General features: G+C 35.4%; 5 protein-coding genes, 2 long non-coding RNA genes and 4 pseudogenes across 7 annotated transcripts; 5 read left to right on the top strand and 6 right to left on the bottom strand.

Annotated features, from left to right (window-relative positions):
* Positions 1 to 214: 214 nt before the first annotated feature.
* On the top strand, positions 215 to 21,570 carry LOC120185627. The gene is made up of 4 exons (XR_005522142.1): positions 215 to 305; positions 398 to 499; positions 6,233 to 6,237; positions 21,560 to 21,570. It is a non-coding gene; the product is annotated as an uncharacterized LOC120185627 (long non-coding RNA).
* Positions 21,571 to 27,046: 5,476 nt separating this feature from the next.
* LOC120185652 lies at positions 27,047 to 28,565 on the bottom strand. The gene has a single exon (XM_039189820.1). The coding sequence runs from the start codon at positions 28,171 to 28,173 to the stop codon at positions 27,208 to 27,210; it is 966 nt and encodes a 321-aa protein (XP_039045751.1). The 5' UTR covers positions 28,174 to 28,565; the 3' UTR covers positions 27,047 to 27,207.
* A 12,854-nt stretch (positions 28,566 to 41,419) lies between these two features.
* LOC120185801 lies at positions 41,420 to 41,852 on the bottom strand. Its single transcript, XR_005522154.1, has 3 exons — positions 41,747 to 41,852; positions 41,548 to 41,590; positions 41,420 to 41,465 (listed from the first exon to the last, which is right to left on the bottom strand). It is a non-coding gene; the product is annotated as an uncharacterized LOC120185801 (long non-coding RNA).
* A 7,131-nt stretch (positions 41,853 to 48,983) lies between these two features.
* LOC120185693 (WD repeat-containing protein PCN-like) lies at positions 48,984 to 62,066 on the top strand. Its single transcript, XM_039189850.1, has 10 exons — positions 48,984 to 49,106; positions 50,078 to 50,221; positions 50,432 to 50,441; positions 50,641 to 50,749; positions 50,846 to 50,905; positions 51,606 to 51,712; positions 51,789 to 51,952; positions 57,325 to 57,478; positions 57,601 to 58,012; positions 61,811 to 62,066. The coding sequence occupies exons 1-10, from the start codon at positions 48,984 to 48,986 to the stop codon at positions 62,049 to 62,051; spliced, it is 1,524 nt and encodes a 507-aa protein (XP_039045781.1). The 3' UTR covers positions 62,052 to 62,066.
* Positions 62,067 to 62,593: 527 nt separating this feature from the next.
* LOC120185694 (secreted RxLR effector protein 161-like) lies at positions 62,594 to 62,920 on the bottom strand. The gene has a single exon (XM_039189851.1). The coding sequence runs from the start codon at positions 62,918 to 62,920 to the stop codon at positions 62,594 to 62,596; it is 327 nt and encodes a 108-aa protein (XP_039045782.1).
* A 5,029-nt stretch (positions 62,921 to 67,949) lies between these two features.
* Positions 67,950 to 69,617, top strand: LOC120185695 (annotated as a pseudogene).
* A 7,681-nt stretch (positions 69,618 to 77,298) lies between these two features.
* Positions 77,299 to 81,299, bottom strand: LOC120185697 (annotated as a pseudogene).
* A 7,397-nt stretch (positions 81,300 to 88,696) lies between these two features.
* On the top strand, positions 88,697 to 90,845 carry LOC120185638 (reticulon-like protein B8). The gene is made up of 6 exons (XM_039189808.1): positions 88,697 to 88,809; positions 88,936 to 89,200; positions 89,279 to 89,459; positions 89,582 to 89,723; positions 90,286 to 90,355; positions 90,676 to 90,845. Exons 2-6 carry the CDS (start codon positions 89,017 to 89,019, stop codon positions 90,828 to 90,830), a joined length of 732 nt encoding a protein of 243 aa, XP_039045739.1. The 5' UTR covers positions 88,697 to 88,809; positions 88,936 to 89,016; the 3' UTR covers positions 90,831 to 90,845.
* Positions 90,846 to 92,232: 1,387 nt separating this feature from the next.
* On the bottom strand, positions 92,233 to 99,928 carry LOC120185698. Its single transcript, XM_039189852.1, has 5 exons — positions 98,803 to 99,928; positions 98,515 to 98,754; positions 92,822 to 93,147; positions 92,450 to 92,686; positions 92,233 to 92,328 (listed from the first exon to the last, which is right to left on the bottom strand). The coding sequence occupies exons 1-5, from the start codon at positions 99,926 to 99,928 to the stop codon at positions 92,233 to 92,235; spliced, it is 2,025 nt and encodes a 674-aa protein (XP_039045783.1).
* Positions 99,929 to 106,477: 6,549 nt separating this feature from the next.
* LOC120185604 lies at positions 106,478 to 111,889 on the bottom strand (annotated as a pseudogene).
* A 17,214-nt stretch (positions 111,890 to 129,103) lies between these two features.
* LOC120185699 lies at positions 129,104 to 134,103 on the top strand (annotated as a pseudogene).
* Positions 134,104 to 144,179: the final 10,076 nt, after the last annotated feature.

Genomic DNA, 144,179 nt, shown 5'->3' on the forward strand with positions numbered 1-144,179 from the left:
TTTTACATCAACCAATTTTTCTCAATCAAACACTAAAATAATATTTTATAAAAAATAAATTACATGAAATAAATAAGAGAAAATATTTTTCAAAAAACTAATTACACGTAACAAATATGAGATTTAAAAAAAATCAATTCCGTAATTGGTTTTTACCAAACAAACAGATTGATAAAAGGAGAAGCAGAGGAGAGAGAATGGGTTGGATATGGCTGGAAGTGGCACTTCCCCTTGGGATCATAGCTGGAATGCTATGCGTTACGGCCAATGCTCAGTATTTCATCCACACAGCTTATCACGGCCGGGTCTGTTTCCCTTTTCTAATTTAAATTTCAAAATTTTGGATCCGTTCCTTGTTTGGGGTTTTCGATTTTGATTGAATCTGAAACTCAATCAGCCGAAGCACATCGGGAACGAACGATATGTGGGACGTTGCCATGGAAAGAAGGGATAAAAAGGCTCTTGGAAAATCTCTCTTCCTCCGATTGATCTCCGTTTGGTTTTCTAATTGGTATCCGTCTTTTCTTTCTATTTCAATTTCACCTTTTAATTACCTCTTTTCTCTTCACCTTCATCGCCGTTTTTTATGACTTGTCCTTTGTTTCATCAGAGCTCGACCTGTTAGGGTTTTCACTACGCATTTCTGATTTCAATTCAATTCATTTTCCTATCTGCTGGATATTCCCATTTTTATCATGAGTAGTATGTAGTGGTGTAGACACATCATTTCTGGTCCAAGACCAACAAATCAGGGACAAGGCCCAAACAACCAAAACCCAAGTGGCCCAAGACTCGTTCCAAGATCAGGGTTTCCAGGAAACCCTGTTGCGCCGCTCTCCGTCCATCAATTCACCCCAACGCCGTTCTAGCCCCACAGCCACGTTCTCCTCCGGATTTCTCGGCACCAATGTCAAACATGCAACAACCATTAGACTTTAGGAAGAAAATGGAGACTAAAAACAATATTTTATTTTCCTATAAATAAATGTAACGTTTATGGACATGGGACACACGGATTACGCGCAAAATACCAGAGAAATACTATACAAAGTAGAAATCTTTTGTAACTCGATTTGCAGTGAAATAATAGGTAAAAATCTTACCTTGCTTTCGGTTCGTTCTTTATCTTGCATGCATGTCGTTTATACTCCATTTTGGTTGATTCGAAATAAGAAGCCAATGACAGAGCAGGGGGGGATTTTTCGAACCTTCGTTCGTATATCTACTCTCTTTGAGGCTTGATCTAAAAAAACTATTTAGATTTTTGAAACGAATATACGAAGGGCTTTCAAAAAAACAGAACTTTTTATATTTTATCGCCGGCGAGCGGCGGTCGACGCCAATAACGGCGGCCGGAATCTGGATTTGGCGATGGCGTTCATGTGTTCATCAAAGAACATATGAACTAGGCAGAAAAGAGACAAAGAAAACGAGGAAATGGGGGGCTTTTGATTACAAAATGAGGCTAATATGTTTTAAAAAAAATTGTTAGCTTAAATACATGATCCATGGATCATTTATAACCCGCGTGCAACCCGACCCATCTGTATAGGATCCGCGTGTTTTGTGTATAAAAGGGTAAATCCGGTTTTATTCCTCCATGTTTTAATTACTTCATTTTAGTCCCAAATCGGTTTTAATTCCCTCGGTTATCTTTAAATCGGCACTAAATTTCGTTTTTTATGTAATCTAACCTCATTTTATACTTCTATATTTTTATTATATTATATTTAAATATATTACGTTTTTATACTATTACATTTTTTATTTTTATTTTATATATATATACGTATATATTATTTATTTTTATTTTTATTATTCTTTTATATTTTATTATATTTAATTATATTTTATTATTTTCTATTATTTATTATTTTCGTTTTATTCATTATTATTATTATATTATATTTTTATTTATATATTTTGTCTTTATTATATATATATATATATATATATTATTTTTAATTATAATACCTACCTCTTTGAATTATCACTCTTTAGGGCCCTTTTTTCTTTAAAGTCTCTTAGCAAAATCCCCCCAAAACTTTCGGTGGAGTGATGGGGGGTGTTTAAATATTATTATATATATATATATATATATATTAAATATTATTATGTTTAAATATATGTATTATGTTTAAATGTATGTATTATTTATTGCTATTATTTTTGTTAGTCTTTACTTATGCATATATATACATATTTTTATATAATTTATTTTTATTTTATTTAACGTATATACATATATTTATTCATTTTTTTATTGGGTTTTATTATTTATTGTATTACATATTTTTATTTTATTTTAAATTTCTTATTTATACGTTTATGTGTTTATTAATAAAATATTTATTTTATTTTTATTTCATTCATTTATTTTTATTTGTATTTTTTTATCTAATACATTTCTCGACTTTTTAAGGATATCTTCAAATCATTCTAAGGTAAGCAATTTTGGATCGTTATTTTACCTTTTAATTTAAACTTTCAATTTTCTTAACTAAAGACAACTGGAAATTACGTAGTACCGAAAGGGCAGTTCAAGGCTGCTAATCCTTCCTTGACCGTAACCGACTCCCGAATCCGACACATCTTTGGTAAGACGCAGATCAGGTAAGAAATAAGGTATCCGATCGACCCATTTGTTTTAAAATAAATGATCGGTGGCGACTCCTAATCTATTTTCCTAAGTCGAAACCCAATTCCGGGGCCCAACCGAAAGACGGTTCCGACAGCTTGGCGACTCCGCTGGGGATAGGTAAGCGAGTCAGGCTAAGGTAATTTCCAGTTGTCTTTTTAATGAAAAGGGTAAATTTAAATTTTAAGGTAATATTTCGATCATTATTGCTTACTTTTGATTATATTTTTCCGAGTAAATAGTTGTACTGACTGTTTTCTAATGATTTCAGCTTTCCAAACTTTTTCATCTAAGGCTCTAAACCCGAGCTCCGAACCCGTTTTAAGTGGGGGTGAAAGCGACGCCTTCGTGTGAATTTATTCACCGTGTGGGCCTAGCAAGTAGCCTTCAGGATACATATAACTTATGCCTTCGTGTGAATTTATTCTCCGTGTGGGCATAAGGGAATGTTTCCTCTCGAGTTTAACTTAGTCCACACAAGCCTGTGATGGGTTTAGGACTAAGGGTCTGGCAAGCCCAAAGGGGCACCAGCAAAGAGAACTCGGGTACCATTTTTTTTAGCATCTAAAACGGGAGACTATGGAGAAATAGAGCCTACCCCATAACCTCATTTCCAAACCTAGGATATTTTTACCCTAATCATATTGTTTGTTTGTCTTTGTTACTTTTTTCCATTTATTTCATCATTTTTTATATTACTAACTTTTTGCCTTTGTGTTTGTTTTTTAGCATTTGCATCATAAAAGAGGCCATTGATCCACTAAACGTGTTTGTTAAAACTTAAATAATCTGAATCTATGGACAAAGGTGTTGTAATACAAGAGATTAAAAACCCCGAGGTACGACTATGGTCTGAGAAGGCTCAGAAGGAAAAGGGAGACAGTCTTCAAGGAAACTATATGACAGAGCTGGTTAGCTACGCCTCTATCAGCCTAAAACAGAACAATGTGCAAGAACTTCGAGACATCTGGGACAGTTGGAAGAACGATCGGAAACAGAAGTTCAGTCAGCGGTATGGTGACATTGCACTTTTGCTTCATGTTAAGACCGATGAGCCCTTAATCAAAGCCTTGGTTCAATTCTGGAACCCGGGATACAGTTGCTTCACTTTCAACCATGAGGACATGATACCTACCATCGAGGAGTATACTACACTATTGCACTGTGAAAGCATTAAACTGGAGCGAGCCTACATCAAACACATCAAGAGTCAGCCTTTCAAGAACGGAATGGCTAAGATTGCAGGAGTTGATGAAAAGTGGGTGACTGACCGACTCCGACACAAAGGTAACGGGCAAGAAATTGAGTGGATCCACATAAGGCAACTAATGAAGGACCACCCTGATGAATGGAAGACTATAGACCTTTTTGCACTAGGTCTGTATGGCTTGATCATCTTTCCGAAGGTTTTGGGATGCATTGACGCAGCTGTGGTAGAACTGTTTGAGCAACTTCTGAAACGAGTCAACCCAGCACCGACCATCTTAGCCGAGACTTTTCGCTCTCTCAACCATTGCCGAAGAGCTGGCGGAGGTAGATTCATTGGATGTGTTCAGTTCCTTCAAATCTGGATTCACAGCCACTTCTGGAAGACTAACGGGGTTGCCTACCGCTGATTCAGCACCTTTGGGAGAGTTCATCACCATGAAATGGCATGAAGGCGCTTCAAAAGAGAAGTGGATGAAAGTCTTCACTCATCTTCAGGACCGAGATATTGCCTGGAGAGCCCCCTGGTTGTTCCTCAGCGACGTTCTTTTTCGGTGTGGGGACTCTGACACTATGACCTTACTTGGACTTTGGGGTACAGTTGGGTATACTCCGTTGTTAGCACTTAGACAGTATGTGGCACGTCAGTTTGTTCCAGCGACATACGGACTAGCTAGATCAGAGTTTGGGTATCATGGTGACAGCTATAAGAAGATGATCAAGGAAGCAGCCGAGTCATGGAAGAAAGTGTTCCGGATGGATGTTGTAGCTGCTAAAGACATGCTTACTCCAGATTATTTGGAATGGCGAAGATTGCGGAAAAATGACAATATCCCGGTGCCAGAATATGAGGACACCCGGACAATGGAGGAACATCTCAGGCATGTCCCTTCCGAACTTGAAATAGCAAAAATAGAGTTTGAAGCTATAAAGAATGAGCTGAAGAAAAAGGTAAGAGAGCTCGAGGCTGAGCGATATCAATGGAAACTAGATGTCGATGCTTAGAAAGATCGGGCAGACAAACTGGAGAAAAAACATAAAAAGATCTGTTTCGAGATTAAGGACTTGAGAAAGGAGTACCAAGATAAAGTCCAGGATAACTCTAAGTTGAAAAGAACCTCTGAATACTGGAAAGATGAAGCTCACAGTCTGAAAAGGAAGTTTGAGGGGCCTGATGAGAGAACTTGGAAGGAACAACTGAAGACTACTCAAAGGCGCTTAGCAGATAGTCAACATCAAAACTAACGCTTGAGAATCCAGGTGGCTGATCTGGAGAGGCAACATGAGCAAGCGGGAAAGACCATAGCTGAGTTAGAAGCCATTATTGATAGGTTCAAGAAGCAAGCAAACGAGCTTCAGATAGTGTCTTTCGATGGAGGTTTACAGTGGCGTTTCCGATGGGAGCAAGCTCAGCAAAGGGTGAGGGCCAGAGATGCAGTAATCAGTGATTTCCTAGATCAAGTTCAGAAGGCAGCCCGCCATTTGCGTGACTTAGCAAGGGAAGTCGGAGTGGTTCGACGAGGCATCCAACCAGTGACAGATGAAGGAAGAAGACTTTTCAACCTACTGGAAGCTATTCGGCATCTAGAGGATTTAGTCCGGATATACCTTTAGATTGCTTTTATGTCTCTTATAAGATAAAGCACTTTTGTTTAAATAAGGATTATTTATGATAATGAATACTTTTCTGGATCAATGTCTCTACATTGCATACATCATGCATTGCATACTTTGCATTTTATATTTCATGTTATTTTTTATATTTTCCATGTTTTTACATTCGTATTAACTAACAGAACATGTCTCAGAAAGAGCAAACATCAAGCTTACCTCCACAAGCTCATCCGTACAACACTCGAACAAAAAAGAGACATATGGAGGCCAGAATGAAAAAACTCGAGGAGAACATGACAAGACTGCAAAAGAAACTGGAAGATAAGATGGCTCAGAACAGTCAAAGCACCCTGGAGTCCATCAAGAAAAACCAGGAGTCTTTGGTTGACCAAATCGTGGCCAAATTATCATGTTTACAACAAGCTAGTACAGTAGAGGGAGGTTTCTCCGAGGGGGTAACCATATCACCAACCCCACAAGTTGTTATCTCACCTGGATTATTACCTGGGGACTTATCCGCAACTAAAGGGAAAGTTGCATTACCTGGGGACTCATCAGTTACCAAAGGGAAGGCTGCGTCAATTGTTAAGATACAAACTTCCGCGAATATCCCTGACAATCATCTGGATGATTACCATATCCTGGATTTTGATGAGGAAGATAAAGCCAAAAGGATGGAAGAAAAAATCAGGATGTTGGAAGACCAGATGAAGATGGTCCAAGGGGACCATGATTATTATAGAGTGAACACAATGGAGCTGAGTCTAGTTCCAGATTTGGTGATTCCACCAAAGTTTAAAGTTCTTGAGTTTGAGAAGTTCGACGGGAACAACTGACCTTCAGCCCATATCATTATGTTCTGTCGGAAGATGACAGGATATGGGGGGAATGACCAACTCCTGATCCACTGCTTTCAGGAGAGCCTGTCCGGTTCAGCTATCCAGTGGTACAACCAGCTCAGCCGAATTCATATCAAGATGTGGAAAGACTTAGCCAAGTCTTTCTTGGAGCAGTATAGACATATCAACGATATGAGACCAGATCGGGTTATGTTACAAAGCCTGAAGAAAAAACACAACGAGAGTTTCCGACAATACGCACAACGATTGAGGGATTTGGCTGTGCAAGTTCATCCACTATTGGATGAAAATGAAACTAGAAAACTGTTTGTACAGACCTTAAAGACACCTTACTTTGGGCACCTGGTGATAATCACATCGGGAAGTTTCTCAGATTTAGTCATGGCCGGTGAATTGATCGAGTTGGCCCTTAAACAAGGAAAAATTGAGGGAGGAGATTCCAGTAAAAAGCCTCTCATGAAGAATAAAGATAGAGAGATCAACAATATCAACACCTATAACGCTAATAAAGGTGTTACGATATCAAGTTCAAAAACCACTGCAGCTGTACCATCTGGTGCTTCTACTCAAACTCAAAGAGAATCAAGGAAAGAAAGGGAAAGGGAAAGGGAGCAGTTCGATACCATTCCCATGACATATAAAGAGTTATACCAACAGCTCTTCGACACTCACGCGGTGTCGCCTTACCCAATGGATCCAATAAAGCCCCCTTACCCGAGATGGTATGACGAGAACGCTCATTGCGAATATCATGGTGGTGTGCAAGGGCATTCGATCGAAAGTTGTCTCGCATTCAAGAGGCTTGTCCAACGAATGCGGAACAAGAATTGGATCACTTTCAACTCTGGAACACCGAACGTCGCCCATAATCCATTGCCTAATCATCCGGAGACCGGGATCAATACAGTCACCACCAAAAATGGCAGGAGAATCAAAACTAGTGTTTCGGAAGTTAAAACTCATTTGGCTTGGGTATGGAGCCAAATGGTAAAGGTAGGGCTTCTTGCACCCCAATCATGTGCAACAAAGAATGAATGTGGTAACCATTGTTGTTACCACTGTGAAAAGGGGCATGAAGTACAAGAGTGCCCGGAATTCAGATCATTAGTCCAACTCATGATGGACCGAAAAGAGCTGGAATTTTATGAAGAAATTCAGGATTCCCCGGAAGAGGATGTTTGCGCTACCGGAGAATCATCAGACAAGAAATTCGGTAGAGGTAGTCCTTTGATAATTTTCCCTAAAGCAAAAATGACAACAGCAACACCAACTAAGGTGGTTATTACAGTACCTCGGCCTTTTCAGTACAAGAACATTCGACAAGTGCCATGGAGGTATGGATGTCAGGTGAGTACTTCCGAAGGATATGATAGCAAAGTGGGGCAAAGACCACTTGAGCCTTTCAAGGAAGATGTACTAGCTATCAACGAACCCATAAAGGAGGAAGAAGCTAAAGAATTCCTCAAATTCTTGAAGCATAGCGAGTATAGTGTTGTAGAATAGCTCCACAACTTGCCAACACACACTTCAATGTTGGCACTTTTGTTAAATTCAGAGGCACATCGGGAGGCACTATTGAAAGTCCTTAATCAAACGTTTGTGCCACAGAATATACCGGTCATCAAAATGGATCGACTGGTGAATAATATTCAAGCTGATAATCTCATCTCATTTTCAGATGATGAGATTCCATCCGGAGGAAGAGGCCGAACAAAGGCATTGCACATCACCACATATTGCAAAGGGCATGCCCTACCAAGTGTCTTAATTGACAACGGTTCAGCCCTGAATGTAATGCCTTTAGTCACATTAAAGAAACTTCCAATAGATACATCAAATATGAGAGCCTGCAAGAATGTGGTCCGAGCATTTGATGGGACCAAGAGAGAGGTTATTAGCAAGATCGAGGTACCGTTGACCATCGGACCAGCCACCTACAATATCGAGTTTCTAGTGATGGATATCATGCATTCCTATAATTGTCTTTTGGGAAGGCCATGGATTCATCAAGCAGGTACAATATCATCCACGCTGCACCAAAAGGTTAAATTGGTTATTGATGGGGCCTTAGTAATTATAAATACTGAGGAAGATATCGTGGCAAGCGTGACCACGGAGGCCCCATACATCGAAGTAGACGAGGAAGCGGTAGAGTGTTCATTCCACTCCTTGGAGTTTGTGAATGCCACCTTTGTGGCAAAAGGAAGAAGGATTCATAAACCCCGACTTTCCAAGTGTACTAGAATAGAGATCATGCAGACTTTGGGAAGAGGCGCCAGAATCGGAAAAGGGATTGGGAAGCATCTGCAAGGAATGATTAATCCAGTCCTTCCTATTTCGAAGCTATATCATTTTGGGCTTGGTTTTCAGCCCAGTCATCATGAGAAGAGGAAAGAGATCCAGAAGAACCGGGACAGAAGAATGGCCAGGTTTACTGGAAGTGAACTTCAATGAGAGCCCATGACATTCCCGCCTCTTTACCACACATTCAAATCAGGTGGTTATGTGTTTGAGACCACCTCATCCGACTTAGAAGCGGCTCTGGAAGATCTGAACATCAATGTCGTGACCACAGAAAATATTGACAACGCAGATAGATCCGGAGTTTGCCCTCTACCACTTGGGTTTGTGCCTAGCAATTGGTCGGTGGAAGAACTACCTGTGGTTTACAAGAGTCTTTCAGAGTAATATTCGAACTATCCCTATTTGCCTATACCCGGGCAATAGATGATCTTTTGTAAGGGTGAATGAACGTTATTGTTTAATTTCAATGAAAGATGCATTTTTCCCTTTCTATGACAAACAAGTTTTCTTTATCCTTATTTTGTTTCTTTTAAATTCATTTTCTATCTTCTTCATTCCAGTATTTCATTTCCATTTTCTTTCGAATTTAATTCTTGACTATTTTGTGTGGGATGTTTTCCTCTCACGCATTTATATTCTTTGTTTCTTTCAGGTCCTTAGATAACGATAATGTAGGCACTGATGATCCTGATCCAGTGGTGGATTTTGAATCAACCATTTGTCTCGGGGAATTTGATGAATGTGACAATGAAAATGAGTGCAACCTGTCTACTGAATTATTGAAAATGGTAGAAAGAGAAGATAAACAAATACTGCCAAATGAGGAGGTGATCGAAATTCTGAATCTGGGTACTAAAGAAGATCGAAAGGAAGTTAAAGTTGGCACAACTCTTTCGGCTGAAACAAGACAAAACTTGATAGTCTTACTTCAAGAGTACAAAGATGTGTTCGCTTGGTCGTATCAAGACATGCCGGGATTAGACACAGGTATGGTAGTCCATAAACTGCCTATCAAACCAGAATACAAACCCGTGCAGCAAAAGTTGAGGAGAATGCGACCAGAAATGCTCCTTAAAATCAAGGAAGAAGTCAAGAAGCAATTTGATGCCGACTTTCTTCAAGTGGCCAAATATCCAGAATGGGTGGCCAACATAGTGCCTGTGCCAAAAAAGGACGGGAAAGTACGCATGTGTGTCGATTACCGGGACCTTAATAAGGCAAGTCCCAAAGACAACTTTCCTCTGCCACACATAGACACTCTGGTGGACAATACAGCCAGGAACGCCTTCTTTTCATTCATGGATGGATTTTCAGGGTATAATCAGATCAAGATGCATCCTGAAGATATGGAAAAGACCACGTTTGTAACAATGTGGGGAACTTTCTGCTACAAAGTGATGCCCTTCGGATTGAAGAATGCTGGGGCAACTTATTAGAGAGCTATGGTGACCCTGTTCCACGATATGATGCACAAATAAATTGAGGTTTACGTTGACGACATGATTGTCAAGGCATAAACAGAAAATGAACATGTCGAGAATTTGAGAAAGCTCTTCCAGAGATTGAAGAAGTTCCAACTACGACTGAACCCTAGCAAGTGTACATTTGGGGTAACATCCGGTAAACTGTTAGGCTTCGTAGTCAGCAGGAAATGCATTGAGGTTGACCCTGATAAAGTTAAAGCTATCCAGAATTTACCTCCACCACGAACACAAAAAGAGGTCTGAGGTTTTCTAGGCAGATTGAACTACATAGCACGGTTCATATCTCAGTTAACCGACAAATGTGACCCAATCTTCCGACTTCTCCGAAAGAACAACTCCGAAGCATGGGACGATAATTGTCAAATTGCATTCAAAAAAATAAAAGAGTATTTGTCTCACACTCCTATCCTGATGTCCCCTATCTCGGGCAAACCCCTGTTCTTGTATTTATCCATATTCGAGAACTCAATGGGGTGTGTCTTGGGTCAACATGACGAGTCTGGAAAGAAGGAAAGAGCCATTTATTATTTGAGCAAGAAGTTCACCGATTGCGAGGTCAGATATCCTCCTATCGAAAAAGTTTGTTGTGCTCTGGTCTGGGCTACAAAAAGACTCCGACAATACATGTTCTATCACACTACTTGGCTGATTTCCAAGCTAGATCCATTAAAATACATGATGGGTGTACCTACTCTATCTGGAAGGTTAGCCCGATGGCAGATGTTGTTGTCTGAATTCGACATCGAGTATGTGAGCCAGAAAGCAATCAAGGGAAGTGCCATATCAGATTTTTTGGCAAGTAGAACCGATGAGAATTACGAGCCATTAGACTTTGATTTCCCAGATGAAGATTTGATGGCCATATCTTTAGAAGAAACAGAGACTTCAACAGACAGTTCCTGGAGAATGCATTTTGATGGTGCATCAAATCCATTAGGACACGGCATCGGGGCAATCCTGATCTCTCCAGAAGGGAGTCACTACCCATTCACTAGCAGACTAAACTTCGATTGCACCAATAACATGGCAGAATATGAAGCATGTGTCTTGGGAATTCGAGCTGTACTGGGGCAAGTTATAAGGACATTGCGGGTCTACGAAGATTTAGCCTTAGTAATCTATCAGCTCCGTGGAGAATGGGAAACCAAGGATGTAAAACTGATAGAGTACCGGAAACTAGTCCTGGATCTGCTCGAAGAGTTCGATGAAGTTACCTTCCACTATGTGCCAAGAGAAAAAAATCAAATGGCTGATGCCTTAGCTACCTTGGCAGCTGCATTTAAGGCTGGCGGGGAGTCTGAAATGATGCCAGTTGATATGCAATCATATGAGTATCCAGCTCATTGTTACCAAATTAAAGAGGTGAAAGACACTAAGCCTTGATACCATGACATTCTACAATACATCAAGCATCGAAACTATCCAGAGGAAGCTATCGAGACTAACAAAAGAACCATTAGAAGGATGGCAGCTGGATATGTCCTTGACGGAGAGGTCTTGTACAAGAAAAGCCATGATCGAGTCCTGTTAAGGTGTGTCGATGCTGAAGAGGTAAAAATGATAGTGGAAGAAGTACATGATGGAGTTTGTGGAACACATGCAAATGGACATATGATGTCAAGACAAATAATGAGATGCGGATATTTCTGGTCCACACTAGAAAGTGATTGCATCAACTACGCTAGAAGATGTCATAAGTGTCAGATTTACGGAGACAAAATAAATGTTCCACCTCATCCACTTCATGTGATGACGTCACCTTGGCCTTTCTCTATGTGGGGCATGGACGTTATCGGGCAAATACATCCAAAGGCTTCAAATGGTCACCGTTTCATCCTTGTAGCCATCGATTATTTCACCAAATGGGTAGAGGCTGCTTCCTACGCCAATGTCACTCAGTCCACTATTTGCAAGTTTTTGAAGAAAGAGATCATATGTCGGTATGGTTTACCTGAAAGGATCATCACCGATAATGCTACAAACTTGAACAACAAAATGATGAAGACTGTTTGTGAGCAATTCAACATAAAGCATCACAATTCTACTACCTACAGACCGAAGATGAACGGAGCAGTAGAAGCAGCAAACAAAAACATTAAAAAGATAGTGGAGAAAACTACTGAAACTTACAAAGACTGGCATGATAAGTTGCATTTTGCTTTGTTCGCCTACCGAACCTCGGTACGAACCTCGACTCGGGCAACTCCATTTTCACTAGCTTATGGAATGGAAGCAGTGCTGCCCATTGAAGTAGAGATTCCATCACTTCGAGTCTTGACAGAAGTCAAACTGGATGACGCAGAATGGGTCCAATCCAGATATGATCAACTTAATCTGATAGATGAAAAGAGACTGAAAGCCATTCACCATGGTCAAATCTATCAGAAACGAATGATTCGAGCACATAACAAGAAGGTGCGCCCGAGAATATTCCGCGAAGGAGATCTAGTGCTAAAAAGAATTTGGCCAGTCCATAAAGATTCCCGAGGAAAATGGATGCCAAATTGGGAAGGACCTTATGTCGTGAAAAAGTCCTTTTCCGGAAGAGCACTTGTCATGGCTGAAATAGACGGACCAGAACTGCCACATCCCGTCAATTCAGATGCAGTCAAGAAATACTTCGCTTAAGAGAAAAACTCGAGAGGGCGTCCTAAGTCGAAGAAAGAAAAAGAAAAAAATGAAAAATGTTTAGGGTGAAAACCCGAAAGGGCGCCCTTAATAAAAAAGAAAAAAAGAAAAAAAAAGAAAAAAAATAATAAGGCGGGTTCAAGATGAAAACCTGCAAAGGGCGTCTTGCAACCAATGATGGGTCCAAGTTGAAAACCCGAAAGGGCAATTTGGATATTGACTCAAGAAATCCGTACAATGGAAATATCCAGGCATCTGAATCTTCTGCAGACTTAACGAGTCGGAAAAAGATTGCACTATCCAGAACGTTGTCGCATTTTCGAAGATCCCTAGATAAAGGTTGCGCTCAAGGTCACCTAACGGCTTCTCAGCTCAAAAATGCCCACATTATCGAGATCTAAGACATTCTTCATTCATGTATCATTTGTTCTTTTTTCCCTTATGAATAAAGATAATCTTTTCTATAAATCAATTTCTTTTTGAGCATCTTGAATTGAACTTAAACCTAATGATTTGTTTACTTCTGCAAAAGATAATCACATATTACTGTACAAAGATTCATTGAAAAGTACAGGTACTCGAAAGCCGATCAAGGCTCATGCACATACTTGAGATGGTCGAGAAGCATTTCCCAAATAAAAAAAATATAGAATGTGCACATCATATTTGAATATTTGAAGAATTCAAGATTCTAAATGCAAGATTCCATACAAGAAACCAGAGATCGAGACTTCTCTCCAGAGCCCAAAACGACATATGTTGCATATGCATTTTAGGCATACCTAAGAGCATTACATCCATAACATCACATATATGCATAAGTTTGCAGGTCTTAGCTAGAGCCAATTTCAACTTCACAACGAAGGATATTGGACTAGAAACGACACAATTTGCACGAGAGTGGATTTCAACTTCACAACGAAGGATATCTATCTCAAAGCCAAACTTCACAACGAAGGGTCATCCACGGTTTCAACTTCACGGCGAAGGGAATCGTATCCACCCGCAACATATAATACTTGGATTTCAACTTCACGACGAAGGATATTCAAGTCAAGGCTCAACTTCACGACGAAGGGGCAATCCACGATTTTAACTCCACGACGGAGGATATCGTGCCATTTGAGGCTCAACTTCACGATGAAGGGGCTTCCCATTTTCAGAGCCAATTTCAACTTCACGGCAGAGGATATTGGACTCGAAACAATACAACTTACTTGGATTTTCACTTCACGAGAAGGATATTCAAGCCAAGGCTCAATTTAACGACGAATGGGCCACTCACAGTTTCAACTTCACGACGAAGGGAATAGTGCACACAAGCAACATCCATCTCTAGATTGGATTTCAACTTCACGACGAAGGATATCCAACTCGAAGAAGGATTGTCTGTCAAAAAAACTTTCCAGTTTCAGGGTCAATTTCAACTTCACAGTGAAGGATATTGGCCTCGGAACAGCGCAACTTATATTGGATTTCAACTTCACTGCAAAGGATATCCAATTCTCAGGCACAACTTATATTGGCCATATACGATTCCAATTTCACAAACATATTGACCCAACTTCACGACAAAGGAGTCATCTGTGACACATCAACACAAAAGTCTTCAGGTCAAGTTTCACCTTCAAAACAAAGTATCTTGAGCTAGAAGGCGATCCATGAGTCACTTGCCAAAAGCTATAAGTTCGATTTCAACTTCACAACGAAGGATATCGTGCTCAGAAGTTTCCAGTTCAACTCGACCTCACGATGAGGGAGTCGTTTCATATTTCAGTTCAAATTGACAAACCAGCCTTAACATCGGATTTCAACTCTACAACAGAGGGCATTCGATATGGACGAAATTCGTGTCTTTTAATCTTTGCTCTATTTTTGTTACACGAAAACGAGCAAAGAGGGGCAGCTGTAGACACATCATTTCTGGTCCAAGACCAACAAATCAGGGACAAGGCCCAAACAAACAAAAACCCAAGTGGCCCAAGACTCGTTCCAAGATCAGGGTTTCTAGAAAACCCTGTTATGCCGCTCTCCGTCCATCAGTTCACCCCAACGCCGTTCCAGCCCCACAGCCACGTTCTCCTCCGGATTTCTCGGCACCAATGTCAAACATGCAACAACCATTAGACTTTAGGAAGAAAATGGAGACTAAAAACAGTATTTTATTTTCCTATAAATAAATGTAACGTTTATGGACATGGGTACACAAGGATTACGCGCAAAATACCAGAGAAATACTATACAAAGTAGAAATCTTTTGTAACTCGATTTGCAGTGAAATAATAGGTAAAAATCTTACCTTGCTTTCGGTTCGTTCTTTATCTTGCATGCATGTCGTTTATACTCCATTTTGGTTGATTCGAAACAAGAAGCCAATGACAGAGGAGGGGGGGATTTTTCGAACCTTCGTTCGTAGATCTACTCTCTTCGAGGCTTGATCTAAAAAAACTATTTAGATTTTTGGAACGAATATATGAAGGGCTTTCAAAAAAACAGAAACTTTTTATATTTTGTCACCGGCGAGCGGCGGTCGGCGCCAACAATGGCGGTCGGAATCTGGATTTGGCGGTGGCGTTCATGTGTTCATCAAATAACACATGAACTAGGCAGAAAAGAGGCAGAGAAAACGAGGAAATGGGGGGATTTTGATTACAAAATGAGGCTAATATGTTTTTTAAAAAAATTGTTAGCTTAAATACATGATCCATGGATCATTTATAACCCGCGTGCAACCCCGACCCATCCGTATAGGATCCGCGTGTTTTGTGTATAAAAGGGTAAATCCGGTTTTAGTCCTCCCTTATTTTAATTACTTCATTTTAGTCCCAAATCAGTTTTAATTCCCTCGGTTATCTTTAAATTCGGCCACTAAATTTCATTTTTATGTCAATCTAACCCTCATTATATATACTTAACTATATTTTTTATTATTTATATATATATATATATATATATATATATATATATTACGTTTTTAATACTATTACAATTTTGATTATTTTATTTTACTATATATATACATGTATATATTTATTTATTTTTAATTTTATTACTTCTTTTATATTTTATGTATATATTTAATTATAGTTCTATTTATTTTCTATATATTTATTATTTTCGTTTTTATTCATTATTATTATATTATATTATTTTTTTATATTTTTTATATTTTGTCTTTATTATATATATATATATATATATTATTTTATAATTATTATAATACCTACCTCTTTGAATTATCACTCTTTAGGGCCCCTTTTTCTTTAAAGTCTTTGAGCAAAATCCCCCCAAAACTTTCGGTGAAGTGATGGGGTGTTTAAATATTATTATTATTATATATATATATATTAAATATTATTATGTTTAAATATATGTATTATTTATTGCTATTATTTTTGTTAGTCTTTACTTATGTATATATATACATATTTTTATATAATTTATTTTTATTTTATTTAACGTATATACACATATTTATTCATTTTTATTGGGTTTTATTATTTATTGTATTACATATTTTTATTTTATTTAAATTTCTTATTTATACGTTTATGTGTTTATTAATAAAATATTTATTTTATTTTTATTTCATTCATTTATTTTTATTTGTATTTTTTTTATATAATACATTTCTCGACCTTTTAAGGATATCTTCAAATCATTCTACGGTAAGCAATTTTGGATCATTATTTTATCTTTTAATTTAAACTTTTAATTTTCTTAATTAAAGACAACTGGAAATTACGTAGTACCGAAAGGGCAGTTCAAGGCTGCTAATCCTTCCTTGACCGTAACCGACTCCCGAATCCGACACATCTTTGGTAAGACGCAGATCAGGTAAGAAATAAGGTATTCGATCGACCCATTTGTTTTAAAATAAATGATCGGTGGCGACTCCTAATCTATTTTTCTAAGTCGAAACCCAATTACGAGGCCCAACCGAAAGACGGTTCCGACAAGTGGTATGTAATTGAACTTTCTCCAGCCAAGTCCCCTAGTGTCACGGACTTAGCCTAGTTGGTTCGGTTGCTAATCCGTGTGGCACTCGAAAGGGACGCTTCCCAACCAAGTCAGCCTTAATCTCGTAGATCTGATGAAGCATAAACAAACATCGCGTTAGATCTTTATAGCCACATGGTCCTTCGACCAATAATCCGAGCTCGTGGGGCATAGCGGATGCACACCTCAACCCCCAGACTTCTCCGAGAGAAAAATGTTTTATTAATAAAAGAAACATCGGGTTACAGAAGACTCACCCACACCACCGATTAGGCCGTAGGGGCGGCCCTCGATGGTGTTCACAAGACACGTACCTTTACCTGTGGATCAGCCCAAACTCTGCCGGCTGTCCACCCCCTACATATATGCAAAAACAAAATAACAGAAATGCTACCTATAGACGTTGAAATGCTCGAACAGGGGACAGTAAGTCATACCCCCACTCCCTACCTAAAATATTAAAATGCTTGAAAAGAGGACAAGCTTATTCTACCCTGCCACTAGGCCCTATACATGGTTGGCCTTGGCGTACCTACTCGGTTGTGGCCCCATAAAAGGGACGGTCACGACAATCTCCCCCACCTAATTTGTCGACGTCCTCGTCGACTGCTTGGCCTGAAACTCTTCAATCTTTTGTTTGAATGCCCTGAGATCATACTATCTTTCCCAAGTGTTCTCTTCCTGATCAAAGCCTCCCCACTTGACTAGATACTCCCGTCTTTGCTTTCCACCCACCTTAACAATTCTCCCTGCTAGAATCTCGTCAACATGACGCTGTGAGGGTGGTTGTGTGCCGATTGACTCCCTGGCAGACATACTCTGATTATCGATATTGGGATCGGTGTGAAACGACTTCAAATTGCTCACATGGAAGACAGGGTGAACTCTTATCCAAGTAGGAGGGTCAACTTTGTACGAAGCATTCCCCACCTTTGCTACTATTGAGACTGGACCCTTGTACTTACGCACCAAGCGACGATCCCTCTGGCACAAAAATCTAAGTTGTTCTGGCATCAACTTGACTAGCACCAAATCTCCAACCTGAAAGTGTAGGTCTCGCCTATTACGATCTGCGCATTTCTTCATACGCTTCGTTGCTTTCTCTAAGTAAGCCTTGGCAATCTCCATATTCTGCTTCCACTCCCCCACAAAATTTGAGGCACGAGGGCATCTACCTTGAGAGGTCTCATCCACAGTGTGAGGAAGTCTTGGCTGCTGACCTGTCACCAGTTCAAAAGGGCTTTTATTAGTAGACGAACTCTTTTGTGAATTAAAACATAATTGCGCCACATCCAATAATGGAGGCCAGTTCTTCTGATTGGCCTGAATAAATTGCCTCAGGTACTCCTCCAAGAGTCCATTAAATCGCTCAGTCTGACCATCTGTTTGAGGGTGGTAACTCGACGAAAAGTTGAGTTGTGTCCCCAATAACTGAAACAATCCTTTCCAAAATTTCCCAATAAATCTTCCATCTCGGTCACTGACTATGCTCTGAGGAATGCCCCAATATTTCACCACATGTTTGAACACCAACTTAGCAGTCTCTTCCGTCGAACAATACTTTGATGCTGGTATAAAAGTGGCGTACTTCGAGAACCTGTCCACTACCACCAAAATTGATCCAAGATCTCCTACTCGAGGAAAGCGTGAAATAAAATCCAAGGAGATACTCTCCCAAGATCGGGCGGGTACAGGTAGTGGCTCGAGCAACCCAGCAGTCCTCTGTCGATCTACCTTATCTTGTTGACAGATAACACATGTCTTGGTGTAATCCATCACATCTTGGCGCATTTGAGGCTAATAATACCCTTGTCCCAACAAAGCAACAGTACGCCTCCAACCAGGATGCCCGGCCCATGGGGTATCATGACATTCCTTCAACAGCTTCTGTCGTAGATTTCCAGCTCTAGGAACAAACATTCGTGGCCCCTTTGTCATCAATAAGCCATTTTCTATCCAAAAATACTTCGCAACATCCTTTTTAACCATCTCCATAAGGGCCTCCACTTGCGGATCTTGCTTGGAAAAGTTCACAATGAGCTAACGAATTTCATTGGACACTCTACTAGTGGATATAGGGGCCACACATCGGAGTGCTGCCAAATCTGCCCTGCGACTCAAAGCGTCAGCAACCTGATTCTTTTTCCCCGCCTTATGCTCAAAGTTGAAGTCAAACTCGGCCAGAAACTCTTGCCATCTAGCTTGCTTTGCTGTTAGTTTCGGTTGTGTAAGGAAGTGGCTAACTACTGTATTATCGGTCTTTACCACAAATTTGGAACCCAACAAATAATGCCTCCAAATCCTCAAGCAATGAATTACTGCGAGAAGTTCTTTCTCTGGAGCCGTATATCTCGCTTCAGTTTCATTTAGCTTCCTACTCTCAAACGCCACAGGATGTTTGTCCTGTAAGAGTACGCCTCCAATTGCATAGTCGGATGCGTCTATCTCTACTTCTAGAGGTTTTTCCAGGTCTGGCAAGGTAAGCACTGGTTCACTGATTACAACCTTCTTTAAATCATCAAAGGCCTCTTGACAGTCCTTGGACCAAACCCACTCGCAGCCTTTCTTTAGCAAATCGGTGAGTAACTTTACTCTACGAGAATAACCTTCTACGAATCGTCTATAATAATTGGCCAAACCAAGGAAAGATCTAAGCTCACTAACATTTTGTGGGGTCGGCTACTCCTGGATAGCCTTCACCTTCTCTTTATCCATACGAATACGCCCTCGTTTAATGATGTGGCCCAAAAATTGGACTTGCGTTTGGACGAAAGCACATTTCTCCTTCTTCACAAACAACCGATTTTCCCGTAATCTCGTCAGCACCAACCGAAGATGCTCCAAGTGCTCTTCTATGGAATTGCTAAAAATCATTATATCGTCCAAGTAGATGACTACGAATTTATCGAGATAGTCATGGAACACCTGGTTCATCAAAGTGCAGAAAGTAGCGGGAGCATTGGTTAGTCCAAAAGGCATAATAAGAAATTCAAATGCTCCATACCGAGTTACACATGTCGTCTTTGGCTCATCCCCTTCGGCCACTCTCACTTGATGGTATCCCGACCTGAGATCCAACTTCGTGAAATACTTAGCATTACTCAGCTGGTCGAACAAATCGGCAATCAACGGAATGAGATATTTATTCCTGACAGTCACTTTGTTTAATGCTCTATAATCAACACATAATCTCAAACTCCCATCATGTTTTCTCTGGAATAACACAGGTGCCCCGAAAGGTGACTTCGAGGGTCGAATAAATCCTGCTTGGAGCAACTCATCTAATTGTTTCCTCAACTCTGCCAACTCCGGAGGACTCATCCGATATGGGCATTTCGCATGAGGTTTTACTCCCGGAATTAATTCAATCTCATGGTCCACCAACCGTCTAGGGGGTAACTCTTTCGGTAATTCACTCGGCATTACATCCTCAAAGTCTCTCAGCACTTCTTGAACATTCCTGGGCACCATGCCAAGATTGTCATCCTCTTTGGAAATTGGAAAGACTAAGAAGGAGGGCTCCCCCTTTTTCACCCCTCTCTTAAATTGGATAGCGGACAATATCTTCTTCCCAAGACGAGGGAGAATCATAGCTGGTACCACACATGGCTGCTCCCCCATGAACATTAAACAACTTGATGCCGGAACAGGAATCACCTGGGATGCTATCATAAAATCGAGCCCTAATACCACGTCAAAATCATCCATATGGGAAACAGTGAAATCTACACTTCCTTCTCAAGACCCAAGCTTGATACTGACCCTCTTCACACCTCCACATATCATTGAAGCGGCAGAGTTAACTGCTTTCATTTGTCCCACCTCCTTGGTGACAATCAACTTACATCTCTCCGCTTCCTCAGGAGAGATAAACGTATATGTGGCCCCTGTGTCGACTAGAGCTTTAGAGGTTTTCCCATTTACTGAGATGTCCACATACATCAATCCCCTCTCTGGTTCTTTCCTCAAGTTACTCAACTGAGACTGTAATGCAGTTATGAATCGGATGGAGCCCATTCTAACCGGCTCAGGCTCAGTATCTCCTATCGGAGCGTTCACTCTTTCTCTGTCCTTTGTTGTTGCAACCATGGCATTAAAAGCACTTCGTTGTGGACACTCTGCAACCCGATGAGGTCCATTGCAAAGAAAACACCTTAACGAGGGTCTATTCCCTCCATTGCTCGATCCAGGACCAGTAGGGACTTTATTTTGAGCTGGGTCCCTTCCAGGGACTCTTCTATTTGCTCCCCAACTCGATGTCTTCTCCCCTCGAGCCAACTTGTTCCCTCTAACCTGTTGGGTGTTAGCTCTACTCACAGAAGGCGTCTTGCGCTTTCCAGGATGATCGTTATAATCATTAAGGCACTCGGCAGCAGCTATCGCTACTGTCAAATCTTGAACCTTCTGTCTCTGCAACTCGAGTCTAGCCCATGGCTTGAGCCCTTCAAGAAAATGAAACAACTTATCTCTTTCTGACATATCCTTTATATCCAACATCAAGGTTGAGAACTCTCTCACATACTCCCGTATAGTCCCAGTGTGGGATAATTCCCTTAGCTTCTTACGAGCGTTGTAATCAACATTCTCGGGGAGGAAGGAGGTCTTCAACTCCTTCTTTAACGCATCCCAAGTCGTAATGGAGCACACTCCATCTTTGAACTTGGACCGCCACCATAACTTGGCGTCACCACCTAGATACATCGAAGCCATTGCCACCTTATCTTCCTCAGACTCCGTGCGCATAGCTCGAAAATACTGCTCTATGTTAAATAAGAAATTCTCAAGCTCTTTAGCATCCCTCGCTCCATCAAAGCGTTGAGGATCAGGGATCTTGGCTCGTACGCCCACTCTTTCAATAGGGTTTGCGGTCAAACTAGCTACCGCTGCCTGAAGTACACTGACTTGAGCCTTCAACTCATCATACCCAAGTTGTATCACGCCTATGCCATCTCTTGCCTCATTGCCCAAATCAGTCACTGTCTCGAGCAAATCTTCTTGGGTCTCCTCTACTCTCCTCATACGATCACCAGATATCATATGAGCTCTAAGGGCAGCTAGTGCGGCTTCGATCTCTTCTAGCTTCCGTCGATCAACCGAACCAGCCTCTTGCACAACTGGCTCGGTAGCTTCCTGCTCTACACCTCTGTGAGAGCTTGTCGATCCACCATTTCGTGTGCGAACCATTCTCGGTGCAACCGGCTTAGTAACTTCCTGCTCTACACCTCTGTGAGAGCTTGTTACTCCGCCATTTCGTGTGCGAACCATTCTTTGTAACTCGCTGGCACCTCTATGCCTGCAATACAAATAATCACAATCGTGCCTAAATTAGGAAGGAAAAGAGCACCGCTGTGCTGAATCCATAGCACCTCTGTGCTAGAATTAACGATTGAGCACCTCTGTGCTTCAATCGAGAGCTGACACCTCTGTGTAGCCAAAAGTGATTGAGCACCTCTGTGCTTCAATCGAGAACTGACACCTCTGTGCAGTAAAAAAAATGACTGAGCACCTCTGTGCTTCAGCCGGGAGCTGACACCTCTGTGTAGCTAAGATGATTGAGCACCTCTGTACTTCAATCGAGGACTGACACCTCTGTGCAGCCAACTATGACTGAGCACCTTTGTGCTTCAATCTAAATTCTGGCACCTCTGTGCATTGGAATGATTGAGCACCTCTGTGCTACAATCTAAAATCAAGCACCTCCGTGCTTTTACAAATGACCGAGCACCTCCGTGCTGTGGCCTGAGGCGAAGCACCTCTGTGCTAGGTTTAGCACTTGTGCACAGCTGTGCCACAAGCAGGTAACAAGCACTATCATGCTTTACTCAACAAAATGAGCACCTCCGTGCTTTTAGTAAATGAACACGCACCTCTGTGCTCTGATACCAAGTGTCACGGACTTAGCCTAGTTGGTTCGGTTGCTAATCCGTGTGGCACTCGAAAGGGACGCTTCCCAACCAAGGCAGCCTTAATCTCGTAGATCTGATCAAGCATAAACAAACATCGCGTTAGATCTTTATAGCCACATGGTCCTTCGACCAATAATCCGAGCCCGTGGGGCATAGCGGATGCACACCTCAACCCTCGGACTTCTCCGAGAGAAAAATGTTTTATTAATAAAAGAAACATCGGGTTACAGAAGACTCACCCACACCACCGATTAGGCCGTAGGGGCGGCCCTCGATGGTGTTCACAAGACACGTACCTTTACTTGTGGATCAGCTCAAACTCTACCGGCTGTCCACCCCTACATATATGCAAAAACAAAATAACAGAAATGCTACCTATAGACGTTGAAATGCTCGAACAGGGGACAGTAAGTCATACCCCCACTCCCTACCTAAAACATTAAAATGCTTGAAAAGAGGACAAGTTTATTCTACCCTGCCACTAGGCCCTATACATGGTTGGCCTTGGCGTACCTACCCGGTTGTGGCCCCATAAAAGGGACGGTCACGACAAGCTCACCTCTGGCCTCTTAAGGACAATAGCTTCAATCCAGCAATGATACACTCACTTCCAAGATATACATACATGCATACATACATATTCATGTATATGTTTATAGGATTTTGAAATGATTTTGTAGTAGTATGCATTGATCTTATACATGGTTTTGATTTGTTTGTCCATTTCAACAAATTAGAAATGGTGGTTTTATCACATGAGCTCAATATTGAATACACATTGCTGCATTTATTTTAGTTTGAATACACATTGCTGCATTTATTTTAGTTTGCATTTCTTACAACATGAAGAAGACTCTGCCAGCACCATGGACATTTTCGGGACCCAAGCAAAATCTAAAAAAACGAGCCCCTATAGAATGAAAGCATATTCCGTTACTTCGAATAATTAATTGAATATTTTATTATTAAACCACATGAACATAATTAAACTTTGTCAAACGCATTATGTTTTTGTTAAGAAAACACTTTAAATACAAATAAAACAATAATGGCAGCCACTAACTTACTATATTATTTTTATTATTTTGTGAAGGTGGCTCCCTCAGCTGGAGCTCATGCTAATGCCACGAGTCAATGTTTCTTGTGCTCTTTATGTTTCATATGCATTTAGTCGTTTGTGCATGCACTTGAACACATTGGGAGTGACAGGTACCCTGACACTCTCCATATACAATTTGGGGGATAGATTTTAATGGCTGCTGCCCATTTTCCTTCTATACACCTCTCTTGTTAAAGGAAAATAGTGTTTTATGTTTGATCCTCACATAGAAGCTCATGTTAGAAATAAAAGTGCTCAATGATATTCTGTCCTGCTGAAGAAGACTAAAGAGCAGATGAAGTTGTGTATTTCTTGTCTATTTTTTGTAATGTTAACAGCATTTGCTAATGTTTTTACGTTGCTCAACTCGTGGTGTATTTAAAATTTGTTGCTTTCAAATTCCTTGTGAATATTGTCTCCAGGTCATGGGGGGTCAGAATTATTTTTTTTAAAGTGAAAGTTGTCTGAGTGTGTATAGGGGTTTCGGTAACCAAGTCCACATGCTCCTTCACAACTCCACCATGGTCCTCATAATCCTTCCACTATCAAACAAACTCTCCGTCACCGACTTAAAGATGCATCCTCATTCATACAAGTCATGGGTCGGATCAGAATTTTGACCCACTTGAATTTGACCTGAAAATTAAAACCCACTATATACACCTGACTCAATCCGATATGAGTTTAGGAAGATCTCATCTGACTTAAAACTTAAACCGATTTTTAAAGTTAAAACTCACACTTGACCCACTCAAATATATAAATATACAAATCTTATTTTTATTAGATAAAATAAGACTCTAATTGAAAAAGAAACATTAGAGAGGGGTATTGTTGCGACCATCTTTAAATATAAGAGACAATTATAATATTATTTTAAATTGGGTCATATTTTCACCTTAAATTCAAATCTAAACCAACCCTGTTCTTAAAAAATATTCAACCCAAATTTGAATTTTTAAAATAAAAAATTGACATGATCAAGTCAGGTCGAAACCTAAACCCACCAAATTCGAATCAAAACATGCCTAATTCGGGGTCAAATGTACATCCCTAATCATACTAAAACTGTTTTAGCACCAGAGTTCTAAGCTTTCCATAGATTTCAGGCGACTTGTTAGGATGTCTGAGTTTTAACTCCTACTTTAACCAGCTACATTTTTTTAATCTGAACCTTAAATAAGGTCTAGTTTGGGCTTCCGAAATCGACAGCACGTCTTCAGTGAATCAATTAATTTTGGTTTGGTTTTAAAACAGACAAACATACCAACAAAGGGAGTTGTATCCCATTAATTATGTGTATCTGTCTGCATCGTAGTATCCTCTAACTAATGTTGTGGTGTTGTTCCAACTCAATATTTAAACAAATCTGCCGGGACCATTATTACAACTTTATTTCATTCTAAAATACACAAATCATAAATGTTGTCCTCTCCAACTTATCATTTTTAAGTAGTGTGGCAGACATAGTTACCGCTTCAACTAACACCTAAACGAAGCAATCAAGGTCATACCAGAACATAAACAGGCTTCGGCAGCTTCATAAAGCCGCGTAAACCGAAACAACACTGTTATCTCCACTGCAGGCGTGTCTGCATGGAAATAAAACCTGTTGGGACACTCAGTTAATAGTTAAAACCTACGCCTACAGCTTCCTCTGCATCTGCATTAACATCAACACATGCAGTTTGACCGGATGCCCAAATTCTAAGCTGTCAATTCTGTAGCCATTAGCAGCACTAAAGATGGAAGCTTGGCCTCCTACTGCCGTTTTGCACACAAGTTCTGCAAGCACATTAATGACTGTGGCGGTTCTATGAAAGTGATATCACAAGCTGCAATAGTCTACACATCAGATCCCAATCGCATGCACTTGGGTTCAAAAAACAAAAAAAACACATTCTAGTAATCTCTGCTCTTGTTTGTTTCTATCATCTGTGATTGCTATAAAGATGATATGTGGGGTAACATTGTGCCTATGACTACCACTAGCTATTTTCTTGTTCAAAAGTATATGAAAGTAGCCCAAATGTGGCAAGGAAAACCACTAGGATTACTCGTCCTGCAAACACATGCTTTCCCGAAAATGCAGTTTTACATAGAAGGTGAAATTCCGAACAAGAGGTTGGAGAATACATGCTATATGGACAACTAAAACAATGACCATGGCGACACTGAAACAAGCTCTATCAATGTCATGAGACAATATTGTAGTAGTGCAACTACTACCAATACCGAGGGTACAAAGGGAAGGCTGGCATCATATTGTTTTTCTTCACAATCTAGCATAGAGCACTGACAAGTTTGGTAACATACTGGACTATGAAAGTTATATGAATGTGATACCATAAGCTGATATAGTCAAAAAACCAAAGCCCTATCATATGCATGGCCTTACAAGAACACTTTGGTTAAAACACATCCTGCTATAGTTTCTACATCTGTAGTAGCTATAAGAATGATAATTGGCGTAAAAAATTCATCTTGGTGGACCATGGTTATGGCAGAGATAAATACAAATACAGCAAGGATGATACTTAACTGTTTTCTTTTTCTACAGTAAGAAAGTAGTCTTATTTAGCAAACAAGAAAATTAGAAATCTTCTTGAAGAAATCTATGCATATGGAAGAACTCAAGAAATTAGCAAGTAAAAATGACAAGATTGCTGAACCTGGACATACATACTTAACCACACTACCCATAATGAAATTTTAAGTAGAAAGTAAATAGAAGACTGTTGATGCCTTGAATAGAATGATCTACATCTTAAATTATATGTCGGCTAAATTAATTGGACTAGAGCAATTGAAGAGAGATTATTCAAGCTTCAAATATTTTAGCTAATACATGTTGCAGTAATGGCTGGACAGTCTTGTTCAACAACTCTACACTTCCCAATTTCATGAATTCCATCTGAAAATCTTGGAATCTGCTCCACCTCCTCTAAGTCTAGACTTTCTTACTGATATAATATTCTTTTTTTAACTTTTTATAGCCAGGGTATGCAACAATTACTGATTTTGCAGTCGGAACTGATTTGAAAAACATAAATTTTTATCTCGAGCCTCACATTGCCATGTCTAAGATTTAAGATTTGCCTCAAACCAAAGAAAGTTGGAGTAAAGCTTAAACATCAGCTTGCTTTGATTAGAAAGCAATCTTCATCCTACATTTTCACAGAACCAGACAACAAAAGTATATCCGAAAAAACAAGGCACCCCAAGAAGAAGAAAAAGGGTTTTTATTCCTTACGAATGAGACAACTGTAACCAAAGACATGGACCAGAATCATTTCGGCTAAAATGCACACCACAATGAATCATGAAAGCCTACACACACAAAAAATAATCCTATAATTATCCACACTACAACCGAGAGGTTACCATGAACAAACCACCAGAAAAGAAAAAGAATATGTGCGAGGCTTTGAGCAGAATAATAATTGACTGAATACACAGAGAGAGGGGTTCAAGGCACATATTCGTCCTCAAGAGTTGGTTTAGTCCGAGTGACGGTTGCCGACGGTGCCTTTGTATCGCCAACGGTGGTCATATGTAGTGCTTCTCCGGAATCGGCAGCCTTTTCCATCTCTTGCATTTTCTTTCTCTGCTTGCATTTGCGTGCCCAGATTACCAAGATCCCCAACAATGCCAGCAATGCCACTCCACCCACAACAGAACCAATGATTATCCATATTCTTTTGCTATTACTCCCCCTTCCCTCCCTTTCCGGTGGCGGAGTCGGCGGCGAAATCGACTCGGTAACAATCGACAAATGCCCCTGGTGGATGGTGGAACACTCATTGGGAGCCGTCAAGTTGCTGAATTCGACCAAACCATGTAAATCAAACCAAATGCACTTCCGGACTGACCCTTCCGGAACCGATTCCACATTCAAGAACCTGATTTTAATAGGACCCCTAAATGCTCTTAAATCCAATTCCGGCAAATTTTTAGCCGACAAATCAGAACCGTCGTAAGCAAGAAGACCCAGAACGGGAGCGAGGTAAGTGTATTTTTGAAGCGGATAATACTGTAAAGACCAATTACCCAAGTTTTGGTAAACCAAAACCAGGCGTTCGACATAAGGTTGCTCCACAACTCCAATGGGGATCTGGAACTCTTTGTACATCGCCACCCCTCTGGTCCGCAAGCTACCACTTCTCAGCCTCATTGCTGCAATCTGAACCCCGGTTAAATTAGAAGGAACAACACCGTTGTAGAGCACTCCCGTTTTAGGCTGTACAAAGGCCCTATAGGCATAGTCTTGGAGACGAGCATCGAGTGCTCTAGCGGCAGCTCTAGTTGAAGATGCATTAGTATTGGAAGACTGAGCCAGTAGAGTTGGGACCAAGAACAAGAATAAGCAGAGAAACGAAACGAGCATGGCGAGACTCGGAAGCAGCAGCAAGGAACCACCGGTGTTGAAATTCATTTACAATGCAAGTGGACAGGCGGCATTGGAGCAAATTAGTGGGTTTGAGCTTTTAAGGAAAACATAGATTAAAAAAGGAAATTCTGTCAAGGAAACAGATCCATAGTTGGAAAGGAGAGAAAAGGGGGAGAGGAACTTTGGATTCTTTTTTTGTTATCGTTGTACTTGTAGAAAAAGCTCTGAAGCAAGCAGGAAAGGGGGAAGGGGAAATACTGTAAATGGGAGAGCAGCAGTATAAGTATTAGTATTAGTATCAGCAACAATCCTTAGAGTTGATTGAAAGATAATACCAAATCTAAATCAGGAAGATGAAAAGATACGGGAAATTGAAGGGGAGGTACGTACAGATATACCCAGAATTTTCAAAAAAGAAAGAAAAACGCTCTACTGCATGTTTATATAAATGCCAATGTACAAAGTCACAGACAGACGAGGACAGGAGGAGAGAGCAAAGAGAAGAGAGAGAGGGTTTCCTTAAATATACACTACAATTATTTTATTTACAGGTTGTTTAAAGCACACTAAAAATAAAATAAAGGGTAAATACACGGTTTCTCACTCTACTTTACTCTCTCTTATTTTGCTCACGAATTTTCAATTTTCTATTTTACTAACTAAACTTTACAGATTAAATCATTTTACTCACTATGTTGTTAACTTTTTAACGGAGTTATGACGTGGCACATGAATCAAATGACGTCATTTAAAAAACTCAAATTTAATCTAAAACGGTGTCTTATGATAGAGTAAATTTAATGACTTATGATGTAATTTACCATTTTCCTTCTCTTTTCCATTTTTCTCTCCGCATTCAGTACGTCATTTCATTTTAGCCACCGTCAACCATCGTAGACGGTGATCGTTCGGTCCCAAAATGAGATGTGTCTGTTCGTCTCAACCCTGAGTCTGGATCTAGTAGTTGTTTCAACAAAAAATATCCCAAAACCCGTGAATTAGATTGAAACATTTCAGTTTTCACTTTCAATCTCAAATTCTTGGACTTCGGAGCAACTTCCGACAAAATAGAGGTCGGATTCGAACTCACGACGTCCAGACGAACGACCTATCCCATTTTGAGACCAAATGACCACCATCCATGGCTGATAAGTGGTGGCGGTGGCATCCAACCACCTTCTATTTTTATTTTTTATTTTATACTAATAAAAAAAGTTGCCGTTAGAGAGAAAACGGTGGAGTGAGCAAAATGATTCAATTTGTAAAGTTCAGTGAGTAAGTTAGAAAAATTAAAAGTTCGATAAGCAAATTAGGAGATATAATAAAAAATGAAAATGTGTAATTTACCCCAAAATAAATTTGACCCGAAAATTTACATCATTCACAACCCGACCAAACTCGAAAAATATATACCTTCATCCTAACCTGAACTGACCCGATTTTTTGAGATAAAATCTGAAACCCGATCCGACCAGACCCGAAATAATAATAAAAATAGTGATTTAATTGATAAAATAATATATAAAAGGGTATTATTGTAATTTTCCTAATATAAGGTAAAATTATATTTTTTTGGGTCGGGTCAGGTATTTTCACCCTAAACATGATCTGACCGACTCGAACATCACCTTTAAAAAAACTCGACCCGACCCGAACCTGATTTTTATTTTAAAAAACCGACCCGATCAGGTCGGTTCGGGTTAGAATTCGGCAGGTTAGGTCCCATCCTCATCCGTGTGCCCACATGCTTGCTTTTATGGGTTTTTTTAAAGGATGGGCATGGGTCGGGTTTGGGCCAACCCGACTCGTGTTTTTGTGATAAAATCTGAACCTGATTTGACCCAACTCAAAATAATAAAATATATTTTTATTCAATAAAAACAATGATTTAATTGAAAAAAATATATATAGAGTGGTATTATTGTAATTATTCTTAAATAGGTAAATTATTTTTTTTCGAATCGGGTCGGATCTGGTATTTTTCACCCTAAACCTGAATAACCCGACCCGAACCCAATTTTTTTTAAAAAACCTGACCTGATCGGGTCGGGTTTGAGTTCCATGCCTATCCCTAGTTCCCCCTTTCTACTTGGTGTTTTCTTCATCCTCTCCTGGACGCAGTTGAACTGAAAAATTTTGCAATCTTTTTGATCGGACTAGTTGTTGATTTTAGGATGGAACTTTCATAAAATCATTTTCAGAAAGAAATCTCTGTAATCGTAATTAAGATATATATATATATATATATATATATATATATATATAGTATGGAGTTTGTGTATGTATAGGATTTTGGTAGCGTTTGGGTTTGTCCAGATGAAGTTGTATATAATATATAAATCTACACTACAGCAAATTGGCTTATTGCGGCGTTTTTTTTTACTTCTAGCGGCGTTTTTAACGCCGCTAAAAACACATACGGCGTAAAAAAAACGCCGCTAAAAAATAGCGCCGCTAAAGTTTGCGGCGTTTTTCAACAAAAAACGCCGCAATAGGTTACAACATATAGCGGCGATTGTTCAACAAACGCCGCAAAAAGGTATTGATATTTAGCGGCGTTTATCATTAAAACGCCGAATAGGTGTGATATTTAACGGCATTTGGCAGACAAACGCCGCAATAGTCGTGATGTTTAGCGGCGTTTTCTACAAAAAGTCGCAGTAGATTTTATTTTTACCGGTTTCTTACAAACGCCGCAGAATATGTATTGAGATTTTGCGGCGTTTTTATCAAAAACGCCGCTAACTGTATGGTATATTGCAGCATTTTTGTTACAAACGCCGCTAAATACACAGAATTTAACAATTCTAAAAATTATACTTAATACCCCAATCTGTTTTTTCAAACTGTTCCATTATCTAACAACAAAACAACAATAACATCAAATCCAATATAATAAATAAAAGTTTTCATTAACGTAATATGGTTAAGTAAACACGGTTCAGTAACATTAAATAATGCTCATAACTAAATGAGGCTACGATGGTGGATTGAGGTTGCGTTTTTTGTATCATCAGCATCATATCATTGAGTCGTTTTTCAAATTCTTTACATCTCTGTTGATATATTCTTCTCTGTTCTACCGCTGCTCTCTCTGTGATGTCGCTGCTTCTCTCTCTGCTTCCGCTGCTGCTCTAGCTGCTTCCGCTGCTCTCTCTGTTTCCCTTGCTTCATTTTCCGCTTTCAAGTTAGCCATTTGTTGATCCATCTCAGCCAACTTTTCTTTAAACGACCAACTTCTAATTGGGAAGATCGAGACTGTGATGACATGTATCTAATGGCATGAAGTTCAGCCGCTACGCTTGTGCAAACACCTAAATGTGTTGAAAATTCCAATATTCACTCACCAGATGTATTTTTCAAGATACTACATGTACTGATATGCCCGAATTTCCTTGACAAGTCTCGTCTGTATTAAGGTTTATCCTTCCATGCTTTGGAGGCTGCCACGCAATTTAAAGAAAAAATATTAATCAACTGAACAAGTTTTCTATTTGCCATCACCACCTCCTTCATGGTAGTGATAATATTGAAGATGAATATTAGTCAACCGAACATGTTTTCCATTTTCCATTTACACTTTAACATTTAATCTCTAAAGACTAGCACACTTCTAATGCACCTCAAACATATTATGATAATCAAAATTAGCATGTTGAGACACTTTTTTCTCTTTAACATGCATGCAAGCGTCTCTCAAGCATTGAGTGCTTAACTTATCATGTTCTTAATATAATATTAGCATGTTATTCATTTCTACGATCTAACCTTTTTAAATGTTTTTTAATAGTTTAGGTGATTATAAGATAATATGATTCATTAGTTTTTTAATTATTAACAAAGCACACACACCATAAAAGATACAACTTCTCGAACCTCAAATCTTAAAAAAAAATAACACTCCCTTTAACTGCTGAAAGCACTTTTATTATATATATATATATATATATAACACATACTAAAAACGTAAAGTTTATCACATACAACCATGACAAGACTAATAACCATACAACGTTGACTATCATTTTACACGTAATTAACTGTCGTAACATAAATGGACTTTTACTTGGTAGTTGGTATCATCGTGCTCTTTCGGTGATATTTTTTTTAAAGTTAATTACATCAAATATTATCGAACTTTAGATATTATAATATTTATAATATTGACATTTTAATTTGTTTAATTATAATATTGAACTTTGATTTTGTTTCAATTATATCATTGAATCGTTAAATCGTTAATAACATAATAATATGGTTGACGACTGCCAACATAGACATCTCACTAAAATGATGTCATTTTGATTCGACCACTAACAATTTAACAACCCATTAGAATAATTGAAATGAAAATAAAAATTCAGTATTATAATTGACAAAATTAAAAATTCAATAGAATAAATGATACAAAACATAAAATTCAGTAGTATCTGATATAGTTTACACTTTTTATCTCGTTTCTAATTTTCAATTAACATCTATGTAGGGAAGTAAATCAAACATTAAATTTAAAATTAGTTGTTCATATTCAGTATCGATACTATAATAAAGTATGATACCATAACAATGTTTGATATTTCATTTAATTAAAGAATATTGGTACTTATCTTGTAGTTTTATTATTAAATATACACAATATCATTACTCATGAATGGTATCAATATCAATTTGATGAGCATAGAATCGGATTTAATCTGATTTAACTTAATAGGATTGGTTTAAAAAAAAATTCGGGTCAAATCAAATTTATATATAAAAAATTCGAGTTTTAGTTTGAATCAGATTTGAAGTTAAATAACTCTACCAGATTCATATACTTAAAAATAAAATAATTATTTATTTATTTTACTTTTTTACTCTCTTCCCTTGCGCAGAGCTCGACGAACTTGAGGATTGAGTCCTAATTAAATTTCAACTATATTTGTAAATCCTCTCCAAGTCTCACTCTTCCAAGTTTTTTTCTCGTTACTTTATTGGTTAGAAAAAAATTAAATTTTAATTTTGTTGGAAAAAATTTGATAATTTGAAGCTTTGAATGTGAAATTGATCCAATTTGTTGAGGAAAATGTGAAACCAATTATCGGTTCGTAAATGTGCAGACGTACACGATGTGGGTAACATGAATGTCCAAATTGATCTATCTCTTTGTGGACTTGCGGATATTTTCCTCAAATAGAGAATATCTTTTCAAATTCTATTTTGGGATTAAAAGATAAATATTAAAAGGTTCCTTTAATCAAAACTGTAATTTTGGAAATTGTTTTAATTGCTTGATTCTCATTATGCATTAGGTCAAAAATTTCCATTTGTTCACAATGTGAACTCCCTATAAATACCGTGTTAACCTACTAGGTTAATCACAATTCAAAAACCAATTCAAATGATTCTTTTCTCTAGTTTTTGGTGATAGGAGAAGATAAGGAATAATTTGATCTCGCAGTTGTGCTACTGTACTCTGTCATCTCATGGTTGCATCCTGGGAGACAGTCGACCAAAGATCTCGAGCAACAAGGAGATTGAAATTTGTCTTAAGGAAACTGCATAATGCAGGCCTTAACTTATTTCTATTCATATATTTATGGTTTTCTATTCATATTATTAATCTAATATTTTACAAGTTATTACTTGTATTTGTTTATTCTGATTCATGTACACGAATTTTACGACGAGATCATGTTGAGGAATTGAATGTCATTTGCCGCACTTGTACGAATCACCATGGAAGCAAATTGTGGATCTATAAAATATTTGATTTTTCTTTTCTTTTCGTCTCGGATTGCTATACCACTAACAATCTTAAGATAGACCCTATCTTCTACTTTTCTGGAAAAAATCCGAGACGATTCGGAAATCTTGGAAAAATTGAGATAAACAAATAAATTCATTTTCGGGATTTATTTTGTTGTTTTAACGGGTTTGCTTATTTCAAAGTAGTCAATCTATTTAATAGAAATTGTCGTTAAAATAACGTTGGTACTAAGTTTGAAGATAAAAATAAAAAATAAAAAAATAAATGAGATTGATTTGAATCTACGCAATAGTACATGAGCTTTTACAAATTGTTTTACAAGCTCACGTAGGAACAACTTGTTGTAAATACACAAATGCATGGTGAATAACGCATGGTGATTTGCCTTTTCTGTAATAAAAGAAATAAACCTGATTCTTTGATTATAGGAAAAAAATTCCATATGTGGCTGTTGCCTATAAACATAGAGCAATTAAAGAATTAATGTGATAGTATTTTGAGAAATATCATTATAGTAAGATCTCGTCTATAAAAGTGCATGTAAGCACTAATCATTATATTATTTTATGATATTATTACTATGGTATATTACTATATAACATTTGGCCAATTAATATAGAATATTAAATATTCATGAATAAATGTTTGAGATAGCGTAGTAGCCTTTCACTCGTGTAAATGCTGAAATACAAGGGTCTCCACTAATGGTGCAAGAGCCCTTTTCTTTCGAGCCTTTTTGTAGGTTCACGTAGGAATCCATGCAGGCTTGTAGGGGCTAGCACATGGGATTGGTGCATAAAACCCCTTTTTCCAAATGGGATTAACGCATGTTTTAGCAAGGAATATTAAATATAATTTTCTGTTATGTTATAATAATTATTGTTTGTGTTTTTAAAAATACTATAAATTTTATTATTGTACTAATAATTTCTTTGAAAATTTAGTAGATACAAATGGATTCGGAGTTTAATCAAAACCATTTAATTATTGGGTTGCCAAATAAAATCAAAAGATTAATTCCTTTTGATTATTATTGCCAAAAACAAAATCAAATGATTAGTTCATTTTTAATATTGAGTTGTCAAATTAAAAATCAAAGGATTGGTTCCTTTGATATTTGGCTGCAGAAACTAAAATCAAATGATTAGTTCCTTTCGATTATTGGTTGTGAAAATTATAATCAAATGTTGTGATATATCTGTTTCGGGTTTTTAGTATTACTAGTCCCGTCAGTTAACAGAATAAAGGAAATAAATCACTAGATTATTTCATCGTTAGAATCTTGTGTTGATTCTAACTTTGTAAGGAAAATAGATGTTGAATTATTTATTGGAAATATGAATTTTTTAACTTTGTAAGAAAATAAATTATCGAATTATTTCTTGAGAATCGTGGATGATAATCCTTTAAAAGAAATAAATTATTAATTTATTTTTTGAGAATCTTAAATGATTCTATTTTGTAAAAGTTAATAAACTATTAAATTTATCTTTTGAGAATCTTAATGATTCTATTTGTTAATTTATTTTCTTGGGAATCTTGAATAAATAAATAAATTGTTGAATTTATTGATTTTATTTTTAAAAGGAAAAATCATTGAATTTATTTCCTATTTTGTAAATGAAATAAATTGTTGAATTTATTTTCCTAAGAATCTCACTAATTATGATCTAAAAAAGGAAACAAATATATAATTTAATTTATTTTGTAAATGAAATAAATCGTTGGATTTAGTTTCCTATTTTATAAAAAAAATAAATCGAAACAAATCGTTTGATTTATTTTCCTGTTTTGTAAAAAGAAATAAATCGTTGATTTATTTTCCTATTTTGTAAAAGGAAATAAATCATTAGATTTATTTTTTTTTGTAAAAGCAAATAAATTGTTAGATTTATTTTTCTTTTGTAAAAGGAAATAAATCATTAGATTTATTTTTTGGGAATCTTGTATGATTCTTGTTTATAAAAAGAAATAAATCGTGGATTATTTTCATGATTGTAAAGAAAATAAATCAGTGGATTGAATTAATTTCTTGGGAATCAAATATGATTATATTTTAAAGGAAAGAAATAAATCGTTAAATTTATTTCTATAAAATCTTGATATGTTTGTAAAGTGAGATTTTGAACGTAAATTTATTTTGGAAATTGAATTATTGTTGTAATAATAGGTTTACATGATCTACTTTTACAAACAAGAATGAATAAATATTTTATTACCTTCATTAGTGATAGCAAAAAGTATTGTTATATATTTGCTAAAGAGAAAAAGTGAAGCTATAGAGAAATCTATTCTCTATAAATTCAAAGTTGAAAATCAACTTAATAAAATCATTAAGATGGTAAGAAGTGATAATGATGGTGAATAAATTGAACCATTAATTGGTTAATACTATGCACAACATGATATTATTCATAAAGTGACACCATCGAAGGGTAGTAAAGCGGAACAATTAATTCTTAAAAAGGAAATGATGAACGTAATGCTAAAAGGTTCTGAGTTATCATAGAACATGTGGGGGAAGCTATTTTTTTCAGCACCTTTTAAATAAGGTTCTCCCGGAAAAATTGACAAGACACCATATGAGTTATGGAAATGTAGAAAATCTTTCTACAATTACTTAAAAATGTGGGAGTGTCTTGTAAATATAATCACCTCATTATCAAAGGAAACAAAATCCCAAATCGGTGGATTATATTGGCTATGTAGATTATAGCAAGACATATCGACATCTTATGTATGAATCAAAGAATCCTGAGATTCACAAGAACACGATAACGAAATCAAAGAATATCTCATTTTTTGAAAATATATTCTCTTATATAACTAAGGAAGATGATTGAAGATTATCAATAAAGATAAATCTATATGTTTAACGAAAGGTTGAAACAAAGAGGTTGAAACAAAGAGGTTGAAATCCTCAAGAAAACTATTATAATCAAATCCAAAATGGAATAAGCGTTTGTAGCTCTAGACAAGTCTAGAGAATAAGTTGAATGACTTTATAATTTCTTGGAGGATATTCTTGAATGACCAAAGTTTGTGCTCACAATATTCATATATTGGTAAAGCACATAACTTTATGTATAATGGTAAGTTGAGATATATATATCATTAACACAATACCATTAAACAACTGATCTCAAATGGAGTTATCATTGTTTACTTTGTAAGATCAAAGGATAACATCGCATATTCACTAACTGAATGGTTAATATTGAGATCAAATTGAGAAAACATCGAAAGGATTGAGACTAAAACCCATGAAATGAAAGGCTTTATGTGAAGGAAAACCCTACATTGTTAACTGAAGATCCCAAGATCTAGGTTCAAAGGGACAACCTAATTGTATAAACCATGTGTGATCACTGTGGGGATTTATTATCCCAAGTTTGTTCCTATGATGTAAACAGTGATCAAATTGGTATAGGCTAAACAAAGCTTTTAATGACCATTGTGTGCTTTGAAGAGTCGAGAAACATAAGTCACCTATGTGAGAGTGAAGTGGGGCCGTTTCAAGAAGACTATTGGGAATAGTTCTTTCAAACTCTTGCAGAACCAGGTGATGTCCACGGCTTTAAGGACATACCCATGAGAACTAAAATTCTTATCAGATGGGTAGTTGTGTGAAGTATATCATCGTTTACACAAATTGCAAAACAATTCAAGGACATCATGTCTACTGGTCAGTTAATAAAGTAAATATGTTGTCACATGGGAATGTTCAAGGAGAACACCTACCTATCTTATGCAATTATCGATCGTACAGTCTATCACCACATCAAGTCAAAATGATTTTGATAAATGACCAATTTCATTCATGTGGGGGATTTTTGGAAAAAAAATTGATAATTTTGGAGCTTTGAACGAGAAATTGATTCAAACATTATTGAGGAAATGTGGAACCAATTGTTGGTTCATAAATGTGCAGACGTGCACGATGTGGGTAACATGAATGTCAGAACTGGTCTAGCTCTTTTTCGGCTTGCGGATATTTTAACCCAAATATGATATATTTTCCTCAAATAGAAAATATCTTTTCAAAATCTGTTTTGGAATTAAAAGGATAAATATTAAAAGGTTCATTTAATCAAAACAATAATTTTGGAAATTGCTTAATTGTTTGATCTCATTAATGCTTCATTAGGTCAAAAATTTCCAATTGTTCACAATGTGAACTCCCTATAAATATCTTGTTAACCTACTAGGTTAAACACAGTTAAAAAACAACTCAAAAACCAATTCAAAAGAATTTTTTTCTCTAGTTTTTGGTGATAGGCGAAGACAAGGAATTGTTCGTGATCTCAGTAGTTGTATCCTGAGAGACAGCCAACCAAAGATCTCGAGCACCAAGGAGTGACCGAAAATATGTCTTAAAGAAAATGCGTAATTGCAGGCATCGACTTATTTATATTCATATATTTATGGTTTTCTATTCAGATTATTTAATCTAATATTTCCCATGTTATTAATTATATTTGTTTTATTCTTTATTCATGTACACGAATTATGATGAGATCATGTCGAGGAATAACATGTCATTTGCTGCAACTTGTACGAATCACCATGGAAGCAAATTGTGGATCTATAAATATTTAATTTTTATTTTCCTTTCGTCTCGGATTGTTAAACCTCTAAAAAATTTGATTTCTAAATTTTAGATAAAATGTCAATTTGACTTTAAACTTTACATAAAACACTAATTTAACCCCTAAATTTTATAAAAAAATTAATTTAACTTCTAAGTCAAGTCAAAGTTCACATCATTGATTGTCACTCATCACTTTCACCGATCATTGTCAGTTGCTATTACCAGTTACTATTAATCACCGTCATCGACTACCATTGGATCGTAAAATTTTAAATTCACCCTTTTTTAATCTCCCGAACGTAAATCTAATGCTTTTTTATCAAAAAAATAAAGAAAAAAATACTAGATAGTACTGGCATAGAAGAATAAATGAAGAGAAAAAGCAGGGAAATGAAGTGCAAGAAGCAGTGGTTGTTTTATTGGGTAGTTAGAAAGTGGTAGGCTCGTGATGCTTTGGCGTCGTCTTGTTAAGCGTCGGCAATGAAATTTGGCACTTTGTTTCTTTCTCCTCCGCCCCGCCCCCCACTCATTATAATTACTAAATGTCACACTCACTGCAATCGCCTAGGTGTAAAAAGCTCACCCGACTTATAAAACTGATTGAAATCGACTCGAGTTAAAACTGTTTTTGACTTGTGCTGTGACGATTCAAAACCGACTCGAGTCGAAACTGGTGTTGACCTGAACCCGAATTGGACCTGGAAATTATGGATCTGAACTCGACTTGCACCCGACCTGAGAATGACCTGAACCCGAATTGAACCGAAAATATGATACCCGAACCCGAACTGCATCCGACTGATATGAACCCGAACCCGAACCCGAGATTGACTTGGTAAATAACTGATATTACCCGACCTGTTTTCAACCTGACCTGTTATGAACATGACCTGCAATTAACTCAACCTGTAAATGATCCGACATGTTAAAGTGATCTGATATTGTCCTGACTTATAAATAATAAGTTATAATTAATATAATTATGTTATTTTAAATGTATAATAAACTTATGATAATTAAATTAATATGATTACTTTTTGAAATTTAGTTTTTATATTAATTATAATTTGTATATTATAATTTGATTTTTATAATTCTAATTCTATATATTATTTATAATTCTTATATTATAAATTTTATTATAATCACTAAATTAAATTTAAATATTGTTTTATTGAACATGATTTTATTAAATTATTAAATTAAGTTAAAATATTCATAAATCTAATTAACTTTAATGTGAAAATTAATTAATAATTTAAGTATAACTTAACTTAAAATTTTAAAATAAAAATTTTAAAAATATATTAGATTACTATACTTTAAAAAATTATACCAATCACTCTATTTATTGATTTGTAACAAAAAAAAATCATTTCATCGTTATAGCATTAACTAAAATTTTACATTCTGATCACTCAATTATAAATAGGTTCAAAAGTTGGTCACTCAACTTTGGATTTGATTCAATTTTGTTTGGTGTTTTTTAAAAAAAAAATCTTCATGGAAGTGATGGTTCTAAACATTAGCTGGGAATAGAAAAAATTGAAGCTTATGAAGTATGATTGTAACTGTTAGGATGCTTGCAAGCAGACACATACACATTACAGGACTGAAGTAAATTAAAAAGTAAAGCAATAATTGCATATTAAAAACGTTACTTGGAATAGTAAACAAATAAAAAGTAAAAGATAAATGACTGAAGTGGATCCATGCCACAAGAATTACCAAGTATCATCTTCAGCTAGGAAGTTCTAATGGATAAAGGAGAGAAAATGCAAGTAATATCATCACAGTCAACTACATTCTAGGAATTTTAATCTTATGACAAAATTGTAAGAACTTGTTGAAGCCGGACGGGCATCACAGATCCTGCTAATATAGTGATAGCTGAGTAGAAAACGGCTTGGAGCAAAGGTCAATAAATAATGTTAAAGATTCTGATGTATGCACAGATTCTTTCTCACCAGTTATTCACAGGCTTCTCAGTTACGCATTTGGTTCTTCATTGTCAGCATCATCCTCACCATCTTCATTTTCATCATCATCATCGTGGTCAGCAATGCAATCATTCTTGGAGTCATATTGACCATCATGATTTCCACCATCTTTTCTACCTAGCTTGGCGTATTCCTCAAGTGATGTAGAAGGAAAAATTTCACCCACCCTACCATTTTCTTTGTTGGCCTTGGTTTTCGATGAACTTTTGGAACTACTTTTATTCATCTGTTACAAGCAAAGGTGGATCAGCATTAAGGCATTTGGCAGAATAAATTACCAGGGAATAATAAAAGATCGTACTTAGGTAATTTACTTTGCCAAAGTGTACGGTATACATATTAGTAGCTATCAGATACCAAGTTCATTGACAACGTTGATATATCAAGAATAACTTCAAGTACATATATCCTGCTCAGCTAAGAAACAATTAACTTAAAAAGAACAGAACATATGTTTAAATTTTTGGATCTCAAGTTCTAAACTTGCCGATGCAGAGGTGTGAAGGCAAATTTTGCATGTTACCTTTTTCCTTGAACAAAAACACTGGACTGAATCATGAGAGGCATAAGAAGAAAGTCGCATGCCTTATCAAGCTGACAGACTGAATTGTTTATCTAACAAGGATACATCTTTTTTATGAAGTAGGTAACAGCCAGTAGCAGTTGTGGATCTAAGGTTCAAATACCAGCACACCATTGGGTCTTTCCAAAAGGAACCATATCATCTCAATCAATGTAAATCCAATTCAAGAAAGACTTCTATAACTTCTAAGCATTTAGTTAACTCTTTCTTTCACGAGTCATGTCAAGAAATTAGCATAGAGGTGTAAGCAACACAGAGCTTGATTCACTAGAACTTATCAATAATCATGATTTAAAGTTAGAAAAATTCAACCTAAATCAAGAAACTCATACTTAAATCAATGTGGAGTCGTAATTGGACACTTACGGCTCGTAACAATGTTCTTCTATCCCTCTCTCGAGCATTTTTAATTGCCTGAAACAACATTCAGGAAAATCAATAGACACAAATATAACATCTAAAAAAAACCACACCAAAACAATTGCACCAAACCAACCTCTTCGAGCATCTTTTGCTCTTCCTCCACATCTGCAGAATCCCTGTGCGAGCAACACAATCACACGTTCAATGTTAGACCTTCTGCCCATAATATGCATTGGAGACAAGAAATCAAAAGTTCCTCAAAAGATTCAAAATAAACCTCCAACTATTTGATCAACATGACATCGACACTATGTGCGTATGGATCTGTTTACCTCTCTCAATAAGTGCTAAATCTGCACAAGCACTTAAAACAGCAACAAATGTGTAAGCATTAGGCTGCACTCCTTCCTCCAACATCTGCCGAAAAAGATCCAACGCCTCATTCCACAACTATTTTGAGCAAACCAGCGATTAAACAAAGTCAGAAATTTTCATGCAAAACCCAGAAATCTAAGCATCAAAAGAAACCCATATCAGATCAGAACATCAAAATAAAAAGAACAAACTTTCCACTGATTCGCAATCAACCAAATAAGTTACGTAAAGTGAACAAAGTCAACACCTTTTCTATAGCTAAAAGAAGCCAAAAGATCTAAACAAACATAGAAATCAATCAAGGGAAAGAGAAGAGAGATGAAGTACCAGTTTTGGAGTGCAAAAAGGGAAGAAAAATTAGATTATTGAAGGAAATGGCTAAAGATGATGGCCATGGTTTTTTATGTTAGAAGCAGACGTATCGGAAGCCATGGTTATGTTAAATCATCACGCGGAGAATGATGCTGATTTTGGTGCCCTTGTGGGTTAAGCGAGGGAGAAAACCCGCTTATTTTTTAATTTCATTTGACATTGTAATGTTGTCTATTAGTTTTAAATGTATTCAATTTAGTCCAAATTTAATGATTTAATATATTAATTTAAGCTTCATATTTAACTTCAATCCAAATTTTGAATTTATAATTTATTAATTTAAGCTTCATATTTAAAATTTGTTCAATTTGATCCTTATATATTTTTTTCAATTCATTCAATTAATATATGTTTAGATTAATAAATTAATATATAGTTTATATATACTATATAGTTTATATACTAATGAACTATATATATAGTTTGTATATATCATATACTATAGGTTATATATACTAATGAACTATATAATATATAGTTTATATATACTAATGAACTATATATAATGTATAATTTAAATATACAATATAGTCTATATATATTATATAGTTTATATACTAATAAACTATATAATATATACTTTAGGGTTTAGGGTTTTTATATAGTTCATATGTAAATTATACTATATAGTATATATAGTTTTTATATATATATATATATAGTATAAATATACTATAGTATATATTTATAGGTCACATGTAAACTATATAGTATATAAATATCAACTATAGTATACATATATATATAAGTCATATGTAAACTATATAGTTTATATATATAGTTCATATGTAAACTATAGTTCATATGTAAATATTAACTATAGTTTATATGTAAACTATAGTTCATATATAATATCAACCTTAGTATATATATATATTTATATATAGTTCATATGTAAACTATAGTTCATATATATAATATATAATATAAACTATAGTTTATATAAATAATATAAAATATAGTATATAAATATAAATTATAGTATGTAGTTTATAAATATAAATATAACCCTAAATCTTAAACCCTAAACATATATACTATATATATAAATTATATAATTATATATAATAATACTATATATTTATACAATACAATATATATTTTTTATAATTATACATAGTATATAAATATAAATTGTATAGTTACATATAATTCATATAATTTATATATAAACTATGTAGTTTATATATAGTTCAATAGTTATATATAAACTATATAATATTATAATTTATACATGGTATATAGTTTATACTTTATACATAATATAGTTTATATATATATATATATATATTAGTTGTTTAATATATTTAAATTTTTATTTGTAATTTTATATTTGTTCAATTTAGTCCTCCAAATTTTATTTGCACCTGAAATTGACACATACTTATTTCTATTTTTAAATTGGCCCATAACTTTTTAAATGGGTATAATTTAGTACTTTTTGTATTAATTTTAACCTCAAAATTTAAAATTATTTCGATTTGATCCCTTTTGTGTTGTTTAATATTTAAATTTTTATTTGTAATTTCATATTTGTTCAATTTAGTCCTTCAAATTTTATTTGCATCCGAAATTGACCCATACTTATTACTTATTTCTATTTTTAAATTGGCCTATAACTTTTTAAATGGGTATATTTAGTACTTTTTGTATTAATTTCAACATCACAATTTAAAATTATTTCGATTTGATCCCTCATCAATGTGTGTTGTTTAATTTATTTATATTTATATTTTTAATTTCATATTTGTTCTATTTAGTCCTCCAAATTTTATCTACATATGAAATTGATCCATACTTATTACTTAATTCTATTTTTTAATTGGACATAACTTTTTAAATGGGTATAATTTAGTATTTATTTGTATTAATTTCAACCTCACAATTTAAAATTATTTTGATTTGATCCCTCATCAATGTGTGTTGTTTAATTTATTTAAATTTTTATTTGTAATTTCATATTTGTTCAATTTAATTCTTAAATTTTTATTTTTCATAAAATTGAACCATAATTATTTATATTCTTAGTAATTTACTCTAAATCATATATAATTACAAATTGCAATTCAACGTTCGTGAAAGACGAAAATAATTAATCCAAAAATAAAAATTAACCCGATTTGAACTCAACCCGTATCTGATAGAGATCCGACCTGAATTTTATCTGCCAATGATGTGACCTGATCTGAACGAGATCCGCCTGAAGTCCATCCGAACCTGAATAACCTGCTTTTTAACTGCTTCGGACCTGAACTGGCAACGATCCGAACTGAAAATGACCTGACATGAACCCGATCTGGATCTGGTGTCAAATCAACCTGAAAATAACCCGAATTGATTTGACCTGACTGAACCCGATCTGGATTTGGTGTCAATTTACCTGACTTGACCTGTATCCGATTTACCGACCTACGAGGATCCGACTGAAACTGAACGATTACCCGATTTTACAACCCTACAATCGCCATTGCTTGTCCACCCTAAATCTTTGTCTCCATTTCTTTATTATGTAATGTCCCGCACAGTCATTTTCATGGCGATGGGTTTGGGGTTAAGTAAACTCATCTTCTCGAACATGAGATATTTTCTTATTCTTTGTTTACGTTTATACCTAATGCGGTAGGTGTTGTCATTTGTGGGTGAAAACCATTGCGCAAGACATGAAAATAAAACCCTAATAATCCTAATGGGAACTCACCACTATCGAGTGGGTGTAATTTAATGTTGTTTCGTTGCAGGGGGATTTCACTAATTTCTAATGAGGCTTAGTCGATTAGATGATATAAGTGTATCTAGAAAGAAGAAAAAAAAGCATAATATAAAAAAAAATCTCAAAATGTTTGATTAAATAGTTATTTTGATATCTATTTCTTTAAATATTTTGGCCTCGAACATTTTTTAAGATGAAAATGTTCCTAATGTTTGACTAAATAATCATTTTAGCTCTTAATTTTTTTGTAGCATTTTGACTCCAAGAGTAAAGACCTTTATTTTGAAGCATTGATCGTTTGTTAACTAACAATTGTTGGAAAAAATCGATAATTTTGGAGCTTTAAATGATAAATTGATCCAAACAATGTTGAGGAAAATGTGGAACCAATTGTTGGTTCGTAAATGTGCAAACGTGCATAATGTGGGTAACATGAATGTCCAAACCAGTTAAGCCCTCCGTGAGCTTGGAGGTATCTTAACCAAAATTTGAAATATTTTTTTCTTAAATAAAGCATACCTTTTTAAAAATTCTGTTTTGGAATTAAAATGATAAATATTAAAATGTTCCTTTAATCAAAACGGTGATTTTTTGAAATTGCTTTATTCATAGTAATGCTTCATTAGGTAAAAAAAAGTTCAATAGTTCACTGCTAACTCCTTAAAAACTACTTTTAAGGTGTTTTTCACTTAATTTATTATTTGTTTAAAAGCTCATTTTAGGATCATGTAGTTGCATATAGTTGCATTAGTGGTGGTGGTGCTATTTTATCTTGTAAAGGTGCTGAATGAGGGAAAAGTGGTTGTTTGTGTTGTGCAGGAAATAGCAAGCAAAAGGTTGAATTGGGAAGGAATATCGTTACATCACACGTTGTTGAAGCAGATTGAAATGCCTTGGCATTTCTGGCGCAGAAAAAGACAAACATATATTTTATAAAAGGACAGTTGGCAAGGCACGTGTCTGATGGTTATAACCACATGTTAGGGACACTGCCACCTGGGAGGATAAGACTCACGCCCAAGGAGTGACTCTAGGGGTATGATGGGTAGTTTGATTGTTAAATCCTATTAATACCCTTGGATATTTTTTATTATTTAATACACCTCATAGGAGAGAGAAAAGATGACAATTTAACCATCTTCAGCTAGATTTTCTTTACCTTCTCAACTGTATCTTTTCTTCCATTCTATAGTGGTGTTCCTCCATTAACGAGCTCCAAGGAGTGGCGAGTTAGGCGTCCAAGAAGAGCTAGCAAGCTAAGGTGAGTCGTGGTGGTTGAGGAGAGCTCCGACTGCGTGCGTCGAAGGCTTCTTCTCCCTTACCCTTTGCTGTTATTTTTCATTTGATATTGGGTTGTTGGAACGAATGAATTTCATGTTTTGTTTCATGGATGATTTGAACCCTACCATAAACTAACCTTATTTGATGGAGTTGATTTTATGGATGTTTGATATTATTCTAATGGTATATTTAAACTTATCTTTGCATCTACTTGTTTTTCTTATGAATGCTTCATCTTCTAAGTTTGTAGGGGGCATGAGAGTGACCTTTACTTAGAAGAAGGCTAGGTGTTCGAGAGAAACTTAGTCATTAATACTTGTAGTATGCGAGAGAAACAAAAGTAAGATCCACATAAGCAATGGGGTGTAGTATTTTATTAAGCTTAGAACTGGCATAATAATACTATATCCTAATCCCTTAGTGCTTGAGAGAGACTAAGATCGAATTTCAACGACTAAGAGGGGTAGTTTTTGTCAATAGCATAGGCTGCCATAGTTGAGACTGAGAGGAGATATCGTGGCATTATATTCTATTAGGTTCCTTTGACTAGAGATAGCGGGAGAACTTTCAGCAAACCTTGTCGAGCAAGTGACAGTTAGATAAATCAAATCTGGTTGAGAGATAAGTTTTAGCATCCTTAAATCAATTCTTATCATTCATTCCCGTGGAAGCTTGTTGTGTGCGGATTATCAAACTATCATTTATTTAGTGTTTTAACGTTTTTCATTGTCTTGACATTTCTATCATTTTCAACACTATAATATGCTCTTGCCAATACATTTCCATTTTCTACCCCATCAAACTATCAATCCACATCCATCCACACACACTTTTCATTGCTGTGACATTCTCCATTGGTACATATCATCACTAACTATACTTAGAGTAGTGCTTTGCTTTGGTTAAACTTTGTAATTTCCACCAATCCCTGTGGAGACGATACTCACTCATCACTTTATTATTTGAGCGATTGTGTATACTTGCACACTATTTGCGTATAATTTTATAGTACTCACAACACGCAACATTCACAATGTGAAATCCTATAAATACCGTTCAAACCTACTAAGTTAAACACAATTAAAAAAACTCAATTAATTCAAAAGAATTATTTTATTATCCTCTAGTTTTCGGTGATAGATGAAAGTAAGAAATAGTTTGTGATCTCTGTAGCAGTGCAATTGTAGCTGATCATCTAATTGTTATATCTTGGGAGACAAACAATCAACGATCTCAAACAATATAGGAGTGATCGAGAATACGTCTTAAGGAAATTATGTAGCTACATGCCTCAACTTGTTTCCAGTTCGTTATTCTTTCAGCAATCAGATTTTTATTCTAAACTGGTATCTTCAATTATTAGTAAAATATTGTTTTTTTTCCTTTTCTTTTCTTATCGAATTGTTATATTTATTAACAACAATTTTCATCAAAAAATGGACATTTTTACCCTAAAATTAAACGTTGAGGTTCAAAATGCTCCTAAAAAAATAAAATCTAAAATAACTATTTAATTAAACGTTAGGGGTAATTTTTATTATTATGTTAAAGAAAACTATATATATGACTTAAAATATTGAAATATATATATATATATATATATATGTATTTCAAATTAATCTTTGTTTTCAAAATATATATTTTTATTTTGACAAAAGCATTTGAATATTGTGGTGAAAAAATATTGTCTGTATATGACGTATCATAAATAATTTTAGGGTAAACTACGTCAAATACCACTCATCTTTAAGTTCGGGCTCGAAAATAATTCTGACGTTTCAATTTTGCCAATTTTTAGTATGGAAATTTATGTTTCACTGCAATTTTGCCACTCCGCTGTTAATCCGCTGTTAATCCGTTAACGGGCACGATGACATGACATCTTTGTTCCGTGACGGCAATGACACGACTCTCTCATCAAAACAACGACGTTTTGGCACGACCGTTTTGATGCTCAAAAAGCTCAAAACGACGTCGTTTTGTTGATGAAAAAAGTTTTCATGAGATTCGAACCGTAGACCTTTAGAATCCAAAATTAAATACCCAACCACGAAACTAAATTAAGAACTCTATATAATCTTAACAAAACTATTATAAATAATGTCACTTGAACGCAACTGGATTGGGAACCAGGACTCATCGACAAACTTAGGGACTGCAAGTCCCCACAACCCATTGGACAGACGGAGCCGGAAGCTGCTCCATCATCGACCATGCTACTAGTCGTCTGTTGTACGTTAGATGTTCCGATCGGTTTCTTTCGGAAAATACAATTTTTTATATAATATTTATTCTAGTTTTTTAAAAATAAAACCAAATTTAAAACTATTATAAACTGAAATGAATTTAACTAGTCCATATTGGTTCGATTAAAGTAATAATCGATGAAAAAATATACAATATAGGTTTTGTTTGATAAATCCATGAATGAAATGCGAAGCATGTGAGTGTGTATAACAATGTAGAGTTTGAGTCTTAATAATTTCTGCAAGGTTGAGAAAAGATGGAATGTTGGATTTTATTCACGAATGCATGAACTTACTACACCAGCATGCAACAGATTAAAAACTCATTGTTGCTGTACAACGTTAAATTCTTCGGTGCTGCATTCACTGTCTCTATCAGCAGAAGATGGGAAGACACAGCTATTCCCAGTCCCCCAACTTCTCTGCTAGCCTTGAAGGCCCTTCTTCTCAAAGAACCAAGAAACCCTTTTGCTTTGTACGTTCCTCTCTTGCTAAGAACCATGGAGCCAAGGTGCACCCTCTCGGGACTACTACTGCCACCGCGAAAGGATCCGTAACACGCACTTCCCATTCTGAAAGAAGAAGATGACTGAAATCTATCACCTTCCAAGGCTGGGGTATTCCTGGCATCGTGTAGCAATCTGGGAGGCAGTTCCAGGCACTTTTGAGCAATTCATTGGGGTTGGAGAAGATGGTGTGTATTACAAGGTTTAGGCTTTCCCGGTTCCTCTTCCCAGCGAAACGGAACCGAGGCTGAGGTGTGTAATGGTAGGCTGTTTAGTTTTGTTAAGATTATACAAAGTTATTAAGTTAGCTTGGTGATTGGGTATTTAGTTTTGAATTCTAAAGGTCTACGGTTTGAATTCTATGAAAATATTTTATTCATCAACAAAACGACGTCGTTTTGAGTTTTTAGCATCAAAACGGTCGTGCCAAAACGACGTCATTTTGATGAGGGAGTCATGTCATCGCCGTCACGGAACAAAGATGTCATGTCATCGTATCGTTAACAAATTAATGACGGAGTGGCAAAATTACAATGAAATATAAATGGCCGTGTTAAATTTGACAATATTAAAACGTCGGTGATATTTTCGAGCCTGAATTTAAAGATGAGTAATATTTGACGTAGTTTACCTATAATTTTATTATTTGAATATTAAGATTCGTTAAGCTAATAGCTTGTACAACGATTTTCCCTTACAATAGGATGCAGTACTGACACAGAGAACCTAAGCAAAATGTCGTATCATATAAAATATATTTTTTTAAAAAATTATCATATAATCAAAACAAATTCTATGAATATTGTAACAAATATCTTAATTCAAACAATAATTTATAATACATCATATAGACACTTTTCTTTTACCACATTATACCCAGCGATTTTACTTAAATTTTACATTTTCTTAAATTCATAAAAGAAAATTTTATTTACCCAATATTATGATAATTTCTCATATAGCATGATACATCGGATCATATCTAACGGCTAGGATGAACAACAATCTCAAGATATATATAAAATTTATGTACTACAATCTGGCATCTGCCCTGGAATTGGTTTCCTAGGATCACAGCCGCCCCAGCTCCAATGCTTCCCAAAGCTTACCGAACCAGCTAAGACCTGTCTTTTTAGTTTTACTTCTGTTTAATTTATTGGTGTCATTGTGTAGACCATTCATGGAGGTTCTACTTGTCGAGTTTCGTCGCTGGTGTGGTGTCGCGTTGGATCAAAAGACCTGTCTTCTGGCAGGTTGTTCTCCTCCAGTATTGATGGCTCAGTCTCGGAATGGGATCTTTTTTACTTGAAGCAGAAGGTTATTTCGCATTCATTTCGTTGATTTTTTGCCTTTTCCATTTTTACTGTTCTCCTCTTTATTAACCTGTTTGTTAAACTCAACCCGACTGTAGTAGATGAATCCAACCCCCTAACTTCAATGAATGCATTTCGATTAGTTTCTTATGATTTATTGAATAATGAGGATAATACCTGAGTTCTGAGAACCGCTTTTCTCATTTTCTTCCAGTTGCCTTACTGTAGGCTTAATTTTTTTTACGCTGGTTAAGTTATTAAATATTGCTTTGATCGAAGGAGAGTGATATATGGTTTCACAGATTTTTTGAATGCATTTCCTGCTGTTGTATTAGCTCTCTAATGCTCTCTAATGTGCAAGGAGCGTTCGGCAGAAGTTAGCTTGTATTCATTGTTTATTTATGTGATTAAACCCTTTTGCAGATTGTGCTAGAGTCAATTGGGGTTTGACCAACAGTGTAGCAATTGCTTGTGATGGAGTTGTGAGGATTTACACTATTTCTGATATGGATACCCTAAATCATTGCCCCGGGTTAGTGGTGATATACCTGCACCTAAGGTACTATTCTTCTTAGTTTATTGCTCTTATCTTTTACTTGGAGCTTATTCGTGGTAATACTATTTGCAGGATGCCAAGTGTGACCTGGAATCATGATTCAAATAGAATATATTCAGGGAGTAGTGATGGGTAAGTTCTTCTAGTGAATATGATGTTATACATGTTATTTTGATCCATATAATACTTGTTTATTAATTTATTTAATTTTATTGATTTATAATATTAATTTCAATATCTCTGAAATTCTATGTAGGAATGGTAATTGAGCAGGGCAGAGGTGGGGATCGCCTCATCCACTTCTGCACCTTCTTTCATGGATGTTGAAAATATCTATCTCCATGTATATTGGTTACATTCATAACCGGAAGCCACTGCTTTATCTCATTTACCCCATTTTTTATAAGTTATGGATATAATTTACTATATATAGTTCATTAGTATGTATAATATACATTTATATTAAAATATTTTTTTACTTGTATATATATGATTTTAATATGCATATATGTCTAATATATATCATAAATATATTAAAGGGATACTTATAGTATTTTAAGTGGTAAAATATTTATTTTAAAAGGCGGAAAGGAGCAGAGCAAGCATTTACCAATGCTGATGCATTCCATTCCCATCTCCATCTTTCAGTAAAAGAAAAAGAGGAAAAAAAATCTCCATTCAGAGTTGGTCTTTGCAAAATCCACGAGACAGATTACAGAGAGGTTGCTCTTATTTTATCCAATTTAACCTTTTCTAGCGTGGTAACATCTGCACTAACCTTCCCACAGGTTTATTAGATGCTGGAATGCTGATTTGGGTCATGAAATTTCAGAAGTGTAGTTGCTCTTGGAAGTTTGGGCAGTGGGCCTGAGCTTTGCATATGGTCATTCATATCAGATCTACTATCTCAACTGAATGAGCACTCAGTTGCAATATGTGGTGAAATGTCAATGGCCATTGTATTATGAATGGTTAATGTGCTTCCTTTTGATGGTTGTTTTATTGTTAAATTCAGGTGTGGAACTGTTGTTAGTGCAGACAGCACTGGATCTGTTCAGTTCTGGAATGGTGGTAATGGGACTCTTCTCCAGTGCACACTCTATCCACAAAGGTGATGTAAATGTCTTGGCAGCAGCTTCAAGTCAGAACAAGGTGTTCTCTGCTGGGTCTGATGGACAGGTATGGATGGCAAGGGGTGGGGGTGCTCTACTCACTTTCTTCTGAGGGTAACTTATTAAAACAAAGACAAAAAATAATAGGTGTATAGTTCTCTTTCTCAGATATAATTTCTTTTTGGAATTTAGTTGCGTCATATTATTAGATTTAATCTTGCTCCTTGTCACTAATGTCTATTGTGTTTGTTGGATCATAAACTTGATCCATTATGGGAGCCTAAACCCAAACCCAAACTAAATTGATGTCATTACTTACATCATTTAATTAAAGATGTCATTGCTTACATCATTTAATTAATGATGTCATTGCTTACATCAATTTAGTTAGGTGAGAGTTAGATATTTGTTGAATTTGTAATGGTTTAAATTAGTTTATTTGTGTGGTGTAGGATTGTTCTTGAGTAGTATAAATACCCCTTCCCATTTTAGTTTTAAGCATCAAGAAAAATTAAGAGCTTCTAAGTGAGTGAAGAAGCAAAGTCTTATAAGAGTGAGTTGTAGTTCTTGTTTTTGAGTGAGAGTACTCTTGTAATATTTGTTTGAGTTTCAATAAAAGTTGTTTGTGTGAGTGTTTTATTTCCAACAAAGTGGCATCAGAGAGAGTTGGAAAGATCGAAGGTCTCGACGAGAGGAATACGACGCTGCCAGAATTTTCTCAATCTGAGTTCTGACGCACCGCCACGCACCGCCGGAAGACTGCTGTCAGAAAATCGAGTTGACTCACCGAGTTGAGCCGAGTCAGCCGAGTTGGAGCCCTTGACCGAGTTGTCCAAGTCCCTCCAAAGTTTTTTTTCATCGTTCCGGATTCATCCGTGCAATCGGATTTTACAAAATCTCATTATATTGAGAGATATGGCAAATGGTATGGCACCATTCCAAGTTCCGACACTCAACAACAACAACTACAACAATTGGAGTATCAAAATGAAGGCACTTCTTGGATCACAAGATGTGTGGGATATCATAGAGAAAGGTTATAACGAGCCTGCGGATGATGATGCTTTTGCTACTCTTACACCAGATCAAAAGACAACTTTGAAGGATTCAAGAAAGAGAGACAAGAAGGCTCTCTACCTCATCTATCAAGCATTAGATGATGATGGTTTTGAAAAGATTTCAAGTGCAAGCTCTAGCAAGGAAGCGTGGGAGAAGCTGCAAACCTCTTACAAAGGATCCGAGCAAGTGAAGAAGGTTCGTCTCCAAACATTAAGAGGTGAATTCGAATCCTTAAACATGAAAGCATCTGAGTCTATTTCAGATTATTTCTCAATAGTAGTAGCTGTTTCTAATCAATTAAAAAGAAATGGTGAAAAGTTAGACGATGTGAGGATAATAGAGAAGATACTCCGTTCGTTGGATCCCAAATTTGAGCATATCGTCATGACGATTGAAGAAACTAAAGACTTGGAAGAAATGAAGATCGAACAGCTCCAAGGATCATTGCAAGCATACAAAGAGAAGCATAAAAAGAAGCATGAGTTTACTGAGCAACTCCTCAAGCTGCAACTCAAGGATATGCATGAGAGCCAACGCAATGATAGAAACCAACGTGGCCAAGGCAGAGGTAGAGGCCATGGACGAGGTGGAAGTCGAGGTCGTGGACGAGGCTGGAATTACAACAATAACAATTCCAACAATAACTATGAGAAAGGAGAAAGCTCAACACGAGGCCGTGGAAGAATTAATCCAAACTCAAAGTATGACAAATCTCAAATTCGATGTTATAATTGTCAAAAATTTGGGCATTATGCTTCAGAATGTAGAGCTCCCAACAACAAAATTGAGGAGAAGGCCAATTACGTGGAGGAAAAGACAGATGGCAAAGAAACTCTTCTTCTAGCACGAAAGGAAACTGATGGTGGCCAAGCAAATTCCTGGTATCTTGACAGTGGTGCAAGCAATCACATGTGTGGAAGGAAAGACATGTTTGTGGAGCTAGACGAGTCAGTAAGTGGAAATGTTTCGTTTGGAGATGATTCCACAATAGCAGTGAAAGGGAGAGGTAACATTCTTATCCGTTTGAAAGATGGGAGACATCAATTTATTTCAAATGTCTACTATGTGCCCAATATGAAAAGTAACATTTTAAGTTTAGGGCAACTGGTAGAGAAAGGTTATGATATTCATATAAATAATTATAATCTTTCTATAAAAGATGATAAGAATAACTTCATTGCTAAAGTGCCGATGTCAAAGAATAGAATGTTCTTGATCAACATACAAAATGATGTTGCAAAGTGCATGAAAGCTTGCTACAAAGATGCATCATGGCTTTGGCATCTTCGATTTGGGCATCTCAATTTTGGAGGTCTAGAGCTATTATCTAAGAAGGAGATGGTGAAAGGACTACCTCACATCAACCATCCTGACCAGCTCTGTTAAGGGTGTCTAGTCGGGAAACAATTCAGGAAAAGCTTTCCAAAGGAGTCAGAGACAAGAGCTAAGAAGCCACTTGAGCTCATCCATACCGATGTGTGTGGACCGATCAAGCCAAGCTCTTTCGGTAACAATAACTATTTTCTTCTCTTCATTGATGATTTTTCAAGAAAAACCTGGGCATATTTCTTGAAACAGAAGTCAGAAGTTTTTGAAGTCTTCAAGAAGTTCAAAGCAGCAGTGGAGAGAGAAAGCGGTAGAAAGATCAAAGCCATGAGATCCGATCGAGGTGGAGAATTTACTTCCAGGGAGTTTCAAGAGTTCTGTGAAGCAAATGGAATTCGTCGACCAATGACAGTTCCTAGATCCCCCCAGCAAAATGGTGTGGCAGAAAGAAAGAATAGAACAATCCTCGACATGGCACGAAGCATGCTCAAAAGCAAGAAACTACCCAAAGAATTTTGGGCGGAAGCAGTATCGTGTTCAGTCTACTTGTCAAATCGATCTCCAACAAGAAGTGTATGGGGAAAGACACCGCAAGAGGCATGGAGTGGAAGAAAGCCTGGCATTTCCCACTTGAGAACCTTTGGAAGTATAGCCCATGTTCACGTACCAGACGAGAGAAGAACGAAGCTTGATGATAAAAGCGAGAGTTTTATCTTCATCGGCTATGATGCTAATTCGAAGGGCTACAAGTTGTACAATCCAGACAATAAGAAGTTTGTGATTAGTCGAGATGTGGTCTTCAACGAAGAAGGAGAATGAGATTTTAACTCTCATACAGATGACTTCAATTTCTTTCCTCAGTTTGAAGAAGATGAGCAGACAATGAGGGAACAACTAGATGAATCTCAACAAGAGCTTGCAACTCCACCCACTTCACCAACATCAACCACTCAAGGAGACTCATCACCTTCATCATCGTCAAGTGGGAGTCAAAGTGAAAGAGTTGTGCAACGCACAAGAAGCCTTAGAGATCTCTATGAGGTAACTGAACGACAAGATAATCTTACATTATTTTGTTTGTTTGCCGATTGTGAACCAGTGAGCTTTCAAGAAGCGGTACAAGAAAAGAAAAGAAATGGAGAGATGCGATGGACGAAGAAATCAAGGCCATCGAGAAGAATGACACATGGGAACTTACCTCACTTCCCAAGGGACATAAGGCGATAAGTGTCAAATGGGTGTACAAAACAAAGCAAAATGCCAAAGGAGAGATTGAAAGGCACAAGGCGAGGCTAGTTGCTAAAGGCTATAGTCAAAAGGCTGGAATTGACTATGATGAGGTATTTGCTCCTGTTGCTCGATTGGAGACTATCAGACTAATCATTTCTTTGGCAGCTCAAAACAAGTGGAAGATACAACAGATGGATGTAAAGTCCGCCTTCCTAAATGGAGTTCTTGAAGAGGAACTTTACATTCAGCAACCATCAGGCTATGAAGTCAAAGGGCATGAAGACAAGGTGTTGAAGTTGAAGAAGGCTCTTTACGGGCTAAAACAAGCACCAAGGGCATGGAATAGCCGAATCGACAAGTACTTCCAAGAGAATGGTTTCAACAAATGTCCCTACGAGCATGCTCTATATATCAAGATCAAAGATGAAGATATTTTGATCGTGTGCCTCTACGTGGACGATTTGATCTTCACTGGAAGCAACCCAAGCATGTTTAATGAATTCAAGGATGTGATGATGAAAGAATTCGAGATGACAGACATGGGGCTCATGGCGTACTACCTTGGCATTGAAGTTAAGCAACAAATGATGGAATTTTCATTTCACAGGAAAGCTATGCAAAGGAGATACTGAAGAAGTTCAAGATGGAGAACTGTAAGCCAATAAGCACACCGGCAGAATACGAGATCAAGATGACCAAACATGAAGAAGGCGAAAGTGTAGATCCAACATTCTTCAAAAGTTTGGTAGGAAGTCTACGCTATCTAACTTGCACGAGACCCGATATTCTTCACGCAGTTGGATTGGTTAGTCGCTACATGGAATCCCCAACAACCACCCATTTTAAAGCTACAAAGAGAATTCTTCGCTATCTGAAAGGTACAATTGACTTTGGCTTGTTCTATTCAGTTTCTAATGATTACAAGCTTGTTGGATATAGCGACAGTGATTGGGGTGGAGACATAGATAATCGAAGGAGCACTACTGGATTTGTATTTTTCATGGGAGATATTGCATTCACATGGATGTCAAAGAAACAACCGATTGTCACATTGTCCACTTGTGAAGCGGAATATGTTGCTGCTACCTCATGTGTTTGTCATGCAATTTGGCTTAGAAATCTATTGAAGGAGATTGGTTTGATACAAGAAGAGCCTACCAAGGTTTGTATCGACAACAAGTCAACCATTGCCTTAGCGAAGAATCCAGTATTCCATGATCGAAGCAAGCACATTGATATTCGCTACCACTATATAAGGGAGTGTGTTGCAAGAAAAGATGTGGAAGTTGAATATGTGAAGTCACAAGATCAAGTTGCTGATATTTTTACCAAGCCACTGACCAGCGAAGACTTCTTAAGATTAAGGAACCTACTAGGGGTCACGAGATCAAGTTTAAGGGAGGGTGTTGGATCATAAACTTGATCCATTATGGGAGCCTAAACCCAAACCCAAACTAAATTGATGTCATTACTTACATCATTTAATTAAAGATGTCATTGCTTACATCATTTAATTAATGATGTCATTGCTTACATCAATTTAGTTAGGTGAGAGTTAGATATTTGTTGAATTTGTAATGGTTTAAATTAGTTTATTTGTGTGGTGTAGGATTGTTCTTGAGTAGTATAAATACCCCTTCCCATTTTAGTTTTAAGCATCAAGAAAAATTAAGAGCTTCTAAGTGAGTGAAGAAGCAAAGTCTTATAAGAGTGAGTTGTAGTTCTTGTTTTTGAGTGAGAGTACTCTTGTAATATTTGTTTGAATTTCAATAAAAGTTGTTTGTGTGAGTGTTTTATTTCCAACAGTGTTGTCACATTTTATAGGTTATTCTTTATATGTTTTCCAGTGAGATGCTTCAGTCTGATAAAAAGGAATCATCTCCTGAAATTTTGAAGAAATGGGTATTTGTCAGTTCTGTAAGGGCTCATACCCATGATGTTAGAGGCTTGACAATGGCAGTTGCCTTCAGTTCTGAAGGTCTGTTCATGCTTTTGATCCCATGCCTATTTATTGTTTTATTTATTTAATTTTGAACTTGAATTTTGTTAAATAAATTGGGTACCTCTTGATTTTAAACTTTTTTCCCTTCTAATTTCTAGGCTCTTTATCCGATGAGGCAAAAGACTTCCAAGAAGACAAGAGGAAAAAAGTAAAAAGAATCCGATCAAGAGAGAAGAAGCCCCTTGATTTCAGTTATGGTAAATGGGCTCATTTTGGAGTTCCCATGCTTGTCTCTGCTGGTGATGATGTGAAGCTGTTTGCCTACTCTGCAAAAGATTTTACTAGGTTCTCCCCACGTGATATTTGCCCTGCACCTCAGAGAGTTTCAATACAACTGGTCACTAGCACAAGGTTCAATCGGACTTCTTTTCTCCTAGTTCAAGCTTCTTGTTGGTTAGATGTGCTCACTGTTCAAATTCCTGATGTGGGTTCTGGTCCCTATGGTGATCCTGTGACCACTAATTTAGTAGCTCGGGTTAAGAGTAAGGCTTGTAGGAAAATCGTTTGCAGTTGTTAGGATTTTCGGAAGTTTGAATCGATAATCGGAACGGTTTATAAAGAGGGGTCGGAACGGTTTTGTGTTTAGGGAGTAAGGAGATTGAAAGATAGAGAATTGCACAGCGATTTATAATGGTTCAACTTTCTCAATCAAAGTCTACGTCTATTACCTTAGCTCCTCACCAAGGATTTTCCAACAAATTCACTAATTTGTTCTTTCTTTTGAGGATAAAGAGTAACCTTACAAACTTCCTAGTTTTTCCGGGCTAAACTAGAACTTTTCCCTAGCTTTTACACGGGCTAAGCTAGAACCTTTCCCCTTTACAAAAGGATAAAAGATGTAAACAAGAAAACCTCTCTAAGGTAGATGTTTACAAGATTGAGCTCACAAGAACAAAATATTTACAAGAGAAAGATGAAATAAGATTGAAAAACTATTCTATTGTGTTTGATTGCTTGGATAGTTATTCTCTTGCTTCTTCAAGTGTCCTTAGCTTGTATTTATAGCTTGGAATGTGTTTGAAGTCGTATATAGTCGTTGGGGATGTTTTGGAGCCGTTTGGGGATGAGAAACAATTAATAAAACAGTACCCAGTCATGGGGAATCGATTCCCTAAGTGCAATATGTTTTTGACCGTTAGACAGGGGGGAATCGGTATCCCCTGGGGGGAATCTGTTCCCCCTAGGGGGAATCTGTACCCCTGGACAATCTGATTTTTCTTAAAACCCTTTAAAAAGAAAGTATTTTTGGCTCGATTAAGGCTCGAAATACTTTGTAAAATTGTTTTAAAATAGTTTAAGTATAAAACGCAATTTTACACTTTAGTAAGGATTAAAATGAACTTTGAAAGACTTGGAGTAATATTTTGATATTCGAATAATTATATCGAATATACTTAGAAAATCATTTGCAAAATCTTAAAATTCATTTGTTATATCGAAACATCAAAATATTTTCAACAATCTCCCTCTTTTTGATATAACAAAACATTTGAGTAATTTTAAGATTTTGAATTCAAGTTTGAAATTACTCCCCCTTACTTTAACACTTCTCCCCTTTAAAACACCTTAACACTTCTCCCCCTTTTTGTTAAATCAAAAAGACTCTAGTCTTTTAAAGTTCAAAATAACTTTGGAGAGTAAGTAGTAAATTTGACATTTTAAAAATCATTTGAAAAAAATCAAAGCTCCCCCTCAATAAATGTATTCCAAATAAAATTTAACTTTAAGAACAAGACACTTAAACAAAATTGAATTTCAACAAAGAATAACAAACATGTTAATAGCACATGAAATTCAATATATCCAAGACTAAAATACTTTATGCAATACCAATTGTTGAAATTTGATATCAATATCAATTGTTAAAATTAAGTGCATATGCATAAAGTTTTCCAAAAATGTTATGCATTTGAAAATTTTGATATAAATTGTTAGAGAGATGTCAGTTTCATTTAAACCACATGCATAAACATTCAAATTTAGGTCAAAAATTTTAAAATTTGTAAAATCAAAGTATTTGAAAAATTGATATCAATTGTTAGAGAAAAATCAATTGCATTAAAACTAATTTTGACCAAAATTTTATTATGATGAACTAAAAATTCTTAAAAATTAATATAACTTTAAAATGTTCATCATAATCATCTTTTCAACATACATGCGATTAAAACAATGATGCATAATCATTTAAAAACAAAACTCATGCATGCTTAAAATCAAATGAGCAACCAAATAACCAAAATTAAAAACATTAAGCTTAGAGGTTACCTATTCCTTTTTCATGTGTGGCTAGAGCATCTTGAATATCATCACTCTCATCACCATTGCTCCCACACACCTACAAGAGACATTTAAGTAGATTTTGGTATCCAAATTGCTTTGGATCCTTGGACGTTAGTTTTAATGCCCATTGTTCCTTTCGGAACCCATACTTGCCTAATTTTAAAACGTTTTCCTTTCTTCAAATGACAAGTAATTTCCAAATGACCATGATAATGACAATGTGAGCATATTGTCATTATTGAACTAAATGAATTATTTAAAATGATTTCTTTTCCTTTTGTTAAGCATTCAAGCTTAACTTTTAAATCAAAATTTTGTTTTTCAAAACTATCAATTTTTATTTTTGAAAGCTCTAAATCCTTTTTCAAAATTTCATTTTGGCTTTTAAAATCTATTTTTGTTTTCAAAAGAAAATCGTTTTCAATTTTAAATTTTGAAATCATTTTCTTATATTTGGAGTTCATGGTCTCAAACTCTGAATATAACCTATTAAAAGCATCTTATAACTCATCAAACGTATATGAATTAAATTCATTTGAGTTAGAAGATACCTCGGGCTCTTCATAAGCCATTAGAGACACCACCTTTGTTGGTTCTTCTTTCTTGTTTCCATGGATTTCCTCGAGCTTATTCCAATGCTCCTTGGCACTTGAACATGAAGAAACCCCTTCATAGATTTCAGGACCAAATGCACAAAACAACATGTGCATGGCCTTGGCATTAAGTTAAGCTTTCTTCCGTTCTTTGTCACACCGCTTCTTCTCTTTCTTCTATGGAGAAGAGTAGCCATTCTCGATTATCTCCCATATATCAAGATCATTGGATTGGATGAATACCTTCATTAATTTCTTCCAATGATGATAGTTGACTCCATTGAAGTATGGAGGTTTGTCGGTTGGTAGGGAGTCTTCCATGTGGAACGAGCCGGAGGTGGAAGCCATCTTCTCGGTTGTGTAGGGAATTGGTAGAGCTTCTTCTAGGATCGTCTCAAGATGGTTAAACCTTATTAATGAGTTAGACTCTAATACCAATTGTTAGGATTTTCGGAAGCTCGAATCGACAACCGGAACGGTTTGCAAAGAAGGGTCGGAGCGGTTTTGTGTTTAGGGAGTAAGGAGATTGAAAGATAGAGAATTGCACAGCGATTTATAATGGTTCAACTTTCTCAATCAAAGTCTACGTCCACTACCTTAGCTTCTCACCAAGGATTTTCCAACAAATTCACTAATTTGTTCTTTCTTTTGAGGATAAAGAGTAACCTTACAAACTCCCTAGTTTTTCCGGGCTAAACTAGAACCTTTCCCTAGCTTTTACACGGGCTAAGCTAGAACCTTTACCCTTTACAAAAGGATAAAAGATATAAACAAGAAAACCTCTCTAAGGTAGGTGTTTACAAGATTGAGCTCACAAGAACAAAATATTTACAAGAGAAAGATGAAATAAGATTGAAAAACTCTTCTCTTGTGTTTGATTGCTTGGATAGTTGTTCTCTTGCTTCTTCAAGTGTCCTTACCTTGTATTTATAGCTTGGAATGTGTTTGAAGTCGTATATAGTCGTTTGGGATGTTTTGGAGCCGTTTGGGGATGAGAAACAATTAATAAAATAGCTTGGAGCGTGGGGGAATCGGTACCCCCTCATGGGAAATCGGTTCCCTAAGTGCAATCTGTTTTTGACCGTTAGACAGGGGGAATCGGTACCCCTGGGGGGAATCTGTTCCCCTGGGGGGGAATCGATACCCCCTGGGGGGGAATCTGTACCCCTGGACAATTTGATTTTTCTTAAAACCCTTTAAAAAGAAAGTATTTTTGGCTCGATTAAGGCTCGAAATATTTTGTAAAATTGTTTTAAAATAGTTTAAGTATAAAACACAATTTTACACTTTAGTAAGGATTAAAATGAACTTTGAAAGACTTCGAGTAATATTTTGATATTCAAATAATTATATCGAATATACTTAGAAAATCATTTACAAAATCTTAAAATTCATTTGTTATATCGAAACATCAAAATGTTTTCAACAGCAGTGCAATGTCTAACTCAGGGGAGCTTTTTGGTTATTCTGACCACATTAGATCCACTCTATTTGCACTAAGTAGGCAAGCTGGCCAAAGTACATGGACCATTAGTAAAAGGCAATTTCCCCAGAAACTTCCATCTGCACATTCTATGGTTTTTACCTCTGATGGATCACGGTTGCTGATAGCAGGGCATGATAGAAAGATCTATGTAAGCCTCTACCCACATGGCTTTCTTGTATTACCCTAGTTATACTTTTTAAATTGTGAATTTTCACAAAATTATCTATCTCATGATTTTTGTTTTTTAGGGCAGCAGAATGAGTATTTCTATCCTCTGAACTAACTTTTAGGTTTATTAGGTCTTTCACCTATTTTCGAATGGCTTACTCAAATCAAATATTTTCCACCGCAAACTTGGAAATTCTGATTGTGTGTTAGCGTGCACTCAAACGCGTGTACGTTTGCTTATTGTAACATGATATGAATGTATGAATCAAACAAGGAAAAGAGTTATTAGGTCTTTCATTCCCAACTTGATCTTCAAGCGTTCATGCTGATTTGTCCCCAGGCTCTTTGTGAAAATATCAGCCTGCTGTTCCTTGGTCGAAACATGTCTGGTACAAACAACTCCCTTTTGTATTTGCTCACGAACAAAGTGACAGTCAATCTATATATGCTTCGTTCTTTCATGATACACTGGATTTGCCGCGATGTGAAGTGCAGCCTGGTTGTCACAATACAAAGTTGTTGGCTCATGGTGCTCAATTCCCAGTTCCTTAGTTAATCCTCTCAACCAAACCAATTCTGCCACCTAGATGCCATGCACCTATATTCAGCCTCAGCCGATGATAGTGAAATTGTTCTTTGCTTCTTAGATATCCAACAGATGAGAGAATCTCCTAGTTTAACACAATAGCCTGAAACAGAACGTCTTGACATGGGACAAGCAGCCCAATCAGAATCACAAAACGCAACTAAGCTGGGTTTACTCTTAGCTGAAAACAAAATGCCTTCACCTGGGTTCTTTTGAATATATCTCACAACACGCATAGCTGCTTCATAATGAATTTTCTTTGGAGCTTGCATGAACTGACTTAGAAGCTGGACTGCATACATTATATCTGGACGAGTGTGTGTCAGATATAAAAGCCTTCCAATTAATCTCTAATACATTCTAGTATCCTCTAAAAGTTCATCAGAACGGTGCTCAACATACTTATCATACTCAGATGATGTGAGCCTTTGATTCTGCTCAAGGGGAGTGGAGACACTATGCGCATTTTCCAAACCAGAATCTGCAATAAGTTCCAAAGCATATTTTCGTTGATTTAGAACAATTCCTTCTGCACTTCGGACAACTTCAATGCCTAAAAAATATTTGAGTTGCCCCAAGTCCTTCATCTTGAAGCTCTTGTGAAGAATATGTTTTAGCTCTTCTATCATTCCTCCATCATTGCCTGTAATTAAGAGGTCATCCACATAAATCAACATTATGACTATTTTTTCACCTTCTCGTTTTATGAATAACGAGTAATCATGAAGGCTTTGCACATAACCACCAGCAGTAAGAGCTTCAGTTAATTTTAAGTTCCATTGGCGAGATGCCTGCTTCAAAACATATAATGACTTGAGCAACCTGCATACTCTAAACTTCCCCTGGTTGCGAAAACCATCTGGCGTCAGCATATAGACTTCTTCATGAAGGTCTCCTTGCAAGAAGGCATTGAATACATCCATCTGATATAGCTCCTATCCAAACATAGCAGCCATTGCAATAATAGTACGAACAGTAACTTGTTTTGCTACGGGTGAAAAGGTGTCATGGAAGTCAATCCCTTCACATTGACTGTAACCTTTGGCAACTAACTGGGCTTTAAATCTTTCAACCGATCCATCAGAGTTGTACTTGATTCTGTATGCCTATTTGCAACCAATGAGTCATTTATGTGGAGGTAAATCAACCACTGCCCAAGTGCCATTCTCCTCTAGAGCCTGAATCTCATGTTGCATAGCTTCTACCCAGCGTTCATCACGAGCTGCCTCATGATAGGTTTTAGGTTCAACTAAGGAGGAAACAACAAAAGCTTTTTGCGAAGGTAAAAGGAAAGAAGAAAGATTATTAGAGGAGGAAAACGTAACTGCTTGCAGTGAACTAGAAGAAGAGGATTGAGAATGATAAACAAAATCAGATAACCATGAAGGTGGTTTAGTAACTCGAGTAGAACGCCGAGGAGAAGAACGAGGGACAACTTGTTGACTCGATAAACTAGAGGATGAAGGACATGAATTATCAGGTACTTGATACGCTGAACCAGAAGCTACATTTTGAGCATTCGTAGTTTCAAGGTTGCATGGAAACTCATGCACGGGTAAAATCTCATTACACGAATCATGTGATGTCACAACTGGAATATGCAAAAAGTCTCGATCAAGATCACTAGAAAGTGTTGAAATAGGGAACAAAGGAGAATTTTTAACTGGAAATTGAAAAGGAAAAATGGACTCGTGAAACACCACATCTCGATTGACAAAAAAAGACTTTGAGCTCAAGTTAAAAAGAACATAACCCTTTTGAGTTAGTGAATACCTCATAAAAACCGAAGGAATAGACCGAAAAGAAAACTTATCATGATTGTTGGGGATAGTAGCATAACAAAGACACCCAAAAACTCTAAGATGTGAAAGACTAGGCACCTTCCCATGCAACATTTGAAATGGTGTTTTCCAATTAAGAACCCTTGTTGGCAGCCTATTAATTATGTAGCAAGCAGTTCGGATACACTCACCCCAGAATTTAATGGGAACAGAAGACTGAAACTTAATAGCACGAGCAACATTGAGCAGATATTGATGTTTTCGCTCAGCAACCCCGTTTTGCTGGGGGTGTATGGACACAAGAACTTTGATGGACAATCCCTTGAGAAGAAAAGAAAGCACTGCCTTCATTGCTAAAGAATTCCCAACCATTATCACTCCTCATAGTTTTAATTTTTCCAGAAAAATGATTGTCAACATAGACAAAAAACTGTTTAAGAATGACAAATGCATCGCTTTTGAGCCTAAGTAAGAACACCCATGTCATACGTGCGTATGATCATCAACAATTGTTAAGAAATACCGATGTCCACTATGTGTTGAAATACGATACGCTCCCCAGAGATCAATATGAATAAGACAAAATGCAGTTATCTCACGAGAATCACTCACCGGGAATGGTAGACGAGTTAGTTTAGCAAGAGGACAAACACCGCAGCTTTTAACATGATCAATACCAGACAAATCACTATGTAACTGAGACATTTTATTCAAAGTACTCAAAGATGTATGGCCAAGAAGAGCATGCCATAATACACCATTATCAGATTTTAACATTGTAGAAGACAAACAAGATTTTTTACTGGAAATAACACGACAACCTGACGAGCTAGATGATGACTTCAAAATGTAAAGACCATCATAAGATCTACCAATCCCCTTCATCTCTCCACTGCAAAGGTCATGTATAAGGAAAAATTATGGATAAAAGGTTAAAGAACATTTGAGCTCTTTGGTTAACTGTGATACAAACAGTAAATTGTAATGAAAATCTGGTGCATGCAAACGTTGGATAACATGTGATCAGGGGAAAAAGCATAAGTTCCTTTGTGGGCTATGTGTGTGGTTTTACCATTTGGCAGCTGAACAAACGAAGAGGAGTCACAAGCAACATGAGAATTCAATTTCTCAAGATCAAAGGTCATGTGATTCGTTGCCCCAGTATCTAGAATCCAGTAATAATGGAAGGAAATAAGGCGAGTACCTGCCATATGACCTGCAGCTTGCATGGGCGGATCTTTTCCCAACAATTCAAGAATTTGTTGGTACTGTTCTTGTGTAAAAGTAGGGACCTTAGCAGGAACAGAGTTTTCAGCCAAGGAAGAGGCTGACTCTCCTTCACTATTCAAGACAACGTTGTTGGCAGCCGATCCCTTGCGTTTATTGAACTTGTAATCAGCTGGATAACCATCTAGCTTGTAGCATGTTTCCTTCTTGTGACCTTTGATATGACAATAATCACATACCCCATTGAACCGTTTATTGGTCTGAGTACTAGAGTAAATACATTGGCTAATCTTCCTGTGTTTTGACGTTGACCTTCCTCTTGAACAAGCATAGAATATGCTTGATTTACAGAAGGTAATGGTTTTAATAACAATATTTGACTGCGTACCATAGAGTATGAGTCATTCAATCCCATACGAAAATGAAACAATCGTTGTTGATGAACATGTTCTTTATTCTGCCGAGAAACTTCACAGTTGCATATAGCGAAAGGAGCAATGGCATCATATTCATCCCAAAGCAATCGCAAGCGTGTGTAATAAACCGAAATGGAAGATGTACCTTGAGAATGAGAAACAATTTCTCGATGCAGGAAATACACTCGTGAACCGTCAATCTTATCAAAACGTTCTTTAAGATCTTCCCATACACGTAATGCATTGGAAGCAAAAACTATTCCTGCAGAGAGTTCTTGACTAACCGTATTCAAAATCCAAGAAAGAACAATGGCATTGCAACGCTCCCATTGCGCCAAAAGTTCTGGAGATAGACCTTCACGAGAACAAGCTCCATCTATAAATCCAATCTTGTTCTTGGCTAATAGAGCAATGCGCATGGATCTGCTCCATAAATTGTAGTTTTCCACCCCAGTTAGTTGATGAGAGACGAGCAAGGTTCCTGGAGTGTCTGATGGATGAAGATAAAGAGGGTGATTGTAGTCAATTTGAGCTGTCTCCGGTTAAACCATGATTGTGCAGAAACAAAGGAAGAAGGATAGCAGTTGAATCAACTCACCGGCAATGAACTTAACCGGAAACAACTGCCGGTGATGGCCTCTGATACCATGTCAACATTCGTATGAGGAAAAGAAAAGAAAATAAGCTGTATGAAGTAATGCTTTATTCATTATATCACATATGTACAGCTAACCAATGTATTTATATACATTTAATTAACAACTAAACTGCTATTAACCACCTAGCTAACTGCCTAACTAACTTGCTAACAGCTTCTCAACAGCCTACTGCTGGATTTCCAAAAGATGGTGGACAAGCTCCATCTACATTGATGGTGAGGGAGTGTTCTTGTGGTTTACTCCAGTGGTGTACAACGCCAAGCAATGTAGAAGAGGTGCTGGAGCGACCATGTGCAACAGAGTATGCGGAAAACAAAGCTCGACTAGAATAAATAATACGCCAACCGGGGACCAATCGACCTTCATGAATAAATAAATTACGCCTATGCCAGATGTACAACACCATCAAAAGGAAAACCGTTGACGAGACTGGCAGCATAACCAATCTCCAGCAGAATCCTGTGGAGCAAACAACATCCGAAGTAAAACCAGCAGCATGCAGAATGTAAGCAACGTCCGGGCGGTCACGGAGAGCATGTAACACAGTTTCATCATTCCGACCACAAAGACAGCAGTGACAATTGCAAAAGTTGAAGTTAAACAGCCTGCTCTTCTCCTCGTAGATTGGTAATGTAAGGGCTTGGTTGCTTTTCATGAATGTCGATTTGATTAAACTTTAACAAACATGAAGTAATACCCTTTGACGTGCACAAATAATTATGTTTATTTAATATGAAAATAAAATATATTGATTTCCTTAAATGTGTTTAATTGACTAAAAATTAAATTTCCATGCATAAATTAGAACCAGAAATAAAGTTCCACGTATATAACTGTACCAAATCAAAATTTATATATTTAATTATATATTGGAACAAGTTTCATTTATAAATTTAACATTTTATAATTACAATAATAAATTATAATAATTGTAAATAGAATCAGCCAACCAATCCTACTATAACTCAAATTTAATAATAAAAGTTAAAGATTAGTTAACAAATGTATTTAGAATAGGATTTGCGTGTAAGTGTATTTAGAATAGGGCTTGTGAGTTTGCTTTTGATATGGACAATGACTTACACCATTGTATAAATAAGCCACTTAAGTAACTCCTCCTTCAACGTCTCCTTCAAGTCAAAACAAAAGCAATTAACGTTGATTCTCCTCCTTCAAGTCAAAACAAAAGGCACGGTAAGTTTCGTTTCCTCTTCTATTCTCTTCCTCTTCCTGTTATTTCCCATCGTCATGCCCCTCCCTCCGTCGACGAATTCACGATGGATTGTTGGCGAGGGAGGATGACGTGTGAAATTGGCGAGTGTGAACTGGTCGGCTCACTCAGAATTGATGGTTGCCGAAGGGCTCAGCAAGCAGCCTATGGATACCATCGCCAAACGGATTGCGTCAATGGGGTTCGACTGCGTTAGTTACACTTGGCCAGTCTATTTGGTCACCAATGACTCGTTGGCATCTCTCACGGTTAGACAATCGTTTCAACGACTTGGCTTTATTGAATCCATCGCCGGAATCCAAGCCAACAACCCTTCGATCATAGATGTACCCCTCATCAAAGCTTACCAGATATGACAGATTTTCCACGTCCTTGTTTTCTCCTATTACCATTGAATAAATTACAGCATTGATTGATTTAATAAATTTTTTTAAAAAAAATTGGTACTTATATTTCAGGCAGTGGTGTCAATGTTAGGGGAAAACAATTTGATGGTCATACTTGAGAATCACATAAGCAAACCCGGTTGGTGCTGCAATAATTTAGACGACAATGGTTTCTTTGGCGACAGGTACTTCAACCCTCCTCAGTGGATCACCGGGATGACTCGGATGGCCACCTTATTCAGCGGCGTCACCAACGTCGTCGGAATGAGCTAAGAGGCCCGAAACAGAACGTGAACGACTGGTACAAGTACATGCAGCAAGGAGCCGAAGCTGTGCACTCTGCAAACCCGGATGTTCTTGTTATACTTTCTGGATTTGATTTCGACAGGGACTTGTCATTCATCGAGGCTCAACCCGTAAAACTCACGTTTAGTGGGAAACTAGTATTCGAGGCGCATTGGTATGGATTCTCCGATGGGCCGCGAACATGGGTGACCGGAAACCCAAACGAAGTTTGTGGCAGAGTTGCTACGTACATGTTGAAGACGTCTGGGTATTTGGTTGATCAAGGATACCCGTTATTCATTAGCGAGTTCGGGATCGACCAAACAGGAGCCAATGTGAATGGCAATAGGTACTTGAACTGCTTCTTGGGCGTGGCAGCTGAGCTTGACCTGGATTGGGCCTTGTGGACGTTGACCGAGAGCTATTAAGTGAGAGCAGGCGTCGTCGGGTTAAACGAGTATTACGGTGTCTTGGATTATAATTGGTGTGCACCCAGGAATTCGAGCTTCATACAAAGAATTTCACCACTCCAAGCTCCTTTTCGGGGTAAGCTAGCCGACGTGTATTAATTTCTTTTTTTTTTTAGATTGATGTCAATAAAAAAAATTGATGCAAATCTTTTGTTATTCCGCAATGACATATGCAGGTCCGGGTCAGTCGGAAGTCAAATTGCACAAAGTGATCTTCCATCCCTTAACGGGGCTTTGTGTCACAAGGAAATCATTCGACTACCGGTTGCAATTAGGTCCCTACACCGACTCCTACACTTGGAGTTACTCCCCCCAAAAGACTATACTAGTGAAAGGAACACATTTCTGTTTGAAAGCCGACGAATCCGGGACACAGGCAAAACTCGATATCTTCTGCACCTCTCGGCCAAGCTCAGAAATGGAAAATCGATTTGCCTATGTAGCATCAGACAACACTATCATCACAAGGAGAAGCAAAAGGGTGGAACGATCTTTGTTGCAATACTTACATGGAAAGGGTAGCCTTGAGGGCAGCAACTATTGATCAATCTATGGTCCAAACAACATAGGCATGTTGACGCTATTTTCATCCAGCATTTGGTTTAAGTTTTGGTTTTATTTATTTAGAAATATATAGAAATTAGGTTCCAGTTGATTTGATCAATAAATGCAATTATTTACCACACAAAAAAAGTAATCAATTCAAAGAATCAGTTGGCCTAAACAAAACATTTGGATTGAGGTATTTATCGACCAGCGTGGATGATGGATCTTAATAAATGAATTTAGCAAAGATTTCCCATTTAACAAAATCATTGCAGAAGTAATTCAGCAAAGATTTATCTACAGTAATTGGTGTTTGACACAACAATTTGATGCGTATATGCAAGCAAAAGTAGCATGATCTCCATCAGTTGGTTTCAAAGGAACACTACCAGTGATTTCCGAGGAGAGGCGAGGCCATTTCAACTGGCTGTTCAAAACTTGCTCGGCACTGGCTGCTCAAATCCATAGCAAAATGTTTAGATGAGTGACAAGTTAGCCTCTCTGTTTTGAATGTAGAATATAGAAAAATGTGTCTTCCTGCATGCTTGTATGTGTACAACAAAATTGGACCATAAATTACTCTACTGGGAATTAATCATCGAGGATTTGCTCCTTGGAGTTTGATGGCAGCATCTCAGAGGTGTAGTGCCGGATCATCGGCAGCGAATTTGGACATTAGGATCCCACTCCATGGCTTCAATTATAATATTTTAAGTTGCTACAATCGGAGGCGAATGCTGTACTCAGAAAATTGGAATTCTTGGTCTTGAGAAATGTTCGAAATCCTCCTGTGGATTTTTGGGTTAAAGGAACGGAAAATGTTATTAAAAAATATAATATTTTCGGTTAGGTTAAACCTAAAATGTTGATTTTTAATATTTTTAATTGAAACCAAAATGTTACGAATAAAGTAACGTTTTTTTATTGTAACCGAAAAATATTACAAAAAAAAGTGTGCAACCGAAAAATATTTTAAATTACATCCAATAAAAAATGTTCTGCTCTTTATAATATTATTAGGTGTGCTCCTTCTCTGACATTACTTAGCCTTAAATTAAACTGACGTCCTTTTAACATTCTCGGATTTTCAATTTCCGGTGATAGGCTAGATAGTGCTTAATGTCCTTAATTCATGTTTTGCGAGAGCGAACGTGTTCAATTGTCCTTGCCTCCTTGGTACAAAGTCATTGACGCTCTCAACACATTGTTTATAGTAAATTGCTGTCCGATTTTATAATTTGTAATAGGGTAAATTACATATTTAGTACACAAACTATTAGTTCTAGTCTGTTTTAATATTTAAAATTTCAATTTTTTCAAATCATACCTATCATTTAGTTTTTATTTCATTTTAATACCCCACTATTAAAAAATTTACACGTTTAGTATCTAAACTACAAATTTTGATCTATCTTAATACATAATTTTTTATATTTTAAACTTACGTTAAATTTAAAATAAGATACTAAAATAGATCAAAATTAATAATTTAAATATTAAAAACATAATTTACCATTAGTAATATTTGGAGAAGTGCTCGTCATGACCTTCAAGATACCAAAATAGTTACCCATCAAATCTATATTTTAAAAATAATTTTAATAAATATTGTAAGATAAAAAATAGTATTGAAGTCTCAAGTATAGACACCCAGGGTCATCCCCCAACAGTTTTTGAAGCTGAACTGAAATAGTCACATTGGTCGGAAGGCGTAGTGTCCAGAACTATATGACAGTAATCCGATGGAGGAGAAAACTCACTATTCACCGCACAAGCAGGGTAGGAGGAGACAAATAAAAAAAATTAATTACTCTTCAATTATTATAAAAAATAGTTATTTACTGATTAATGTGTTGGGAAATAAACGAGTACGAGTAATTTCCCTATAATCAGATTAGTGAGAATACGAAATAGAAGTGGAAAAATAATACCCGAAATTGATAATGGAGTTCAGCCAATTATGCATACGTCTCCGGACTACTGCAAATCTTTTACTAAAGAGAGAAAATTTACAGGTGTTTACAAAACACTCACTACTCACAAGAAAGCTCTCTAGTATTGGGAGAAAGAAATGATTTGCGATGATTTTAAAGCTAAATGGGTTCGAGTATTTATAGTTGAAGCTTAGGGACTAATCTTGTAAATACCCTAAAGTGCAATGACTAATTGTATGATTTAACCATTACAAAAAAATCAACAATATCAGCCCCCTTTTGACCTCCCCATTTTCGGTGCTTATCTTTGAAAACCAACATCTACCAATCTTGAAAACCATTTTCAAAGTTCGGTGCCAACTTTGCTTTGAACTTTCAACAATCTCCCACTTGAAGATTGATTTTAATCTGTCTTCACACCTCGATCAATGCAACAGCATTTCTAGTCTTGTCATTCTAGCATGCCAACTGAAGCTGAACACAACTTCAGTTTGTCTGTGGTCACCGTCTTTGGCAACATGTCTGCCGAATTTTGAGCTCCACTAATCTTTTCAAGTTTCAAAATCCCATATTCTAGAAGAGACCGAATAAAATGATATCGTAGTTGTATGTGCTTCGTCCTGGAATGAAAAGACGAATTCTTCGCTAGATGGATAGCACTTTGACTATCGCAATACAAGACATTATTTTCTTGTTTCTTGCCTAACTCTTCCAAGAAACTTTGGAGCCAAACCATCTCCTTGTTGGCTTCTGTAACAGCGACATATTCTGCTTCAGTTGTGAAGAAAGCAACTATCTTCTGTAGTTGAGAAACCCAACTCACTACAGTACCTCACAGAGTATAAACATACCCTGTAGTGTTCCTTCTGATGTCAACATTTCCGGCTAAGTCAGCATCTACATAGCCTGTCAGTATCGTATCTCCACTTTTAAAACAAAATGCTTTGTTTGTAGTACCTCACAGATATCTAAGGATCCATTTGACAGCTTCCCAGTGTACCTTACCCGGATTATTCATGTACCTGCTAATAACTCCCACTGCTTGATTAATATCTGGTCTGGTACAAACCATGACATATATCAGACTTCCAATTGGTGAGGCATACGGCACCTTCACCATGTGTGTATGTTCTTCCTCCGTCTTTGGTGATTGTTCTTTGGAGAGTCTAAAATGAACACCTAAAGGTGTACTTATTGGTTTAACATCTTGCATGTTGAACCTGGAGAGTACTTTGTTGATTTACTCAGCCTGTGATAACATTAAAGTCCCTGACTTTGTGTCTCTCTTAATCCTCATCCCAAGAATCTACTTTGCAGCACTCAGATCTTTCATTGCAAACTGCTTCGACAATTTTTACTTCAAGTTTATAATCTCTTGCATGTTTGAACATGCAACAAGCATGTCATCAACGTACAACAATAAAATAATGAAGTTGTTGTCGAACTTTTTGATGTAGCAACAATGATCTGCTTGATATTTGGTAAAACCACTGCTACCCATGAAGCTATCAAACTTCTTGTACCACTGTCTAGGAGCTTGTTTTAAACCATACAAGCTCTTCTTCAACCTGCATACCAGGTTTTTCTTGCATGTCTTTACGAAGCCTTCTGGCTGCCTCATATAGATTTCTTCCTCCAAATCACCATGAAGGAAAGCTGTCTTTACATCTAACTGCTCAAGATGTAGATTCTTTGCAGCTACAATTTTCAACACCAGTCTGATTGTAGACAGTTTCACGACTGGAGAGAAAATTTCATTGTAGTCAACACATTCTTTTTACTGAAAACCTTTGACAACCAATCTTGCTTTGTAGCGTTTGCTCCCATCGTGCTCTTCTTTGATCCTGTAAATCCACTTGTTATGGAGCGCTTTCTTGCCTGGTGGTAATTCAGCTAATTCTCACGTTTGATTTGACATAAGTGAGTCCATCTCATATTTCATGGAAGACTCCCACTTGACTGAATCCTCCACCTGCATTGCTTCATCATAGCACTATGGTTCACCATTGTCAGTCAGCAACAAGTAGTGCAAAGAATACGAATAACGCAGGGTTGGTTTAGGAATTCTGGAGGAGCGTCTTAGTTCTGGTGTGCTTGGTTCTTCTTGAACTTCTTCAGGACTGATCTGAAATCATTTCCAGAAATCTCCTCAAACTCAGCAAATTCTTTTGTTTCAGCTTCGGTATTAGAGCTACTAGATTCTATGGTTGACTTGTCTTTGTACATCACATTCTCATTGAAAATGACATCTCTATTTCTGATGATCTTTTGATTTTCATAGTCTCAAAATTGATAACCGAACTCATCACCACCATATCCAACAAAAACGTATTTGTTGGACTTGGCATCAAGTTTACTTCTTTCAGCAGAGTTTATGTGTACATAAGAAATACAACCAAACATTCTTAATTGTGAAAGGTTTATTTATTTCTTGCTCCAAACTTCCTATGGTATTCCACTATCCAAGGGAACTGAGGGCCCACGGTTGATCAGGTAAGCTGCAGTGTTGATAGCTTCAGCCCATAGCAATTTGGGCAAGCCTGCATGTATCCTCATACTTCTGGCACGTTCATTCAGAGTTTTGTTCATGCGCTCTGCTACACCATTCTGTTGCGGTATCATGGGAACTGTTGTCTCCATCTTGATCTCATTGTTTGCGCAGAAATCTCTGAATTTACTATTTCTGTACTCTCCTCTATTGTCAGACCTCAACCGCTTGACTTTCAAACCAGTCTCATTTTCCACCATGGCGTTCTATTTTCTGAAGGTATCAAAGACTTCTAATTTCTTCTTCAGAAAATATACTCACACCTTCCTCGTAGAATCATCAATGAAGGTGACATAATATAGTGAGCCTGCAAGAGATAGAACTGGAGATGATCCCCATACATCAGTATGAACCAACTCTAACTTTTCAGCCTTGGGTGTCTTGCCAATCTTTGCAAAACTGACTTTATTTTGTTTGCCAAAGATGTAATCCTCACATAGTCTATAATCTTTAGATCCGGCAGCTTCCCTTTTGATGAAAGTGTCTTCATCCCTTTCTTGCTCATATAGTCAAGCCTTTGGTGTCATAGGTTTGATTTTCTATCAGCATCTTCTACTATAATGATATTCTCTAAAATTGAGGTTACATAGAGAGTATCAGTCTTCTTACCACGAGCAATGACGAGTGCTCCTTTGGTAATCTTCCATTCACAGCTTGAAAAAGTTGTACTATATCCTTCTCCATCAAGCTATCCTACAGAAATCAAATTTCTTTTGAGGCCAGGAATATGTCTCACTCCTATCAGCTTCCAGGTGGTTTGGTTTGACAACTTTAATCAGATATCTCTTTTTCCGACGATCTTCAATATTTCCTCATCAGCTAAATAAATCTTCCCAAAATCACCACTGACATAGTTCTCTATGATTTCTTGGCATGGGGTGGAGTGGAAAGATGCCCCTAAATCCAAGATTCATAATTCAATCGGACTGTTGACGCTTTAAATCATGGCATCACCTGTCTCTTCTATCATGTTGGTAGATTCCTGTGTGCCGGTATCTTTCTTCGATGCTCGGCAATCTCTTTTAAAGTTACCATTCTTGCCACAATTATAACAGGTATAATCTTTTTTCCCGTTATTGATTTTCCCGTTCTGGATTTGTATCTGCCACGATTTGAATTTTTTTCTAAAGTTCTCCCTCTAGACTCTGTGTGCAAGGCTGAGGAGGTTGATGCTTCACCCGATTCTCTCATTCGAATTTCTTCGCTCAATACCAGATCCCGAACATTGTCGAATTTCAATTTACTATTTCCTGACGAGCTGCTGACTACTGTAACAGTAGCATTCCAACTGTCTGGTAGAGATGATAAGAGAATTAAAGCTCGAACTTCATCATCGAACTCAATTTCCACGGAACTCAACTGGGTTGTGATAGTGTTGAGTTCATTTAGGTGTTGAGCCACTGATGCCCCTTCTGCCATCTGCAAATTGAATAATCGTCTCATCAAGTGAATTTTGTTTGAGGTTGATGGCTTCTCATACATATTGGAGAGAGCCGCCATAAGCCCCGCCGTGGTCTTTTCCTTTGCTATGTTAAAAGCAACATTTCGGGACAACGTCAGTCGGATAACTCCGATGGCTTGTCTGTCGAGAAGAGCCCAGTCTTCATTCTTCATGCCCTCTAGTTGCTTTCCTGAGAGAGGTTGATATAGATTTTTCTGGTACAGAAAATCTTCAATCTGCATCTTCCAAAAGCCAAAGTTCACACCATCGAATTTTTCAATTTTCACCTTCCATTCGTCTGCAGCCATCGCTACCACTCGATTTTGGCTTCGTTTGGATTGTTTCAAACAATTCTTGCGAACCACCGTGTATTAGAACACCTCCGTCGATAAATTCGTATGCCAACAATAGGGGTCTGTAAAATTTGAAAAAAATAATAATTCCTAAAATACGATGTTACTCCTTTTATAAACTCAATTAAAGCTATTAAAAAAACCTCAATTTGAGAAAAAAAATTATTTTTTGACTCATCTATTTGTTTAAAGTTACAAACTTTATTCATTTAGGTGTTCGAACCGTCAACGACATTAAAAATCTTTGCTAAAAAACGCATGTCAGATTCATGTATTTTTAAAATTTTATTTAAATTTAAAAACATATAATTCTATATATAATTTAAAAAAAATCCATTTTTCTGAAATTACAAAGAAAGTCTTAAAATTCTAAAATAGCTTATTCCAATCCCATTAACAGCCATCATCGACTGTCATTATTGCTATCACCGCCGTCGAACCATGCCAACGCCGTTGAACCACAGACCCATCACCGACAACCCCTCGTCACCATTTCCCCTCTCCAAAAACAACTTATTAGGGTGGTGAAGGACGAATAAAAAAGCTTCATCGACAATAAGGGTTAAGCATTTCAAACAATAATAAAGCTTGCTTTTTGTTTCGAAGAACTAAATAAGTGCTGCCTAATAAGTGCCCATCATGAGGATGAAGCTTTTTGTTTCAAAGAACAATGAAGCTTCGATTTTTTCTTCAAGGAATAGTCTCAGAAAGCTTATTAGGGTTAGGGATTTATGCTTAGAGATTTAGGAGATTAGGACAACAGCAGGAGGGATGATATGCAATGGAGGATCGATGATGGGGTGACAGTCGTTCGACGATGCCAAAGACGTTCGATGATGGCCGGTGGTGGTTGGTATGGGATTGATTTTAGGGTTTCGGGTTTCTTTGTGTAATTTAAAAAAATGGGTTTAATAATATTTTTATGTTTATTAATTTAAATAAAATTTTTAAAATTACCATACATGTTACTTAATGAGAAAATTAACGTCGTTAACGACACAAACACTTAAATAGAAAATATTTGTAACGTTAGGCACTAGGTTCTCAACCTATTTGATCACTGGTCATTTGATCATTATCACGTATTTAGAATAGAGAGAGTTATTTACCATTTTAACCAATAACTAACAGCTGGAACAAATATATCAACAGAATATGCCCTTATTCACAAAGTCAATATGTCGTGTTCATCGACATAATTCTCGGTCTAATGTTCCACTAAAAAGAAGAAAAAAATGGTATTCATTTGAACAAATAAAAGATGGTGAAGTAAAATTAAATAAAAGAATAAAAAGGCTGTCCATCATGAATTTTGAAGCTACCCATCACTTAACGGCTAAAAACAAACCCAGTGATATCCATCAAAAGTAAAATAATAGTAATCAAATAATCAAATCTTGAGGATGAGCTTCAAGTTTGTGATGCCCTACACAAAATTCTCTAAGCTACACCACTGCGTTTCATCTCCTCGTAACATTCGACGCCTACTATCAAAGTCAGCAACTCGAATAATGTCCTAAATGTTGAGTACTAACCTCATCCTCAAGGTTTTCCTGCCAAGAAATACGAGTTTTATTAGATCGGGTTTGAATTCGAAGGAGTCTGCTTCGCTCCACTAGGACGATCACCCCTTCCACGCCATGCTGAACCTCTCGGCCGTCCAGAAAATTCACCATGGTTTCCGTATTCGTTTCTGCCAAAGCTTCGGTTACCAACATAGTTTCCACGGCCCCTGAAGCTGTCACCTCAAAACCCTCCTCTTCTGGAAGGGAGGCTACCTCTTTCACTACCAACTGTAAGAAACAACAGCATGGACCAGCAACCATCAGACGAGTTCAACCCATATAATTCATGCAGTTACAATATCAACCATAAAAAATTAATCAAACAATATTACAACTTTATCTTCTAATCTTATGTTGCTCTCAATATGTTCTTCTCAAGAGCTTCCGAATACATAGAATTCGTTAAAAAGATTGACATACTTGTGTCAAACACATACACATATCCAAGTTACAATGTTCGAATCAATAACGACTATACCAATAAGTTCAGAGAGTTCTTACTTACCTCTGGATGAAGTTCTCTTCATCTCCACAACAGCTTGACGGTCTCCGATTGTTATTGGAGATGACTGAATATTAAAGTTCATTATGCAAGTGCAACAAGTACAATGCTAAAATATGTAACATGATGAGACAGCTGATAAAAACATTTTGATAATATTCTAAGCACTGTTCATTCAAGCAAATAATGAGACGGATGGGAAAGAAGCAGAAAACAGAACACCAAATGAAGATTTGGATACTAGGAAAAGATGAAAGCATTCACATGATAATGCTCAAAGGAATAGGATTCGACCAAAAAAACATAGGGAAGAAACAATTAATACACATACCAAGCACTGATATGTTACTGATATTTAACATGAAACTGGTTCTTAAATAATTATTGATTATAGATGTTATGGAATGGGGGGTTGGAAAAAGACTACTGAAGTTGATTTGCTCTCAATGTGAGGTATTGAACGCTTGCTGCATGGTTCATATAAAGATTTTGAATCTGTAGGTGATCAACGGAGAAGCTAATTAGTATCTGACGGTAGACTAAATTGCACTTTCCTACATTTGGAGCTTGTACATAAGAAGAAATTAAAAGTGTGAGAAACTAAAACTGCTCTCGATGAAAATATGTTGCCCCTTACTTGGCTGAAAGAGTTGTGGGTTGTTGTGCCTAGAACATTTAACAGATCCCACATATGAATTCAAAACCCTCCCAGATAACAAGAGTGGTAAAAAGGGTAGACCGAAAGAAGCAGATTTGGTCAGATTATCTTTCATGTAAGTTTACCATGTTCTGCTGCAGAAGGCTCTATAGGAGCATCATAAACACCATGTTCTAAGCAGAGTGGTAAAACACAAGGAAAAGAAGAAGAAAAAAACCATGTAAGTTTACCATGTTCTGCTGCAGAAGGCTCTATAGGAGCATCATAAACACCATTAACTTTCTGATTCTCCAAGGATTCACCATCCTCTACATATCTAAATACATCATTTAGAACAAAGTACCCATTGTCCTGGGGAGCAAGGAAAAAAGATTGTGCAAATTTTCTCTTCAAGTTATCCTTGCCCATTAGACATCCAGTTACTAGCACGGTTACCCCTTCCTTGTACGACTTCTGAGCATCAGCAGTATTAATCTCAGCCTTATAATTTTTGTAATCCAAGGAGAGAATCTTTTCATTGATACCCTGTTCAAGTAAAATGTTATTGGAATGTCTTTGCACTGATGATAGTATAAAACTTACAGCAATTATTAATTTGTAACACAATATAACTACACACTATTTGTTATTGGAAACAAAAAGGGAAGATAATATTACAGTTTCAACTTCCAAAAAATGAAAAACTTTTAAAGGAGGTGGGTGGAGGGAGAGAGCTAGAACATGTGTGATGGAATTTTCTTGTTTAGCAAAATTAAAGCTCCAAGTTCAGGCTTACCTAATGGATGTGCAATATTGTGAATCAGAGACGAATAAAAAAAATGACTAGAAGAATGAGCCATTGTTCAGAACATTATGCCTTTTATTTTTTTAATGAAAAAAAAAAGAAATTTGTAAAAAGTTTAGCTCCAACTAAGTTAATATTTGTTACTGAAGTAAAGTTAGTAGCAGAAACAAACATCACATATGAATAGAAAAATGTCAGAGTAAAACGCACATTATATTGTCAAATTGAGAATCCCATGCCCATGACATGGTGTTATATTCAGAAGCATCATACCCTAACTCCAAAAGTTTGTGCAAATTTCTTGATATAAAACCCACAGACTCAAGCACTGATGCTCAAATTAGTACCGCTTTAATCATAGGGTAATATACGGCCCTTTACCCATGTAGTAGGTAACAAGTCACCATCTATTAAATGTACATCATCAGTATAGAATCAAGCAAATTAAAGTAATTCATAACATGCAGAATGTTCCGAAGAAATTTTAAAGATCAATGATCAGAAACTCTTAGAACCAACTAAAAGAACAGCATCTAGAAGTTATAACACAAGCCAAGCAGCTTACTTGCATGGTTGTCACTGATGTCATCACACCATTGGAGTCCGGCCGACTAAGTACACTTGAATCATGATAGAATCTGTGAGCCAACTCTGGAGAATTGTAAAGAATGTGATAATACTGCTCAACAAAAGCATTTCCAACAACTTGGGAACTTGGAGTAGCTGGGGGAGTAGCCATTTCCAATGCCATCTATGTAAGAAAACATCATAGATAAATTTACCACAGGAATATATCTTCAAGCTCAAATGAGAAAAAACTTCCCCTAAACTACAACCTCAGAGCTAAAGCATGGACGGTTTTACACACTCGGACATCATCAATACTATAGAGTGCACAAGAAAATTGAATTAAAAAGGCTGAAAGAAACCCCCAAGAAAAAGCATTGCCATCAAAAGCATAAAGGGAACAATAAAAACATAATAGGGCTCAATTTACATTATTTTACCTACATACTCTAAGAATAGACTGCTACATTCACATGAAAACTCTTGTTTTAAATGCAATAAGCCAAGTATTCATCTAAAGCAAAGAAACAAAAACTAAAAGAACTGCCATCAGAAGTTGTTAAAAAGAGCCTAAATACCAACAATTTTCACTAAAAATCCAAAGATTAAAAAACAATAAAATCGTATCAGGGCTTAGCTTACATTAATTTACCAACATTCTCTAAGAGTAGAACGATACATTCCTCCTAACAATTAAATGCACCAAGCCAAGGATTCATATAAAAACAACAAAAAAAGTAAAACAAATCCAGATCTTCGAAGGAAAAGTACCATATTCCTTGGATCCAACCAGAAAGTAGATCCAAAAAATAAACCTGAAAAGGAAATAAGGAATACCCATCGAAAAAAGCCAACAGCTTTTATGACTCAAGCAACATTTTTTAGGAGACATTAATACCATGCAGTAAAAGAACATCAAAAACCCATAACAAAAAATAAAGTTTTTAATCAAATGACAAAAAAAATGAACTTTATAATAATGACTGATCCAAGAAACAACTACAAAAAGGGGAGAAAAAACAATAAATACCCACCAAGTAAAAACAGAAGAAAAGTTTAAATAGAGAATGGCAAAAGGACAAAAAAGGTGATCGGAGGAGGGTACCTGAAAAATGGGAGATATTGAAAGCTTTCCTTCAGACAATAAAGAGAATTTTGATGGAAGGCGAGGCTTGCAAGCAGCAATGAAGTTATCTGTTTTATATGAGAGTTATTTGTTGAAGGAGATGAAGATAGCACGGTGGTTTTGAGTGGCAGGGACAGAAGATAAACCGAAGAAGAAGAAGAAGACGAATGGGAAACAAAAAATAAGGGAAAGTCTGAGTGAAGAAAAGTACTCGTGAACTGTTGAAGGTATTTTTCTCTAGCCTACTACGTTTTTTTCTTTAGGGTCTGTGTATTTTCTCCTTTCGGGAAGTTTAATAAAATGCTTAAACTAACCGAACCAACTTTGGTTGTTTCTTAAAGGTCACGATTTAAACATCAACTATTATAATTGAACGATTGAGTATTTATTGCAAAATAATTAAAAATATTTAGAATAAATATTATTTTACGATCATCATAATTTAATCAAAAAATAAAAGGCTTAATACTTAAAATGGTACGTCTACTTGTGAATTTTTACTTTGGAACTTTTACTATTTTTGATCAATTTGAGTTTGACCCATCAATTTTCAATTCATTATCACTTTAGCACTATATTGTCAAAAGAATGTGACATAGTTCAATTAGATTCTATCATGTGTAATAAATATTTTTAATTTTCTTTTTATATATGATATAACCTTATTAGATCACGTCATTAGTTTTTTATAGAGAATTGTCTAGACACTAAAGTGATAGTAATAAATTGAAAGTTAAGAGTTAAACTAACCAAAAAACAGTAAAAATGTTAAAGAGAATTTCACTAAAATATAAGGTCTAAAATTGATATAATCCTTTAAAAACATAAATCATATAATTCTTGGTTTAATATATGTTTTGATCCTTATTCACAATGAAATTATCATTTTAGTCATTCTTGAATTTTTCGGTCAATGCGATCAAGTTTAAAAAAAGAAGATAGAATTGGGATTCAACTACCGGGTAAGAAATAATTAAAAATATTTCTTTAATATTATAAATGTGTGTTTATGTTGATTCTATTATAATTAAAATATTGTATAGTAAATAGAATTTTATATATTTTATCATTAATATTTAATATTTATTAAGATTAGGGTTTTATATTATATTTTTTGCTATACCTATAAATATAAAATTTAAAAAAAAATGTTGTATATGTTATAACCCCTCTAAATTTCTTTTAGAATCTTATATCTCTCGACTTTTTGCATCATCTTGACATGTTCACGTGATTTATAATTCATTATCTGATAATAAACATGTTTAACTTGTCAATTCATCATATCTATTATAGTCTTATAATTACACACACTAAAAATTAATATATAAATCCGATAGATAAGAAGAGAGTTTTCACTCTCTCTTTTTCCTCTCTCCAAAGATAAATAAAATTGTTCCTTATATGGAATCAATTATAAGCAGTTAACCTATCGATTATAAATTTTTTCATTCAAATCAAAATAGATAAAAATATAACAATATACGTAACACACATGTTTACCCATTAATGTATTATAGGTTTTTTTGGCCCAATAGACTACTCGCAAAAATTATTTGGTCCAATAGTCGTTTAGTTGTTGGGTTTGAGGTTTAGGATTTTTATTGTGTATTGTTAAGAAAAAAAAGAATAAATGTATATTTTTTTGAAGAATTCTTGAAAATATATACTCGATATGAAATATTACGCCTTGATATTGTCCATATTTATTCACTCGAACTCACTCCAGAAGAACAATGGGGCATTCGTCAACGAGGAATAACATTTAGAGATCTGAATCAGCGAATTATTACATATATTTAATAATTTATACTCTATCCAACCACATTTCTTTGTGGTATTAAGGTGAACTCAATACTAATTTCGGCGTTGATTGAACATTGAGACCCTAAACGCATATTTTCCATTTTTGAGTGGCGAAGCGACGATTACGTTGGAAGATGTCGTTTACCAACTCGGTGTTTTGATTAATGGTGCAACACTAATAAGGCATAACAATTACAACTGATACGTTATTATTGAGGTAGTTTTGGGAAAGATGTCATTACTAGAGATCTTAGACGGGTACCAGATAAGGATAACTTGGTTGGAGTCCGAATTTATTACGACTAACGACTCTATCGAGGAGGAGGTCATATTTGCAGTCCGATCATATCTTCTCCAATTGATTGGAGAGACATTACTACCAGATAAATCCAGTAATTTGACGCTCACCCAATATCTTCCGATATTGATACTAGTTGGGGCTCGACGATTTTGGCATTTTTATTCCAAGAACTTTGTAAGCCTACAATCGTCGAAAGGGGTCAAAAGTCAATTTTGCGGATTATCTAGTCTTGCTACAATCTTGAGTGTGGTATCGGTTCCCCCTTTTTTAGCCAATTACACCAGCCCGTTAAGTTTCCTTCGCCTATAAGGTAATTTTTTAACTTTGTTTTTTCAGTAAATTTATAAATTTATCTTTTATATCATTTTTTAATTTTTATTTATTATATTATTTAGATGGTGGTATAAAATTATCGAGATCAAGTTGTAGGGTGCAAATAAAAATGATATAAGAATGAGGATTGATATCAACAGTCAATATACGATAAATATTATTTTAGTAAATTACTTAATTTTTTTTTATTTATACTAACTTTTATAATTAATGTTTACAGCTTTTTGGGTTTCATATTATGACGATGAGATTTATCGATTACTGCCACAGGGATTTTTTGAAGGCTCGAAGTTGTGGTGTATCGTCACGCCTTTGCTTCACTTTGCGCTTGTTGAGATGCACATTGCAGATAGAGTGTTGTGACAGTTTTCATCCCATCAACCAATTCTTATGCAAATATTTGATATGGACGCGCTCCATAGAATTTATACGATTAGGAAGCATAAAGAGAATTGGTCGAGGAAGCATGACGTATACATTTAGTAATGGAATGAGTGGCATTTATCTGTCCCTATGTGTTTCGAGATTATAATTGTTGACCTTGATTTCGATATTTCTCTTTACCTCCAAAATTATAAAGCAAATGGGAACCCATATTTAACAAAATCGGAATAGAGGGAACAATGAGAACAAATGAATACCAAATCCGCAAAGGGCAAAAAATCATCATCATCGACATCTTCTTCTTTTGCTTCTTTTATTATCGAATATTTTGCATCTCAAACTTGTTATAGTTTTTATCTTTCATATCATGCTTCAATAGAGAGTCAACCAAATTAGGTTGGAGGCTCATCGGATGCAATGCAAAGCACTCAAGCATCTTTGACAGAACATGTAGGTGAATGAGATCATATTATATATGGTCAACAATGTACTGATTTCGGTGGTCAATTCGAGTCAATGACGGTAATGATGTCATCAAATACCTTAAGTACTCCATCACCGTATTTCGAAGGCGGATCTCAAAGTGGAGTGATGTTCAGTACACCTCCTGTTAAGTAAGCAAACGAAGATGAAGACGATCAAGGCGAACGACCAAGATAAAATCGACGAGTCCCATGTCATTATCATTCGATCACTCCTCGACATCGTCAAGAATTATGAAAATATAAATATTTTTTTATGGATTGTATTAGTTTATAGTAACTTTTTATTATTATTTGTAATAAATTGTTTTGAATTAAATGATTTTTTAATTATTTTTAAATGAAATTCGATGAAACTCGTCACATCGATATAACGAGTTTCAATGGTTATATTGTTTAAAAAAATAAAAAAATCATTGTCCAATGACTAGTTTATTTTAAATTCTAAAGAAACTAGTCACATCGACATGAAGAATTCTGTGGGTTTTTTTGAATTTTTTTATAATTTTTAAATTAAGTATTGAATTTAAAAAATAAATTTTAAGATACTCGTTACGTCGAGGTGATGAGTTTCTAAAAATATATTATAATATTAACCCACATGAGACTCACTTCCCTAGGATCATTAGAAAATATTTTTTGGACAAGCTCGTCACGTCTAAAAAGATTTACGTAGAATTATTGTTTTGTCTCGTTAGAAACTAAGGTTTTTCATGTAGGCAATGTTGAAGGAATTTGCTGCTCTCTCCACAAACTTCCTAGCTCCTTTAAACCACCTCTTGTCCCCAGCTTGTGCCTTGCAGATGTAAAGCTTACCACCGTTTACGGTTGTTGTAATGAGTTGGTGCTTGCCGCCTTAATCTCCGTCAGTAATCCTTGTCAGCACCGATCGATCTCCGGAGTTGAAGTCTCCAATATGTTTGCAGTTGCTACAGCCTTTGAGTCGAACCCACCCTACAACATGCACGCCGTTTCATGATATTAGAGATTTGCTTGTAATCAGAAACAAAATTATTTTTAAAAAAATAAGATGATTGATTCAAATGCCAATGGCCTCAAGAATTACAACAGTTGTAATACATTATGGAATATCGATAACAAACCAAAGAGGATTAATCCTCGACAAAGCCCATCGAATCAAAGCATGGGCGACAAGATTAGACTCGCGACTGGCATATTGCACCTTAAGTTGCGGGTTACTTTCCATGATCATGCGTAGTTCGTTGAGCATCAATCCAATTACTGAGATGTCGTCTTTCGGGTTCACCAAGCGATTGACAATGGAGAAAGCATCTCCTTCAATGATCGCATACTCCCATCCATTATCGGTTGCCATACGTAATCCTTCCGTGAAACCAATCACCTCCACCTATTCATCCTAGTGTGGACCATCCAGTCATTTCGTGATCCCACCAACCACCATTCCATTTTTGTCTCCCGCAACAATTCCAATAGCAGTCACTCCTGTGTTGGGGAGGAATGCCCCATCAACGTTAATTTTGATGCTCTCAGACGAGGGGGAAGTCCACTTCTCTCTCTCTCTCTCTGAGCTCTGCAATTTGAGTTGGAGAAAGCTAATGATGTCCCATTCGCTTCTTTGAAATCAGGCCCGATAATCCAAGCTGCATTTATAACATCCCTTGGAATGATTAATTATTTTATTTACAAAATTTTATAACATCCCATGTAACCAAACACAACCGGCAATTTGGTGGGATATTTGATGAGGAAAATGGATGAAATGATCATTCAACTTAGTTGGTAGAGCATAAGATTTTTAATTTTGGGGTCGTAGGATCGAGTCTTATGGAGGCATTTCATAATTCAGAGGTCTCCTACGAAAGTTGCTCTCAACCTGGTATTAGGGTAGCCTACTATCTTAATTCCCCTTACCCAATTACATATGGTAATAAGGGTTAACTAATTTTATTTGATGAGGAAAATGGATATTAAGACCACGTACTTGAGAAGAATGGGCATCGCTGCCTTTTCAACGTATCCGAAGACAATTATTCGTGCAATTAAATAAGTGTATTATTCATTTCCACGTGAAAGGCCAGATTAGGGAGTAGGCCCACTTGGCCACTTACAACAAACTGCCACCCGTCCTCAACTTAAATAAATATATAAACAAATTTCGTCTATAAATTATCATAGGATATATGATTAATTAATGAAAAAGTGATCTTACAAGATCACAATATATAAATTACATCAATCATTACTGAATTTTATTTTTTCTTTTTTCATTCAATGTACTTTAAATTCGTTTAATTTTCTCACTGAATTTAATACAGTTAATATTTTTATCAATCAGCCGTTAAATATTTAACGACGTTAAAACGATGTCGTTTTAGAAAAATAAAATTTTCACCGAAACGATGTCGCTTTACATCTATATAACAGCTCATTTATAACGTTGTTTAGTGAGAAAACGGTTAAGTGGCCAAAAATGCTAATCGTAACAAATTCAATGAGAAAATTGAATTGATTTAAATTACAATAAGTGAAATAGGGGAGAGAGAATAAAGTTCAGTGATGATTGATGTAATTTACCTTCTACGAATAACACGTTATATATTCTATTATTTAGTCTTAATTTAACAATAATAAGAGTCTAAATCATTTTTTATCTCGGTGTCTAAATTTTTTCGATCAATATATGTGTCTAATGATATCAATGTTATTATTGTGAGTGTCTGATCTGTTACTACTGTTAAAAAATCTATTATATAAAACATTTTGCGCTTATAAAATTTTAAAAAAAATTATTTAAAATAAAAAAACTTAAAATTATGTATTTTTAAGGAAATTTCAATCTATTGATTTATTTATAAACTTATTTATGTTCGAGGGGATAAAATATTATTTTATTAAGTTATTTATTAGATAATTTATGTTCGAGTCCATAAACAAGCTGAACTTAATTTATCAAAAATATATCCGAATAACTTCTTGCTTAAGAAACTTTTTCAAATGTAGAGGTGTTGAATTATTATAGATACATAATATAGTATTTATTATTGTTGTTATTATTAAATATAAACTAATTATGACATGTATCTACCTACCAAATCTGGTTAAAACGTAATACATAATTAAAAAGACTTTTAATTTTAAGGTAAATTAAGTATTTGGTCATCTACCTATTACCTAATTTTTGTTTTGATCATCAAACTATTACTTTTTTAGAATCATATCTAACGTTGTGTTTGGTTCTATTTTGATCATCTATAGTTAAAAAATAATAGTGATATTGACATGACACTTTATATTTTTAACTGACATAATATTATCTTATAATGACACGTTAGTATCATTGCTGTTTTTTTTTAACGATGAGATAACAAGATAGAATCAAAATGCACTACGGTTAAGTGTGAATTTGGAAAACATAATAGTTATATGACCAAAATTAAAACCATGTAATAGATGAGTGACCAAATGGAAAGTTTACCTCTAGTTTTAATATAATTTTGAAAAGTCTATGTAGTGAATGTGATTCTCACGTACAAGTAAAAGGCGTAAATAATTTTAAGTATTTGATTACCTCCATTCTTCATTCATTTCTTGTCAGTATCACCCACTGTCCTCAAAACATATCACCAGCCCTTCTCCCTCTGTCCTCTCCCTGGTTTGTGCTCTTTTTCATCCTTTGTCTTTTCAAATTGTTTATGTACAAATTAAGATATTTTCTACAAGAACTGCAATTCTTTGATCGTGCTCCTCTTTTCTTGTATTTGATTCTAGTAAAGTTCTTAGTTTGGAATTCTGGGTTGTTTTTATCTTTTTAGTTGTTGGTTTTGTTTGTTTCTTGGATTTATCTTTTGCTTGCTCGGGTCCTTGCCTTGGCTGCTTTCTCTTCCTTGAACTTGGATATTTCTGGGGATTCTTCTTTTTCAAACTGCAGTAGCAAATTTCTGCAACTTTGAAGATACTATTTTTTTGCTTGCTTTATTTCGACTACTATGCCTTTTCTTTTTGGGTGAAGTTCGTGTTTTAAATTCAGTGCCCATGGAGTTTTAGATTCTACAGGCAGATTAGTAGCAGTGGAAGTGAAAAATTTTCTGTTAAAATATTAAGTTAAAAAATTCGAGGTAGATGGTCACTTCTTTGTGCTCTATGGAAGCTACATCTTGAAAATCTGAACATTTAAGATTCCAATTCAGTATGGCTATTACTTCTTAAATGAAGTTTCAATTGCAAAATCCAATGTTCAAAAATCATCTGTACGATAGGGGTTAGCTAAAAATTGAAACATAAATTTTCAACTATCATTTAGTCTGCTTTGATACTTATGAATATGTCATGATGGATATGATGCTGGATTCGTCTTGCTACCACAAATTACTAGAAATTGTTTCTTATATTTCAGTTGTCGGTTGTTTATGTGTCTAGTGAGAAGCCAAGCAAAAAGAAATTTTCTTTTGTTTTTGTGTGGTAATAAGATTAATTATCAAGACTCTGTTCTTGAATCTTTTTCCCCATACATATTGCAAATTTACTAATAAAAAATTCAGATTATTTGTGAGATGTTAGAATATTGATGAGATTTCAGTGCTGTTCTGTTTGTTCTTGGAAATAATTGTCTCTTTTTTTGAAGCATAGGAATAATGCCTGAGAAAATAACACCAGAGGACCTTTTGAGCAATCTGGTGGAGACCGTTGCCGATAGTGTTTCTAAGAAGAAACCTGTGTCTTTTTTTGAGGAAGAGAAATCAAACTCAGTTGCCTCCAGATTCAACCGGCTTTTCGGACGTGAGAGACCTGTCCACCATATATTGGGGGGTGGAAAATGTAGGACTTTCTACTCTTTTCTTAAAATTGCTAAAAAACCACTTGCATTGATAAACGTTGTTACTGTAAATTGTGCAGCTGCTGATGTTTTGTTATGGAGGAACAAGAAGATCTCAGCCAGTGTTTTAGCTGGTGCAACAGCAATATGGGTTCTATTTGAATGGCTTAATTACCATTTCCTGACCCTTTTATGCTTTGCTTTGGTTCTTGGCATGCTTGCTCAGTTTGTTTGGTCAAATGCCTCTGGTTTTCTTAACAGGTGCTTATCTGCTGTTTTTATTTCTTTTTATTTGTTTCTCTTCATGGTTTTGCTGCTATGTGTTCACCGAATGGATTGCTTAGTGTTTTTTTTATATATAGTAAATTGCTTCATGGAAACAGGTCATCTTCTCAAGTGCCACGCCTTGTTTTGCCGGACGAATTATTTGTCAGCATCGGTAGGTCAGTTGGTTCTGAGGTGAACCGGCGCTTACAGTTTCTGCAGGATGTTGCATGTCAAGGAAACCTGAAACAATTTCTTGTGGTAGGCTCTTAATATTTCCCTAGTACTCTTCCCTTAGCTACATATTCTTGCAAAGTAAATGGTCCTTGTTGATCCATATACCTTTTAAAATTTCTGGCATATATTTCTAGAAACATTCAGCAAATTCTTAAATTGTGTATTATTAATGCAGGATGAAGCAAAGTTGTGATCGATTTCTATATGCATTCTACTTACTGTTGCATTCTTCACTATTTCTTTAACCTGAATTTTGAATTACTTTCTTATTTTTGGTTGTATACTTGTAATTGCTTGTTAAAATTGAAAGTATTGAAGTGAAATATGTCAATAAATGGCCCTTACTAATCCAGAAAAAGATTGAAAAATCAAACGAAAAAAAAATATTTTGGAACAAGTTTCAGCATGTTCGATTCACAACGCAAAGAAAACTTACATTGTTATAGACTTTTATAGAACATTTCAACTTTGTTTCCAATCACATGATGTGGGAGAAGAACATTTTATTGAATCTGCATTCCTAACAAGCTTCCTATGTTGCACTAGATTTGCTGGAGTGAATTATTAATAATCAAAATCTTCGCAGATTGCGGTAAGCTTGTGGGTTGCTGCTGTTATTGGAAGCTGGTGCAACTTTTTGACTGTTTTGTACATTGGTAAGAATTTATTAACTTTATCTTGCATTAATCGCTCGGTAGTTCCATTTAAAAAAAGAAGAAAGCACGGTGATACTCTTGATGTGTGGTTGTGTGCTCTGTTACTTGGACTTGGGTGTGACAGGCGGATACGGATATGTCCAATACGGGTATATGTCCGGTACAGTTATATCCTTGCACCCTTGTCTGAAAATGTGTTGGATTCAGGTAATTTGGGGAAATTAAAGAGGAGCAACATAGGTTGTCTGCACCATATTTAAGCACACAATAATCTGTTTATGGAACCATACAAGTTTTTATTTATTTATTTTGGTTATCAGGTTTTGTTGCGGCCCATACATTACCAGTGCTGTATGAGAGGTATGATGAGCAAATAGATGGGTTTGTTTACAATATGTTTGAGCAGCTTCAGAATCACTATAAAAAGTTGGATTCTGGTGTCAAGGGAAAGTGGAAGCTTAAGAAGCATGACTAGCTTCATTTGATCACCCTCATTACATCTTTAGGGTTTCTGTAGCATATCTTGTTGTTGGGATCTGATATATATATTCTCAAACACTTGAATAAATATCCCATCCTCATCTGTTGGGTTTATTAACGATATGCTGTGTTCCATTGTTACTCAAATTCAAGGGTCAGTGTTAGATATGGGCATGTTTAATTTTCTTCCCCCAAGATACTTGGAGGGTCACCTCCCAGTTTCGTTCTTTAGTTGCAAAACCAACTTTAATGGTGCAGTCAAGTGAACATGAAACTAAATTACTGTCTTTTAACTGTTGTGTTTTGTTGATGCAATTCTAATCTAGTGTTTAAATATAATCTTCTAAGCATGTACTCATTGACTGATTGAAGATGACACGTACACATGTGCCTCCGCCGTTCGGACGACTTGTACAATTACCTGTCTTCAACATGTGTCACAGACGTTTTTTTAAAATAAAATTCGTATAATTCATGAGGGTGATATTCATGAAAAAGTGTTGATTTTGATAACGAACAAAGGATGCCATCAGCTAGTGCTCGATTCAACTCATCAGGATATTGTCTTAAAGCAAGCCAGTCAAGTCATGAACTTAATTGTTTGTTCAATTATCTTCCTTTATTGAATCAACCAAGTGAACCGTATGCATCTCCATTTTTAACCCAAAGTTTTGGGTTTTGAAGCCTATAACTCATGTTTAAAGAAAAAACAATGTTAAACAAATAAAACATTTTGACTTCTCCTGTTAAAATCATATGGTCTAACAAACCAAACCAAACAATCACGGATGAAATAACATTACTCTCCTCGCATATCTACACTTCTAAAACATTGTAAACCAATATTTTGTCGACATTTCAATCACTTTTCACAGCAATCCCAACCACTTATAAAATTTCAAAACCATTTTTTCTCACACTTACTCCAAATTTCCAACCCAAGCTTCTTCGAAATCAAGTTTTTTTCAACATCAATGCTATAAACTTACCTTAAGTTGTAGCACATTTTTTTTTATCAATTCAGGACTACAATTCATATTCCAACTATGGTTTCAGTAGTTTCCTCAATTTACTCAAATCGGCTAGGCTAAGTTCCAAAAAGATTTGCCCCCAACTAAAAAACTAGAACTGAATCATATTTCCATATTTATTAGAAATCGCCTAATTGAAAAAGGGGAAATAGAACTTTTAAACCATGTCTGCCGACATTATTGACTCTAAATCCCCATTGTTGACTCGACTTGCTAGCACAATAACCAGTTCATAAAAGCCAGCGTAAGTACTCCTGATCCAACTTGTACATTAAAGAGATAAATTGAAGCAACCATTTCTATAGTTTGCATATTTCATGGAAGGGCTAAAGTAAAACAGATAAGTCAGAATCAAGCAAGGACCTCTTAATTTGAACCACAAAAGAATTGAGAAGCTAAACCATCTGCTGCTACACTGCTACTAAACTTTGCAACTCGAACAAAGGACTCCATACACAGACGCTGTACAGGATAAATATTGTTTAACATATTATAAGTAAGAGTACTTCTGCATGTCATAAAACTTAACTTACTGACTAGACATTTCAATTTCATTTAGGCCGCATTCCGTGGTACCTAAAACCTTTCGGTTGGAAAGCTCTTTAAGATGTTTAACTTCGTTCTCCACATCAACCAATTTGTTACTCAGAAGAGAAACGGCATCCTTGCGCGCATCCAATTTCCCTATCCACCCAGCTTCAAAATCCTTAATCTTATTCTCAATTAACTGTCTATTAAGCCTCTCCTTCTCTTCTTGTTTCAGACGCTGCTTTTCTATTTCCCTTGTGCTCAGAACTAAACCCCCAGACCCAATAACATCCTTGGAGAGTGGTTAATCAGGCAGGGGACGTTGTCCTCTATACTCGGCAAAAGCTCTGTTTGTTTCCTTCAGAGCCTTTCTGTATCCATTTAAAAGGTCTTACATCAAATAGAGCTCGCGCTCAAACCTATACACCTTCATCTGTCTCTTCTGCTGCTCTTCAAACTTGGCCTTCTGCAAATGTTCGATTAGGCTATCCCTCCGTTGCAGCTCATGGAGCAAAACTTGTTGGTTCATACTGGAATCTCCATAAGCTTGTTCTTTGGCAGAATACAGCATTCTAGCTTTCTCCATCAGATGCTGCATTTGATCCATGCATATATCAAATTCAGATGAATTATCCCATTGCCCATCAGTTCTCAACCTCTTATTGCTAACATTCAAAGAATTGCGACAAATATCATTTTCATGATCAATCTCTCTCCTGTTACCATTACCCAGAAACGACGAGACAGCAGGAACTGTTTGCACATCAACCCTAGATATAAGAAATTCTCCTGGTGAGTTAACGCGAATGTGCAGTGTTGGGGAAAATGAGTTATTTCCCACACGAACGTAGTTTTAAAATTGACCTAAAATATCAAGATTAAAACCACCAAAAGTTGCACAGCGGATAAACCTGTCAAACTTTTGAATATTGAAACACAATGGAAAAGAACCGAATAAAAAACAATAAAGGAGAGAACACACCAAATTTACGAGGTTCGACGAGAATATCGTCTATTCCTCGGGCACCACACCGGATGATAACTTCACTATATCGCCAATATTACAACAAATGGAATTCTTTGGAATTCTCAAAGTAGGAGAATGAAGAATACAAGAGGAAGAGAGAACTTGTTTTTGGGATGATTTCTAATGGAAATACTTAGGCCTATTTATAGTTGAGTTTCAAGAACAATATGTTCAAAGTTTGGCCATCTACCAAAGAATTTTCCAATGTGTACAAGTTAGCCACCAAATATGAAATTCACATGTTCAAAGTTTGACCACCAACCAAGATGAAATTTCCAATAAGTTAGCCACCAACCAAGATGAAATTTCCAACTTGTCAACTTAATTTCTAGACAAATCTCCACCTTGGCTTGAAATTACCAAGCCTACTCAACTTCTTCAACTCCCCAAATTTGTAGTGCCTCTAATTGCGCTCACAAGCGCCACACACCCGAAGGTGTTCATACTTTCAGGATGTTAATCAAGTTCAAACAATGATTGAACTTGATTACTGTTACCACCTTGGTCATCATATCTGCAGGATTTTCTGATGTCGCAATTTTCTGAAGTAGAATCTTTCATTCTTCAAAGATCTCCCGCACAAAGTGATACCTCACGTCGATATGTTTAGTCCTTGAATGATAGACTTGATTTTTCGCTAAGTGAATAGCGCTCTGACTGTCACAATAGAGACTAATGTGACTTTGAACAACTCCCAAGTCTTCCATCAACCCGTTAAGCCAAATTGCTTCCTTTACAGCCTCTTAAACTACCATGTATTCCGCCTCTGTAGTAGACAAGGCCACCGTAGATTGCAATGTAGACTTCCAACTTACTGGGGCTTTAGCAAGAGTAAAAAAATACCCAGTAGTTGATCGACGCTTATCCAAATCACCAGCATAATCGGAATCAACATATCCAACCATACACTGACCAAGTGCTTCATCCTGTTCAAAAACTAAACCAACATCCACGGTTTGTTGGAGATACCGTAGAATCCATTTCACAGCTTGTCAATGTCCTTCTCCAGGATCATGCATGTACCTGCTCACAACTCCAACTGCTTGTGAAATGTCAGGACGCGTACACACCATTGCATACATCAAGCTCCCAACTGCATTAGCATATGCAACTTTTGCCATATACACTCGTTCTTCGTTAGTTTTAGGAGATAATTGAGAACTAAGTTTCAAATGAGAAGCCAATGGGATACTTACATGTTTGGTATTTTCATTCATGCCAAAACATTGTAATACCTTTCTCAGATACTGCTTCTGTGTTAAACAAAGCTTCCCTCTCTGTCTATATCTGCTTATCTCCATACCAAGAATCTTCTTGGCCTCACCTAGATCTTTCATCTCAAACTCTTGATTCAACTGAGCCTTTAATTTATCTATCTCCTTTTGACTCTTCGAAGCGATCAACATATCGTCAACGTACAAGAGAAGATAAATGAAAGATCCATCTTTGAGCTTTTGCAAATACACACAATGATCATATTTGCTTCTAGTATACTTTTGCCTCCTCATAAAGCTATCAAATCGCTTGTACCACTGCCTCGGAGATTGCTTCAATCCATATAGCGATTTGTTCAGCTTACAAACCCATTTCTCACAACCACCATCTTTGTATCCTTTTGGCTGTGTCATATAGATCTCCTCTTCTAAATCACCGTGCAAGAAAGCCGTCTTTACATCAAGTTGAGCTAGCTCCAAATTCAACTGTGCTACCAAGGCCAACAATATTCTAATGGAGGAATGCTTCACAACAGAGGAAAATACTTCATTGTAGTCGATTCCCTCCTTTTGAGCGTAGCCTTTAGCTACCAACCGTGCCTTGTAGCGAACATCTTTCTTGTTATGAGATCAATCTTTCTTTACAAATACCCACTTGCATCCAATGGCTCTTTTACCTTTCGGTAATTGTGCCAGTTTCCAAGTGTCGTTCTTTTGGAGAGATTGCATTTCTTCATCCATGGCACTTTTCCACTTATCACTTTCCAAGCTTTGTATTGCTTCTTGGTAAGTGATAGGGATATCATCATCAACAACTGGAAGAGCATAGGCCACCATATCAACAAATCGAGCAGGTCTACGAATTTCTCTCCTTGGCCTTGTAACTGCAAGTGTTTCTGGTGTCTCCAATGGTTCTTGGGTTTGGACCTCTTCATCTTCTGATTCTTCTATTGGAGTTGAAGAATCAACTGCATCAAATTCTGGGATCATCGTGTGCTGAAACTCCACCTGTTTTGGAGTATGCTCCACCTGCTGCGGAGTACTACTTGTCTGGACAGCTTCACTTATTACCTTCTTTACTAGGGCAGATTCATCAAAGGTAACATCTCTGCTACAAATTATCTTCTTGGTGTCTAAACACCAAAGGCAGAATCCCTTCACTTCATGGGTGATTCCCATAAAGAGAGCCTTCTTTGGTCTCGGATCAAGCTTGGATTCCTTCACATGATAATAAGTAGTGGATCCAAATACATGTAAGGAATCATAATCAGTAGCAGGATTTCCAGACCATACCTCCAATGGTGTTTTTCCTCCTATCGCTGATGACGGCAAACGATTGATGAGATGGCCAGCATATGTCACAGCCTCAGCCCAAAATGCCTTGCCTAACCCAGCATTAGACAACATACATCGAACTTTCTCCAATAGTGTTCGATTCATACGCTCTGCCACCCCATTCTGTTGTGGTGTATGTCTAACAGTGAAGTGTCGAACAATACCATACTCATGGCAAACGTCAAAGAATGGGTCACTTTTATATTCCCCTCCATTGTCCGTCCTAAGACATTTGATCTTTCTACCAGTCTGGTTCTCGATCATATTTTTCCATTTAAGGAAAATTTGAAGCACTTCATCTTTAGACTTCATCGGATACACCCAAACTCTTCTGGAAAAGTCATCTACAAAAGTTACAAAATAATGGTTTCCTCCCAAAGACGATGTCTTTTAAGGACCCCATACATCTGAGTGAATATAATCTACAATACCTTTTGTATTATGTATAGTGGTGCCAAACTTCACTCTCTTCTGCTTTCCCAGAACACAATGCTCGCAAAAGTTCAATTTGCAAGCCTTTGCACCTTTCAACAATCATTTATTTGCTAGAATTTGCAAGGATTTCTCTCCAGCATGTCACAACCGCATATGCCACAACTGGGTTGCGTCCAAATCATCACCTCCGGAAGCTGCTGCAACTGCTCCAATAATTGTACTACCTTGGTAGTAATACAAATTATTTTTCCTGATGCCCTTCATCATCACAAGTGTGCCATATGTGACTTTTAAAACTCCATCTCTCACAGTGACTACTGAGCCTTTGGATTCTAAGGCTCCCAATGAGATGAGATTTTTCTTCAAACTGGGCACGTATCGGACATCCTTCAGAACTCTGGTTGATCCATCTTGATTCTTCAATCGAATTGAACCTATCACAACATTTTTACAGGCATTGTTATTGCCCATATAAACAACTCCTGTATTTAGTTCCACTAAATCGGAGAACCACTCCCGATTATGGGACATATGATAGGTGCAACCTGAATCTAATATCCACTCATCGGAATGGAATGTTGTTGATGAAGCAACCAATGATATGTCAGAGTCATGTGCATCATGCTCTGCAATACATGCATCTGGAGCAGCTTTTCCTTTCTTCTTCAGCTTCGGACAATCTTTCTTCCAATGGCCTTTCTCATGACAAAAGGCACATTCATATTTTCCCAGTCTGGACTTCGACTTTGATCTCCCTTTCCACTTTGGCTTTTTACTTTTCGAGCGACCTCTTGCCACCATGGCCTCTGCTGCTTCGTACTTGCTCTCCTTCTTGGTTTTCTTCCTGAGTTCATAACTATACAAAGCAGCAGTTACATCTTTAAGGGTAACATTATCCTTACCATGAAGTAACGTTGTCTCAAGGTGCTCAAATTCATCTGGAAGAGATGACAACAACATCAAAGCCAAATCTTCATCTTTGAAGGTTTCATCCATGCCCAATAAGTCTTCCACTAGCTCATTGAACGCAGTGATGTGTTCATTCATACTGGTGTCTGGTTGATAATCAAATCTGAACAATCTTTTCTTAATGTGGAGACGATTCTGAGAGCTTTTCTTGAGGAATGTTTCCTCCAAAGCTTTCCACATCTTACTTGCAGAAGTCTCGTTCTTGTAGCCATACTTCTGCTCCCTGGAAAGACAAGATCGAATCGTGCTGTACGCCAAATGATTGATTGTTCCCCATTCTTTCTCCTCCATATATTCTGGCTTTTCTTCCTCAATGGTGATGTCTAGACCTTGTTGGAATAAAGCGTCTAACACCTCGCCTTGCCACATGCCGAAATGACCGGATCCATCGAACAACTCCACCGAGAAATTTGCATTTGACATCACCCTCCTCACCAGTCCAGATGAAGAGCTTGATGTCTCAACTGATCCGTATTTTGGCATTTTAATTCTAATGAATAATATTCAATATCACGAACTGTATCTTTTCAGCAACGGAACCACCAGGATAACCTCAACCGAAGCTCTGATGCCAATTGTTGGGGAAAACGAGTTATTTCCCACACGAACGTAGTTTTAAAATTGACCTAAAATGTCAAGATTAAAACCACCAAAGGTTGCACAACGGATAAACCTGTCAAACTATTGAATATTGAAACACAATGGAAAAGAACCGAATAAAAAACAATAAATGAGAGAACACACCAAATTTACGAGGTTCGACGAGAATATCGTCTACTCCTCGGGCACCACACCGGATGATAACTTCACTATATCGCCAATATTACAACAAATGGAATTCTTTGAAATTCCCAAAGTGGGAGAATGAAGAATACAAGAGGAAGAGAGAACTTGTTTTTGGGATGATTTCTAATGGAAATACTTAGGCCTATTTATAGTTGAGTTTCAAGAACAATATGTTCAAAGTTTGGCCACCTACCAAAGAATTTTCCAATGTGTACAAGTTAGCCACCAAATATGAAATTCACATGTTCAAAGTTTGGCCACCAACCAAGATGAAATTTCTAATAAGTTGGCCACTAACCAAGATGAAATTTCCAACTTGTCAACTTAATTTCTAGACAAATCTAACATGCAGACCCTGTAAATTATCATCGTTTGGAGAAATAGGAAAGCCTCTTCCATGTTGAACCTGTTGTTCATCTTGTTCTTCATGCTGCTCCTCTTGTTCCTCTTCTTTTACTCCCTCTCCCATCTCTTCTTTCTCAACCATCTCTACTTCCTCTCCTTTATCTTCTTTCTCTTCCTCCACCACATCAACATCACCAAGATCACACCGTCTTAAGAAATTCTCCCTGCCCACATCAATACGACCTCCATCTAAATGTCACTGCACCAGTCGAGGTTCATCCTCCTTACTTTCCTCACAATCCATTACATCCTCATCCCCGACAACAACCTCCTTTTCAACACCATTATTCATCAAATTATCCTGCCCACCAGTCTCTTTTCCGAGATCATCCTCCTCCATCAAATTATCCCGCCCACCAAGAGTCAACTCAATATTATGTTCCTCCAACTGCGATCCTTCGTGAGATTCATTAACCAAATCATAAGAAATCTTGAAATCCCCATGACCATTATGCTCTTCCTCTTCCTCCTTGGCGTCATTAACCTCATTTTGTGGTTTCTCCAACAGCAGCTTTTCCTTCTGGAATTTTATCAAACATTGCATATGCGAGGCGTAGTAATAATTCTTTAAATTGGGAGAAGCCATGAGCTCTTTTTCAACCATAAACCAAATCAAACCAGCCCAATCTACCTTCTCAAAATGACATTCTTTTATCATTTTGGTCCAGTTCATCACCTCTATCGGCATCATCCACGTATACTCGTGTAAAAGAACCCAATTTGACACAAATTCCTCAAGAAAGCCTATCGATTCCTTCGACTCTTCAATATCAACGATGCTATCCTTATCCTTCTTCTTAGACAACTTCAAGGCACGAGCTAAGTCAGCCCGGTTGACCACAATGCGCCACCCATTAACGTAGCTACAACTAGATTGCGAGTTGTACGTAACGATTAACTGAGCGATGAGATCGGTTCGAAGATCTCTGTCGAATTCCAAATGAACAAAATCCCACAAACCGAGTTGCTTCAAGAGCTTTTCGTGCGACGAAAACTCAAGGGTTTTGCTGGGGACGAAAGGAATGGGCTTTAGGACTTCACTCAGTATCTCCAGCTTCTTCTGGGCCTTTTTCTCCTGATCGCGTCGTTTCGTGGCCGCCTTCTTCCGTTTAGGACCGCCTTCACGGCGAAAACCATTGTGGGTGAAACGGAGGTCGGTGGGTGGAGATGAAGGAACATACAAATCTGGGTCGTCTACATGAGCTTCTTCTTCTTCGATCAGATCTTCTTGACCATCGGGTTTGTGTTGGGGTTGAAGGGCTTCGGGGACTAACGCTTTAGGCGATCCCTGTGGTTGGTTAGGGTTAGGGTTTTCGTTGGGGTCTGGTTGCGGTTGATCTGGACTATCAGTGGAGGAGGCCATGGGAACAAAGGTTTAATCAAAAGATCAGAGACGATTGACAACTCCGTCACTTATGTTTGCGCTCGCGCAGATCACGTGTAGACATTAGGCTTCGCAAACTGTTTGTTTTTTAAAAGACAGAAACCCTTCAAACATCTGCGTGAGCTCTTCTTGGTGCAGACTTAATTTTATGTCTTCAAAGCTCTTCAAGAACAATTATAAAATATAGTTATTTATTAAAATAATTTTAAATAATTTAATAAGGTTATTTATTTTAAAATAATTTATTTTAAAATAATTTATTATAAAATATAGATTGATTTATTTTAAATAATTTATTAGTATGGATTAATTTATTTTAAAATATGGATTGATTTATTTTAAATAATTTATTAGTATAGATTGATTTATTTTAAAATATGGATTGATTTATTTTAAAATATGAATTGATTTATTATTGTAGTTGTATGGATTGATTTATTTTAAATAATTTATTAGTATAGATTGATTTATTTTAAAATATGGATTGATTTATTTTAAATAATTTATTAGTATGGATTGATTTATTTTAAAATATGGATTGATTTATTATTGTAGTTGTATGGATTGATTTATTTTGAATAATTTATTAGTATGGATTGATTTATTTTAAAATATGGATTGATTTATTTTAAATAATTTATTAGTATTGATTGATTTATTATTGTAGTTGTATAGATTGATTTATTTTAAATAATTTATTAGTATGGATTGATTTATTTTAAAATATAGATTGATTTATTTTAAATAATTTATTTGTATGGATTGATTTATTTTAAAATATGGATTGATTTATTATTGTAGTTGTATGGATTGATTTATTTTAAATAATTTATTATTGTAGTTGTATGAATTATTTAAATTTCAGTATTGTAAAACTAAAATTATTTAAATCTCAGTATTGCAAAACTCTTTTAAGTTTAAAAAATCAGTTTATTTATATTTCAGTTCATTTTAGCAGTCTGCAGATGTTAAAAAACAAACAGTCTTCTTCTTGGAGACTGCAGACTTTTGGTCCATCTTTTCTGCTGCAGATGCCTGCAGATGTGGTCCGCAGACTGTAGACCTTTTACTTCTACAAAAACAAACACCACCTAAAGCTTTAACTCCTGCAATTTTTTATTTTTATCAAGTTAAAAGGTCATTATAAAATAGGGTAAACTACAAGGTTTACTACTCCATTATAATTAAAAATTATTTTGACTATATCGATGTTTTAATTCGATTAAACATTCCATCCAACTATTTAAATGGTTCAATCAAACTACTGACCGTTAACTTTTAACTGTGGAGGTGACGTGACAGTTAAAATATAATCTAGATAATGACTCCTCAGTTAACTTTTTGGTATAATTATATATTTGGTCCTTGTTACTTATCTAAAATGTCAATTTAATCTTAATTTTAATTACATTCAATAAATTTAATCCTCTATTTATATTTGGTTCCTCTAGATATCTTCTAAGCAACACACCTTTTATCGATTGGTTATCGGCCTCCGATCGTGTCTCACCATCAGTTCCAGCTCAGCCTACAAGGAAAAACCATGTAAGCTCCGACGATTCGCCCGCTTTAAAATCATCTTCATCCACCCGGTCCCATCTTCACTCTGTTATTTTCCTGTATCCTGTTAAGGGTCTTGAAATCTCTTTATTTTTGCTAGCAGGTAGTGGTATTGAGGGTGTCAATCCATTGCAAAGGATATGAAGGGAAAGAACAAATCTCAAAAAAATGGAAGGTGAGTTTTCAACAGATTGAAAAATGGTCACATTCATTAGTTATTCAAAGCACGAAACACTAACGTGGTTAGTGATATGCAGGAGTGAGATCCTTCGGTATAGATTTGGCCACAAAGAAAGTTACAGTAATCGGTGGTGTAACTCCCTCGAGTGTGCTTGCAAGCGTTTCCAGGGTGAAGAATGCACAGCTCCGGCCATCTGCAACACCAACATCAACTCCATCTTCTCCAATAGCTAAACCCTCTTTGCTGATAAAAAAAACACTAGGTTTTTTCCTTCTTTTTCTTTAAACTAATCCAAATGTAAGTTTTTATGGGGAATGTTGTCAGAAGTCGAAACAATAGGTTTTGTTTTTCAAAAGAGACATATGATAAAGATGATGTTTGATGCTCTTGTGCTTTCTGATCATCTTGGACCAAGTAAAATGGAATCATCACAAAATATACCCTTTGTCTGAATTTAAAACCTCTAAAGTTGTCTTCTTAACTACAGTGCTCGATGGTTTCCATAATGAAGGGTGATGAAATTTTTGCAGACAAAAAACTTGCATCATTGTGATTCAAGATTAGATTAAAAAGCCTTTTTGTATATGGAGAGGGACTAGAAAAATAACATAATTCGAGGTCCCCAAAGCATGAGATTGAGTTGCTCGCGTAAAATGGTATTGCGATGATAAATGCGGTGGAGATTACTAGAAGAGTTTAGGGAGACGAGTAGTGAGAGTGTCTGCAGTTAGTGGGAGTGATTGGAGGAAAATAAATTAAAATAAACTTAGTTAAATTTATTGAATTTAACTAAAATTAGGATCAAATTGACATCTTAGGTAAGTAACAAGGACCAATTATATAATTATACCAAAAAGTTAACTGAGGAATCATTCTCTCGGTTAAATTTTAACTGACATGTCACCTCCATCATTAAAAGTTAATTGTCAGTGGCTTAATTGAACCATATAAATAGTTGGGCGGTCTGTTTGATCAAATTGAAACATCGGTGGTCAAATAATTTTTAATCATAGTTGAGTTGTCATCCGTGTAGTTTACCCTATAAAATAATATATATTTTAAATATTCTCAATCATTTGATAATAGATGTTTTCAATTATTCTATTATAGTCGTTAATATTTGAACTCATTATCTTCAGGAATAACAAAAATTATTTTAACCATTCTATTCGTGCACAACTCTACCTTAATTACAATTAAATATTAGGTAAAAATACATCAATAATCCCTCCAATTTTTAAAATTTTGAAATTATAAAATTATCACTAAAATTTTGGTTTAATAATAAAATAATTAGAATTTATTCTTTTGAAATATATAATTAGAATTAATTGGATGAATGATTTCGGTGATAAAAGAAAATAGGATACACTATGTATTTAGTATTTAAGTTATCTGTTTATGTCTATTTTAGTATTTAAACTTTCAATTTTTTTAAAACCATACATAAAATTTAGTTTTTATTTCATCTTAGTATCCGCCGTTAAAAACTTAATGTGTTTAGTAATTAAACTATCAGTTTTGATATGCTTTTAGTATCTAAATTTTCAATTTTTTTTTCTAAACTTAAGGTTAAATTTTGAACGGTGTACTAAAATGAAACAAAAAACTAAAGTTTTTAATGACCGGTACTAAAATGAAACAAAAACTAAATTTTAGGTATGATTTTGAAAAAATTAAAATTTTAGATATTAAAATAGACCAAAACCGATAGTTCAAATACTAAACACGCAATTTACCAAGAAAACATTACTCTTCATAAAAGGAAAATTATGAGATGTCAAACATTGTATGCACCACTAATTTCATAAGGTAAAATTCATAAATGGATATTAAACTATATCAAAATGATATTTTTAAATTCCAAACTTTTAAAAATTATATAATACACTTATACTTTAGATTTTGCTACAAAATAGGCATAACGCCATTATCTATCATTAAAAAGGTGGTGTGACATGTTAAATTAATAAAAATAATCTTATTTTACATTTTAATTGTAATTGAAATTCCATTTTACTGTTAATTTTAATTAAAATAAACTTAATTATATTCGTTAAATTAAAAATAAAATAGATATAAATAAATTAAATGTTATTTTTAGTATCATATTATAAATATGGAATTTATACCATAAAAACTACTTGATACATTATTAAAAGTTAAGGATTGTTTTGATTATTTTTATTTAAGTTTGGATGTATTTTTTTTATTAATATGATAGTGTAATTTTCTGAATATATTTTTTAAAATGGTGCTTAAATTTGTTAAACAAAAATCAAATGTTTGAATCACATAGTTTAATAAAAAATTAATTACATTGTTTGATAATTCAATTTTTTAAATCTCATAAATCATAAATTTTTAATTTTACAAATACAATCACAATTAATAAATAATTTGTTATAAAATAATCAAATGAACAACAAAAATTCAAAAAAAATCTAATTTTAAAAATAAATTGTTTTCGTATATTTTAAAAAAATCTAAATTTTGTAATTCTTTTTTTTAATTATTACTTAAAAATATTGGAAAAATATCAAAGTGAAATTTTAGTTATAATTGAGAGGTCAAATAAGATATTTCCTATTAATTTAGCGTGACATGTCACATCCTTAACAATATTTCATGGTCGTTACATGCTTTTTAATAATATCTCTAAAATGAATGGCTCTCGTATCGACGGCAGCAAAATTGGTGTTTCTTTCGCTAAATTCAAACCTCGTCATTCATATTGGAGAAAGTCATCGACAAGTATTCTTCGCAAGTCTGGGATGGAAGATGTTTCGAGTAAGAACCATTATAAAGTTGAAGGTGTTATAGATGAAGAAAAACTCCAGGTGTTGAGCAAATTGTCTAGTGGGGTGGTGCAAGGACTTTGTTAAAATTGGTCATCTCGCTAGACAAATGCAATCGAAGGGTCTCACTGGCTTCACATTAATGAGAGCTGCTGGTAATGCGATTTTAATGATTTTCGAAGACAATGCTTCAATGAGAAGTGTAAAGAACGACAAATCAAAGATTCTCGCAGAGTGGTTCTCCATAGTCGAAGCTTGGTCAGAGAGTTTGGTAATGGAGTGTCGTTGAGTATGGCTAGTTTGCGAGGGTGTTCCTTTTCACGCATGGAATTGGAATACTTTCAAGAACATTGCTGATAAGTGGGGTCTTTTATTGGCTATCGACGAAAGTTGTCGATCTCCATCATCCTTTGATCGGGCTAAAATTCAAGTCCTAACAAAGGCCTATATGGTTGTAGGTGTTGCTTTCATTTTGTATTATGTTATGTCGCGTTGTTTTATTACTATTGTTGGTGGTGTAATTAGTAGTAAGGTGATTTGACTGTGGCTTTGGATGAGGTTTTATGAGGTTAAGTTTTTGTTGTAATGGTGTACATCACCATGAGAGGATATTCCGTGGTGTCTTTTGTATCGGGTATTATATTAATAAAATCTGAGGTACTCTTTTCTTCCTTCCAATGTTCGTTAACATACTTTTAGTATGTGAACGAATACGAAGGGAGTTTTTAATGAGACCTCCAACTTCTATCAAAAAAAAAATTCCAATGACAAGTGAAATCATTTTAATAAACTTAATGATCATTTATGAATTTTACCATATTTTTATATTAGTGATGCATATAAGTATGTGTTATTCACTATAGACTCATCCTCTTTAAAAAAGCAAATTTAGTGTCTAAACTATATTTTTTTTCAAAGTGGTGCCTAAACTTTTTCCGACCAATCTAGATGCCTACCGCTACAAACGTTACTACTTTTGGTGCCCAGATCATAATGGCCTCTAAAAAATCTGATAAGTGACACGTGTCACGTTATGATAATTTAAATTTTTTTTTATTTAAAACTAAAAATATAAAAAATATAATTTTAAAAAATCAGAATTTTTGAAAATCTTACAAAAAAAATCCTAAAACTTTGAAGTCATTTATTTCAATCCTTATACGCACGTCGACCATCGCGTTTGTTGTCGTTGCCATCAGACACCCACTCGATCGAACCTCTGATGACAAGGTGAATCCGAACACCCATAACCCAGTGATCTATCAAACCCAATAGCAAGAGCAACGTCAAAGTCGATGATGATTGACAAGGGAGGTGGCAAGGGAGGCAACAACATTGGTGACTGTGGTCGATAAGGGAGGTAAAGTTAGAATTAGGGTTAAGGATTTAATTTTTTTAGGTATTTGGAACTTTTTTGTATTTTAAGAGAAATTATGATTTTTTAATATAATAATACTTCTAAGTTTTTTTTTAAAATTACATAAATGTGACATATTTAACTTGACGGATTTTTTTTAGCGATCATTACGATCAAAGTACAAAAAATGATAATATTTATAACGTTAGACACTTAGAATTATCGAAAAAAAAGTTTATACACTGCTTTTGATAAAAACTGTATAGTTTGGAATATTAAGCTTTAAGAATTTATCAAAAAATATTTTTAATAATTAAAAAAAATTCTAAACATATACAATCTTCTAATCATTGTAAATTATTCAAAACTTTACGAATATGCAAAAAAAATTATTTTTCTTTTAAAATCATAGGATAGTTTTAGCAGTACTTGGCTAGTAATTCTTTTATAATACCAGCGTTTCTTTTGTGGCAATGTCTTCCTACGGAAACTGTATGGGCTCATCTTCACCATAGGCAAGCAGCAGTTCACTCAGAATTCCATGTATGTACGTTTCAATTGAAAGATCCTTGAAAGCGCTGTTAAATTCGTTACATGCTTTCTACTTCCCTCAACTGCCACGCGAATGCAACTCGAATTACAATGCTATTTTCCGTGTATAACATGAATTTAGAATCCTAAATCTGCCAACATATGCTTATAAATAACAAGAATCAAACGTTCCCTACAACTATTAGCAGCAGCAGCAGTTAGCAATGTACAGGTGCTACGTAAAACAAACCCTACCACATCTTATATTATACATGATAGTCCACGTCAGACTGTCCTGCTGGCACTCTTCAGTGGCTAAATGGCTGGTGCCTCTAGACTTCTGAGCTCGAGGCACTCAAGAGCTCCGACCATATGCGCACCTAATGCAACTTCAAAAATCATAAAACAGATTCTGCAAAGCTTCAGGATCGCAATGAATAATCCGCACCCTACTCTAAATTCTTAGATCAGCCACTGGAAAGCATAGGAAAAACACCACACATTAGTTGGAAGTTCAGAAAAGCGTTCATTTGATACTAGTATTGCACCAGGTCTCCATCATATACTTAACAACCATCTTCATCATAACAGACAGAAGCAGCAACAGCACAACTATATCACGTCAAATCATAAATGCGTTCAATTAAATGAACAATATGTTTTATAGTTCAAATAAATGTGTTCAAAATCACAAATGGACAAGCAGCTCACCACTCAATAACATGCACTCACCCAAAATATTAATTTACCAACTGGGAAAGAAACTCGGAGCCAACAAACAGAAAGAGAAAATGAACACAAAAATTTGTTTATGAAAAAGGATCTCAAGAGAATCTTTTGCTCCCAAAATGAACAGTACCGTTCTAGTGGTGATGTTGGATGGATCTCATTCTTTTTCTTGGAATGGAAATGATTACAACACTTTAAAGTTTACCACCACTTTTTGTATCCCACAAGAAACAGAAGGATACAACTTATGACAGAGCTTGTATTTTTTCCCCATTTATGGACTACAGAATGATGGTACACCAAACCCAGGGCTAGGCATAGTTATTCTCAAGACCAACATATCAAACCAAAACAAGTCAGAACAACATATCACGGAAACTAGATCAGAAGATTTAGTAAGAAAGTTGGCCAACAACATGGTTGACTCATTATTCAACAACGTTGAAGGTCTTCTACCACCTTTTGTATCACACAAGAAACAGAAGGATACAACTTATGACATAGCATGTATTTTTTTCCTACATTTATGAACTGCAGAATGATCGTATACCAAACCCAGGGATAGGCATAGTTATTCTCAAGACCAACATATCAAACCAAAACAAGTCAGAACAACACTTCAATGCAAACTAGATCAGAAAATTTAGTAAGAAAGTTGGCCAAAATAACATGGTTGACTCATCATTCAACAACGTTGAAGGTCTTCTATCACCAGTTGATTTCAATCATACAATTTCACGAGCATATCCAGTCATAAAAGTCACAATAATATGAATCAGTTCTGCTCCCAGAAAGATGCAAACTCATTTTATCCATTGTAGTTATCCCTTTGCCGAATTAAAAGAATGGAAAAGAATGTTAATATGGAGGTTTTGTTAGACAACAAATGAGGACATTTGTCTCTAAATTGGGATTTGGGATAGCTCTTACAGAAGATAAGTAGAGAAAAAAACACTTACCATGATTTGGCAACAAAATGTAGACTAATGGATGTGCCCTATTAGAAGAAAGAAGCTAATTGATATTCTGCCAAAAGATTTAAGGCTAGACCAAAACAGAACGTGTAGAGGTGAAAACAATGATACGAAATTATTGGAACTTCAAGAGAGGAGAATAATTGATATAATCAATTGAAGGATTTGTGCATGTGATCTGATTTAAATTTTCTGTCTTGATTCTTGTTGCTGGCCTCAAATATGTTGAGCTTAAGGGCTAAGGCTTGTCAGTTTGGTTCAGGGTTTAGAGTCAAGAGATTAGGGCAATTGATAAGCTACCAATTATTTAAAATAGGAAGAGTATCTGAGAATCTACCACCTTGAAGAAAGAATCTGCCCTTTTAGCCACAATTTTGATGCCTCTATTGATCTTATAAACCCCACTCTCTCTTTTCAAGATTTGAATATTAACCTTCAAGCTGAAGCCTTGAAAAGGAGTTGCCTTGGGTCTCAAGAACCAGAATTCTTTACTTGGCCAAAATTTAATTCATGTTCTCACTTAAAATGTAATACTTCCACGTTTACCACCGTTTTCATCAAATGCCACTTCACAGTTCACACTATTCAAACGAACCACAATACAAACAAAACTCTGCACAATTCTACTGCAGAAGATGTCACTTGAAAATGAGCAAACGAAGCCAAGGAATATTGAAGAATCAAATCAAAAAATTGTGTAAGACAGGAACATTTAACCATACCTGAATGAAAAAAAATTCAAGACCTTGGTGAATGTCCAGCATCAGACTTAGATGTTGAGGAACTTTCACTATCAGAATCTGCAACAAAATTATGTATGTTAAAAACATTATGAGAGAACGGAGGGGGAGAAAAGAAAAATAAACCTAGTTAGAAACATAATAGTACCACTTGATGAAGACCCAGAATCACTGCTGGAGCTACTTGAACTACTTAACCTACTAGCATTATCTCCATGTTTTTCCACTTCAACAGTTGATGCAAACATATTCTGCTCATCTGTAGATAGAAATAAGAAAATTTACTTATTAGTCCAAACATGCATGAAACAAGCAAAATACCATCAATCTTATAATGTGAAAACTTACTAGTTGTGGCTTCCTTTGGCACTTCATCAACCAAAGCAGGTGTTGGGTTCTGCAACTAAATAAAATATAAGCATTCAGCAACTCTTGGTAAAAGATTATTTCAAAAGAAATTATGACAAAAAAACTATACCTTCTCTTGTACAGTCTGCCCAGCTTTTGCTCTAGCTTGAATGGCAAGTTCAGCTTTTCTCTTTTTTTGCTTAAACTTTTCTTGTAGTTGGTAATAAATCTATCTAGCTCCCAAAGTGTCTCAGTATCCACACTGTCAATGTCCACCTCAATTTCATCATCATGCTGAAAGAGATCCGAATTCCTTTTTTTAATAATCTGTATGATGTTGTCCAGCTTCTCTGAAGGCAAACTCTGAAGGTTGATGCTAAGCTTCTGCTTCTCTTCATAAGTCATGTCCCTCTTATACGGATCCTTTGCCTTAGGCTTTTTTGGAGTAGGGATCCTACCTGAAGGAGTAGTAGCAATGGGTTTTGGTCTCAGATCATCAAGGCCCATCATTGACTTGGGTCTATCACGAATCCTTCTCATATCAAGTGGAGGGGGTAGTATTGGAGGTGCCTTTTTTGGAGTCAGCATGGGAAGACTAGCTTCATATTCCATTGCAAGTCTCATATCCCGAATATAATCTGCCTCTATAGAAGCCCATTTGTCCTCGAATATCTGTGATAACTGCTCAGCCATTATATGAACATCTTGTCCCTTGGGATTATATGTCATAGCATTGCGAAATGTTAGTCTCACATCCTCTGCAAACTCTCTAGGCGATTTGTACCAGTTCTTGTTAAGCCTTGATTTCACAGTACCCAAATCCATGGGATGCTTAATGATACTATAGTAATCATGCAAACCCAAACCTTTGACATCAACAGGGCATTAAAGACCCAACCATGCTTATGCTTCATTAGTCTTTCAAGCAAAGAGATACAACTCTTAAAGCACTTGTTACCCATACCAAGCCCACGATTTAATTCACCTCCTTTCTTTTCCCATTTAATTTCACTTTTTGTTACTCTCTGCTGGGGGAAACTTATCTTTTGCAAGCAAAAACTCTGAATTCCGATAGAATTGGTTTGCCTTAGGCGTCCTCTTCTCCTTCTCTATATTTTCACTTACACCCTGACTATTCTCCAAGACAGGAATATTCAACTGGTTCAAAGGCCTTAATTGCTTGACAGGCTCCTGAGGAATACTGACTGAAGTCACCTCTGGTTGAAGCCTCTTGAATCCATAATCAACACTATCATTCACGGGGACATGGGAATTACTAATTTGCGCTTCTTTAACCTCAATCCTATTCACCAAATTCCTCGCCAAATCAAGCTCACTCTCCAGCTTCCTCCTCAGTTCCCACATCTCCTGCTTAGACCTTAAAGCCAAATTGATCTTCACCCTGTTTTCTGAACCCGGCTTCAGAGCTCCATTATCAGCCACAACATTTTGCTTCTTAAGACTTGAAAAATCATCTGACACTGCAGTATCTAAATGGGGAGCAGGTTGTTGGTGAACTGCATCCCTATGCACCAAAGGAGGAGGCTGAGCTGGTGCTTCAGTAGAGTTATTGCTCTTGTCATCACTGTTACTATTGTTCTTGTCATCACTGTTACTATTGTTCTTGTCATTTGTGTTGTCCTCGTTCTGCACAACTGTAGGGGCAGCGATTGTGGTGACGACACTGTTGTGAACAACAGTGCTGCCACTTTTGTGTTTCGTTTTCGTTGTGTTATGTTATTTTGTTGTTGTCGTCCTTTTTTGTTGATGATGTTGTCGTTGCTGTTCTTGTTGTTGCATTCGTTGCCATCCTTGGTGGTGTCGATGTTGTTGCTGTTCTTGTTGTCGCATTCGTTGCCATCCTTGGTGGTGTCGATGTTGCTGTTGCTCTTGTTGTTGCCTTCGTTGCCATTCTTAGGGGTGTTGATGTTATCAGTGGTGGTGTCCAGAAGATTGTTTTTCTTGGGATCCTTAAACGCTTTCCTGGTGTAAACCTTGTTCTCCATGTAACGCTGCCTCTATCAGTTTTCACCATCTTTTCCTTCTCCAACAGCCGTCCCAGAAGCCATACATATATTAGGGTTTAAAACCCTAATTTATCCCTTTTCGAGACTCAAATTGAAAAAAGAATCAACTTCTCCGATCAATTCGAACTAGGGTTTAACCACATCCGCTCTAAAACCCTAATTTAACCTCCAAACTTGAGATTTTCCAAAGTTTTAACCACCAAATCCAAAAAAAACACAACAAATCTAAAGAACGAAACCCCTCCTCGATCTACAAAATTAAAATCATAATCATATTTATAAACCCTAAACCAAATCAAACTTAACAAAAGAAACAGGGATAAAGATAGATTTCTCAGCGCCTAACCTTGGCCGGTTCAATGTCAGATCTTCCCCTCTCTCTTTCTCTAAGAAAATTATGTTCGTGTCTTTCTCCCCCTAATTTTTTTCCTTCTTTCTCCCTCTATCCTTATCTTACAGGTGTACGGTGGAGCGTTCCCTCGTGGCTCCAACCGACTCAATCGAAGCGTGTGGGTGCATCGAAAAGTCTTCCACCGGAAGAATCATAAAGGGATTGGAAGGGTTCGACTCACGCTCAGCAGCTTCACGTGTTTTACACGACCCAATTAAAAGACGGAATATTGGGGAGCATCCGAGTGTTAGTATGACGTAAGATTGAAGTTATCGGGTTTGGATTAGAGCGGGACCTTTATTGGGTTTTCATATATTTTCGACAGACGAAGAGATGGAGTGTGTTGTTTCAACCGCTAGGGTGTTTAGTAAGTTAAGTGTTTGGAGGGTAAAAACACGCGCCTCTCTTGCTTTGGGTATACTGGAATGCATGATTATTCCAGAAAATCGATTTTTAATTGGTTTTTCTATATAATTGGATTGGTCAAATTACTTTTTCATTATATTTTATATAATTTTTATAGGGCACTACTAAAGTTACCGGGTTCTACTAAAGGTACCAATCAAACCACTTTCTTTTAACAACAAAACATCTCACTCACGCACAGTATCCAACGAGATGCGCATACCTTCCAACTCATTCCACTCACTTAGAAAAAACTAATCTATATTGATCAACTAGTGGGGAATCAAAAACTCATATAAATAAGTCATTCGAACTATTTGAAGAGAGGAAGCAAGCAAAACATCTATTCAACAGACGGGTATGTTAAGAAGCAATATATGTTAAGATGTTCCATTTGCATTTCAACTGGAAATTTCATTTCTATATATGTTGTTGAATAAATAAATAAAAATTGAAGCTTAGAATAGAGATAGGATTAATTTACCCTCTGTTTGGAGTTTTCTTTAGCACTGTTGATTTCGTCGAGAGTGAAAATCAAAGAATGAAGGGAGTCGTTGAGTCCTTGGTCTCCTTGCATGAGATGTGGGAAGTCCGATGAGTTGTCGGCAGCGTTGAGTGTGAGTGTGAGTGTGAGTGTGAGTGTGAGAGGTGGCCGTGAATGAAGAGGAAGAAAGGTTGAGAAATGGGCAAGGCAGTAGTGTTAGTTTGGGAAAGGTTTAGGTTTAGTATAGATGATGTTTGTTTTTAGGTTAAATGGTAGTTAAGGTTTTAGTTAATTTGGATAAAACAACGTCGTTTAATTGGGGTCCAGGTATTTATTTTCGACAAATGGGTTTATTTGAGGGAGTCACGCTTGTTTTCAATTTAATGCATCATAGTCCCCAATTTGCACGTTTCTAGAACCTTTTAATTTTATTCTCATATTATTCTGGTTGGGGTTTTGATCTTTTGTAATAATTTTTAGTACTCAATATGGTAAAATTTGCATTTAAGCTTTAATAGTTATTTTTGTTTGCATAGTAAAATTTTGTTTAATATGATTTATCATAGTCCCCAATTTGCACGTTTCTAGAACCTTTTCATTTTATTTTATTTTATATAATTGTATTTTATTAGAGAACCCGCAATTAAAAAAATACTCGCGGGCGACCAAGCTTGAAGAAACAAAAAAAGAAGAAGTGTGTTGAACCGAAAAATCAAGATTATGGTAAAAGTAGTTATTCCACCAGATTTTTTGATATAGACTTGAATTTGGAACCGACAATATTGAAACGACAGACACAGTTCATATGTAACAGCGCACGCGACTTGTTCCCGATTTAAACGAATAACCCGCGACACATTTCATATGTAAGCCATCGTTTGCCAGACCTGGTTCGGAAAAGATTTTTGAAACAACTTCCACAAATTTTCCGTCATTATCTTACAGGTTTACAAGATGTAATAGGTGACGGAAATTATGGATTTCGATCAGTCGTTATCGCTCTTGGTCTATCTGAGGATCAATGGCCTTGAATTTGGTCAGACTTGGTGCGGGAGTTAGATGTTAACCATTAAAAATATAAATATATATTTGGAACAGCAGGTTATAAAAAATCTATAAAACCGTACAATTAGCCGGAAAATGTATGGAAATGCCAAACACGAGATTGATTATTGCTTCTGCATACAATAGAGTTGTTATAAGTCTAGCAAATGGAGGAAACGTCGAAGGTTGTACTATGATTTTCCCGCTTTGGTCCAGTCCACCACAATCAAAGCCACATGGGACAATCGTCATTGCACATGTGAATGATAACCATTATATTAAAGCGGATTTACGCGAAAGTTGTCATTTGTCGATGACTCATCCACTTTGGATCACATATAAAAGTGACATTGCATCTGCATGGGAAGACCCATATGTTAGTCGTCGGGAAGAGTTTCGTGAATATTATTTTTGTATTCCTGAAACTTTTGACCTATCGAAGTAATTATGTAACGTTCAATTTATTGTAATTCTAGTTTATTTAGCAATGAATGTTTTAATATTTGTTTTTTTATACATGTATATATAATTAAATAAGTAAAAAAAAGATAACAAAAATTTAAAAAATAAATAATTATTACCATGTTGAAGAAATAAATGAAAATTACTTTAATAAAAAAATTAATAATGAAAAATACATCATTATTACATAATGATTAAAAACTTTAATTAAAAAATATAATCATTACATTAATCTTTTGGAGTTTTAATAAAAAAATTGATAGGTTTAGTAATCTTTTGGTGTTTTAATAAAAAAAATTGGTAGGTTTAGTAATCTTTTAGTGTTTTAATAAAACATTGGTAGGTTTAGAAAAATAATTGGTATATTTAGACTAACTCTTTTTTATATTATACTTTAATATGCTCAGTTAGGTTTGAGCAAGCAGATTAAAGTTTTAAGTATCTTTACTTTTATGATTAAAACATTTGTTGTTATTAAGATTTTGTGTTTGAGTATAACGTATGTAGGAGTATTAACGTTCATCGTCAAATGATTAAGAATCTTTAAATAGATATTATTTTATATTTACCCTAGGTTTATCAAAAAAATGATAAATTATTTATTTGATCTTCATCTATTATTTAATTTTTTAATCATTTATTTTTGAGATATAATGATAAAATTATCTCTTAATGTTTTTATAAATTACTATTTTAACTCTGATTTTTTTGAAACATTTTAGTTCACAATGTTTCAATTTTTGGTTAAAATAATCTTTGCTAAAAGGAAATCATTTGTTGATTAATTATCGATACATGTTGACGGTATGACATTTTCACATGTGTCGTAACCGGTTTTCACCCGGGCACGAAATTTCCTTGGCGGAAAAAGTAATGTGAATGAATAAATGTTTTTTAAGGAAATGTTTTGGAGTCGTCATCGACCTTTTTGGATAAGATAGGTCGAATACCTAAAAATCATCTTTTAAAAGAGTTTTTAAGAAAACATCAGTTAAAAGATAAACTGATCTGCGTGTAACCAAAAATTCATTCTTTTTAGTAATAAAAAAAGGGATTCGTGGTCAGTTACGTTTGGGGAAGGATTAGCACCCCCACAACGCCCAAAATTGGTACTTGTCGATTATAAATTCTCTCTAATAATAGAATTTAAGAATTCGAATATAAATTTAATTTATGATCCTCTTATTCCAGATTCAATCAAATAATTCTAAGGAAAAATATATTAAAATATATATTTCTATGGTTTTATAGGGTATTTATTTATTTAAAAATACTAGAAAATGACATCTAGTTACTTTAAGATAATCATTTCTTTAATATTTAAAAATAAATAAATATTATCCTTTAATCAAATTATGAAACCGGTTAAGTTATGTTTATGAGTTCATAAATATTCATGTGACTAAAATAAAATGAACAAAAAATAAAGTGCAATAATTAAAAGACAAATTAAAGCATTGAAAAATGTAAAGCAAACATAGAAAATTAAAGTAATGAAATTAAAGAACTGAAATTCAATAAAAAAAAGTAAATGACATAAATTAAAATATAAAGTAAAGGACTAAAATAAAATATATCAGAAGATTAAAAGATAGAATTAAAATGACTAAGATATAATAAATTAAAGCAAAGAGATCAAAATAAAAGAAAATAAAAATATAACACCTAGTTTTGAAATAAAAAATAGAACAGGGACTAAAGTGTAAATATTCGAATAAAATGGAGGGATTATTTTGTGATTTTTCCTATTTTAAATGGCTATAATATAAAGACAATGTAAAAGTTTAGTGGGCTATATGTAATTTGACCATGAGTTAGTGACCAGGATGTAAATAGTTGCCTAAACGTTGAAGACCTATGGTAGTTAACCCTTAAATTAGTGACTAAAATGAAAAAGCTAAAATTACGGGTACCATTTGGTGATTAATCCATAAAATATGTGATCAAAGCAAGAAGTTCCCAGAAAATGGGGACTTGACACGTGATTTACCCAAAACAATTAAAATGAAAATCACTCCCTTTTTATCTCTTTCAGAGATGTGAAAACTAAAAAACATTATCCCCCTCTTTACCATCTTCTTCTCTCACACTCTCCATCTCCAACTCAACGTGCGGTCGAGAGCTTCAAAGCTCCTCAGCAACGTTGCCGACTACGACGTCGGTCATGATAAATTTGGCCAAATAGGCCATTAAACCGAAACCAAATAGCCCCTAAGAGGCTTTCTTCATCCTCTCTCTTTTGCTCGTCTGAGAGCTCCTCAAAAAACCAAGGACCACGCCGGCTCGAGATTTCGACGAGGAGCTCGAGGAAAGGTAAACTTACTCATCTCTTCCTATATTTCTACTCGGAGAAACAAGAAAATAAATAAGAAAACGGGTACTAAAAAATAAACCTTTGGAAATGTTGTTGTATTGATTTCGAATGGGTGAAAAAAATCCTTCTCCTTTTTTACAATCTTTCTTTGGGTTTTTATAACCTTGGTTTAAATGTGTAAAAATAAAAGAAAATTTGAAAAATACATATGATGAAACCAGGACGTCGAGCAAGAGAGGCCACGGGTGGAGCTGGAGTGTTGGCAGCTGTTGTGTGGAGCGGAGAACCATCTGTCGTTGGTGGAATATGTTGGAACGTGGACATAGAGGGGGCAACTATTCCTACTGCTATTGTAGAGACTGTTGGAGCTGCGAGGAACAGCTGGACGGTTGTCATTGTTGGAGCTGTTGGCAACTGCTGAAGCTGAAACATGAGCTGCTAGAATGGGGAGGTAAAAATGGTGATTACATCTGCCCCTCTTTGCTCGTTGTTGTGGAACAGGAATTGAGCAAAGACATAAAGCACCATTTTTAGCTTGAAATGTTCAAACTTCTGAGCCATAAGTTATTCTCAATATGAACTTTTCGCTCACTTCGGACGAGTTCTTCTTATTATGAACTTTTCACTAGGGAATGATGATTTATCTCCTTCTGTGATGGATTTTACAAAAGGTTGAACAATGTTGATGTTGATATACTTCCCTATGTGATAAAGTCAAGCAAAAGGTTGAATAAGTTCTTCAGACCATGAACTTCTTCTTCCTCTTCAAATGAGTTATTCAGATTATGAACTCCTTCTTCCTCTTCATATGAGTTCTTCAGACTATGAACTCATTCTTCCTCTTCAAACGAGTTCTTCAGATTATGAACTCCTTCTTCCTCTTCAGACGAGTTCTTCAGACTATGAACTCCTTCTTCCTCTTCAGACAAGTTCTTCAGATTATGAACTCCTTCTTCCTCTTCAGACGAGTTCTTCAGATTATGAACTCCTTCTTCCTCTTCAGACGAGTTCTTCAAATTATGAACTCATTCCTCTTCATATGAGTTCTTCAGACTATCAACTCTTTCTTCCTCTTCAGACGAGTTCTTCAGATTACGAACTTCTTCTTCCTCTTCAGACGAGTTTTCAGATTACGAACTTCTTCTTCCTCTTCAGACGAGTTCTTCAGATTATGAGCTCCTTCTTCCTCTTCATATGAGCTCTTCAGACTATGAACTCATTCTTCATCTTCAGACGAGTTCTTCAGACTATGAACTCCTTCTTCCTCTTTAGACGAGTTCTTTAGACTATGAACTCCTTCTTCATCTTCAGACTATGAACTTTTTCTTCCTCTTCAGACGAATTCTTCAGATTATGAACTCATTCTTCTTCTTCTTCAGACGAGTTCTTCAGATTATGAACTCCTTTTTCCGCTTCATATGAGTTCTTCACACTATGAACTCCTTCTTCTTCTTCAGACGAGTTCTTCAGATTATGAACTCATTCTTCCTCTTCAGACGAGTTCTTCAGATTATGAACTCATTCTTCCTCTTCAGATGAGTTCTTCAGACTATGAACTCCTTCTTCCTCTTTATATGAGTTCTTCAGACTATGAACTCTTTCTTCCTCTTCATATGAGTTCTTCAGACTATGAATTCCTTCTTCCTCTTCAGACGAGTTCTTCAGACTATGAAATTCTTCTTCCTCTTCATATGAGTTCTTCAGACTATGAACTCTTTCTTCTTCTTCATACGAGTTCTTCAGACTATGAACTCCTTCTTCCTCTTCAGACGAGTTCTTCAGACTATGAACTCATTCTTCCTCTTCATATGAGTTCTTCAGACTATGAACTTCTTCTGGAAATATTTTAAGAAAAACAATCTCAAGTGAGATAAATTGTTATTTCGAGTGAAATTTTCTCCAGCGATAAATAGTTTATTTTAAGAAAACAATCTCAAGTGAGATAAATTGCTATTTCAAGTGAAACTTCCTCAAGCGAGAAACAGTTTGTTTTAATAAAAACAATCTCAAGTGAGATAAATTGCTATTTCGAGTGAAATTTTCTCCAGTGAGAAACAGTTTGTTTTAAGAAAAACAATCTCAAGTGAGATAAATTGTTATTTCGAGTGAAATTTTCTCAAGCGAGAAAAAGTTTGTTTTAAGAAAAACAATCTCAAGTGAGATAAATTGCTATTTCAAGTGAAACTTTCTCAAGCGAGAAACAATTTGTTTTAAGAAAAACAATCTCAAGTGAGATAAATTGCTATTTGAAAACATCCTGCACTGAAGGTCTTATGGATGGCCTGTAGGACTTACAAAATTTTGGGAAATAGTTTACTAAGTAAGAAACTTTGGAAATCTTTTTCTTACTATTAACAATTTCATTATCAGAAAAGATTAAATGAGAAACTTTGGAAATTGTTTTCTCGTTTTTCGAAATAACATTTTAGTTGGGTAACATGCCCCATTTCAAAATAATACTTCTTCTATGGATTGCGACCATCTATTCTTCTGATGTTTACTTCTTCTGAAGTGATTCCTGTACTTGATGTTTGAATTCTACCTTACACTTGTAAGGTATTTTTCATCATGAATTCTTTTTTTAATTTAAAACATGTAAAAACCCTATGTTTGAATGCAATCACTTGTATCAATATAATGCATTTTCTACTATGCAAATGATGTTCTTATGAATGCATGAATGTTGAATCCATCTTTATTTGACTTCAAAGTGGTGAACTCGGTCTTCCTTCACTTAGCCAAAATGTCATTTTAAGCTGGCATTTCTGATGAACCATCCGATCCACTTGTATCTTTGTGTCTTCTTTGTTTCATTAAAGTCTCAAAAGAAATGTTTCATTTATGGGCTTCTTGTCGTAATCAGAATTACAACATTGATGCCCCATTTTATCTTTGATAAAACCAGCTTTCTTTGTCTGGACTTGTGTAGAAATCCAATAAATCTTTCATCTTTGAAAAGATAATTTATCATCTTTGAAGAGAGAATCTATCATCTTTGAAGAATGAATATATCATCTTTGAATAATGTAGATGTAGATATGCCCAACTCAGCAGGGATTAATTAGGAGAGCAACATCTGTTCTAATTTGACTCTTGAAACACATCACAAGGAGGATTTATCATAATTCTTTTCATATCTCCACATCTAATTGGATCTCGAACAAAATCATTCAGACCATATCATGTCGAGATGTTTAACAACATCTTATTGTTCAATCTTAGTTGGTTCCACTAGTTTCTTGTTGTTAAAATTCCAATTCCCTTCCTTGGAAAGAAATCTTCATCATATATCACTTCAAACCTTGGGATTGAAGAAGTCAAACTTTATCTCGGATCAATAAATGGAAACACCACATGATCTGCAACATTGGTTAAGCACCATAATCAATGGTTCATAAAACATTTGACAACACATTCATCCTTTCCTGTGGCTTCTTCCCAGATGTTTGTAAAGCATTTGACAACACATTCATCCTTTCTTGTAGCTTCTGCCCAGAAGTTCTCAATTATTGAAGCTCCTTGTATAGTGTTCAAAGCTTTTGTATGATGTCACAAGACCACTTGAGAACAAAACTCAGTGGGAATACAAATGAGACGCTTTGGCTTGCCAACATCAAATGACTAGAATAATGCAAATATATGATGAACAAAGTAAATATGTATAATCATTTTCACTGTCACTGTTTCACCACTTTCATTCTTCATAGCTTTCTATCTCATTGGAAATATTTGCTCAAGTTAATGATCTTAATACATGATGATGTGGGCCTTCAGTATGCCCCAATATTTGTTGATATGAATGTTCAAAATGCCTTCAAATTGTTTCTTGCTTATTTGAGCCTTCAAATGCCCCACATGGGTCTTTTTGTCTGAAATGAGCCTTCAAAATACCCCAAATTTTTATATTACTGTGAGCTTTCAGAATGCTTCACATGGATCATTTCTAGTTGAAATAGGCTTTCAGCATGCCCCAACATTTGCTTCTTGCTAAAAAAATGCCCAAATATTCATACTGATGTGGGCCTTCAAAATGCCCAACATTTTTTCATACTGTTGTGGGCCTTCAAAATGCCCCACATGGATCTGTCTGAAGTGACCTTTAAAATGCCCCATCATTTGCTGATACAGATGTTAAAAATGCGTTCAACATTACTTCTTGCTGAGATGAGCCTCCAAGAATGCCCAAATATTCGTATTGCTGTGAGCCTTCAAAATGCCCCACATGGATTATTTCTGTTTGAATTAGGCATTCAAAATGTCTTAATATTCTATTTCTGGTTTGAAATGGGCCTTCGAGATGTCCTACATAGATATGTCTGAATTGGGCCTTCAAAATGCCCCAATATTCTAAACTGTAAGGCTTACTCTCAATGTTTGTTTGATTTGAATCTCATGGTCCATGCGAGGTCCAATTTTGCTAATGCCCCATTGAGGGAACTAGTGGCTTTATTCGTGCCCCAAATTTATTTATCTTGAATTCTCTCATTATGGTGTCGCTAAACAGTGGTGTTATTCAGTAGCTTAAAGCTTTTATTGTTGTTACTACAAACGTTTAAGAATTAATCAATCCTTCTAACAGAAATGTCTGAGATATGTGCCTCTTCTGAATGAGGTGATCATCTCCTTCTTGATTGGTCAAATTCTTGCCATTTTTGCTATGCGCTGGATATATGCCCTTTTTGAAAAGGGTAATCGTCTTCTTCTTATCAGGCTGCTAATAATGTCACAGGAGAGTATTACAAGTTCAATTCTCCAGACTTTCTGGCTTTTTGGACCACTTGCTTTCAAAACTGTGAAGTGCTTCATCATTTTAGCATCACTTATTCTTTTTCTACAATAGAGGTAGAATAGGCATCAACTTTCTTCAAGGACCTTCCTTATTTGAGATAATCCTGTTTGAAAATGTTTTTCCTCTTTTCTTTATCAAAGAATGAATTTTTTTTAAAGTATTGCCCCTTAATTTAGGCTCACAATGAAATCAAATCATAAAACATGAGTTTAATGAATATCAAAGAAATCAATTACACTTTTAAATCAAAAAATCATAGTCCTATAGCAAATGTCAGGTTGGTCCAGCACATATGTCTCTTTGAACTTTCTCTAATTTGAAGAAATGGTTGTTGTATTCATCTCATAGGGATACTTATTGATTCCAAAATTTCAGGAATCTCTTTGGGATGTGTTGTGCTTCATTAAGAGCTTAAGATTGTCTCTTATGTTGTTGTTGCACCATTCAATATTCAAACCACCTTTTCAGGTTTTCAACTCAAATCCTCCTTTGGTTTCAAGATGTTATTAAGAAATTTTACATATTGAACCCCTCTTTTATCATTTTTCATATCATGCATTAAAGATTTTTTTTAAAAAAAAAACAATTTTTGCACATAAAAATCAATCCTGAGAGGCGGAATGAAATTTGAAGATAGTCTCTTTCACATAGAAATTCTTGTATGATTAGAATGGACTTTTCAGGTACGTAATGTATGCCAGGGCTCATGGTTATGAAAGAAAGGGATAAAAAGGCTCAAACAAGTGTTTAAGGGTAATTGAACCAAGGATCAATTCATTATGATGCCTTTAATATTGCCTTTCTTGACTTGGATCTGCTTTGCTATTTGTCATTCTTCTTTTGGATCCTTTTAGACTGTCAATTTTTTGGTTCATTTCCATTTTCTCATATCTTCATCATTTCTTGCTATTCTTTTTGAATATGAATCTTTGAACTAATTGTACTTTATCAACATTGTAGCTTGAGGCTCAATGAGTCTCCTATCTCGATTCAATTTTTTTCTTTTCTTTTTCATCTTTTTCATCTTTTTTTTCTTTTTTTTCTTTTTTTTTTCTTTTTTTTTATGATGAATGAGTATATGACTTCAATTTCTTTGAGAACCTCCTTTTCCTCTTGTATTTGACATACCTTGTAGTTCAAAACTCTCTTTATTTCATGAAGATTTGCCTTCGTAATAAAACTAGATTGACAATCTTTATTCCTGTGAGAAAATATCCTTCTTCTTGCCCTTTAATATGGAGGGTGATCCTTGGTTAGGGTTGAATCAGAAAAGAAAAAAAATAATTCAGGCTCAAATGGGGACACCAAAAGATATATTTTTCTCCTTTTGCGAAGGGACAAATGAAAGAATGTCATTCATCATTTTATACAGAAAATTCTTTGTAAAAAGAGGTTTCCCCAGGGGGATGAATATTCAGGATTAACTTTATTTACATGAAAACAATGTAATTAATGCATGAATAATTTAAATCAATCCCCTTATTTTTCTTCTTGCTTTGAGCATGCCCTAATTACTCAAAATTCTCTTTGACATATTAATCCATGATGCCTCATTTTGTCTCTTCTTGCAGGAAGATTCATGGATAATTGAAAGTTTGGTTCTTTTGAGGTTTTGGTCTTACCAGTATGATGGTTTTATATCTTAAAGGAAAAATATGTGACTTCTGAAGTCGTGTATATGGTGGAATGTTATAAACTAATCAACTCTACCCAAGTAGATAAACATCTGGATTTGGTGTCTCAAAAATGGGTAGAGACATTACTTCAGAGTCTCAAATATATGTAGTGTCCGGATTTCGTTTTATAAGGTCAGTAATTGGCGTGGATGGGATATGAAAGGTATAATTTTACCACTTGCCAAATCTATAACTCTTGAAAAATTAAAAAAAAATATTTAATTTACTTGATACTTAAACTTCAATATTAAAATTTGATTCCTTGCTTATAACCATAAAAGCAACACAATTTATTATCACAAAAAGCGGAGATGAACAAACAAGACAACAAGATGCTGAAATAGAAAGTGCTACATGGTAGATAACAACTTACACTTGTTTATTTGGCTTGCCCTATCATTCCTAGAATGTTGGGTTTATAATTGGACCAGAGTCCTTTGTCCTCAATTGCCCCCCATCTTTGATCATTTCTCTTATCTGGGCTTGTGGATGATTCCTCAGACGCACCAGTTTCTACTTCTTTCTTAGCAGCTTTTTGTTCAGATCTCATCTCCTCGTTTATCAGTTGGAAGTTGAGCTTAAAACAATTCTCATTGGTGACAATAGCTTTGTCCTGGTTCTGAACACATATTGCAGCTGTAATGAGCGTTATATTCGTCATGTTCTCTAAACTGCCCAAAGCCCCATCTGTCCTCAGGAATTCTGATATGGGTGTTTGAGATGTTTTCATGGTGGCATCTTCCCAGTTTATTTTTAAACCTATGGGCCATCTCGAATTACATCCATGTGAGCCTTTTTTGCTTTGATTTCTTTTTTCCCATTTTTGCATCTGATATTCTTCACAGGATTTGATTATATTAGTCTCTGTCGAGGCAATGATTTCTGAGCATTGAACCTTAACCCCTTCTACCTTGCACTTTTGAGTTGCTTGCTCTAAGGATCTTGGAATTTCCCTTAAGGTTACTAGGAACCTTAGCTAAAAATTTGGAGTTCCATTCTCGTTTATCCAAGGAACCTCCTTATAGGTCCATTTTTCATTTGGAGGCCACTGTGGCTGGACATATCATGGAGTAATTAATTCTGCTGAAAGCATTTTTGAATGCAATTTTCACTCGAAAAGTGGAAGGGATGGAATTGAAAACCCCGCATATTCTTTTTATTCTTGATCAACCTTTGACCCTTTTCTATGCCCCTCTTTTTTGGGTAAAGCTTATATCTCACAAGGGAATTTTTTTCTTTCATTGATTCTTCATTCATCATCAATTCACCAATGCCCCCTGGGACCAAATCTTGTATCTCACAAGGGATTTTTTTCTTTCATTGATTCTTCATTCATCATCAATTCACCAATGCCCCCTGGGACCAAATCTTGAAGCTGTCTTGAATTATTATGCTTCCTAGTAGGTTCTTGATCATCAGACAATATCACTTCGAACTCATCATTATCATTCAGAACCTCATTCACAACCTTTACAGCGAGATCCTCTAAGGGTTTCTTTCCATGGATCACAACATTCACCAGATCCCTTAACGTAATTTGCTCTTTTAAATCATCTTGGAATTTTTTTGCTTGATCCATTTGTTCATTTGAATCACCCTGGAACTTTTTTACTTGATCAATCATCTCTTGTTGAGTCTTGATAAGTTGCTCTTGCAGTTTCTTGATTCTACCAACCCTTGCTAAAATCTCATTCATGGTTATTATCCTTTTTTAGGAAGACCAAGTTAACTCCAATTTGATTTCAAAAATTCTATCATGGAATCCTCCACGAATTATTCCCATATTTTCATGATTAAATGCATGTAAAATAGTTTGAAACAAATGTAATTGTGCAAAGATGTAAATGCAAAAATGAAAATGTAAATAAAAACGTAAAAATGCAAAGATACGGATGCAAAATTAAAATGCAAAGATACGGATGCAAAATGAAAATGCAAAGATGCAAAAATGAAAATGCAAAAAATGTAGAAATGCAAAAATAAGAATGCAAATTGTGCAATGCAAAAGCAAACATAAAAGTACGAATGCAAAATGAAAATGCAAAGAAGCAAAATGCAAATGCATGTATGAAAAAGGTGTTACTCAAGAGTGATCATCTTAAAACAACCTTCATTTAATACAAAAGTTTAGGTACATCAAACAAAACTTTACATATAGAGATAACCTTCACTCCTAACTTCTCTAAAGACAAGTTAGTTTCCATTTATGCTCAAAAGTTAAGTTATCCATATACTTCAATTCCTTGTAAAGTCAGCTAAGTCTATCAGCTTATGAGCCATATTGCTTGTCTGAACAACAGCTTCTTCCCTGACATTGTCTTTTTCCTTCATCTTCTCTGTCAACTCTCGGAGTTGTAGGCAATGTTGCTCATTTTCCCTTGTGAGGGAATTTTTATGGTTACAGAGTTCTTTGACAAGATCTTCATGTATTTTGCAGTTCTTTTTCAGTTTGATGACCTCTGTTATCCACTCTTCTGGGGTGTTTCCTATGCCAACACTTTGAAAGGCTTGACTGATCTTTTGGAAATCCTCACACATGGTGCTCATCTTAATTTCTTGTTTTCATCCTTCTAAAAATGTGTTTGAGCTTCATAAAAATTTCCTTCATTCTGAATGCTTCTATTGATACTCTTACCATAAAATGCTTTTGGTATCAATCTAACAGGATCTTTGTGTGCATAGCTCTCCTATATCCTCAGAGTTCCCTCAGGATGCCATTCCTTGGCTGTGTCATATTTTGCTTGATCATAATTTTTTTTATCCATTTATGAAAACTTTTCAATTTTATGAACACTCTCTCGAATCAACACCTTCTGGTTATGACATGATCATGCAATGCAAATGCACAAGAAATCCATATAAACAAGTTAGAGTAAAATAAAATGTATCTACAAAATAGATAACAATAAGAAAAAATAAAATGGTTAGTACCAACTAATGGAAAAAAAGATTCTATCTATCATGGTATAAATCCTAACCTCATGCTTTCTAGTTCCATGCTTTGTTGGGAAAAATTAACCTAACCGCATAATTTCTAGTTCGCATGTATTTATTCAAAGAAAAAAATAAATTAAATATATTAAAAGCTAGAGCTTATTTCTCATTTGTGTACACCTACGGATAGGGTTTTAGCATTGTCTTAGATCAGGAGAATTTCTAAGGTTTATTATATGCAGGGTTTCAATTATAGGAGTAAAGGTACTCGAATTGCCCTTGTTGGCGCCCCCTTGGGCTGTCAAACCCTCAATCCTAAACCATTACAGACTTAAAGTGGACCGAGTTCAATTCGAGGGGACACATTTTCCTATGTCTGACACATAGAATAAATCCTTATGAAGACATATGATATATGAACCCCGAAAGTTACTTGCTAGATCTGACACGGAAAATAAATTCTCACGCATATGTCACTTTTACTCCAACTTAAAAGGAAAGAGCTCAATTATAGAGCTTATATTTATGCAATGCAAGTGTTGTGTGTGAGGAGAAATGTTCACACAAAAATAATATCTAAAAATCAATTAAAAACATTAATATACAAGGAAAAAATTGAAAGAAATCGAAAGAATAATAAATTAAATAAAATTGATTTCTTAATTAATAATAGAGACAATATATAATCGACATAGGTTTGATCAGGGTCCCCAGCGGAGTCGCCAACCTGTCGTAACCGGTTTTCGCCCGGACACGAAATTTCCTTGGCGAAAAAAGTAATGTGAATGAATAAATGTTTTTTAAGGAAATGTTTTGAAGTCGCCATCGACCTTTTTGGATAAGGTAGGTCGTATACCTGGAAAACAATTTTGAAAAGAGTTTTTAAGAAAACATCAATTAAAAGATAAACTGATATGCGTGTAACCAAAAATTCATTATTTTTAGTAATAAAAAAAAGGATTCGTGGTCTGTTACGTTTGGGGAATGATTAGCACCCCCACAATGCCCAAAATTGGTACATATCGATTATAAATTATCTCTAATAATAGAATTTAAGATTTCAAATATAAATTTAATTTATGATCCTATTATTCCAGATTCAATCGAATAATTCTAAGGAAAAATATATTAAAATATATATTTTTATGGTTTTATATGGTATTTATTTATTTAAAAATATCAGAAAATGACATCTAGTTACTTTAAGACAATCTTTTCTTTAATATTTAAAAATAAATATTATCCTTTAATCAAATTATGAAATCGATCAAGTTATGTTTATGAGTTCATAAATATTCATGTGACTAAAATAAAATGAACAAAAAATAAAGTGCAATAATTAAAAGACAAATTAAAGTATTGAAAAATGTAAAGCAAACATAGAAAATTAAAGTAATGAAACTAAAGAACTGAAATTCAAAAAAGTTAAAATATAAAGTAAAGGGCTAAATAAATATATCAGAAGATTAAAAGATAGAATTAAATGACTAAGATATAATAAAGTAAAGTAAAGAGATCAAAATAAAAGAAAATAAAATATAACACCTTTTGAAATAATAAAAATAGAGAAATCATGGACTAAAGTGCAAATATGTGCATAAAATGGAGGGATTATTTTGTGATTTTTCCTATTTTAAATGACTATAATATAAATACAAGGTAAAAGTTTAGTGGGCTATATGTAATTCGACCATGGGTTAGTGACCAGGATGTAAATAGATGCCTAAACGTTGAGGACCTAAGGTAGTTTACCCCTAAATTAGTGACTAAAATGAAAAAAGCTAAATTACGGGTACTATTTGGTGATTAATCCATAAAATGTGATCAAAGCAGAAGCTCCCAGAAAATGGGGACCTGACGTGTGATTTACCCAAAACAATTAAAATAAAAACCACTCCCTTTTATCTCTTCAGAGACGTGAAAACTAAAAAAAATTCTCTCGCTTTTTATCATCTTCTTCTCTCACACTCTCCCTCTCCAACTCAACGTGCGACCGAGAGCTTCAAAGTTCCTCAGCAACGCCGCCGAATACGACGCCGGTCATGATAAATAAGACCAAATAGGCCATTAAATCGAGACCAAACAGCCCCTAAGAGGCTTTCTTCCTCATCTCTCTTTTGCTCGACCGAGAGCTTCTCAGAAAACCAAGGACCACATCGGCTCGAGATTCCGACGAGGAGCTCGAGGAAAGGTAAACTTACTCCTCTCTTCTTATATTTCTACTCGGAAAAACAAGAAAATAAAGAAGAAAACGGGTATTAAAAAATGGACCTTTAGAAATGTTGTTATATTGATTTCGAATGGGTGAAAAAAATCCTCCTCCTTTTTTACAATATTTCTTTGGGTTTTTATAACCTTGGTTTAAATGTGTCAATATAAAAGAAAATTTGAAAAATACATATGATGATTTTTGTGTTGTTGCTTGCTTGTTGGAGGGGAGCTGAAACCGGGACGTGGAGCAAGGGAGGCCACGGGTGGAGCTGGAGTGTTGACAGCTGTTGTGTGGAGCGGAGGACCAGCTGTCATTGGTGGAAGATGCTGGAACGTGGACGTGGAGGGGGCAGCTGTTCCTACTGCTATTGTAAAGACTGCTGGAGATGCGAGGAACAACTGGACGGTTGTCGTTATTGGCAGCTGCTGAAGCTGAAACGTGGAGCTGCTGGAATGGGAGGTAAAAATAGTGATTACAACATGTTTTTACTTTTTTATTAATCTCGGAAAAGTATAAGGCAGTATATGTTCAAAGATAACTCTCAAACTTTTAACATTGAATGATCAAACCCTGATATTCTTGGTGCTCAAACCTAAGACCTCAAATAATAACAATAATTTTTTTACCCCTGACGTTATTATTATGGTTAATGTGGCACATGCCACGTTATTACTTTGAGTGATGTTGTATATAACATATCATAACTTTAGTGATGCATGTTACATTAATAATTAAGCACGTGTGAAAATGACACGCCGGGAACATGTATCGATCGTTAGTCAACTAAAGGTTTCTTTATAACAAAAAATGTTTTAACAAAAAATGAAATAGAATGAACTAAAATACTCCAAAAAAGAATGAGTCAAAATGATCATTTGTGTAAATATTAGGGAATAATTTTATCATTATACCTTTTTTAGTTCATAACTAACATCACATTTTAGTTCTGTTTTGGTTACCCCATCAAAACTTCAGTGTTTAAATTGTTAAAGAAAAAAATTTGAGAGAACAATTGAAAAAGGAAGAAAACATGAAGGACATTTTGTCATTATGCAAAAAAAAACAGATAGACTTATATTCTTACCACCCACGTGCTGCCATCTAATAGGCTGGGAGGATTCAGGTTAACGAAGTGCGAATATAAAAAGAGAAGCTAAACTACTACTCTTGTCATCGACGCTTCATTAACCTCGAAAATCATCTGCAATGGCGCTCTGGGCAACTTCCTCTTCTCAGAAGCTTTTCCTTGCATCCTTACCTTCATCAAGATCCGTAAATGGAAGAACAATGATCGGAATAAATGGCAGAAGAATAGATTCAGGAGCCATAGTTCGCGTTGAGGTGGCAGATCAGGCAGAGATGGAGACGGTATCAATAGCATACAAAGAAGGAGATCGAGTGAGCCGAATTGGACAGATAAAAATCCTTTGTCTCGCCTTGTTGAAGCTCTCCTTTCCTCTCTGCTTAAGCTTGGTGCCCGACAAGTTTTCATCAAGTTCCTATTTTGCCCTTTATTTATTTTGGGCATGCAAAACACTGCACGCTAATAACATTTCATTTCTGTTTTTGTTTTGTTTTTGATGTTTGAATTGACCCAATACAATGTTCCAAACCAACAGTACGGCGGAGAAGAAAGGTATTACATGGAGGCAGATGGCGAATGAGATTCTTGAATCGGATGTTTACAAGGAGCTGGACAGCATTCTGAACCCCTCTCTTCAATACCCAGATTGAATGCATTTCTCGTCTTTTGGTTTTTTATTTAATGGTTTTTAAAAGGGTAAATTACAAATTTTGAACTGAACTTTCATACGATTTTTATTTTACTCACCGTACTTTCAAAATTTTCAATTTGCTCACTCAACTTTATGGATTGAATTTTTTGGTGACTCCACTGTTATATCACTAATAGCTCGTTGATGTGAAATATTTTAATATCAAACATGCCACATCGGATTTCCATATAATAATAATAATAATAAGGATAAATTACAAATTTGATAACTGAACTTTCATATGATTCTTATTTTACTCATTGTACTTTCAAAAATTTAAACTTTGCTCACTCTGCCGCTAAACTTCTCTTCGTCAACGATCGTCCACCGCTGCCCTCATCGTTGAACCCATCTTCAGCCAGCGGTGGCTCGTACTGCCACCTCCAACAGCATCGGTGTCGCCTCCCGATTGAAACCCTGGTGGTCGATTGTCAAGGCTCCCCGCCGTTAGTCGTTGAGAAACCATCGAAGGTTCGTCGAGAAACCAAAGCTTCCCATCGATTTCTAGACACCCCGGCCGTTCGTTCGACTCACCGCCACCACCGCTGAAGTCCTCTCCTCTTTCCGACCAAAACCCAATCGATTTGCCCTTTCACCATCGTTGCCTCTGCTGGTCGGCCGTTTGTCTAACATCGACATAGTGACCAAATGACTCAATCTATAAAGTTGAGTGAACAAATTGAAATTTTTGAAAGTACGGTGAGTAAAATAAGAATTATATGAAAGTTCAATTATCAAATTTGTAATTTATCCTTATTTTTTTAGAGAATATAAAACTACGTCTCTTTTGTTGAGATTGTTATGTCATAACACCATTAGCTATTTAATGGTTGAGTTACCAAAAGATGAGCAATTTAAAAGTTGAGTGAGCAAATTAAAAATTTTGATAGTACAGTGAATAAAATAGGAATCACATAAAAGTTCAATTATTAAATTTGTAATTTACCCTTTTTAAAAAATAAACTTAAAGATTGATGACTAATTATTTTGGTTTCTGTTTTTTTAGTATTTTAATATTAATGTTTCATTTTGGGCAAAACAACCCCTGGTAATCAACTAATATTTAATGCATGTATGTCACTACTTTTGACCGCATAGTTACTTTCGACATGCCGTATGGGTTGTATAATTACTTTTTGGGTAAAGTATAGTAATGGTCACTGAACATTTCTGAAGCTTGCATTTAGGTCCCCCAACTTTTAAAACTTGCAATACAATCTCCCAACATTTATTCCGTTTGCAATATGGTCCCCCAACTTAAACCACTGTTAGAAATTAGGGTAAATTATATAAAAGGTTATTGAACTTTTCAGACACTTGAATTTAGGTCCCCCAACTTTTAAAACTTGCAAAACAGTCCTCAATTTCATTCTAAACCCTAATTTCCAAAGTAATTCAATTTCATTCTAAACCCTAAATTCCAAAATAATTCAATTAAATTCAATTATGTCAGATTTATTATATTTAATTTCATCTTATTTCATGTGATACGTATTTTTATATAAATATAATAGTATAATTCTTATCTGTTGAAGAAGTTTTTTAATTAAAAAAAGTAGTTAGGATATAGAAGAAGTTGAAAATAATTCGAATTTTAAATTTATAAAATGTTATTTTGACATATAAATAAAAGTGTAAACTACTAGGTTGACAACTTAACTATTTAGCCCTTTTTACTTTTGTCATCGATCTTTTAAATTTATCAATCATACAACATAATTATTTAACTGTTTCAACTAAGCCACTAGTCGTTACCAATTGATACAAATGATGAAGTGGCAGTTAAAAGGAATTGACATTATTATGCATTCAGTCTTTATTATTTATATAATCAATTTGGTCCTAAATTAAATAGAATTTAATAAATTAATCATTTAATTAGGATATGACATGTGTTAGCACATGATCATGACACGTGTCATTGGTGACACATGTCACCACCTAATTATTTATATATGCTATCAATTTGGTCCTAAATTAAATAAAATTTAATAAATTAATCATTTAACCAGGATCTGACATATGTTAACACATGATCATGATATATGTTATTGGTGACACATGTCACCATCTAATTAGAAGAAAATTAAGTTACAAAGAAGTAAAATTTGGGTCTTGGGCAAACTCAAACTTGAGTCACGCAAATGAAAGATACAGGGTGGAGCCACTAAGCTAACACCATCGTTTGTGTTAAGAGATATACAATAATACATATACTAATAGTATAACCAATGCCAGAAAAAAAAAATATAATGGAAAATGGAAATAATGAGATTTAAACTTCGGCAAAAAATTTGAAAGCAATAAATGATGGGAAAATATTATATTTTTTACAATAAAAAATATTATATTTGATAAATTGTTTGATAGATTTAATATATTTTTAAATATTAGTTGATACAATATTTTAAAAGAATAAATTTAAGATTTATATTTTTAAACTAAATTTAATAATATATTTTCATATTTATAATTCATGATTATATATAATCTTAAGTTGAGTATTTCTATATAATTAATAATTTTAATTTCTTATTAAAAATAAAATATTCAAAAAATATAAATGATTCATACATTAATATATGAATATATTTTTTATTTATACATCTAAATATAAATATACATTTATAAATATATTTTTATTCGTATATTGAAATATTTTGATTAAAATATAAACATATTTTAAATACTAGTTATAGAAGAAAAATAAAATATATAAAAATATAAATGATTCATACATTTAAATATAAATTGAATCATTTATATTTTCTATACATCTATATTTAATAAGAAAATAAAATTATTGGGGGACTGTTTTGCAAGTTTTAAAAGTTGGGGACCTAAATTCAAGTGCCTTAAAAGTTCAATGACCGTTTATATAATTTACCCTAATTTTCTAACAGTGATTTAAGTTGGGGGACCATATTGCAAACGGAATAAATGTTGGGGGACTGTATTGCAAGTTTTAAAAGTTGGGGGACCTAAATGCAAGCTTCAGAAATTTTCAGTGACCATTACTATACTTTACCCTTACTTTTTACATGTAATATGTGTTATGTTATCATTTTGGGCACATATTATTATGTATTTACTGTCATTCAACTAATATTTTCATCTAACTATGTGTCATCTTATTTTAAAATGAATTTGTAGGTCAAAGTGCTTAAAAAAGAAAAGAGATCAAAATGATTGTTTTATCAAATATTAAAGATAAATTTTGAAATTATATCTATTTTAATTATTCAATCCATACTAAAAAGGTGTGGATTTTTGAACAGATTATCTGAATCTGTTTCATGCATATGACGATGGCAATCTTTCATGGAAAGTAAGTATTCAATCCAATTGTTGTTCGACACATGCTGAATTTATTGGTAATGCAAAGAAATATATCGCATATCGATCAGATATAGACTTCTTTAAAATATTTATATACAAATTATAGTGTAGGACTGTACGAGTGTGGAAAAAAACATAGGATAAAACACATAATTTGTCAAGAAAAAAACGTGTTCTCTTAATTTACATCTTAATCTTTCATGATGTTTGGTCGTACAATTTAACGATTGTATGGCAGGCAGCAGCTGAAGCGGAGGTCGCAACCATGTCCATGACGCTACGAGCTATTCCATATGCTTCGACATTAGAGAAAGCAACTCAAGAAATGCGTGGAAATTGGCTTCAAGCAATCAAAAATCATCACGTGATGCATTCAGGAAATGTCTAGATCGAAACTATTTTAGACATCGGATGTTCTGTTGGTCTGAGTACTCGATTTCTTACCGATGAGTTCCCTTCTGCTAAAGTCACTGTAAGAGCTACATACGCATCTTCCTTCATGGAAACCGATCACGACTTACGTTACTCGGCTTTGAATGTGAGTATCAGATATGAATATGCGTGCTATATGTGCATGGCAGGGCATAGATATGTCGCCCTACTTTCTTTTGGTAGCACAATATAAGGAAAAGGAAAGATCCCCTCGGAAGAACCCCATCACATGGATACATGCTGCAGGAGAAAACACTGGCTCGCAGTCGGAATCGTTCGGTTATGTGGTATGCCTCTGTCCTCCAACCTAGTGAAATCCTGTTGGGGATGTTTGTCTAAATGAAAAACACAATCGCTTGAATCCAAATGCGTGCAGTTCCATGAATGTCCTGAAAGAGCAATAATAGCTTTGGTAAATGAAGCATTCCGGTTGCTTAAACCCGGCGGCACACTCTCTATAACTGACCAGGCGGTAAACGAGATTCCACAGCCGAACTTTGTTCACAAATAGCATCATTTTTCCTGCTCTCTATGCCTAGAACTCATGTTAACATTGTTCCTTTTGCAGCCCAAGTCTAAGATCATTCAGGTATACAACAATTCCCTTACTCCATTGCAAGATATGCACATTAAGCAACAAAATCTTGCTTGAGTTGCAGGGTGTGAATTGATTTGATCGATGAACATCGACTGTCGAATTTGATTTCGATTTTGTTTGTTTTCAGGAGTTGCCTCCAGCACTTTTTACATTGATGAAGAGTACGGAACCATTCCTGAACGAATACAACCTCACTGACCTGGAAGGAAGATTGAGAGAAGCTGGCTTCGTCACTGTAAAATCAATGCTTACTGATCCCAGGCATATGACCATGACTGCGTCGGTCCCATTAAAACCGAAAGCATTCAAGAGTTCGAACTTCGAATCGGAAGGCCTTTTCTAGTGTCATTGAGAGATTCTATACTGTTGTGAAGAATTGAGGGTGTGGTGAAGACCATATGATATTCTTTCTGTTTCGTATTGGGTAACCTCATAAAGAAGGAAAGCTAACAACTTGGGTATAAGAAATCCATTGTTTCAACTCTATAACTTTCTTCATATCACATTGACTCTGCAAATTGACAAGACTAGAGAGTTTTGCTTCATAAACTAAAGCAAACTCCGTATATGTAAAATAGTGTAATGTTTATATTCGTAGAGGACGAGAGAACACGTGGGGGAGAGCATTGTCACTTTAAACCCATCAAATAAATTAATTTGGCTAAATAATTTGTCTAAATATTTTAAATATGTTATGAGTAAATTACACCTATGACCATATTTTATTCTTACCATCGATTTTTAATTTTTTTTAAACTTGTTGACAAAACAATTTAAGTGTTGCTAATCAAGTAACATGCCATTAGTTTTTGACAGAGAAGTTAACGTAGAAGTTAAAAAAATTAGCATAACTATATATTTGATCATGATTTTAGTTTAATCGATAAATTTAATTTTCCAATTATTGGCAAGCAAAAGAAATCAAAGGAAGAAAATGACTCCTTAAGTTAGCTGTGCATTTGAAATAAATAATCATTTAATATATAAAAATAAAGCGAAGAATTAGAAATGAAAAGTAGAGTGAAAAATATTAACAATTAATTACTAATTATACAAATGAACTCTTATATATAAATAAATTTTATTCCCAAACTTTTGAAAATTTTTGTAATATCATATTCTCGGTTGGTATAGTGGGATGATGCTTTAAATTTTTTAAGCAAAGTCAGGAGTTTAAATCTTGATATTTACGAACAGAACAAATTGGAATGGGAGGGTCACCCTAACCTTTGTAATACTCAATCTGGATTAATCAATCAATACATTAAATATCAATAATTAATTTAAAAAAATATTTACATGTTAAATAATAGGCTTAATATAAACATAAGTGTCTAAACTATACTCAAAATTAACTTTTGGTGTCTAAAGAATTTTTTGCTAAAAACAAGTGCCTAAAGATTTCTCCGTTACACTTTTAGGTGCATACCGTTAAAAAAACCTTGAACTCCAGTTTTTTTTAAAAAATATTTTTAAAAAATATTTTATTTTTAAAAAATCTGAACGTGACAGTGCCACTTAACGATAGACACCTAAAAATAACAGAGAAAAATTTAAACACATATTTTTACGAAAATTCTTATGCACTAAAACTTTTTTCAAAGCATTCTTTAAGCACTTATTTTTGTATTAAGCTTAAATAATAAAACTAAAATTATGCTGAAATCATTGGTGCCAACTATCATTATTCCTGAAAATCTATTTCTTGATATTTTTTTTTATAGAAAGCCACTAATTTTATTAAAAATCGAAAATTTTTAGAATTATAATGAGGATTTACAAATATAATCGTAAATGTAAACTAAATTATAATTAAGATATTTTCCTATAACCATTGACTCAAAAACTAGACACCTAAATTAAACAAAGACCAAAGAAGAAAATGTTAAAAAACCCTATCCTAAATGTGTCGAAACGGTTTTTTCCGGATGAGATTTTAAAAACCACACCAATTTTTAATTACTCTCATCAGATTAAATTTAAATTAAAAGTGAATTTGATTTAAAAAAAAACCTCTCGTTTCAAAAAACTTGGGATTTCCTTTACGAATAAAAAATAAGATTCAAAGAGTCGCTACCAATATTTGATTAGGATGTGATTGGGCACCCAAAAAAATATATTTTTCATTTTAATAAAATATTAATTTTAATTAAAAAGACAAACTTGGGGTCTGTGTTACCAAAATTTGAGTTCGGGAGTCGGTTACATGTGGGGGAAGGATTAACACCCCCACAACGCCCTAAATCAACACCTAGTCGATTAATTAATTGTCTTTGCAATAAACTTTACAAATTCAAACTTAATTTGACTTTTGATCCCATAAAACAACAAATATTAATTTTACAATATTCAAAAACACCCAAATAGATTAAATTAAAATTATCGAGTTTTTAGAAAGATAAAGAATATTCAATTATTTAAAAATATCAAGATCAGATCTTAGATGAGGTATAACAACCTTTCTCGACAAATTTAAATAGTCGAACATTTTTTTTCTTTCATTCCCAAATTTTAAAGTGATGAATCAATTTTTAGGTGTTACTAATGGGATATACTTCTAATTTAAAATCGTCAAAAGCATATATCTAATACGTTAAGACAACTCACTTAAAACAATTTTAAATTAAAAAGATATTACCCTTAATGCAATTATGTAACGATGTCAAGTTTTGCACGTGAGGGTATCATGCAGATCGAACAAAAAATACATGCAATTATATCAGTATTTTAACAATTAAATAAAATTCATATAACTTTACACGTTAAATTAATTGATGAAATTAAAAGACAGAAACCCATATGATATAACGACTATTATTTACTATGAGATACACGCATGGTGCATAATATATATATATATAACTATTCATTATGGATGGGTTCATGAGATGCAAAATAACCATTTATATGCCAACACACACACACACACACATATATATATATATATATAGCACGCACATGAATACAAGACATAAAAAGCCACCATTTGTACAACAAACATTTATATATAAATATATATTAACTTAATGAGCATAAACAATATTTCTTACATAAAATAACCCATTCACCCTAAAAACATGTGAACCTCCACTAACATAATATGGTCTATTTATGCATGAACCTAACCCCACTTGACTCCAAAACGTGGATCACCTAAACTTTTGACAATTTAATGGATGATTTATAAAATGTTTAGTGGGTTTAATAAAGAAATATTCATCTTTTATGCTATATCAATTAACAACCATAAATATACTATTAATATTATTTACTTAAAGTTGAAAATAACATTTAATAATATAATATGTACATGCTATATATATAAATGTCATTATAAAATTAAATCTATTGCTAACAAACCAAATGAGCTGAAACGAAATGAGGTGTAATTAAACATTCAATCTTAATAATTAGAACAGAGATTAAATAAAAATATGCTTAACTAATAAGGGTATGAAAAGAATTAATCCAAAAGAATAAAACTGAAAATTACCGACAACAGGACAAATAAAAAACAAAATTTGAAAATGATCCTACAGGTGACTAAACTAAAAAAACACGGTTAAAGCTAAGGGGTACGAGAGCAAATTACCCTAAAATCTTGGTGGCTAAAAATTAATTAACCCAAACTATTTAATATAAAAGCTACACTAAACCTAAACCTAAGTAAATCACGCAGAACAACACACACAACAACTTTGCTCCTCTCCAATCTCTCTACTCACAACCGGTCAATGGGATATAATGCGGTCAAGAGTAGCTCAAGTTCTGGTGCTCAAATAAATTTTTTGTGCTTTCGTTGTTCCACTACAAAAAGAGTGAGTTATTCAATTTGCATCTGAACTTTGGAAGAACTCAAGCGAACTCTCGCCTCGCCTTGCTAGCCTTCAATCCGAGACCTTCAAGACACCCCTCACGTCGCTCAAAACCGATCCCTTGCTTCACAACCCTGTCTTATCCTTTCTCTCGTCTAACCTCTAAAATGACTCTTAAGCCACCATGAAAGACTCTTAGACCTCGAGACCCTCGACTCCCTTTCTATTTAATTTTCAATTCCAAAATATTACAAGCATACGCAAATAAACATGAAAGTAGAAATTTCAAATAAACCTTTATTGTATTGTCTTCTGTAAAAGGGATGGACAAGATTACATTGTTATTTGTTCGAATCAGAAACATAACCTCTCTTTACACTAGAATTCCTCTTACAAAATGTTTTCCCCTTATTTTTGCTGATTTTTTAATGACCCAGCTCCCCTCTGTATTCGTTTTCTCCCCTCTTTATGCCTTCTTCTTTGTTGCTGAATGATCTGGCATCGAGTATGTGGGATTTATTTTTTAATGGATTTAATGGATTTTCGGTGGAGTAGGTTTGATTTGGTTTAGTGGATTTGTAGTGGATGGCTAATTTAGGTGTTATTTGCAAACGAGTGTGAGTATGGGTGGCAAAAGGTTGTCTTCACTTGGGGGAGGCAATAGGCAAATGATGTTGCCCTTTGATTCATTCTCTTGGTCGAGTCTTCATTTTCAGTTCCTCAGGTTATGAGTTCTTCTCATTATGATCTTTTCAATGGAAATATTGATCCATCGAGTGATACGTTACTGATTCGAAGTGTTGTGAATCGACCAAAGGAATTGTTGAAAGCATCCTACCCGAAGGTCTTATAGATGACCCAAAAGACTTATAGATGACCCGAATGATTTAAAAATCAAGAAACCCTTGAAGGCTTAGTTTCTAAAATCTCATTTGAAAACATCATGCACTGAAGATCTTATGGATGGCCTGAAGGACTTAAAAATCAATAAACCCCCGAAGGCTTAGTTTTTAAAATCTCATTTGAAAACATCCTGCACTGAAGGTCTTATGGATGACCCGAAGGACTTACAAATCAAGAAACCCCCGAAGGCTTAGTTTCTTAAATCTCATTTGAAAACATCCTGCACTGAAGGTCATATGGATGACCCGAATGACTTACAAATTAAGAAACCCCCGAAGGCTTAGTTTCTAAAATCTCATTTGAAAATATCATGCACTAAAGGTCTTATGGATGGTCCGAAGGACTTACAAATCAAGAAACCCCCGAAGGCTTAGTTTCTAAAATCTCATTTGAAAACATACTGCACTGAAGGTCTTATGGATGGTCCGAAGGACTTACAAATCAAGAAACCCCTGAAGGTTTAGTTTCTTAAATCTTATTTGAAAACATCATGCACTGAAGGTCTTATGGATGGCCCGAATGACTTATCATCTTGCTCAAAAGACTTATAGATGACCCAAAAGATTTACGTATCATACTCGAAAGACTTACTGATGACCCGAAGGATTTACACATCATGCTCGAAAGACTTATTGATGGCCCGAATGACTTACTCATCAAGAAACCCCCGAAGGCTTAGTTTCTTAGTTGTCACCAAGGAACCCCTACATATCACGTTGGTCCCTCAAGTGTTCATCAAGAAACCCCTACATATCACGTTGGTCTCTCAAGCTTGTCATCAAGGAACCCCTACATATCACGTTGGTCCCTCAAGCTTGTCATCAAGGAACCCCCTACATATCACGTTGGTCCCTCAAGCTTGTCATCAAGGAACCCTTACATATCACGATGACCCCTCAAACTTGTCATCAAGGAACCCCTACATATCACGATGATCCCTCAAGCTTAGTTTCTTATAAAAATTCATTGAAAATCGTTATCAAGAAACCCCCGAAAATCATGCTTAGTTTCTTAAAAAAAAACTTTTGAAAACATCATGTTGTTTGGGTAATGTGACCCCACATCAAAGTAATTATTCTTCTTGGATTGGGCTCCTCAATTATTGAGGTTCTGTCAATCAAAATATAATTCCCTTCATTCAAGGCTTGAATTCTGTCTTTTTCTTCTCTTCTTTTCTTGGAAAATCTGTAAAAAAAAATACTTTGATGCATGAAATATGAATGCAACATGTAATGCATGACTTTTTTATATACAAATGAAATGTATTCAAAATTATTTCTTGCTAATATGAGCCTTCAAAATGCCTCAACATGAGCTTTCCAAAATGACCCACATAGATCATTTCTATCTAAAATGGTCATTCAAAATACCCCAACATTTTATTTCTAGTTGAAATGGACTTTCAAAATATCCCAACCTTTTCATGCTGGTGTGAGCCTTCAAGACCCCACATGAATTACGTTTGTCTATTCATACTGATGTGACCCTTCAAGATGCCCCCCATAGATTACTTCTATCTTTTTCATGCTGATGCAAGCCTTCAAGATGCCCCTACATGGATTACTTCTATCTTTTCATGCTGATGTGAGCCTTCAAGATACCCACATGGATAATGTGGACCTTCAAAAATACTTCCAACCTTCAAGTCAAAAGGTTCACTCTCAATATATCCATTGAATTTGAATCTCATGATTCCCACGAGGTACAACTTTGATAATGCCCTATTTATGGATCATTGTGGCTCTATTTGTGCTCAAATCTGTTTATCTTGAATGCTCTCATTCTGGTGTTACTGAACAACACTTAAGTAACTTGAAAAATTATATTCATGTTGTCATAAACTTAAGAAGTGGTCAATCATTCTAACAGAAATGTTTGAGATATGTGCCTCTTCTGAATAAGGTGGTCATCTTCTTCTTGACTTGTCGCATTCTTGCCTTTTTACTATACACTGGGATATGTACTCCTTTTGAATGAGACAATCATCCCCTTCTTATCAAGTTGTTGATAATGTCACAAGAGAGTGTTACAAGTTCTCTCCTCCAGCCCTTCTAATCTTCCGTACCACTTGCTTTTAAGAGTGTATTATTTTTCTCCAAGAAACGACTTATAAGATCTCCATCACTCAAGAAATCAACTTGTTTCTTTGCTCCGATCCAAATATCTCAGAGAGACGTCTTTGATAAGGATCAAATGGTTATGAACTTGGTTCATAGATAATTCCATATCATTCCTTGGCATGTACTCTTTAACAAATGAACACGAATGTCATAGTTTTGGGCTACTTAGGATTTCATGCACTTTAAAAGATCAATTTAAAGTAATACCAAGAAATCTTTTTTGTTCTTTCGAACTATGTTAATCTACTTATAAGACACGTATAAATGCACAGAGTTGGGGTTTGAAATGATAAAATTGGAATTTTACAAAATCATGGCAATCATAATAAAAATCAAGAAATAAAGTCAAATGCCTCAAGCATCACCAACATGAATGTTCCTGAAACAATCAACTTGGTACAATTTGGAGCGCTGAGGTAAGATTCTATATAGAAGAACGCAAATGTTGCCAAAATAACTCCTTTCAAAACATCAGACTCTTAAGGGTGTTTTACTTGCCTGGTGCCTATCAAAATGCATTCGAGCTACCCTTTCATATTTTTACCTCAATTCCCTCTTTTAGCTTTAAAACGATCTTTGTGGATTCTCGTCTTGAGCCCCTTTTCAATCTTCCTCATTCTTTCTTTTTTATTTCTTTTTCTTTTTTATTTTCATTTTCATTTTCTTTTTTCTTTTTTCTTTTTCATTTTTTCCTTCTTTTTTCTTCCTTTTTGAGTGTAGTATTTCTAATCAAAATTGTTGGGCCACTCAACTTATCTTCATCGATCTCTATAAAAAAATAACACTTCTCTAGAAAAGGCCTTATTGACAACATGTGGTCCTCGCTCCCTTAGGCACCTATTTCTCACGGGAATCTTTATGAATTGGCGAGATCTTTTCAATCACCAGATCACCTCCTCAAAACTTTAAGCTCGCTTCATTTGCTTTTGACACATCTGTCCCTGGAAGATAGCTTCTGAGCTCTTTCTTCAATGAGGTTGAAATGATTGCGTCGAGCTTGGGCTCATTCAACTTGGTCTTATCTTTATCTTTGTCAAAACTTGAAGTAACAGAATCTTAATCACGGTGGGTAAGGCCAAATAGAAGCATCATGGTCCTTTGTTCAAACACATACTGACGTTTGACGTGCAGTCATTATGAAAGACGATTTCTTATGACAATTCTCATTATCTTCCTCACTTAATTCCAACCATCTCCTATATACGGTCGCTCTTATCCTCATAATGCAAACCTTAAATTCCGTCAGTACTAAAGAACTCTAATCTACTAGCAAAAAGATAGTAAACCTTTTTGGAGAAATTAACACTATCTCAATTCATGTTCGACGCCTCATCAGACTAAAGCCATCAGGACTCGTCATCTTATTTAATTTTTTCCATAGTGGATATGCACAACAGGAACTCAGGGATTCATAATCGTCTGTCGCACTACTAGACGGAAAATCTGCTTTGTCACTTTTTTTTAATGTTTTTCATGCTCACATATATAGTGTCAGACAATTTTTTCATCACCAGTTTGTCTGTCAGAGTTAATGACTCTTTCAATCACATTAGGGAACAAGTTTAGATATTTACCAAGTAGTAAGGAAACATGTATTGTTTGTATCTTCGAGCAGCTCATGACTTCTGGATCAACGATTATCGGGTCTCGTGATTGGCGAGCTTCTTGCCCGTAGTACTGGATGAGTCTCCTATTCTTCATGTCCTTTTTACGTTGCCACCCACCGTATATCTTAATGAACTTCCGAAGGTCATAAAAATAGAGGATTAACAATATGTTATGAACTTGTGTACTACCACCTCTTAATCTCGTCATTCTTGATAAAATCGGGAAAAGACGAACTTGACTATCTCTTTTCTCCTTTGTTCTCAGACCCGAAATCTAGACTTCTTGTTCGCTAGATAAGACCTGATTACTTTATGTAACATCCTCAATACCAGGTTAGTGGCCAAATTGTAAAATTTCAGAATTTGGTGATTAAAGTAGAATAGTTGAATAATTTAATAATTTATTTAGGAATATTTCCTGAAAGTTGTTAGTAATTATCCACGGAATTAAAGGGTAAAATGGTCATTTGACAGGAAAGATATTTTTTCTTAATAAATATGATTCACGTGGGGGTGGGGGAAGAGTTATCTTAAAACTGTTTCTTCTTCATTCTTCTTCTTCTTCCTCCCATATCTCCAGGCTCAAATGTAAGTTTCTGATTTCTTGATTATTTGTTGATTTAAAGGTTGGGTTATGATCATTAGATGATAATTAAGCTTAAGGAAAACTTAATTTGTTCTAAAATAACAAGATGAAAGGTATATGAGAGATTAAAGATTTTGAGTTCTTGAATGAAATCTTGGAATAGAGTTCATTATTAAAAGTGGAAGTCAAATTTGACTTGTCATAAGTGGAATTAAGAAGTATGAAGTATTAGAATTGAATTTAGAACATGTTGAAAATTGGGTATGATTCTTGAAGTTCATAAAGGGGAGAGGATTTTGAGGTTTAAGATGAGATAAATGGATATAAATTAGTTTAAGTATGTGCATTTGAGTTAAGAATATAAAAGGGGATGAAATATGAAGAATTGAAGTTGGAAATAGTGAATTTTTGTATTTGAACAGTAAAATTATGGGTTTTTACAGATTATGCATGAGGTACAGATGCCCTATGGGGGGTATTGATACCCCCTAAAGGAAAAATGGATTTTTTGGTTCATTAAATTAGTATAAGTTATTGATATCAAGTTATAAGGTTTAGGCTTCTGATAAGCGTCTCAAAAATTATGTTTATGTAGATATTGAGCCTAAACAAGTTCTGGAACAATCAAAGAATTAGGATTGAATCAAAGCAAACAAGGCTAAGGTGAGTGCAATTTAATTGTACTTGTGCTATCGAACAAGCATTGGCTTGCGATGAGCCAGTGATCGAGTTACTATGGTAAAAAGTGACTCCTAAAATGTTATTTAATTTGTGATGCATGCATATTGTTATACATAAATGTTTTATACATCATTGTATAGGATTTACGATAACTCTATTTTCCATGTTGAGTGCATGATTCCATAAGTACAAGCATATGATTGATATAGTTCTTATGTATATATGAGTACATGAAAATGGGAATATGTGTTACATGTTATTCTATGTGCTATGTGAAATATGAACATATGAGATTAAGTGAATGAACATAGATGATATATATATGTGTGTGTGTGTGTGTGTGTGTGTGTGTGTGTGTGTTTATGTGAAACTATGCAAAGTGATATAAGCTATGTGACATATGAATATGAAATCATAT

The sequence above is a fragment of the Hibiscus syriacus genome, unplaced genomic scaffold (genome assembly GCF_006381635.1).
Source record: "Hibiscus syriacus cultivar Baekdansim isolate YM2019G1 unplaced genomic scaffold, ASM638163v2 tig00113124_pilon, whole genome shotgun sequence".
Taxonomy (NCBI): Eukaryota; Viridiplantae; Streptophyta; class Magnoliopsida; order Malvales; family Malvaceae; genus Hibiscus; species Hibiscus syriacus.

What these genes read in the sequence shown, in the direction of transcription:
- LOC120185652 (XM_039189820.1), bottom strand. Translation starts at nt 28,173, where the DNA reads ATGAATTTCAACACCGGTGGTTCCTTGCTGCTGCTTCCGAGTCTCGCC.
- LOC120185693 (XM_039189850.1), top strand. Translation starts at nt 48,984, where the DNA reads ATGACTGAAATCTATCACCTTCCAAGGCTGGGGTATTCCTGGCATCGT. An exon ending in TATTCAGGGAGTAGTGATGG is followed by an intron (nt 50,906 to 51,605) that starts GTAAGTTCTTCT and finishes ATGAAATTTCAG; the next exon opens with AAGTGTAGTTGCTCTTGGAA. An exon ending in TGTAGGAAAATCGTTTGCAG is followed by an intron (nt 58,013 to 61,810) that starts TTGTTAGGATTT and finishes TTTCAACAGCAG; the next exon opens with TGCAATGTCTAACTCAGGGG.
- LOC120185694 (XM_039189851.1), bottom strand. Translation starts at nt 62,920, where the DNA reads ATGTATGCAGTCCAGCTTCTAAGTCAGTTCATGCAAGCTCCAAAGAAA.
- LOC120185638 (XM_039189808.1), top strand. Translation starts at nt 89,017, where the DNA reads ATGCCTGAGAAAATAACACCAGAGGACCTTTTGAGCAATCTGGTGGAG. An exon ending in ACCTGAAACAATTTCTTGTG is followed by an intron (nt 89,724 to 90,285) that starts GTAGGCTCTTAA and finishes AAATCTTCGCAG; the next exon opens with ATTGCGGTAAGCTTGTGGGT. An exon ending in TTTGACTGTTTTGTACATTG is followed by an intron (nt 90,356 to 90,675) that starts GTAAGAATTTAT and finishes TTTGGTTATCAG; the next exon opens with GTTTTGTTGCGGCCCATACA.
- LOC120185698 (XM_039189852.1), bottom strand. Translation starts at nt 99,928, where the DNA reads ATGGCCTCCTCCACTGATAGTCCAGATCAACCGCAACCAGACCCCAAC. An exon ending in AGCAGAAGAGACAGATGAAG is followed by an intron (nt 92,687 to 92,821) that starts GTGTATAGGTTT and finishes CCACTCTCCAAG; the next exon opens with GATGTTATTGGGTCTGGGGG. An exon ending in AAGAGCTTTCCAACCGAAAG is followed by an intron (nt 92,329 to 92,449) that starts GTTTTAGGTACC and finishes TATCCTGTACAG; the next exon opens with CGTCTGTGTATGGAGTCCTT.